At 45.0% G+C, this 144,179-nt stretch overlaps 2 protein-coding genes and 1 long non-coding RNA gene across 5 annotated transcripts in view; 2 read left to right on the top strand and 1 right to left on the bottom strand.

The window, feature by feature from the left end:
* Positions 1-3,237, top strand: part of ZDHHC6 (zinc finger DHHC-type palmitoyltransferase 6) — a 52,983-nt gene extending 49,746 nt beyond the window's left edge. For all 3 annotated transcript variants that reach the window (XM_068256569.1, XM_068256571.1, XM_068256570.1), the window contains exons 10-11: positions 609-655; positions 1,782-3,237. In XM_068256569.1, the coding sequence (XP_068112670.1) occupies positions 609-655; positions 1,782-1,882 (148 nt within the window). In that variant the 3' untranslated portion in view covers positions 1,883-3,237. The remainder of the gene's footprint in view (positions 1-608; positions 656-1,781) is intronic.
* A 24,041-nt stretch (positions 3,238-27,278) lies between these two features.
* On the top strand, positions 27,279-44,098 carry LOC137534890 (uncharacterized). Its single transcript, XR_011024385.1, has 3 exons — positions 27,279-27,415; positions 39,919-39,997; positions 43,891-44,098. It is a non-coding gene; the product is annotated as an uncharacterized lncRNA (long non-coding RNA).
* ACSL5 (acyl-CoA synthetase long chain family member 5) lies at positions 27,498-112,127 on the bottom strand. Its single transcript, XM_068256568.1, has 21 exons — positions 112,020-112,127; positions 91,241-91,413; positions 90,295-90,403; positions 83,676-83,740; positions 83,492-83,593; positions 82,930-83,029; positions 82,077-82,255; positions 79,276-79,308; positions 76,615-76,666; positions 73,888-73,961; positions 71,783-71,860; positions 65,566-65,700; positions 63,148-63,282; positions 61,199-61,294; positions 53,987-54,059; positions 51,614-51,702; positions 49,130-49,246; positions 41,084-41,227; positions 36,347-36,448; positions 30,819-30,890; positions 27,498-27,914 (listed from the first exon to the last, which is right to left on the bottom strand). Exons 2-21 carry the CDS (start codon positions 91,394-91,396, stop codon positions 27,774-27,776), a joined length of 2,052 nt encoding a protein of 683 aa, XP_068112669.1. The 5' UTR covers positions 91,397-91,413; positions 112,020-112,127; the 3' UTR covers positions 27,498-27,773.
* Positions 112,128-144,179: the final 32,052 nt, after the last annotated feature.

The following is a 144,179-nucleotide window of genomic DNA, read 5'->3' as shown; positions in this document are numbered from 1 at the left end:
AAAACAATAGTTGACAGCCGAATTAAATCATTCCCCACCATCCACGTCGACCTGGATGGTAATAGAAATTAACGCTGCCAGGACTTGTGCAGGAGCAGGGTAAGCCGTATACCGACTGTATCCTGTGCCCAAGTCTCCTGACGGCGGTTTCATGCGAACGCAGAAACAGATCATAGAATAAGAAATCACGGGGCAATGTAGCATTTCAGCACATAGCTGGAGTGCGTGGGAGAAACTCAGGAAAATCTTCCCAAGCTGTTCCCTGACATCACCTGCCATTAAAGAGCACCTGTTTCAAACAGGCCCTGACGCTCCAAATAGCATTTTCTAAAAAAAAAAGCCTCCATTCACTTACATTAAAATTGCAGCGTGATCTTTCAGAAATATTGCGACTTTGCTGTGATTTTACCACAATTTTAATATAAGTTAATGGTGGCCTTTTTTTCTTCTTTTTTTATTATTAACGACTCGCAGAACATTGTTTGGTGTGTCAAGGCCCTTACTAAGCAAACTAATGTACTACTGTTGATAAAGTTAACATTAGTGAGGTCACAGAAAATGTTTTATAGTGAAAGTGGGATTGAACTTTAACACTTTTATTTTCGCAGACACTGGATGTACGGAGACAAGATTTTTGAGGATGAACTTCCCAAAGGTGCGTATCTATTTCAGCTACAAAGTCTATTGAAGTGTGGTTGTAGGAAAAAAGTGCCCCATTTAGATACCCCATGTTTCCCCAAAAATACACAGACACTGTCTTTTTCCTTCAAAATAAGTGCTAGGGCTTATTTTCAGGGAGGTGTTGTATAAACCCAGATTCCTCCCCCCCCCCCCCCAGGACATAGCCAGATCCCCCCCCCCCCCCCCAGGACATAGCCAGATCCCCCCCCCCCCCCAGGACATAGCCAGATCCCCCCCCCCCCCCCAGGACATAGCCAGATCCCCCCCCCCCCCCCCCCCCCAGGACATAGCCAACTCCCGGCCCTTGCTCTTCGCTGTGTCCCTGTGTTCCTGCCTCTTCCACTGCAGCTAGGTCTTGTTTTTGGAGGAGGGATTATATTTCAAGCATGCTTGAAATATGAGCTAGGACTTCTTTTCAGGGGGAGGTCTTATTTTAGGGGTAATACAGTACTTACCTCAGAAGAGGCTGCCAACCAGTAAGCTACAACAGCCAGTCATAATTCCTTTTTAATACTTGTGCGGGTAAGAAGGTTTTTAAAACTCTACAATTTGCTTTAGCCTATAACAAACATCGTATGTAGCCTTACCTAGTTATGTTTGAATGAGTTACGATGTCTCCTCATTACACTGAATCTGTGGAATGTGTAATTGAATTTACTCTGTAATTTGTAACTGAATTTAAAGCGGACCTGAACTCAGAAAATTCCTCTCTGCTCTAAAAGATAAGCAACAGCTTACACAACTCCTGCAATAAATATGCAGTGTGTCTACGTCCTGCTTTCATGGAAGCGGAGAATGGGTTAACATCCTGAGTTCACATATTAGCAGTATCTGCCGAGGACTGGCGAATTTCTGTGTTAACGCTGCTGAGAGATTAAATTATACTTGTGATTACATACAGATGAGGGAGAATTAGACAAGCTCTTCTCTCTAAAAACGTACAGGGTGCATTTCTCTCCATTTTCCTTGTGTCCTGTGCAAGAGTTCAGGTGCACTTTAAATATATTTTGTGTGTAAAAATGATCTTGGTGTTTCTCATTAAATGTCGTCAGGCTTTTAAACTTGGTCTTCCTTTTCTTTTCTTGAAAATTTTCTTCCAGACGGACTCATAGTTCGGGGCTGGTTCCCCAGAAGATGTGTGGTAAAGTGTCCCTCCGATTCCGGCTCCGACCAATCAGACGACGAGAAAAAGACCAGATAGCCCCACCAGGCAGCCGTGTTTGATACATCTCCTCTATTTCTGTAGTTTTATTTTAAAGGGCGGCAAACCAATGTTCTAGCCTGTACCATACGAGACGTTAAACCCCCAACTCGAGCCATAACCTATATCTATAGGCATTGAACCTGTGTGGATTTTTACTGCTGTCTACTTCCTGCTTGGGAGAATTCACCTCACTTCCTGCCATGGAGGCTCCTGAGCTTTGTTGTGAGCTCTGCATGTCTATAAGAGAAGCTATTTTTCTACCCAGAAGGAGACCAATGGCAATATAACCTATCAGAGGATTTATTGTTGTCCCTGTGTGATGAGGGTAGGGGAGTAAAGCTAGTCATTTTGGCACTCTCTGCCCGCTGTGTGGTGCTAGACCTGGGTGCTGCTATAGCTATAATGTTATAGCTATGCGCCTGCATATGTCTTGTCCTACTGTAATTTGAGGTGCCAGCAATAGCCAGACCCCAAAAAACAACACTAGAGGACAGGCCAGGTCAGACCTGGGCAAACTATGGCGCAAGAGCGTCATGAAGGTGGCCCGCCACTAGAGGTACAGCTTCCTCTGCTCCTATTGTCTCCTTTATGCAGTCCATTTTAAATTTTGCGTGCTGCATGGAACATAAAAGGAACTCGCCCAATTGCTTGTTCCAGTGACAATCGTCATGACTACAGTGGCATCATGTTGCATGCCGTCATTACGTAACAGCATGTCACATGATGCCGCTGTTGCCACGGAGATCGTTGCTGGAACGAGTAATTGGGTGAGTTCTATCTTCCTCGTTGCAAAAAAATATAGAGGAAGGGAAGGAGGATGTGGGACAGTATGCGGCCTGATCCTGAAAAACTTTGCCCACCCCTGGGCTAGGTAATCAGTAGGGGAATATATTTGTTATATTACCCTACTTTTTCGCGCTCAGGGAGAACCATCTCTCGGCTTCTCCCCGCACCTAGCTGACCACCACCGGGACGACAACTACACCAGTGCAGGAAGTGAAGGGGATTCTATTCAAGGGAATGCCGACAGCAATAAAAACCTGGCAGGTTCAACTCCTATTTAATTCTTCTCAAAACTAAAAAGTTTTGGCTGGTGTTGGGCTGTAAAAAGATTCACAAATGTATCTCTCTCTCTGTTAGTGGGACTGGGAAGCGTTCATCCAGTGAGGTGTCTGGAGTTGCCTTACTAAACCAGGTCCTCGGAATTTGAAGAGTTTGCCAAAAGCAGGGCTTCAGTCTCCTCCTATTGTGTCTCCGGTTTGGGTTTAGTAGGAGATGTTTGACACAAATTAAAGAGAACCTGAGGTGTGTTTAAAGAATGTTATCTGCATACAGAGGCTGGATCTGCCTATACAGCCCAGCCTCTGTTGCCATCCCAAACCCCACTAAGGTCCCCCTGCACTCTGCAATCCCTCATAAATCACAGCCGTGCTGTGAGGCTGTGTTTACATCTGTAGTGTCAGTCTCAGCTGCTCCCCCGCCTCCTGCATAGCTCCGGTCCCTGCCCCCGTCCCTTCCCTCCAATCAGCAGGGAGGGAAGGGATGCAGGCGGGGACTGGAGTTCTGCAGGAGGCAGGGAGAGCAGCAGACTGACACTATAGAGATAAACACAACCAGCTCTGACAAGCTGTTTGTCAGCAGCGTGGCTGTGATTTATGAGGGATTGCAGAGTGCAGGGGGACCTTAGGGGGGTTTGGGATAGCAACAGAGGCTGGGCTGTATAGGCAGATTCAGCCTCTGTATGCAGATAATCTTCAAACCCACCTCGGGTTCTCTTTAAAACTTTTCCCGATGATGTCATTGTTTTAGTCCTGCTTCACTCTATTAACAGCAGGGTCAGTGGGATGGATAGATTCTTTTTGCTTTACCAACTTGCATTCCTGTAGATGTGATTGGTCGCTACTAGAGATGTGCAATGAGAGTTGATGCATAGATCATGCTAATTTTATGCAAATGTATGCACCTTGGAAATGGACCAGTCAATTGTATAACTGCTAATTCCCTAACCTTTAAGCTACCCTTGCTATGGTCTGATGTGGCCCAGTGGAGGGTTCCAAACTTTTGCTGCTGAATAGCAGACAGGCTGCTGTAAAGTCCGTCCAGGTTTTCGGGATCGCTGCTATCCTCCAGTGAACTCCAGGCTTGCAGAACCTAAAGGTGCCCTTTAACAGTACAAACTCCCTGTATGATCGATCAAATGTGTATCGTCAATGAGGCTGTTCGAGAGCAAACAATCATTCTATCAATCGTTCACTCAATTTAAATTTCAAAGCTATTCAAGTAGCCTGATTGGATTGCTTACCATTCTACCCCCCCCCCCCATTAGAAATTATCATTTGAGCCCACCAATCGATCAGGTTGTGACCCTGAGCAAAGGTAGAGAAAAGGAACTCTGGACTTACCTGGGGCTTCTTCCAGCCCCCTGTAGCCTTCAAGGTGTGTGTGTCCTCTGGGTCCCCTCCGTGGTTCCGCCGGCGGCTCCGGTAGGTGCGCGACTTCAGGCAAAGTCGCGCATGCGCTGTCCAGGCACCCGGCACGTCATCAGGCCCATCAACATAAGGCGCGTGTGCAGTACTTGAAAGACTGAACCTCGCATGCGCAGGACCATTACGGCGATAGATGCGATGATGCGCCAGGTGTCTGGGCGTGCCACGCAGCCGAAGTCGCCAGGTTTACATAGCCACCAACGGGGCCACGGAGGGAACCGAGAGGTCACTGGGGGACCTCACGGGCTACGGGGGCTGGAGGAAGCCCCATGTAAGTCCAGATTTCCTTTTTTACCTCTGCTCAGGATCCCTTTTTAATGGGCACCTTTAGATATATTGGCCCTGATTCACATACATCCAGTAAAGCTACTGTACGCTATTAGCGGTACCAATGCCAGGGGAGAAGTGGAGGTTACGATATTACCGAAATCCGCATTTTACTTTTCCAATTTGCATGCTAAAAATGCTCAAACTTCAATACAGGATCTGGAACTTTGCCTTAACCATACAATTCTCCAGACGATCAATCGTCCGATTCGATTGAAATACTGATTGGATATTTTTGGGGGGAGAAAATCTATCAAACTGATTGGACTGGTTAGCAGCTTTCCTTCCATTAGTGGATTTGAATGATCGTTTCTGATCAATATTACGATTGAATTTTATCGTTAAAGGCCACCTTTATACATTTGTGAATCTTGTTTTTTTTCAATGACATTTTTTTTAGGGTATTGTTTGTTTCATAAACTTTACCAGCACTTTAAAATATCTCTACAATATGCAGCATGTCTGTGTAGAAGGGCGGTGATAGATGATGCTGCAGGTACAAGTGAAGTATACCAGCATCTGTTTACAAAGATTGCAATTCCGGACTGATTCTCCTTATAGGCTTGCTGCAGGGAAGGGTGTACAGAGTCTGCTAGTCTTCTGGTTGTCATGCTGATGTGTTGGCTTCAGTAGGATCGCCTGCCTGGGACAAGCATGCAGCTATAGAGGAATCAGAACGCCTGATCTGTCTACTTGTTCTGGGACAGGGATCCAGAAAGTATTACAAGCAGATGATCAGTACAACAACTGAACAAATAATAATTCCTAAAACTTGAATTGCACCTGGCCAATTTTCCAAGGAATCGTGTTGTTTACTGTAGTATTACTTTTGAAACTGAACTTTTGAAATGAAAGAAAAACAATTGTGTAACTGCTTGCCAGTGCATCTGTTCATACAGGAGTATGACTTCCCCGACTGGACAATTTCATGCCTACTCTCTCTTGAATAATGGGAGAATTATCTACTTTCTCTGTTCCTTCAAGCCTGCTGCTTCCACTCACTCGAAAAACATCCTGTTGCAGCTCAAAGCACATGGTGAGGAGTGGAGAGACTGAGCACTACTGTTTAGGCTGGAGGGATTCCCTCTCTTCCCTGTGCTCTCTGAACTTAGTGTGTGAGCAGAAGCAGCATACTTGAGTGAGCAGAGAAAGTTAAGCTGGAGTCAGCATTGAAACATACAAGACGGACAAGAGTTTTTTTTCCCCCCTCTTCCACCAAAGGTACTTTTCATTGCTATAAGTGAGTTCTGTCTAATTGATTTAGGCTTTCCTATATGTGGAATAGTCATATTACAGGGTTCTAGTCCACTTTAAAGGGGAATTAAGATGTCAGACTCTGTATCCCCCTCACTACAGATCTCTTTTTAAGGCTTGTCTAAAAACATTAAAGGTACTGGGAATTCTGCATTTAAGGCTTGGATCGTATCCCACAATGCTTAGCATTCATTTCTCAGTAGCTTGCAGAGGCAACCACACTGCATTGTGGGATGCTGGGCTGGAGGAGGGGCTGGCAGAAGTATAAGTTTGGGCTGAGTTTGAGATTTGCATGCTGTGTATGCCTAGGTTTGGATTGCCCACACACAGTAAATATATTGTGCGCTGTCTTTTATTGCCCCCTCATTGGGTGTTCTGATGTCATGTTGATGCATCACTGCACGAAAATACTGGAGTTGTATCAAATCGTTCCTCGCTGCAGATCCATGTCCATTATCACTAGATGTGATCTACCTCTTCCATTGACATTCCATGCACTGGCATAGATCAGATGTGTCTGTAGGAGCATTCTACGCAGCATGTCCCTTGTGTCATGTTACATGATTGGCTCAGACTGCGCACAACCAATATTACTGCACTAAGGGCAAATATGCCACAAAACTGTCCTAACCAGTGTTTTTATGGGATATGTACAGCTACAGGTCCGGGCCTTGACACATGTAAATGCTGCATTGTTCTCACTTGCACAAGCCTGCCCTAAGGTTTCAGTGTTTGGTGGAGCTGCATTGCAGTAACATACATTGGGAGTTATTTACTAAAAGGCAGTTCAGGCAGAGTTTCATTTATATGCAAGTACACAGTTTCAAACTGAGCATCAAAAAAGGTTAGTTAAAAACATTTTAAATAATAAAATATATCCTGCAGCAATCCATACATTCCCTGTTCCTCCTCCTCCTCCTCATTCAGCTCACTCTCAGTCCTTATGAGTCACTCCCACTCGGGCATGTAAAAAGGGCTCAGGCCCCCAAAAAACAAAATTATCCTGGGCCTCCCCTTGCAGATGCAATCCCACCCTGTAAATGGCCGATGATGCAGGTGCCCCCAAGATGGTGGAGGGGGAGAAGCAGGCTCCCAGGCCCCTCTGCCATCACAGGGGTATTGTTACGCCCCCTGCTCCCACCTCAGTCACATGGGTATGCAGGAGAGAGAGATTTGCTAAGTTATTTGAAGCCACACCTTCTTGCCTACTGATAATCTATCAGGGCCGGGCCGAGGCATAGGCTGGAGAGGCTCCAGCCTCAGGGCGCAGTGTAGGAGGGGGCGCAGAATTCATTCAGCTGTCATTCCTAATGTGTTTGAAGCAGAAAGAAATAAGAAAAGGGGATACATGGCAGTGACTGCAAGCCAGATAACTAGATTAAGGTGTTGGGGAGGTTGTGGGCCCTGTGGCGCCTCTTAGTCTAATAGCACGCAGTGTGTGACGGCTGGGGTGGCAGGGATGGAGGGGCGCACTTTGGTGTCTCAAGCTTGGGTGCTGGAGGACCTTGTCCCGGCTCTGATCATGGCTGTCATTCTCTAGTAAAGAGGTGTGGCTTTAAAATGTCTGCAAGAGCGGCAAGTTGCAACTAGACATCAGTAGGTCTATAAATTGGTTAAACTGGGTATGAACCCTGCAAAATGCACTTAATGTTCTAATAAGTGCATCCAAAAACTCTGCTTCAATGAGGGCCTTACAAGAGAGGAGCAGTGAATAATGCACTTGAATCAACCAACCCAATCTCAAGAATTAAACAAAAACAAATGCACGACTCCTTTTACTAAAGAGAATAATGAGCAGATAGCTGTACTTTCTGTCAGAGCTCTAATATCTGTTTGATGGCATGCACAGAGGCGATATAAAACTTGCAGCAATTTTCTGTACTTTGTTTTTTTTTTCTGCTGTTTTCTTGTGAAAGGAAAGTGTATTGTCAGACTGTCATGTTGATAGTCCAGCAAGCTTACCAAACACCCATCCCCAGTCCTTGTAAGCCTAAGCTGTCACCCCCAACATCATCTACTAACCTAAGCTGTGGTCCTATTTTAATACGGCTGTGTGGTGTCTATTGGCGTGTTTGGATGTACAGACTATTTTGCCCTCTTGTAAGCCTTAGCCTTATATTTACTTAGTGCCTGTTCTCACAGAGATGTATTCCTGCAGATACAATGTATGGGCATTGCTGCACTGTAATGTGCATCGATGCAACAAATACTGCATGAATAGACATGTGAACAGGCCCTGAGCCGAAATGATGTAGCAGAGGATGCAGCTCTTACAGAAGTTAGACAGCCAGCATTTAACCAGTTTAAAATATATCCGCATTCAGTAAAGGACAAATGAAGTGAAAGGGATGCCGTGTTTATTTCCTTTTAAAGAGGAACTTAAACCAAGGATTGAACTTCAGTAGCTGATACCCACTTTCCCACCAGAAATCTTTACATTTTCTCAAATAGATTATCAGGAGGGTCTGTATGGCTAATATTGTGGTGTAGCCCCTCCCACAGTGTGATGTCATGACAAAGGTCCTGGCAGCTTGCTGTCTGTGAACCTCACTGCATTGTGGAAAATAACCGCTTCTTCCAACTGCCAAGCAAGCAATATCTCCCTCTGTACATAGAACATTCCATACAGATTACCTGGCAGAGCTAAAGACGTTACCACCTGTGATACATTTCAGAATGTAAATCAGAGAAAGGAGAGATTTTAAACTGGGCAAACGCTGACTAAATGATCTATGAATGAATATTGTAAACAACAAGCAATTGTATTCATTGTTTTTATTACCGTTCTTTAAGCAATACCAGTTGCCTGGCTGTCCTGCTGATCTGCTTCTAATAATTTTAGACATAGACCCTGAACAAGCATGCAGCAAATCGGGTGTTTCTGACAATTTTGTCAGATCTGACAAGATTAGCAGCATACTTGTTTCTGGAGTTATTCAGACAACTGGTATTGTTTAAAAGGAAATAAATATGGCAGCCTCCATATTCTTCTAACTTCAGTTGTCCTTTAAAGGGAACCTGTCACATATTAGAAATTGGGGCATTGCTGAGTTCTCTAACAGTTCTGACAATCTGCCTTGATGCAGTTTATAGTGGTTTTCCGTGGGTTTTTTACCCAGCTGTTAGTGGGTATAACCCTCTTACAGTTGCAACATCCTCAATGCTGCAAGTAGCAACTTGTTATCTTTTCCCCTTCTAACTGCTAACTGTGTATAAGTTTATGAGCCAGAGGGTCAATAGATTGGCAGTTTTTAGAAGGTGATAAAATGCCACAGGTTTACTGCTCTCAAAACCAGCTGTATGGTAGAGGGCAATGGATGGTGCTTCTACTACTTGTTTGGAACAAGTCCAGTCAGCTAAGACAGGCTGACAGAATGCATTGTGGGAGGGCGAGCTGGGGCCTGAGGCTTACTCTGAAGTAAAGTATAGTATTCCCAAAGTGTTATGGGGCTAATAGGGTATGGTGGTTTTTTTTTTATTATTAACAACAAATGCTGTGTAAAGCATGGCTGTGGAGTCGGAGTCGTGGAGTCGGGCAATTTTGGGTGCCTGGAGTCGGAGTTGGGAAAAAATGCACCGACTCCGACTCCTAATGAATTTGTAACTGTAATTAAAATAGAAAATATGATAAAATGTTATATTTCTTAGATAATAGTCATTAAAAATAATGTATATATACAGTAATAGCTGTGCTTAGTCCACAAAAATGAAATAAACCAATCAAAATTAGTTACTTGTGCTGCTTCAATAAAGCAGTCCCCGTATTTTTAAGGTCAGATATACATATCTGATTGTGACTGTATATATGATGTGTACACAGGAATCTCTTATATATACTAAATAACATCTATGCTGTAAGAATAAAGCCTGATGTGTAGCTGTGTCACTAATAGAGATGGTCAACGAGATGGAAATAATTCTGCATTGATGCTGATTTATGCAAATGTATGCACTCCCTTTGCTGATGAAATTTGATATGTTATTAAAATTTGGTTTGGTGACTACAAATTAAAGGGTAACTGAGACGGATGAAAAGTAAAGTTTCTCTAGCCGTCATACGGGACACTGGAGATGTGGCTCCGCCCATCCAATTAGTGGAAACCACCTGAAAGAGTAAAAAGAGTATTAATAGCCCCCACCCTCCCCTGGCTCCTCAGTTTAATTTGGTTTCCGTCCCGGAATCACCGAAGAGGAGTAGCTCCCTTAATTTTTATTATTTTTTAGCTTCACTAGGTGGTGAGGCCAAGAGAAGACCGGGTGGCTTGGGTGATCGTTGTGAACGCTAAGTGGCGTCTCTTTATGCACCCGGTTTTCTGCCGAACGCGGTGTTCGGATGTCAATCCCTCTGCCCTCCGTATGCATTTGTGCGGGCAAGGATCGTGGGACTCTCCCCCAGCTGCTTGGCATGGCAGCACTGCGCATGCAGGAAATCCCTGGGCCACAAGCGATGGTTGGGAAGCTGGCGCTGGTGGGGGAGTCTAATATAGGAGAACTAGGCAGCATAAGAAATGGAACTGCTCCTGTTGTTCTCCCCCATGCTGGAAAGATGGGATCACAGGCAAGAGGCTTCCCAGTCTGTTCCAGCAGCAGAGGTGACTGCATTGACCATACTGGAGAGATGGGATCACAGGCAAGAGGCTTCCCAGTCTTTTCCAGCAGCAGAGGTGAGTGCATTAACCATGCTGGAGAGATGGGATCACAGGCAAGAGGCTTCCCAGTCTGTTCCAGCAGCAGAGGTGAGTGCATTGACCATGCTGGAGAGATGGGATAACAGGCAAGAGGCTTCCCAGTCTGTTCCAGCAGCAGAGGTGAGTGCATTGACCATACTGGAGAGACGGGATCACAGGCAAGAGGCTTCCCAGTCTGTTCCAGCAGCAGAGGTGACTGCATTGACCATACTGGAGAGATGGGATCACAGGCAAGAGGCTTCCCAGTCTTTTCCAGCAGCAGAGGTGAGTGCATTAACCATGCTGGAGAGATGGGATCACAGGCAAGAGGCTTCCCAGTCTGTTCCAGCAGCAGAGGTGAGTGCATTGACCATGCTGGAGAGATGGGATAACAGGCAAGAGGCTTCCCAGTCTGTTCCAGCAGCAGAGGTGAGTGCATTGACCATACTGGAGAGACGGGATCACAGGCAAGAGGCTTCCCAGTCTGTTCCAGCAGCAGAGGTGAGTGCATTGACCATGCTGGAGAGATGGGATATCAGGCATGAGGCTTCCTAGTCTGTTCCAGCAGATGAGGTGTGTGCACTGATAGTGTTTTTTTGCAGGGATATACACTCATATTATGCAGTTTAGAGTGTGATTTCACCTGTGTTTTATCCTTTCCCGCTATCTATATCATAGCAAGCTGAAAGTAAAAGCGGGGGAGGTATAGGATAATGTGTGGAGAAGCCAAGGACTAAAAAGGTTGCTATTGCAACATTAAGCTTCCCCAGTATTATAACGAGATAATTTGTCAAGCCTGCACTAGATCTATGAGAGCTGTAGTGATTGACAATTTATTCAAAGAGGTAATGGAGTCTTTCAGGGTAAGGAAAGCCCTGAGCAGTCTTAAGGAGTCATTTGTTTCCTATGCTAGATGCAGAAACTAACATTTTGCAGGGATGTGCACTCATATGTTTAAGATTAGAGAGTTTTTCCCTGTATCTATTTTTTTCTTTTCTCCTATCCTCTGTGTCCATGTGATCTAGCTGTGAATGTTAAGCAGCAGGTGGGGTGAAGGTGAATTGTTGCCATTGCAGCAATTGGCTTCCCCAATATTAGAACATGATGATTTGTCAAACCTGCACTGAAGCGATGGTGATTGACAATTAAGGGGTAATGGAAACTTTCAAGAAATGAATCTCTGGTTCGTTTTCAGGGAGTCCCTTGTTTCGAATTTGACTTCGAATCTGTTTCGATTACGACTTTCAGTCGGTTTCGATTATGACTTCGAGTCTTTCGCAGTATGTTGCGATTATGACTGTCTGTTGCGATTATGACTGTCTGTTGCGATTATGACTGTCTGTTGCGATTATGACTGTCTGTTGCGATTATGACTGTCTGTTGCGATTATGACTGTCTGTTGCGATTATGACTTTGTCTGTTGCGATTATGACTTTGTCTGTTGCGATTATGACTTTGTCTGTTGCGATTATGACTTTGTCTGTTGCGATTATGACTTTGTCTGTTGCGATTATGACTTTGTCTGTTGCGATTATGACTTTGTCTGTTGCGATTATGACTTTGTCTGTTGCGATTGTGACTTTGTCTGTTGCGATTATGACTTTGTCTGTTGCGATTATGACTTTGTCTGTTGCGATTATGATTTTGTCTGTTGCGATTATGACTTCGAGTCTTTCGATTATGACTTCGAGTCTGTTTCGATTTTGACTTCGAGTCTGTTTCGATTTTGACTTCGAGTCTTTCGATTTTGACTTCGAGTCTTTCGATTTTGACTTCGAGTCTTTCGATTTTGACTTCGAGTCTTTCGATTATGACTTCGAGTCTTTCGATTATGACTTCGAGTCTTTCGATTATGACTTCGAGTCTTTCGATTATGACTTTGAGTCTTTCGATTATGACTTTGAGTCTTTTGATTATGACTTTGAGTCTTTTGATTATGACTTTGAGTCTTTTGATTATGACTTCGAGTCTTTTGATTATGACTTCGAGTCTTTTGATTATGACTGCGAGTCTTTTGATTATGACTGCGAGTCTTTTGATTATGACTGCGAGTCTTTTGATTATGACTGCGAGTCTTTTGATTATGACTGCGAGTCTTTTGATTATGACTGCGAGTCTTTTGATTATGACTTCGAGTCTTTTGATTATGACTTCGAGTCTTTTGATTATGACTTCGAGTCTTTTGATTATGACTTCGAGTCTTTTGATTATGACTTCGAGTCTTTTGATTATGACTTCGAGTCTTTTGATTATGACTTCGAGTCTTTTGATTATGACTTCGAGTCTTTTGATTATGACTTCGAGTCTTTTGATTATGACTTCGAGTCTTTTGATTATGACTTCGAGTCTTTTGATTATGACTTCGAGTCTTTTGATTATGACTTCGAGTCTTTTGATTATGACTTCCAGTCTTTTGATTATGACTTCCAGTCTTTTGATTATGACTTCCAGTCTTTTGATTATGACTTCCAGTCTTTTGATTATGACTTCCAGTCTTTTGATTATGACTTCCAGTCTTTTGATTATGACTTCCAGTCTTTTGATTATGACTTCCAGTCTTTTGATTATGACTTCCAGTCTTTTGATTATGACTTCCAGTCTTTTTGATTATGACTTCCAGTCTTTTTGATTATGACTTCCAGTCTTTTTGATTATGACTTCCAGTCTTTTTGATTATGACTTCCAGTCTTTTTGATTATGACTTCCAGTCTTTTTGATTATGACTTCCAGTCTTTTTGATTATGACTTCCAGTCTTTTTGATTATGACTTCCAGTCTTTTGATTATGACTTCCAGTCTTTTGATTATGACTTCCAGTCTTTTGATTATGACTTCCAGTCTTTTGATTATGACTTCCAGTCTTTTGATTATGACTTCCAGTCTTTTGATTATGACTTCCAGTCTTTTGATTATGACTTCCAGTCTTTTGATTATGACTTCCAGTCTTTTGATTATGACTTCCAGTCTTTTGATTATGACTTCCAGTCTTTTGATTATGACTTTCAGTCTTTTGATTATGACTTTCAGTCTTTTGATTATGACTTTCAGTCTTTCGATTATGACTTTCAGTCTTTCGATTATGACTTTCAGTCTTTCGATTATGACTTTCAGTCTTTCGATTATGACTTTCAGTCTTTCGATTATGACTTTCAGTCTTTCGATTATGACTTTCTTTCAGTTTTGACTTTGTCTGTTTTTGATTTTGACTTCGAGCCTCTTTCGAATTGGTCTGCAAACCTGTTTCGAATTGGTCTGATATACAGGCCGGCACTTTACCTATGCTGGCTGTGGAGATTGAAAATCTTGTATAGAGGATATAAGTGGATGCAGAGCAGAGGGTTTCGAGATGCTGGAATCTTAGAAATGTATGCAGTAAGATTATAATGGATATTGACAATCCTGCTCTGAGGGCCAGTGCGGTTGTGTGGCAGAATTGTTCTGCATGGGAATTTACTGCCCATACGGTTCTGTGGACCTATGCATAGTACGGTGTCGTTTTGGCAAAGTAGTGCTCCAGGGTTGTGGCCCTCCCTAGTTATGTCTTTTCAGACTACTTGTTTATCTCTCCAGTGTCCCGTATGACGGCTAGAGAATGTTACAGTTAGACTTGCCGGTAACTGTATTTCTAGACGTCATACGGGACACCGACCCACCTCTATTCCTGTCGCACTCTCTTACGGCTATTGGATTGGGGGTTTATGGGTTACACTCCTTTTTGAGGTGTCTTTTATTTCCTCTCCTCTTCTCTGTGTTTTAGTTGGAAGTTACTTTCATTACACTGAGGAGCCAGGGGAGGGTGGGGGCTATTAATACTCTTTTTACTCTTTCAGGTGGTTTCCACTAATTGGATGGGCGGAGCCACATCTCCAGTGTCCCGTATGACGTCTAGAAATACAGTTACCGGCAAGTCTAACTGTAACATTTATACATACCTGGGGCTTCCTCCAGCCCCCTTTAGGCTAATCAGTCCCTCACTGTCCTCCACCACCCGGATCTTCTGCTAGGAGTCCTGGTAATTCAGCCAGTCAGCGCTGTCCGGCTGCATGCCGCTCTCACAGCCAGGAACATTCTGCACCTGCGCAATAGTGCTGCACAGGTGTAGTATGCTCCTGGCGGCGGAGTGTGTGCATGCGCACTACGCCTGACTGGCTCAAGTACCTGGACTCATAGCAGAAGATCCAGGTGGTGGAGGAGGACAACGAGGGACTGATTATTCTGAAGGCAGCTGGAGGAAGCCCCAGGTATGTATAAAACTTTAATTTCATCTGTTTCAGGTTTACTTTGTTACACAGTAGTACTATACTCTACATATGCACTCCCCACAGAGCTGCAGGGAATCCACTGAGAATGCTGTGCACATTGAACACAGAGGTGTTGTCTGTTTACAATCTCCTCATTCCCCTGCAGAGTACCTGCACATCATTCTTACATGTACCCACACTTACATTGCCTAGGGCCTGATAGATGTTCTTTGTTCCGGTTTGCACCTTTTACAAGTACTCTTACCAAGGACTAGTTTTAGTCTAAAGGGAATAAATATAGTAGTCTACATATCCTTCTCACTTCAGTTGTCTTGTAAAATTCCTAAGCGTTGGCAGTTAAGAGACGAATTTCATGTTACATACTTTTAATCAACAAAATTGTAATATGCAAATTAGAGGAGTCGGAGTCGTGGAGTCGGAGTCGGTGGAATCCTAAACTGAGGAGTCGGAGTCGGTGGATTTTTGGACCGACTCCACAGCCCTGGTGTAAAGCACTATATAGTAATGCCCATCCAACTGGTTCATATTGGCGAGTGTACAGTACGTATTCTATTGATAGGAATTGAATTCCGGCTATAGCAGCGCTCAGAAAGCTAATTTGGGCACCGCGAAAGACTTGGCTCAAATTCCTTAAAAACAGTGTAATTTGTCCACCAGCGATAACTGGCAGCCAAATTACGTCTCTCCCCTCTATCCATGGTGGCCTGGAGGGGGAATAGTAATTAACAACAACCGGGACTTGTGCAGGACCACAGTAAGCCGATTAACAGCTTCATCCTGCGCCCAAATTTGTTGTTGCCGTTTTTACATGTATACTTGTGGAGTGGGTGGTAGTAGACGGCCCACCTGCTGGGTTTTTTTTTTCCGTATTTTTCTAGCTCTGTCCTCTACTGAAGCCTTACTTACATGTATGAGTTTAGGAGAGACATTGGAGCCCATTGCAGAGTACGGTGGCCCAGTAGCAGGGGGTGTGTCCTCCATCACAGAGTTTTCCCTATCGGAGTACCTGTAAGGCCGCCTGTACACAGTAAGCTATATTGCACTTTCCTTTGGGGTTGTTTTAGAGGTTTTTATCCATAGGAAAGGTTTTCAGAAGTTATGCAGAATTGTTCTTTCACCATTGAATATAAACTTTTAAACCCCCATTTCGGGCAGTTTTTAGCAATTTACTTCACAATTCACAGTTTTAGTGCAATTCACTTTTTCTCCCGAGTTTTATCTTTGGAGATTATTGTTCATCTTCTCTTTAAAATAATTTCTCAGCACTCTGCAATTGTTAAAGCACCAAAAAGTAGGATAAAAATACTGATAAATTATTCTGAGTATATTCTTACTTGCTGATGGTTTAAAGGAGTACTGTAAGGGGGTAGGATAAAAAGAAAAGAATTGAACTTAGCTGGGGTTTCTAGCAGTTCCCCACAGACGTCCTGTGACTGCACAGCCACTCACCGATGCTCCGGTACCCACCGGCAGTTCACTTTTAGAATTTGCAACTTTAAAGTCACAAACCACTCCGCCTGCGTGTCCTTCGCTCCCGCCACCATGAGCCAACTGTGCCTGCACAAATTCCGTAAGTGATCCGGCGGCGGGGACTGGAGCATTGGTGAGTGGCTGCTCGAGCACTGGACGTCTGTGGAGGACAGTTAGAAGCCCTAAGTAAGTTCAACTCAACTACCTCCTTACAATACTCCTTTAAAAGCCATTTAATTGGCGAGTTTGAAAACGAGTGTCAGTGGTGATCTGACTCTATAGCATTTGGTATCAAGGTGAGCGACAGAAAACCACTTAAAAATACAAAAGTAGAGCACAGTGACTCGCTATGAACAATATACACAAATGACTACCTTTGTGGGGGTTAATATATTTGTGTATATTGTTCATAGCGAGTCACTGTGCTCTACTTTTGTATTTTTAAGTGGTTTTCTGTCGCTCACCTTGATACCAAATGCTATAGAGTCAGATCACCACTGACACTCGTTTTCAAAATTATAGGTGTTGGTATACGATTTTGATAATAAATTGTGCAGTTTTTTAACAGCATACACTGGTTAGTTCTCCCTTTTTTTCTTTTATGTTGCTTTACCAGTGGTGGACCTGCACTATACTCACCTATACATAGAATTTTTCTATATTTTTTTTCTGCATTCCTATACTGATTTATCATTGATCTGGTCACATGATCACAGTCCCCCTGGTCAGTGATCTGCAAACTTGGCTCTCCAGCTGTTAAGCAACTACAAGTCCCACAATGCATTGCGTGAGTCAGCCACAGTCATGATTCATAAAGGCAAATGCATTGTGGGACTTGTAGTTCCTTAACAGCTGGAGAGACAAGTTTGCAGATCACTGCCCTTGGTCTTTCTCATGATGCCATCTAGGAGGAGGGACTATGTGTGCAGCCAATAGGAAGGTGTTGGCGCTATATAAATACTAAAATAATAACTCCCCAGCAAGTTACTACTGGTGGAACCCGAGGAGAAGATTTGGCTGGCACCTCTCGGACTTGGTGATATAAAGCTTTTGTCACTCTTTAAAGAGAATCTGTATTGTTAAAATCGCTCAAAAGTAAACATACCAGTGCGTTAGGGGACATCTCCTATTACCCTCTGTCACATTTTCGCCGCTCCTCGCCGCATTAAAAGTGGTTAAAAACAGTTTTAAAAAGTTTGTTTGTAAACAAACAAAATGGCCACCAAAACAGGAAGTAGGTTGATGTACAGTATGTCCACACATAGAAAATACATCCATACATACATAAGCAGGCTGTATACAGCATTCCTTTTGAATCTCAAGAGATCATTTGTGTGTTTCTTTCCCCCATGCACTGAAGTTTCAGGCTGCTCTTTTCTTCTTGCAAACAGCTTTGCCCTTGTTTGTAATTCCTCAGTATGTGAAAGCCCAGCCAGCTCAGAGGACGATTTATCCAGCTGATTAGAGCAGCTTCTCTCTTCTCTCTTATCTAAATAACCCACAGGCAGTGTGCATAGAGGGGCCAGAAAGGGTGAGTTCATAGCAGAACCACAACACTGAAGAACTTGGCAGCCTTCCAGACACAGGCCGACAAGTCTGACAGGGGAAAGATACATTGATTTATTACAGAGACTGTCATAGTAGAAAGTGCTGCAGTTAGCCAGAACACATTAGAATAGCTTTTGGAACATGTAGGATGATAAAAAACAGGATGCAATTTTTGTTACGGAGTCTCTTTAACCTCCTTAGCGGTAACCCCGTGTGTGACACGGGGTAAGCCGCCGGAGGGTGCCGCTCAGGCCCTGCTGGGCCGATTTACTTAATTTTTTTTTTTGCTGGACGCAGCTAGCACTTTGCTAGCTGCGCCAGCACCCCGATCGCCGCCGCCGCGCGCCCGATCGCCGCTATCCGGTGCGGCGCGCGCCCCCCCCCAGACCCCGAGCGCTGCCTGGCCAATCAGTGCCAGGCAGCGCCGAGGGGTGGATCGGGTCTCCCAATGACGTCCCGACGTCGGTGACGTCATCCCGCCCCGTCGCCATGGCGACGGGGGAAGCCCTCCAGGAAATCCCGTTCTTTGAACGGGATTTCCTGATCGCCTATCGCCGGAGGCGATCGGCGGGGCTGGGGGGATGCCGCTGAGCAGCGGCTATCATGTAGCGAGCCCTCGGCTCGCTACATGATAAAAAAAAAAAAAAAATTTAAAAAAAACTGTTGCGCTTCCCCCTGGCGGTATTTTTCATACCGCCAAGGGGGTTAAGGAACAATCGTGTCTGATGGGCAAAGCCTGGTTCACCTTGGTGAACTACTAGGTGCCTTTCTTTGAGCTACTTAAAAACCCGTTTACGATGTATGGCATGAGGAAGTGGGGTGTCCTGTGCAATGTGTCATCATCGGTGAGCCGATTTCCCTGCCTACGTGATGTGTGTCATTCTGGGAGGTCATCCCTCCCCTTACAAAGTTTATTATTTTAGTAGTTTTATTATACATGGAGCCTCTCTGTAGTTGGTGGCAGATTTCTGGAGGTTTTGGACCAGGTTCCGGTTCAGACAAGTGAAAACCATGGCTAAATTTACTGTTCAGAACTTTCAAAAGTAAAAAAAAGACACTTAACAGATGTGCATTTCAAATTGTGAAGTGAAGCACTTCATCTTTGGTGGAATCCTCACAGCTCACTGTGCTCGTGTAATAGAAAAAGATTAACCTTGCCGCAGTCTTCTTTCACCAAAAGGTGTTAGATCTGCCCAGAGACTAGCCACCTGTCTGCCCACGTCTCGTCTGGTGTCATTCTGGGAGGAGACGCTATCTGTATGGCCTTCCTTGGGGCGGGATCTAGGCACATAATTCCAGGAAGTAGGTGTGGATGTCAGAGCCAGATCTGTCCAGAGACAAGGCATGTGTCTGCCCACATGTCTCATCTGGCGTCATGGTCTGAGGAGAAGCTATCTGTATGGCCTTCCTAGGGGTGGGATCTAGGTACATCATTCCAGGAAATGGGTTTTGATGTCTGGGTTGGAAACAAATTATGGTGGCTGGGGCCCTAGGCAAGTACCAACTTTGGGCCCACCCTTCATGGCCACCTGGTTTCTTCTAGTGAGATTTGGTGGGGGCTGGTGTCAGCTAGTACCATAGTCTCTCTGCAGGCCCTAGGCGTCTGCCTAAGTTTGCCATGTGGATGATGGCACTGGTCAGGGCTTTACTTCCTGTATGGCTTCTGCCCCTTCTTCCCTAGAAGAGACATAGGTGGGCAGATTGGGGACCTTATACTGAAGAAAGTCTGCAAAGCTGGTGATCTATATTCTTTTATATGAACATACTGAGGGAGAACATATAAAGCTTTGGTATTTCCACCAAAAGTGCACTTGGCATTATAGGACAACTGAATTGAGGTATATGGAGCCTACCATATTTATTTCCTTTTAAGCAATACCAGTTTCCTGGCAGCCTTGCTGATCTACCTGGCTGTAGTAGTGTCTGAGTCACAACAGAAAAAAAGCATGTAGCTAATCTTGTCAGATCTGACAATAATGTAAAATACCTGATCTGCTGCATTCTTGTTCAAGGTCTGTGACTAAAAGTATTAGAAGCAAAGGATCAGCAGGACTGCCAGGCAACTGGTATTGCTTAAAAGGAAATAAATATGACAGCATCCATATCCCTCTCGCTTCAGGTGTCCCTAAATAAAATAAAAACATTTTGAATTGAGATCCACTTTAAGGGACCTTTTCCACTAGCGATCGCTAGCGTTCACGCTGAACGCTAGCGATTGCTGAATCGCAATTACCGGCGATTCCCCGATGTTCGCGGCCGCGATTTTGCTATGCTATGCACTGCATAGCAAAATCGCGGCAATTATCGCTCCGCCGCGCGTTCGCGTTCCCGGCAAAAACGAATCGCGGTAGTGGAAATGACCTACCGCGATTCCCATGTTAAAAAGCAAACCGTAGCGATTGTAAAATCGCTAGCGGTTTGCGTTTTTGCGATTCAGCCAGCGCAAACGTGCTGGTGGAAAAGGGCCCTTAGTGAGATGCTGGAACCATTTCTCTAGCCTTCATTAGTAATTATGCAGCAGGTCTTACCTGGTTCATGTACAGTCCATTGTCATACACACTGTTCTGTTTTCTGTTTTTATACCAAAAATACCTGTACTGAGAATCTGAGATGTATTATTGTTTTATCTTATTATTGTATCTGCCTGTTGTTTTTGCGCGGTAGACCATTTTCTTTGTATTCTCGTTTTAATTTTATTGACTTCTGTTTTGCCAGAAAACTCTTTCTACAAAGTGAATTATGTCTGTTGGTAATAAAAGAGGAAAACTGTTTTGGTGTGTGTGATGTGTTGTATTTTATAGAGAAGAATGAAAATGTTTAATAGCGGAGTGGTGCTTAAAAGGACACCAGAGCCCAAACACAGATGAGCGGACCCAGCCGGGGGTGCCCGTACTGATGTACGCATGCCATAGCACATGTGCAGCCCTGCCAGATAGCCGCAATGCTCCCGACCCAGCCGTCAAGAAGACGGAGCAAAGGGGCAATTGCAGCTACAAGAGGCGGAAGAAAGGAGAACATGGGGGAGAGGTGAGCATCAGGACAGCTCACCATACAGGTCTGCGTTTCTCATCTGTGTTTGGGCTCTGGGATCTGTTAACTACAACTGCAAACAGCAAGTTCAGGTGGCACGTGACCACTTTGCATTCCAGTGTTTTTACCCCTTTATAGTCTTGACAATTTTGACATTTCAGTTGTGTTGCTATTGATACAGCAATACGTTTTTTTTTATTACTCATACAAGGCGTGTCCAAACTTTTTAAGCCAAGGGCCCTATCACTATTCTTGAGAGGGCTAGAGGGCTGAACTAGCGAAATTAAACATAATTTTGATTGTTGTTAGGTACTATGCCTGCAACATATTGTCAAATCCTTTTCACGGTATATAACCCATATACCGCGTGCCGTTAGCAGTGGCTGCTGGCCCCTGCATGCGGCACCACAGCTATGGCTTGCAAGCCACATGGAATTAATAATTGGTGAGAGCTTTGGGGGCCACCAGAAATGGCTCGATGGGCCCCATTTGGCCTCCAGGCTGGACTTTGGACATGCCCGATCTATACCATCCCAGTGATTTATATTTTGCCTTTTTATTCAGTACAGTTTAGGTAGGGAGTGCCCATTCCATAGTTTGCGAAGGAGTACTGGGTAGATCGCGGCCGGACGCTTTAATAAAGTGTGCCATATGCTGCCAGTGTAGCACTGGTGTACTGTCAAATTGTGCTGCCCTGTGCAGAGAAGCGTACAACCATTTAGAGACTGAAGGAAGAGACAGTTGTCAGTGACCCCTTCCCTCCAGGCAGCAATTATGGCCCAGCCCCTTCAGCAGAAAATCTTTCTCTTCTTTTGCCCTCTGGGCATCACCCAGAGCAGCCTGCCCCATGCACCTCCCCGTTGTTATGCCACTGAAGGTTTGTAAGCATCTTAAGGTGACACAAGGGGCATATTCAAAAACCATCAGTAAGGTAAATTTCATCTGTACTTTTGCCATTGATGTAGCATGTGTTGCGCAATTAGCGTGACCCACATTACTTGGATAACAGCTGTGTTAGTAGCAGGGCCGGGGCTACCATAGGAAAAAATGGGCAGTTGCCCCAGAGCCTGTAGGGGCCCCCAAGGTGTCCCTCCCTCATCTTAAATGTTGCTCTCCAGGGACTCTGCAGAGTCTGTTAAGTTGGGAGGTGATTGGGGGAGGATCAGAAGCCAGCTCAGGGGCCTAGGAGGGAAATTTGGCTGCAAAAAAGGGCCTCTAATGGCGCTTTTTGGTCGGGGGTGTCTGTTGGGGGTCCCCAGGCTAATTTTGCCCTATGGCCCAATTGTTACTTGAACCGGCCCTGGTTAGTAGTATATTACACTACTAAAACGGGCGTGTGCTAACGCTCAAGCCCGTTACATTAGCAGTGGGGAAGTTCTTCTGAGTTGTACAACTAACACTGTGCTGGCAATTTTAACACTGGATAGTGAATATGCAACAAAAGGAAAAGTTAGAAACCCCTGATCTGCATGCTTTTTCAGGGTCTGTGGCTAAAGGTTTAAGTGGAAGAGGGTCAGCAGTACAGCCAGTCAATGTGCATTGTGTACAAGGTTTCAAATGTCTCAGCAACCATATCCTTTTCACTTCAGATTCACTTTAATGAGATAGGTCCCTACCTATGAAACTGTGAGCAAAAAAACACTCCTGGGCCCATATGTAATTAACTTTTTCACCTGAGTTTACTCCTGGGAGATAATTTTTCATCTTCTATTTAAAGGGAACCTGAAGCGAGGAAAATTATTTAAAATAAACACATGACATAGCTGCAAATGAATATTACATACTAACCTCACTGTCAGTTCCTCTTAGAGGCTCACTATTTTCTTCTTACAGTGATCCCTTCCAATTCTGACAATATTGAGATATACCTGTTACTATCAGTTACATATCAGCAGCTGTCAGTTACAACTGAATATGCAAGGTAATGTCCATGTTTCCCTATGGCTCAAATGGGTGATATTACAGTTTAACAGTGTGCTGACCAGGAAGCTGTTATGGGGTAATGGCCATTTTCAAAATGGAGGATGGAGAAATCCATTGATCACAGCAGACTAACAGGACACAGGAGAGGAGAAAGAGATTGAGTTGTGGACTACATGGGAGGTAAGTATGACCTGTGTATGGTTATTTTGACTTTTTATTTTCAGTTCAGGTTCTCCTTAAAATAACTTTTCGAGTATGTTCTTGCTTTCTGGTGGCTTAAAAGGAATTTTTATTGTCACGTTTAAAAATATCACCTAGGAGAAAACTCAGGTGAAGAAGTGAATTGCATATGGGCCCAGGTGTGTATTTACATTGGGAGGGGGAAGCTTCTGGATACTAATGAGGCTTCCCTCATACTATCTTCACCCTCTGTGATCCAGTGTTAGCAGCCCCCGAACATACAGCTGATAAACCTGTTGGCTCAGGCGCAGTAACACCTGCAATATTTACTTTCCCGGCGCAAGAACAGTAGCGGCTCTCTGATGGGCTCTGGTGGAAATAGCTGAGCCTGAGCAGTAGAGTGGACAGAAAGTTGCTACTGTGCCTGTGCTGGAGCCGGGAAGGTATTTACATGGCTGCTGGCGCTGGATCCTGGATTGTGAAGAGGACCGGTGAAGCCTCAATAGGATCCAGAGACTTCCCCCCTAATGAGGTAATGACGCTTTAATCAAGCTCTGCCCTTGCTTGATGCTGAGGCGAGTTTAGCGTGTCAGCAGACGGGACCCTGGCAGTGGCCATGACACGGGAGCACACCGAGCGCAGCAGAGATGACGTGATTGAGCCTAGATACGGAAACCTACCAGCCAGTCAACATACGGGGGAGAGCCTGTTCTGTAAAACTTGACGCCTTATATGTGATTTGGGACATGAGTGCAAAACGATTTTGTTGTAATAAAACTTTTAGCGGTATCGCGCTATATGTGCTATTTTTATTGAGGTTTATAATCATAAGTGGACCAGTGACAAGTATTAGAATAAGAAGAGGGACCTAAAGACTGCCTGAGTGGTGAGGGACGACCCGGGAATGGTCCAAAGGCCCTTCAGAACCCTAGATTGGGTCAGAAATTGCAGTGAGTGAACCACAAAAGGATGTGGTGGTGGCCTGTTTATATAGGAGGGAAGTGACCATTGAACAACCTAAGGAAAAGGAATGATTGCTGTTTGTTGAAATAGTGGTGCAAGTAGAATTCAGAGGACTGGTTCACACTGGCTGTTGCTGAACTGTCTATGCGGAGAGTACAATTGGCATTTTTTAGGATATAGTATACTAGATGTTGTTTTATGGACTGGATTTAAGTGGATAGTATATGCAAACTGTGAGCGCTACCTCTTGAGAATTGAAATATTTGGCAAGAGTCTACTGGATATGTTATCGTGGCTGTGTTCCTCTTCATGCACGATTGTGGCCGTACTGCACCTGCGCAGTAAGCTGGAGCTGCACGTCCGAGAGTGACTCCGTGCTACTGCACCAGCACAGCACTCAAACAGGAGGAGGAGGGTGGATGGGAACTTCCAGAAGGTCCCAAGCAGCAGGGGTGGTCTGGACCTGGAGGAGGATGCGGGAAGCTTCTCTCTTTTTAGGTATCATTTTTTTTTAATTGTACGCCACTTTGGGTTTAACCTCCGTGCCGGTTATCCTGAGCTCAGCTCGAGGTAACCTGCGCAGGAGGATTTCTCCGGCCCCGCTGAGCCGATTTGCATAATTTTTTTTGTTACAAGCAGCTAGCACTTTGCTAGCTGCTTGTAACTGCCGATCTGCCGCAATCCGCCGCGCCCCGCTGCTCAGCGGCTATCATGTAGCGAGCCCTGGGCTCGCTACATGATTTAAAAAAAATAAAAATTAAAAAAAAAAGTACGGCGCTGCCTCCTTGCCGGGGGAATTAGACCGGCAAGGAGGTTAAAGGCACAGCTGGTATTGCAACCACATCAGGGAAAACCCGCTGAGCAAAACGGTACCGTGCGTCACGGCAGCCACCTGCATTGCCCGAAGCATTAAAATGGAAACATCTGAAATGAGAGGGATATGGAGGTTGAGGTATTTATATCCTTTTAAGTAATACCAGTTGCCTGGCTGAACTCCCCTGCTGATCCTCTGCCTCTAATACTTTTAACCATAGCCCATGAACAAGCATGCAGCATATCTGGTGTTTATGCCATCATCAGATCTGACAAGATTAGCCGCATGCTTGTTTCTGGTTTTATTCAGACACTACTGATGCCAGAATGATCAGCAGGGCTGCCAGGCAACTAGTATTGTTTAAAAGGAAATAAATATGGCAGCCTCCATATAATTCTCACTTAAGTTGTCCTTTAATGTGTCCTGGCGATGGGTATTTAAGAAATGTTCCAATTAATCCAAGGTTTTATGCTGGATATGCGCTGCTGCTGTGAGTCTCTGAAACCATTGACCGTGGTTTTATAGCTAATAAAGCTTTGCTTATTCAACCTGGAGATTGGTTTGACTGTAACCCCTCTTTTTCTGAGAGTCATATGGTAGCTGCCATATTTAGTTTCTTTTAGGGTAGGAACATATTAGGCGGAATCTCATATGCGTTTTCCATAGCACATAGTGGAAAAGGCATATGCGATTCTACCTAGTGTGTTCCTTACCTGAACTGAAAATAAAAAGTCAAAATAACCATACACAGGTCATACTTACCTCCTGTGTAGTCTACTGTTCAATCTCTCTCTCCTCTCCTGTGTCCCATTTGTCCTCTGACTTCTCTGTCCTCCATTTTAAAAATGACCATTACCCCATAACAGCTTCCTGGTCGGCGCACTGTTAAACTGTAATATCACCCACTTGAGCCATAGGGAAACATGGATATTACCTTGCACATTCAGTTGTAACTGACAGCTGCTGAAATATAACTGACAGCAACTGGTGTATTTCAGTTCTGACAAAATATTGTCCGAACTGGAAGGGATCACTGTAAGAAGAAAATGGTGAGCTTCTAAGAGGAACTGAGGGTGAGGATAGTATGGATTATTCATTTGCAGTTATGTCATGTGTTTATTTTAAATAATTTTCCTCGCTTCAGGTTCCCTTTAAACAATACCAGTTGCCTGGCAGTCCCACTGATCTCTTTGGCTGCAGTAGTGTTTGAATCACACACCTGAAACAAGCATGCAGCTAATACAGTCAGACTTCAGTCAGAAACCCCTGATCTGCATGCTTGTTTAGGGTCTATGGCTTAAAGGGAACCAGAGATGAACGATAATGAAAAAATTAAAAAGCTTTTATACATACCTGGGGCTTCCTCCAGCCCCATAAACCTGGATCACTCCCACGCCGCCATCCACCGCTTCCTCTATCGCCGGGTCTCGTCACTTCCGGCGGACGCGACCAATTTTCCACATGCACAGGGGCTCCCGCCATACCCTTACGCGTGCGGCTGCGCAGTATGCAGCCGCACGCGTACGGATACGGAGGGAGCCCCTGTGATGCGGACAATTGGCCACGTGCTGCCGCCGACTGGCCGAAACTACGATACCCGGTACCGGTGGATCCAGGCAGCGGAGGACGGCGGCGTGGGAGCGATCCGGGCTTATGGGGCTGGAGGAAGCCCCAGGTATGTATAAAAGCTTTTTAATGTTTCAGCTCTGGTTCTCTTTAAGAGTAAGGGCCTGTTTCCACTACACGCAGATTCTGCATGCAGAAAACTGACTCCAATGAATGCCTATAGGAAATCTGCATCAGAAAAATCGCGTTCAGTGGAAACAGGCCCATAGACATTCATTGGAGTCAGTTTTCTGCATGCAGAATCTGCGTGTAGTGGAAACAGGCCCTAACAGCCAGGCAATCTGCATTGCTTAAAAAAAATGTCAACCTGCATGTCCCTCTTATTTCAGGTTTCCTTTTAAGTGAACCCAAGCTGAAAACAAACCGATGAGATGAACAATTGTATTCACCCTCCTACTTTTAAAATGACCTTTTGGGGGGATATCCCAGGATTTTATTTTATATTTAAACATTTACAAACTAGATTGAATGTTTTGTTGCCTCTGCTCAGTGGCAGCGTAATAAGTGTCCCAGAGTTAGAAAAAGGTCAATAGTTCATGTATTTTATCTCCCCCTGCTCTCAGAAGTTGTATTCTACCAGGAAAACGTTTATGGCTGTCATTTTCATATCAGTGATGTTTACTATATTTCCGACAAGCTGTCACTTCCAGCCAGCAACATAGAATAAATAAAACAGCCTGGTTATTAATGTTTTGCACTGTACATCCACATGTTCATCTTATCATGTTACATGTCACCTCGGGCACAGCTTAATCAAATCCTTTCTGTAGGCCTCTCCTTTCTTTGATTTCTATGGCTGTCTATCACATGATCACATGACCTCTAACTGCTAAACAGTAACCAGCACAACTGCCATCTCCATGTTTACTATTTCCCTGCATCAGTGTTTTACTACAGCTAACATCTGGAAATATCCCTGAAGAAGGGGACTAGATCCCAGAAAGCTTGCATTATTTAATTTTATCAGCTAGCCATTAAAAGGTATTACTTTTACAAGACTTTGTTTTTTTTCTACCTACATATATGGCTGTCTATAATATTAGTCTAAGATGCAGACGGTGGGTGTGTAAAAATTGTCCCCTTTAATTCCTGAACCACAGAAATGATTCTACACGCATACCAAAATTACTGTACAATGTATACACAGATATACATTGCCTTTGCCCAAAGTGTCTTTTGTTTGGGTCCCCGGATATTTCATGGCTTCCCAGCGACTGCGAGTGAAAACTCAGATCCTGGATCTTCTGCTATCATGTGGACTCTTCCCCTTCCACATGGCGTCCGTTGCGCTGAGCTGCGTTAACACCTCGGTGTCCGGCAGTGGAGGCAACAGATCATTTTAATCCTGGATCGTTGAGTACAGGCCGTCGATCTGGCTCTTGAAGTACTTTGCCACATCTGCTCTCTTGGCTTTCAGGGTGGGAGTCAGCAAGCCATTCTCAACACTCAACATCTCTTGGTGGACGTAAATATCCTTTACCTGTAAATATACAGTATAACGTCACAGCTCTGCTGCAAAATATGTTTATAAGATATTTACTTACAGTGTAAATTTAACACTTGTTAACATTAGTACTGTGTTACCCATCAGTAAAAAGCAATACGTTTTGAATCAAGATGATACCAATTATTGGCTAACTTAAATCGAAAACCAAAAGTAAGCTTTCAGCTAATAAGTCTTCTTCAGACTTTGTTCCTGCTTGTTAACAAGTCACACTTGCACACAGATTTTATACACTGGACTTTTGGAGGAGAACATTCTCATCCGAATGTCCAGTGTATATAAGCTGTGTGTTTTAACATCTTGGTAACATACTGGAACAAAGTCTGAAGAAGGCTTAGTAGCTGAAAGCTTACTTTTTGCGTTCCTCTCATTTAGCCAATAAATGGTATCATTCTGATTCAAAACTTAAAACATTGTTACTAAAAGGCATGGTCAGCATGGTGCCCCTCGTGGTCTCCCATAGACTTCTCCCATGGCCCCTGCACATCGTGTAGCTCAGCTGCCTTGTAATAACTCACCTGTATCAGCTGATCCATCCTGTGCTTTTCCTTCAGCCCTGCTGCCTGTGTCTCCTCCATCCGGCACATGTTACATGTAAATAACATGCACAGGGTCATTGAGGCAGGCAGCGTGGCTGAAGAAGGGAGCATGGGATGGAGCTGCTGCAGGGACAGGTGAGTTATTACAAGGCAGCTGGGTAGGGGTGTAACTATATCGGGCTCCTCTGCAGAGATTTGTTGGTGGACACCCCTCTTGGACCAGAGCAGAGACATACCAGCAGAATCAATCAGTAAAGAAATTAAGAGTGTCGCCCAAGAATGTCCCACAAAGCTACCTATGCTATGTTCCAACAAGCTATTCAGTCAACTATTCAGACATTTTTAAAAAATTACCAGGATTGCACTTTTATTTAGTTGTCCTGTATGACAAGAAGACACAAACACCCAGCACTAGGGGAAGAGGGAAACAAAGGTGAATGAGAGAGGGCTGGTGCACACCAAGAGTGCTTCTGAGCATTTTTCAAATCGACAGCGATTTGAAAAGCGCTTGGCTAATGTTACCCTATGACGGTGTTCTCACAGCAGCGTTGTGATTTTATTCAAAATCACAAACACACGGCGTGTAGCATTTTTTGGAATGATTCATTTAAAAAAATTGCTCTGAAAATCGTTTCACAAAATTGCACTCACAGATTTCTATTGTGACTTTGGCGTGCACTAGCCCAGAGAGAGGAGGAGGAGGAGTGGAGAGAAATTGAGAATAGCCTGAGATGGAGCAGAGAGCTTATCTGTATTGCAGTCCCACATCACACAGAGGCTACTTGCCTGTAATAGGACTCCTATCCCTGCCAATCTCTAACACAAGTCATAAAGCAGCCCTCTTGGAGTCTAGGGACTGTCGAAAACTTTTCAACTTGTATAACACCTTATCCACACATGCAGTCATTATAACAATGGGGAGAGACAAGACAGATGTTTGCCCACGGACCCTCCAGGCAAGCTCTGCATCATGCTGTGTACATTTATGAGCTTTCCTGCCCTCTAATTGCACTTTTATCAGCTAGCCTTGTGTTTCACACTGCCTTACAACACACCTGAATACACCAGACACCAGACCGGCCCTCAATCACTGAATGAAAGGCGGCCTGGAGGGAAATTTCTCCCCTGGTCAGTGTGGGCCTGCCTGCCACTGCAGCTGAGCTGAACATGCAGGCATATGGGAACAGTCAGAAAGACCACCTGGGGGGCTCAGCAGAGGTCGGAGGCCCTGGAGCAATTGCTTAATTTGCCTCTATGGTAGCGCCGGCCCTGTCCACTATAGATTGCAGATGTACACTATTTTACGCATTATCTGAATTCTCTGATTGCCCCAATAATTTCGAGTCTTGTGATTGGCCTAAAAATGTAGAGTCTTGGTACTTGGAGTACGGCTCTCAGAAATGCGGTACTCTGCAGAATTCCTATTTCCAAATACTGCTTTTCACTTCAGAAAACTGATTTCCATTTGGGAAAAGCGGAAAAGGAATTCTCCAGAATTCAGAAGCTCATCACTAATCATTTCAGCGCAAAAAAATATAATTTGTAGGGAGAAAGATGATACTTTCCTAAAAAAGAAAAAAAAGTTCTCTCTGGTCCACCAAATCTTTGTGTCTAGGTCCCCTGAGTGCTCCAGTGATTTCTGTGGTCAGCATCTCACTCAGATGATGTCTGCCTGCCCCTCCTCTTCCTGTCATCACACAGGATGTCAATCTTACAATAATGCCAGGCAGAAAAAGCGGTGGGGCTTGTGACTACATTGGACAAAAGGAACCATAGGGTATTCCGTTTCACAGTGATATTGGAGAACATCGGACTGGCTGAGGCATAGAAGATCAGGGAAGCTGCAGGTAGAGCTTACATTTTTTCCAGCACTCAACAGATGACTGACTACGTATGCTACGTAATTGCTATATATAGCGGACGAGTACAAGTCACAGCAGGCACTAATGTTTCAGTCCTGTAGCTCTTCCTCAGGTGCCTTTTGCCCTTCTATTATATCCCCTTCCCCTAGTTATACTCTTGGGGGTGGATGGAGTTCTAATTTAAAACCCATCTCCAGGATTGGGTCAGTTTCAGCCTCCTGCTTGATTGGATACTGTGGTAAAGCTGGTACTAGGTGTTGGTGTTGGGCAGTATTTTCTCATCTGTCCAAGGTGGTGCATTCTTTGCTGTACATCTCTGAGGAGGAGGTGAGCATTTGCGATTTAGATCTTCAGGTATTTTTTATTTTATTATGCAAATGGACGAAACATTTAAAATCTAAGCAATACATGCATGCAAAAAATAAAAATAACTTTTTGCACATAAAACCCTGAACCTAAGATGGGGTTTGTTTTTGTACCTGTTCAAAAGATTTCAGTCCGGCTTGTTTCCCGAGTTTAATCATGTCCTCCAGGATGGCCTTCTTCACGGCCTAAAGTGGGGGGGAAACAGCATCTCCATTACCACACTTTGTAATTGAAAAAGTAGGTATAAAAGTAATATTATTTAAAGTTTTTGTCATGCTTGCTGGTGGCTTAAAGAGACTCTGAAGTCTCCGAAAATTGCAAAAAAAGTATTATAACCTAAGCTAAAACACTGCATCGCCGCGGCAGAACGAGGATCTTATACCCCCTAAATCCCCGGGGCTGAAATCAGGTAGTACTTCCTGATAGAGGCAGAGCTTTGGGCTGCAGCTCTGCCTCCATGCGCGTCAATCCCCACTGATCGCCGCCTCTCCCCACCCCTCTCCGCCCCTCTGTCTTCTTTCACTGAGAGGGGCGGGGAGAGGCGGAGAAACGTGCGGATTGACGCGCACGGGAAGCAAAGTCCTTGAGTTTGAAAGTCGTGGATTTTTGTCCTGGTATTTGGGGGGTTAAATACAGCGATCTGCCGTGGGGAGATTTTAGCTTGGGTTATAATACTTAAGAGAATTGTTAAATAAAAAGTGCAATTTTGGGAGACCCATATGCAGTTAACTTTTTCTCCTGACTTTTCTCCTAGGCGATTTTTAAAACTACCAGCAAGCAAGAAAATACTCCATTTAATTTTTCACCTTCTTTTTGGTGTTTTTTCAAATTGCAAAGTAATTTAACCACTTAACGACCGCCCCCAGCCGATGGGCGGCGGCAAAGACCGGGCCCAAACGACCGCAATACGCCCATCGGCGGGGGCGGCTGCGGGAGTGGCTGTGCGGCGATCGCGTCATTCGTGACGCGATCAGCCGCCGGGGACTGGCTCCGCCCACCGTTCGTTGTAACCCGCCGGCCGTTCGGAAGCGCCGGCGGGTTACTAGCACCCGGATCGCCGCATGTAACAAGTATAATAGGCTTTGTAATGTATACAAAGCCTATTATACTGGCTGCCTCCTGCCCTGGTGGTCCCAGTGTCCGAGGGACCACCAGGGCAGGCTGCAGCCACCCTAGTCTGCACCCAAGCACACTGATTTCCCCCTCCCCTGCCCCCTGATCGCCCACAGCACCCCTCAGACCCCCCCCTGCCCACCCCCCAGACCACTGTTTGCACCCAGTCACCCCCCTAATCACCCATCAATCACTCCCTGTCACTATCTGTCAACGCTATTTTATTTTTAAGTCCCTAATCTGCCCCCTACTCCCTCCTGATCACCCCCCACCCCTCAGATTCTCCCCAGACCCCCCCCCCCCCCGTGTACTGTATGCATCTATCCCCCCTGATCACCTGTCAATCACCTGTCAATCACCCGTCAATCACCCCCTGTCACTGCCACCCATCAATCAGCCCCTAACCTGCCCCTTGCGGGCAATCTGATCACCCACCCACACCAATAGATCGCCCGCAGATCCGACATCAGATCACCTCCCAAATCCATTGTTTACATCTCTTATCTCCTCTAAACACCCACTAATTACCCATCAATCACCCCCTATCACCACCTGTCACTGTTACCCATCAGATTAGACCCTAATCTGCCCCTTGCGGGCACCCAATCACCCGCCCACACGCTCAGATTGCCCTCAGACCCCCCCTTATCAATTCGCCCGTGCAATATTTACATCTGTTATTCCCTGTAATAACCCACTGATCACCTGTCAATCACCCATCAATCACCCCCTGTCACTGCCACCCATCAATCACCCCCTGTCACTGCCACCCATCAAACAGCCCCTAACCTGCCCCTTGCGGGCAATCTGATCACCCACCCACACCAATAGATCGCCCGCAGATCCGACATCAGATCACCTCCCAAATCCATTGTTTACATCTCTTATCTCCTCTAAACACCCACTAATTACCCATCAATCACCCCCTATCACCACCTGTCACTGTTACCAATCAGATTAGACCCTAATCTGCCCCTTGCGGGCACCCAATCACCCGCCCACACGCTCAGATTGCCCTCAGACCCCCCCTTATCAATTCGCCCGTGCAATATTTACATCTGTTATTCCCTGTAATAACCCACTGATCACCTGTCAATCACCCATCAATCACCCCCTGTCACTGCCACCCATCAATCACCCCCTGTCACTGCCACCCATCAAACAGCCCCTAACCTGCCCCTTGCGGGCAATCTGATCACCCACCCACACCAATAGATCGCCCGCAGATCTTCTCTCCTCTAAACACCCACTAATTACCCATCAATCACCCCCTATCACCACCTGTCACTGTTACCCATCAGATTAGACCCTAATCTGCCCCTTGCGGGCACCCAATCACCCGCCCACACCTCAGAACGCCCTCAGACCCCAGCCCTGATCACCTCGCCAGTGCATTGCTTGCATCTATTTCCCCCCTCTAATCACACCTTGAGACACCCATCAATCACCTCCTGTCACCCCCTAGCACACCTACCCATCAGATCAGGCCCTAATTTGCCCCGTGTGGGCTCCTGATCACTCGGCCAAACCCTCAGATCCCCCTCAGACCCCCTTCCGATCACGTCCCCAGTGCATTGATTGCATCTATTTTCCCCTCTAACCGCCCCCTGAGACACCCATCAATCACCTCCTGTCACCCCCCTAGCACTCCTATCCATCAGATCAGGCCCAATACATCCTGTCATCTAAGAGGCCACCCTGCTTATGACCGCTTCTACAAAATTTGCCCCCTCATAGACCACCTGTCATCAAAATTTGCAGATGCTTATACCCCTGAACAGTCATTTTGAGAAATTTGGTTTCCAGACTACTCACAGTTTTGGGCCCGTAAAATGCCAGGGCAGTATAGGAACCCCACAAGTGACCCCATTTTAGAAAGAAGACACCCCAAGGTATTTTGTTAGGTGTATGATGAGTTCATAGAATATTTTATTTTTTGTCAAAAGTTAGAGGAAATTGGATTTTTATTGTTTTTTTCACAAAGTGTCATTTTTCACTAACTTGTGACAAAAAATAAAATCTTCTATGAACTCACCATACCCCTAACGGAATACCTTGGGGTGTCTTCTTTCTAAAATGGGGTCACTTGTGGGGTTCCTATACTGCCCTGGCATTTTAGGGGCCCTAAACCGTGAGGAGTAGTCTAGAATCCAAATGCCTCAAAATGACCTGTGAATAGGACGTTAGGCCCCTTAGCGCACCTAGGTTGCAAAAAAGTGTCACACATGTGGTATCGCCGTACTCAGAAGAAGTAGTATAATGTGTTTTGCGGTGTATTTTTATACATACCCATGCTGGGTGGGAGAAATCTCTCTGTAAATGGACAATTGTGTGTAAAAAAAATCAAATAATTGTCATTTACAGAGATATTTCTCCCACCCAGCATCTGTATGTGTAAAAATACACCCCAAAACACATTATACTACTTCTCCTGAGTACGGCGGTACCACATGTGTGGCACTTTTTTGCACCCTAAGTGCGCTAAGGGGCCCAAAGTCCAATGAGTACCTTTAGGATTTCACAGGTCATTTTGCGACATTTGGTTTCAAGACTACTCCTCACGGTTTAGGGCCCCTAAAATGCCAGGGCAGTATAGGAACCCCACAAATGACCCCATTTTAGAAAGCAGACACCCCAAGGTATTCCGTTAGGAGTATGGTGAGTTCATAGAAGATTTTATTTTTTGTCACAAGTTAGCGGAAAATGACACTTTGTGAAAAAAAACAATTAACATCAATTTCCGCTAACTTGTGACAAAAAAAAAAAATCTTCTATGAACTCACCATACTCCTAATGGAATACCTTGGGGTGTCTTCTTTCTAAAATGGGGTAATTTGTGGGGTTCCTATACTGTCCTGGCATTTTAGGGGCCCTAAACCGTGAGGAGTAGTCTTGAAACGAAATTTCTCAAAATGACCTGTGAAATCCTAAAGGTACTCATTGGACTTTGGGCCCCTTAGCGCAGTTAGGGTGCAAAAAAGTGCCACACATGTGGTATCGCCGTACTCAGGAGAAGTAGTATAATGTGTTTTGGGGTGTATTTTTCCACATACCCATGCTGAGTGGGAGAAATATCTCTATAAATAGACAATTGTGTGTAAAAAAAATAAAAAAATTGTCATTTACGGAGATATTTCTCCCACCCAGCATGGGTATGTGTAAAAATACACCCCAAAACACATTATACTACTTTTCCTGAGTACGGCAATACCACATGTGTGGCACTTTTTTGCAGCCTAACTGCGCTAAGGGGCCCAAAGTCCAATGAGCATCTTTAGGCTTTACAGGGGTGCTTACAATTAGGCACCCCCCAAAATGCCAGGACAGTGAACACACCCCACAAATGACCCCATTTTGGAAAGTAGACACTTCAAGGTATTCAGAGAGGAGCATAGTGAGTCCGTGGCAGATTTCATTTTTTTTTGTCGCAAGTTAGAAGAAATGGAAACTTTTTTTTTGTTGTTGTTGTTGTCACAAAGTGTCATTTTCTGCTAACTTGTGACAAAAAATAAAATCTTCTATGAACTCACCATGCCTCTCACTGAATACTTTGGGATGTCTTCTTTCCAAAATGGGGTCATTTGGGGGGTATTTGTACTATCCTGGAATTTTAGCCCCTCATGAAACCTGACAGGTGCGCAGAAAAGTCAGAGATGCTTGAAAATGGGAAAATTCACTTTTGGCACCATAGTTTGTAAACGCTATAACTTTTACCCAATCCAATAAATATACACTGAATGGGGTTTTTTTTATCAAAGACATGTAGCAGAATAACTTTCGCGCTCAAATGTATAGGAAATTTTACTTTATTTGAAAAATGTCAGCACAGAAAGTTAAAAAAGTCATTTTTTTGACAAAATTCATGTCTTTTTTGATGAATATAATAAAAAGTAAAACTCGCAGCAGCAATCAAATAGCATCAAAAGAAAGCTGTATTAGTGACAAGAAAAGGAGGTAAAATTCATTTAGGTGGTAGGTTGTATGACCGAGCATTAAACCGTGAAAGCTGCAGTGGTCTGAATGGAGAAAAAGGCTCTGGTCCTTAAGGGGCGAAAAGACTGTGGTCCTGAAGTGGTTAAAGAGAAGATGAAAAATGATCTCCTAGGAGAAAACTCAGGAGAACAAAGTTAATCGCATATGGCCACAGGAGCACCAATATAGTGTAGTATTTAAACCAGAGGAATAAAGGAAGTAGTGAAAATGCAGAATTGCTGAAAGGCACCCACGGAATTAGGCGGGTAGAGAAAACTGTCTCCATGCAGTCAATGACAAATCTTGGGGGTAAAACTAGGGCTTTAAAACGACGTTTCACATTGATCAACACTGCTAATTATATCTTTTAACTGGAGCAGCAGGGGATCAGTAGCCCAAAACAACCAATAAGGATTCAGCTGATGGATTATTGAGCAGGTGTATCATTTTTGCTCCAGTTTTCCTTGCACCAGTCTTTATAAATGAGCCCTTTGGACTCTAAGGGGTGCAGGATTTGCCTTGATGAAAGAGCAGGTTGTGTTCATGCAGTACTCACCAAGTGTCTACACAAATCATCAAAGGAGCCTCGAACACCGATCTTGGCTGCAAATTCCGGCAAAGTGTCAGGATCCGGGATCACTACTCCAACAAGGCAGGACTGCAAGGCAAAAACACACAGACTGATCAAACTACTGTGCTGGTTTCTATATGTCTTCTACCTTGGTATTTCTGAATTCACAGATGGACTCTTGAAGAACAGCTGCAGTCTGAGTGGTCACTGCAGATAATATATTATGTTACATTTTTTGTGTGTGTGTGGAAGGGGGTCCTTTAATTGGCTATTTTCTCAAAGTCACATTACATAGAGTATTAATGACCTTAGAACATAATCAAAACATCCTTACAATATAAGAGAGGCTTCAGTTTTGCTGTATTAAAAAAAAATTGACAGTCTCGTATTTTCAGTGTAAGCATTAGGTGGTGTTGTAATACTGATTTTTTTTCAAACTTCAAGACCGGTATGAAACTCAAATTTCATCTCTGCTCTAAAACTTTGAACACAACATAAAACAAATAAAAAAAAAAAAGGACCGGGCTATTTCTCAGTGATCTGTGCTGGGTGGCTCCAGCCCACAGCACAGATCACATTGCAGCCAGGGCGACCAGACTTCCCCCCTTTTTTCCCCACTAGGGGGATGTCCTGCTGGGGGGGTCTGATTGCCGCTAGCTATTTTGGTTTAGCGGGGGGGATCCTCAAAGCCCCCCATCCGCAGTGATTTCCAGCCTCCCTCTCTATCCCTCCCTCCCCTCCTTCCCATGGGCGGCACAGGAGGACGGTGATCCGTCCTGCACCGCCTCTGATAGGCTTCAGCCTATCAGATGCCGGCGATCCCCGGCCAATCAGAGGCTGGGGATCACCGATCTCCTTTACGGCGCTGCTGCGCAGCAGCGCCGTGCGATGTAAACACCGGGGATTTCTTCCCCGCGTGTTTACATTTCGCCTGCGAGCCGCGATCGGAGGCTCGCAGGCTGTTCACGGAGACACCCTCTGTGAACTGACGTGGAACTGCCGCTCGTTTCCATGTATAACCACTTACGACCTGCCGCCGCCTATCGGCGTTAGGCGGTCGTTAAGTGGTAAAGTTAATGGTAGTGTTAATAACTCAAACTTCCACTTCATTCAGAAGCTGCTTGATAAGATTGCCGGTGCTGGGACAAAATGGTCAGATTGTGTTGAGCTGTATTTGCAAAGCATTGAATCTTCCTATGTATTAAAGCAGGAGAATTAGCTATGCCAGGGAAAAAAACACATACATAAGTAGATAAATACTTGCTCTACTTATACAGGGGTTGGACAAAATAATGGAAACACCTTGAAAATCAACAAAATATATTTTAATATGGTGTAGGTCCACCTTTTGCGACAATTACAGCCTAATTTCTCTGAGGTATTGATTCATACAAATTGTGAATTGTTTCCAAAGGAATTTTAGCCCATTATTCTGTTAAAACACCCTCCAGTTCTTTTAGAGACGATGGCGGCGGAAATCAAATTCTTGCTTGAATCTCTAATAACGACCATAAATGCTCAATAATGTTGCAGTCTGGGGATTGTGGTAGCCAGATGAGATGCTCAACTTCATTAGAATGTTCCTCATGCCATTCTTTAATAATTCTAGCTGTATGGATTGGAGGGGAGCATTATTATCTTGAAAGATGGCATTCCCCTCCGGAAAGAGTTCTTGAACCATAGGATGAACTTGGTCGCCCAAAATTCCTAAATAGTCTCGGCTGTTAATTCTTCCATGAAGGGAAATCATTGGCCTGGCGGATTTCCAAGAAATAGCACCCCAGATCATCACAGGAGAAAGCAGTCTGGATGAAATGCTTCTTTCGGCTGTCTCCAAACGTACACTCGGCCGGAGGTCGGAAATAAGGTAAATGATTATTCGTCAGAGAAAATCACATTTTTCCAGTGCTCGAGGGACCAATTCTGGTGGTTTCTACACCTCTCTAAACACTTTGAAACGTTTGACTTTGAGAGCAGAGGTTTTCTAACTGCAGTTCTTCCGTGGAATCCAGATTTGTGCAGCTCCAGACAAGCAGTTTTTGTGGAAACTGGGTTCTGTAGGTGTTCATTCAGCTCTGCAGTGATTTTAGGAGCCGTGGTCTTGCGAGCTTTGCTAACAATTCGATTTAGAGTCAGACGGTCTCTCTCAGACAACTTTGACTTTCGGCCACAACTGTGCTTTTTCTGAGGACGTTTTTTCTTCTCTTTTAAAGGCAGTCATCACTTTTGAGACCTCTTGAAATACCAAGCATTCGGGCAGTTTCTGTTACAGTAGCGCCTGCCATACGAGCACCAACAATTTGGACTGTTTGAAAGTCTGAGAGATCTGCCATTTTTATAAATTATAACCAACTTTGGTTTAAATATCTGTAAAAAAAACTATTATTTTAAGTAAACATATCAAATAACAAAAATAATAAACACATTTTTTTTACATATGTCAAGTTTTGATTGCTTAAAAAAGATTATGATGCCAAAATGTTAGGTGTTTCCATTATTTTGTCCAACCCCTGTATAACACATGTTTTGTACTGTCCACGTTTTGATTTCAGTGAATTTTATATAGTAAATGAAGAGAATTCTGTTCCTGGTGGGAACCATGTCTTTTGCCCACAGTTTGAGGCTAAATACTGATGTAATTTCTCCCCTTAACATTTTTTTTCTTTTCTCCTCCAATCGCTGAGTCACCTCAGCCTTGCTTGTAAACAGTAGAAGTGAGCAGAGGATCATGTTTCAGCTAGACAGGAAAATAAAGGGAAGAGGAGTAATATATTATAGATAAAAATAACCCCCAGCATACAACTGAATGGCAATGGCTATTAAAGGGCCAGTGCTCCTAAGGTATGTGATAACTCCAAACCATAACAGCAGAAAAAAAAAGTTTTGAATGTAGGATTAGCATCTTTATCACTTAATACACTCAGACCAGTTTCTGTTGAAATTTGATTTTTATGGTGACAATCGCGCTTTAAAGAGAACCAAAGACGAAGCACCCTCATGTATTTTACCATCAATATATCAATGGGAACATGACAGTAAACACCTACTCTGCTCTTTTCAAGCCCACCCCCTCCTGGCTTTGCCTTCCTGCTAGGCGAATACATAGCAAAAAAGCAAAGCCACAAGGGGGCAGACTTAGGCTTGAAAAAACATCACAGAAGACTGACTCAGCTATAACATTCTAGGGCAAAGCTAGACTGAATGCTCAGTCAGGGATTCTTATCAGAACTGATAACAGGCAGATTTAGCAGAGAAGAATGAAACAAAGAGCAGAGTAGGTGTTTACTGTCATGTTCCCATTGATATATATGGTAAAATACATGAGGGTGCTTTGTCTCTGGTTCTCTTTAAGAGAGGAGGCAGAGAACCTTCTCTGCTTTGCTCTTGAAATACTTAAATACAAGACAATCCGATAATCTGGCTTCAGTGGAGTGGAACTTTTTTTTTCTGTTAGTTTTATGCTAAGTTTAATGTTTTAGTGCAGAGAAGCAATTCTGAGTTTCATATCATTTGAGCTCAGTGACCTAATCTATGAATCATTCCTTTATGTCTCTTAGAAGCCAGGCATACATGCCGGTTCGCTGGTATGGTATGAATTCAGAATATATCACAGGGAGAGGATCACACAACAGCCAGGTAAGTTACGCTTTGACAAAATCAGCTATGGTACCTTCTATTGGATTTCATTTAATTTCAGTTTTTCTTTAACAGAAAAATGTAGGTAGCGGAATATGGAGTCTACTATCTTTATCACATTTTAAAGCAGCAGGGACAGCGATAATATCCCACGAAAAAAAACATATAAGTAGATAAATACTTGTTCTACTTACATAACATATGTATTGTACTGTCCATGTTTTTATTTTATTATATAGTAAATAAAAAGAAAACTGTTTCAGGCATTTTCCAACTTTGCTGCCTCTGTCTGAAGCCAATCCTGATGTAATTTCCTCCCTTACTTTTTTTTTCCCCTGCTAGAAACTGCACTGTCATACCTAGCTTACTTTTGTAAACACATGTGAGCACAGCATAGATCGTATTCCAGCAGCTTCTGCCGAGGGGAGAGGTGTATTTCCCTTCTCAGCCTCGTGTCACACTGAACTGCCCTCAGCCAATCAGTGAGGAGCAGGCATGTGGGAGGGGAGATAACAAGCTTCCCTCTCCTCTGCAATGTACCAAATAGAGCCAGGCTGACTGAGGTACGATTTATTACAGCATAAACATTTATGATTATATTGGAATGCTTGCAATGCAGGGTCAGGTTGTAGACTGCATAATAAACACAGAGCAGTGGGTAGATGAAATTTTTGATTATATGGCTGAAAGTCCTGCTTTAAAAGGTATCAGTTGCCTGGCTGTCATGTCATGCTGTGTTTGGGCTCAGCTGTGTTTAATTCATACATCTGGAGCAATCCTGGAACCATAGGAACCAAGTCAGACAAGGGCAAGCTGAGACCGGCAATCTTATCATCCCTTCTGTGGTCTTGCCATTCAGTGGAAGGACATGCTTGCCCTACTAATTGACTGAATCTCACACAAGCCATGTGTCAGCCCATGTGTCATAGTCACAGTGGCAGGAGCATATTCCTAGGCTCCTTCAGTCATTAATGGAATATGGTTTGTCTTCAGGATTCTCTGTCACCTGTGTATCATTAGCTTGATATAAGAGGCTTATCTGCCATACATTAATGGTCCCAATAGCATAAGGCTCTGTGATCTTACCCGTAGACTGTCACCGTGCACAAACACCTGAGCCACCGGCCCGCACCTAATATACACGTTCTCAATCTTCTCTGGAGCGATGTACTCGCCCTGGGCGAGCTTAAAGATGTTCTTCTTTCTGTCAATGATCTTCAGGGTTCCGTTCTATCAGACAAAAAGTTTTCTGGATATAAGTTAAACTACTAGAAAGCTCCATTACAGCCACATAACCCTGCTGTCATTGTACAAACACTGTGGCCCTTATTCAATTCATTTTTTTCTCCTAAGCTTTATCCTAGGAGATAATTTGTCATCTTCTATTTAGACTAATTTTTCAGCACTTTGAAATTAAAAAAAATATCAAAAAGTAGGTTAAAAAGTAGTATCACAATTGATTTCCTGCTTTTTGCTGGTTTAAAAGGTTTAAAAGGCATTTTATTGGCAAGTTTAAAAATATCACCTAGAAGAAAACATTAATTGCATATGATGGACCTCTGTATTTTCTTGCTTGCTGATGGCTTAACCACTTCAGCCTTCAGTGCCGCTTCACCTTATGCATCCGAGCAACTTTCACCTCCCATTCATTCACCAATAGCTTTATCACTACGTATCACAATGAATTGAGCTATATCTTGTTTTTCCTCCACCAACTAGGCTTTCTTTGGGTGGTACGTTTTGCTAAGAATTATTTTTTTCTAAATGCATTTTAACGGGAATATTATGAAAAAATGGAAAAAATTAATTATTTCTCAGTTTTCAGCCATTATAGCTTTAAAATAATAAATGCTACCATAATAAAAGCTAACGTTTTTTTATTTGCCCATTTGTCCCAGTGATTACACCATTTAAATTATGTCCCTATTACAATGTATGGCGTTAATATTTTATTTGGAAATAAGGGTGCATTTTTTCAATTTGCGTCCATCACTATTTACAAGCTTATATTTTAAAAAATTATAGTAATATACTCTCTTGACATGCATATTTAAAAAGTTCAGACCCATTGGTAACTATTTGTGGGTTTTTTTTTTCAAATAAAAATTGTATTTGGGTTTTTTTGGAGTGGGGAGGTAAACAGATCATTTTAAATGTAATTGATTGTGTATATTAAAAAAAATATATAATAATAATAATAATAATCTGAACATTTGTATAGCGCTTTTCTCCTGTCGGACTCAAAGCGCTCAAGAGCTGCAGCCACTGGGACGCGCTCAAGAGGCCACCCTGCAGTGTTAAGGAGTCTTGCCTTGAACTCCTTACTGAATAAGTACTTGACCTAGCCAGGATTCGAACCCTGGTCTCCCATGTCAAAGGCAGAGATATATATATATGTAGATGTAGTTTTACTATTTGTCCACAAGATGGCGACAGTCACTTTTTTGTTTTTCATCCTGTAAGCGAGAGCTCTCGCTTATAGGAACTGAAAGGAGGGCGTGAAACTCAGAAAAATCGCGGCTTTTCAGAGAAGCCGCCGGTTTTTCATAGGGAGACATAGATCAATGAATGGGAACTGTGTTCCCATTCATTGATCTCCAGGGCAGCAGAAGGCGGCAGGAGCGCACACCAGGCAGCTGCAGCAGGGGATGGATATATCCGTCCAGATAGACCTAAGTGGTTAAAAAAAACATTTTATCAATAAGGTGTTAAAATATCACCTAGGAGAAAACTTAAGAGAAAAAGTGAATTGCATAAGGGCCTATAAATGTTCCTGTAAAAAACAAAAATGTTTTAGGATTACTCTAGGGCCCATATGCAATTCTCTTTTTCTCCTGGGTTTTCTCCTAAGAGATTTTTTTTACAGCTTGTTAATAAAACGCCTTTTAAGCCTCCAGCAAGCAAGAAAATAATGTACTTAAAATATTTTTGACAGTACTTTTTTCCTACTTTTTGATACTTTTTCTGTTGCAAAATGTTATACGCTATAGCAGCATAGAGGGTGATATAGCGGCTGGGAACGTGGAGAATCACTCGCGTTCCCAGCCTGTCAGCGGCTGTCGCCGAACCCGGAAGTAGCCGCCGGCAGGGACAGGAGGAGCGTGGCTGCGAGGGCACCATACAGCTTCAGGGGGCTGAGGGATGCCCCAGGTGAGTAAAAATCATTTTTTAATTTTGACTTAAGTATCCCTTTAAGGTAGACAGTCAGTAAAATGGAGAAAAACCAAGCGCTAAATGTAACAACTGTTTATCCAGTAAACACTGTATAAAATAAGTTATAGCTAATTACTTGCGGCCAGCAAGAAATTAATAAACAAGTATGTGGCGTACCTCATCTCAAAGAGCTGCACAGAGTGTCCATCACAAAGAGCTCTTTGAGATAAGAAACTTCTTTATTTAATAACGTGTAAAGTGGGAATTTGTATTGCTTTACACGTTAATAAATCAAGAAGTTTCTAAGTACTGGTAATTGCATACGTGTGTGTGCAATTTGTCAACATTAGGTGCAGTCTGCACTATTGGTGTAAGATCCAATGGCCGCTTATGGTGGCGGAACGGCGAGACCCACGCTGAGGCGCAAGCCTCTGGGTCTCGGCCTGTCTCTGACGTCAATGGAGCGCTTGGCGCTCAGCTCCCATTGGATAAGCGGCGGACGTGCTCTCAGTACGTGCTTCGCTGCTGTAAACAATAACCACGTGTGCGCATTGCGTGTCAGCAGCTCTCTGTGGATTGGTCACTTTGGATTCCTTTAATTCTGATTGATTAAGTGCTAGTATAAATGAAAGGTGAGCGCCCTCAGTTATCGCCTGTGATAGCCTATGAGCTTGTTACTGAGATTGCACTCACACCAAGTGCTTGTCTTGCTGAGGACTTGTGCCTGTCTCTTGACTCAGCTTCTTCTAGATTGGATTACCTATTACCGACCCAGCTTGAACCTGACCACGCTTCTGTATTGGATACTCTGTTACCGACCCGGCTTGTTGAAAGGAATTCGCATGAACGCTGCCTGCATTGACCCTGGCCTGATTGACCTTGCATCTGTCTAGTGATATACTTCAGTCATTTCCTGCTACCTGTCTTCATCTAGATTGCTTCAGCCTACAGGCCTCAGGTGACTATTCAGTATACTGTGTTGCATTGCATTGTTGTGTTTGGTGATTGCTGTCTGCCAGTTTGTATGCTACATCTGCCTGCAGGGTATTGTAGGCCCAGTGCACACCAAAACCGCTAGCAGATCCACAGAACGCTAGCGGTTTTGGGAGCTGATTTCAGAGTTAATCTAGGCATGTTTAGAGTCGTTTTCTAAACATGCCTAGCAGTTTTGGGTGCGTTTTTGTGTAGCAGATTACACATATTGTTACAGTAAAAGCTGTTACTGAACAGCTTCTGTAACAAAAACGCCTGGCAAACCGCTCTGATGTAGCGTTTTTCAGAGCGGTTTGCATTTTTCCTATACTTTACATTGAGGCAGAAATGCTTCTGCAAACCGCAAACGTGCAGCAGGAGGCACGTTTGCGGTTTGCTACAAACCTCAAACCGCCGGTGTGCACCATCCCATTGAAATACATTAGCCAAGCAGATTTACAGGTGGATGCGGTTGGCGGATCACATCCAAAACCGCTCGGTGTGCACTGGGCTGTAGTTTGTATTAGGCAGGAGCTTTCACAGGTGTTAGGGCTGGGTTATATGTCAGTCATATGGGCATACAGTCTGATTCACAGCAGGTGGCCAGGCAAGCCTGACAATTGGTTTGATTGTCCTTAGTGTTGCTATTTGGTTTCAAGTCAAATATTAATTTGATTTGTATTAATTTGATCTGTATTTTGATAGTGTGTGTTCAGTTTGCAAGAACTGAAAATCTGCAGGATTCTGAAAAAAAAAAATCGGGCCCATGTCAGCTATTTTATACTAGCCTCTAATGAGTTAAATGTGACATCATCCAGCAGGGATGGATCCATAACTCATTGCCTGCTATTGGCTGATAAGAACAAGTGATAGCATGACAAGCACAGTCTTTACTGCGTATGCACTGGAAAATTCAATTTTCCAATGACCTGTCCCCTTGTTCTAAGGAGAACATTGTTTAATGTACTTGTGAGAATATTTTCATAACAATGGCTCATGTTTATGTTGTTTGGAGTCAGTTGAAAGTCAGAACTGACTTTATTTCTCTCTCTGCAGAGCAAGTCCTTTTACTAAACCAGTTATGTAAAGTAACTAAGGCCTCAGAATTCAAGCATATCATACTTAATTTAACCATCTTAGCGGTAATGACGAGCTCAGCTCGTCCATTACCGCCGCAGTGGAGATCAGATTTTGATGATTTTTTTTTTCATACACGCAGCTAGCACTTTGCTAGCTGCATGTGGGGTACGATCGCCAGCGGCAGCGTAAGGCAGCCCCCCCCCCCCCCCCCCCCGCCCAGACCCCTTGCACAGCCTGGACAATCAGTGCCAGGCTGCGCTATGGGGCTGGATCGGACACCCCCCAACGCCATGACGTGGATGACGTCATCCCGATCGTCGCCATGGCGACGAGGGAAGCCAAGCAGAAAATCCCATTTACAACGTTACAACGGGATTTTCTGCTTGCTGTAAAAGCCGGCGGCGATCAGACTGGATGGGCAGATGCGCCCTCTAGTGGTGAATCATGTAGCTAACTTTAAGTTAGCTACAATGATTCAGAAAAGTAAAAATAAAAATAAACTGTCTGCACGCCACCCTGGCAATTTTAATGTAATGCCAGGGTGATTAAATTCTAACAACCACTGCAGCCAAATAGACCAGCAGGGCTGCCAGGCAACTGGTATTGTTTAAAAGGAAATAATATGGCAGCCTCCATATTCATATCACTTCAGTTGTCCTTTAATGGCTTCCCATGCAAGGGAATATACGAAGATATACTGAAAAGCAATATTTAATCTATATAAACCAACACCAATAAAACTTGTTGGAGGAAAAGGATGACTCAAGACAGTGATAACAACTTGGTTCTAACCCTTCGGTTTTTTATACAACACTAGAAAGAAGAAAGCTTGCCTGTTCATTTTAAAGAGGACCTGAACTCAGAACTTCCTCTCTGCTCTAAAAAATAATCAACAGCATAATAACCTTTAAAGAAAAACATTTCTTTATTACAGCTGATAGAAATCCTGTTATAAATCTGCAGTGAGTCTACTTCCTGCTTTCATGGAAGCAGACGTAGGGTTAACATCCTGTGTTTACAAATTAGCTGCTCTGCCGAGGCAGCCAGCTAACACAGCTGAGAGATCAAATTATACTGGTTATTATCGTAAGAGAACAGAGGCGCCAGCAGGATAAAAGGTAATAAAAATTTAAAAATTTGCTGGGAGGCAGTGGTGGACTTACCTCCGGAAAGCAGACTCAAAATACTGTCTGAATTAAACAAATAAATTTATTATTGGTACCCCAAAAGATGCAACGCGTTTCGCAGGCACAGCCCGCTTCATCAGGCAATAAGATAGCGGACAAACAGTAGCTCGTCAGTAGCACGAATGGCACCTCTGTCTATACTGGTGATTAGTCACAGCTGAGGGGGAATGAGACAGGCTAAACTCTCTAAATACATACAGGGTGCATTTCTCTATGTTTTTCTTCTGTCCTGTGCAAGAGTGAGTTCAGGTCCACTTTAACGTTTTCTGACCCTGTAACATTTGTAACGCTGCCCTGGGGTAATAACCCAGCCAGACGTATTGGAAATAATTGACAATTCTCAGAAATCACACAGCAGGATATTGCAAGTCCTGCTTGTTTGTAAGAACTGGGCCTTGTTATGTTGATTTACTGATTAACAAGGCAGGGATAGTGTACACAAGACCACAATTAACTTCCCAGCAGGAGCCCATCTTGTTTCTGTTCTCAGAATTAAATTAGCCTGAAGAGTCCTCTCTCTGGTCTGGTGTGACAGGATCAATAAGCACATGCTGTATTGCTTATTAATTAAAGGGGAACGGAAGTAAGAGGTATACGGAGGCTGCCATATTTATTTCCTTTTAATCAATACCAGTTGCTTGGCAGTCCTGCTGATCATCTGCCTCTAATACTATTAGCCATAGCCCCTGAACAAGCATGCAACAGATCAGGTGTTTCAGACTTTAAAGTCAGATCGGACAAGACTAGCTGCATGCCTGTTTCTGGTGTTATTCAGATACTACTGCAGACTGTTACTGGGGAACAAGACCCTTGTGTATCAAAAAGGGTTACTGTGTACGGCCTTATTGTTCAGAATGGGATTTATTTGAATCACATGTCTACTTCTGTATATGAATCTCAGCCGAAGCAGCTGTTGAGGAGGAACTTTAACCCAGGGTTGAACGTCATCCCAATCAGTAGCTGATACCCCCTTTCCTCGATAAATCTGCTGTCTGTGAACCTTGTTGTATTGTGGGAAATAATGACTTTTTCCAACTGCCAAGCAACCAGTCCAGTCTCTACCTCAGAATCACTAACAATGTGATAGGTTGAAAGGTTCTTACCTTTCAACCTATCACATTGTTAGTGGGTGTATTTATAGATAATGGCATTTGGTGCCATCTGTTTTTTTCTTATCTGTCAGCAGTAAAGATGTAGACTAGGCTTATTGTGGATCAAGCAACATGAACAAATTACACAGTGCATATCCATCATTTCTTGATCTATCTTGTATTTTGCAACTTCTCACTTGATGTATTGATGTATTCACACTACTACCTTTCAGTAAAGTTCCTCTTTAAGGATCTATCGTGTACAGGAAACACCCCACCCCTGAAGTTGCCTAAAGAACTGACACACTAGGTCTTTAGTAACAACAGGATACACACACACGCACGCACGCACGCACACACACACACACACACACACACACACAGAGTTCTCCTCCAGACCTGCCTACCAGAAGCCACACACACTGTTCTCCTCCAGACCTGCCTACCGGAAGCCATTATGTTGTCCCTCCACCCTGCTTCCTTGCAACAAATGTGTCTCTAGCCTCTAGGCTAACTGTGCATCTGTATATCACTTGACCCCAAACTGGCACCTCAGGGATCGAGTTCTGATCTTGGTGGGTGATAGAAATCTGGAAGGTTTACTCAGCTTTACATTTAACACACCTATGTTTATTCAGGTTTTCTCTAATCTCTCCTCTTAACCTCTCCATATGTTTCACTGAGAAAGCTGTTTCATATCACAGTCTGTTGTTACTGAGATGAGAGTGATTAATCTTAACTGCTACTTCCATAGAAACAGCATCCCCACCATAGGTTTGAGGAAGCCTTCTCCCTGTGGAATGAATGGGCCATTGCTGTAAATCCATCAATGTGCATGTGAGGAGGAGCATGGCGAAGAGGGAGTGATGCAGGGGATTCTGGGGCATGGCGAGGTAGTTGTAAGAGCTGAAGGGTTTGGGAGAGCGCTCATTGGTGCAAAAGTGCCTCACGGGTGTTTTGGCTTCATAGACTGTATTGTCGAATAGCAAAGTCACATGCCTCCAAAGTTGAGGACCCTAAGAGATGAGTATGGGGCGGATGATGGGTGCACACACCTGGGTTAGTTATCGGGGGGGGGGGGGGGTAAATAAAAGTAATTCTTGTACTTAGCATCTATCCAAGCTTTAATTTAAACCATCAGAGTTATATTGTGATATGCCAATAACAAAGAGTTTTACTAGTAAGTACGCTTTTGGTGCACGGTTTTTCAATGTTGAGTGCAGTCTGATTCTTGGTCTTCCATCCCCCTTTGCATATAGGTATGGCTGGCCCGCCTGCCTACTGACGCTAATGAAAGTGGTATGGAGACAGTTTTCACCGCTGATCAGCTGTTCATTGTCGTCAAGCCTGTATTGTTCTACCTTGTTGGTTGGAAGGAACTTTATCAGCTGCCTGCCTTGGAGGATTGAGAGGTCTGTGCGGCTTGTGTCCACTACATGGAGGAACTTTCTCTTGGACTTTCACTCATCTTGTGGTGGTAAGAGAGGCAGGCGGTCTGTTCAGCCCAAGCATCGGGAATACAAACTGTTGTACTTACTGATTGATTCTCTGAGCTGTGGTATATTTCCCTCAGGCTACTGCTCTGGTTGCAGCGCCGGTGGTTATCTGTGAGTTCCAACTTAAGCCAGTATGTTTTGCGAGTTACTTACCGGAAGCCATTTGCCAACATCACCAGTGTGTAGCCAGCCGTCCTTATCTATTGCCTCTGCTGTCTTCTCTGGGTCTTTTAGATAGCCTTTAAAGACATTGGGGCCTTTTATACAGACCTGGAACAAAGAAAAGTATCTCTGCATAAATTAGGATTCGCACAAAATAAGTTTATGATGTTCTGCTGTTTCCAGCAATAATACAGAGCCCAGGGCCGGACTTCTGGAACAGCCACAAAGGCCCGGGTCTTGGGTGGCTGCAGCCCAAGGAGGCACCTGGACATGAAAAGGGGGTTGCTACATTTGAAAGAGTAGGCTGAAAATGGGGAGCAACACATGAAAAAGGGAACTGATGCTTAAAGCGGAATATAACCCTGCTTTTCAATTTTGCTCTAAAACATTATTTACAGCATATTATATGCAACCAGCATTTTTTTTTTTTACTAGACCAGCATTGGAAGGGTTACACACAGAGCTTTAAAGTTCCGTGGAGAGAAATGCAGACGCATCCAAAGTTTAGATAGATACATTTAAGTAAACACAATGTAACAAGTGTGGAATGTGACACACATTCTGACTGTGCAGGAGCTCCCAGACACAGAGAGAGAGTGAGTCATATTCCTCACTTGTTACATTGTGTTTACTTAAATGCATCTATCTAAACTTCGGCTGCTGCAGCATTTCTCTCCACGGAACTTTAAAGCTCTGTGTGTAGCCCTTCCAATGCTGGTCTAGTTAAAAAAAAATGCTGGTTGCATATAATATGTTGTAAATAATGTTTTAGAGCAAAGTTGAAATGCAGGGTTATATTCCGCTTTAGCTGTTTATGTTAGAGAGGGGCTGCAGTACATGGATGATACACATGGCTGCACATGTAATAGGAGAGCTGCTGCGCTTGGAAGGGGGACCACAACATACTTGGCCTACTAGGGGCACACAATGTATAAATCTAGCCTTGAATGAGCCTGATCTTTGAAACTTATCAAATAATATTATACTGTACATTGTAGCAGTACAAACCTAGAAGTGCTGTAATTCACTGATTTTTTTCATACGTTTTCTAAAGCACTCTGACCAAGATTTAAGGGTGCTGTGTGCTGCTACTCCGTGATTTGCAGAAAGTGTTGAATCTGGACAGTAGAACTTTTGGTAGCCATCATGTCTCCCCACTTATAGCACGTGTGGCTAGCATGACTCCTCCACTTTCAACAATGCCTGCTCTGTAGGAGGCCCTGTGTTGGTGTACTGGATAAATGGAGAAAAAGTGAGACGTTTGCCTTGGTCCCCTCAGTAGTTACGCCTCTGTCTTTAGGACTGTTCGTGCCCCTGGGAACACCCTCCATAATTCCTAATTCAAACTTCTGTCCATAATGGGCTCCAACCAGCCCTCAAAACCCCCTCTTCAAAAACTATCTATTTCTTGTAACCCATCGGCATATCTATCCCTTCATTACTGAGAAATCAGAACTATGATGTCTTGAAGTGTAACTGTTGGGCATAAAATAAAAAATCAATTCTTTATTTTTATCTGGTAAACAAGTAATAAGGATGCTAATCAGGCTATCCAAAAGTTAAAATCACTATTACTTTTCTTGTTGATAAACGATCATTCCCCAGTTTACCTGACTCTTATTTGGTACACACACAATTTGGTACACAAAAACGAAGTTGCAGGGCGTGCTGGGTTGACCTTTTTTGCTTCTCTATTTCCCCTCAGACTTAACTAATGCAGCTTGATTGGCTGAAGCCTCTTTCCCTCCTGCTTTCCCCTCCCACACCTCTGTTCCTCTCTGATTGGCCAATATTTCTCATGCTGAGACAATGCACTTTCTATAGTGAAGGGCGGGCAAATCAGAGAGAGAAGGGTAGGGCAGGAAATGACATAAGGACTGGCTTCAAAATAGCCACACTTAAAATGGGAAGTGCTAAGAAGGATTTTCTCTTTTTTTTACTGTAGAAAAATCACTAAAATCAAAACGTAAACAGTGCAATACGTATGTTATGTAAGTAGAGCAAGTATTTATCTACTTATATATGTGTTTTTTTAGGGGACAGTATGTCTGACAGCTACTCTTTAACAATGTTCTCTCCTCACCTATAATATCTAGTGTTTCTCCACCTTTTCAGCTACACAGTCTACTGTGGATAAACATTGAACAAAACTAGTCCTCTGTGATCAGGCGACAGTTTACCTGTGAAGGCTGTACAGAGCACATTGTTGTTGCAAGCCCCCCTAAGACACGTAAAGTATTGTTTCACATAATGATTACTACTGTATATATCCAATAATGCAACTTTAGACTGTGAGTTTTACAGTCAGACTCATGGCCCATCTTTACTCCCTGTGTCTCTGTATTACTGGTTATATATGAAAGTTTGTGGTTTGTTTTTATTAATTGATGCACATTGTGTTGTAAAATATTGAAACTGTTAAAAAAAGGTTTTCTGATAACAACTTTTTTTTAGGGATCACAAACAGCAGGTTACCTCTCCTTCTCCGTTAGAGTAGAAATAATTCATCTCCGCCACATCCACCAATTTCAGTAAGTTGCACGGCACAGGAGCTCCAACGTGACCTAGAAGGCAAAGCATACAGTTCTATAAGGTCATATTATTTTATGCCATACAAATGCTGCTACTAAATGCAGGGCTGCCATCAGAAATTTTTGGGCCCCATACTGGGCAAACCTACCGGCTCCCATCCCCAAAACACACAAAAAATCAGCTAGCTCTTCATCTGCTCAATTACCCAGCATTTCCTCTACAAAATAAGCCAGTGTTTCCAGCCAGGTCTCCTGACAACCATGAGGCGCCTCTGTCTCCTTCTTTGCTGACTTGCTGGGTCTGCCACCAAACTTCAACTTTGCACCATGCACGCTCCGCTGAAGCAATGCGCAATGTGTGCATGCAAGTAAGAGCTGGGCACTCCAAGGGGGAAAGGGCAGAGAGGCCCAGAGGTGAAGGGTGAACAGGCACTGATGAGCTTATTGATGGTCAGTAAGCATGCAATGACAAATCCTGTGGTGCCCATAAAAGCACTATTGCTCAAGTCCAGGCAGTCCAGGCAGTCCAGGCCCTAGACTCTGCTCGGGTCCCATACTGGTTGTACCCCTGATGGCGTCACTGACTAAATGCAATGACAAGGGGAGGTATTCACTAAGTCCCTTTTTTCAGGCTAAGTGCACCTCCTGTCATCTGCTCCCGTGCACAGGCTGGACACTGGCTAGCATTTTGCACAGTCGTTTCAAAGTTGCCGCCCCCCCCCCCCCCAATGGAGTTACGCAGGTGTAACAACAATTGCCCTTCAGCTGTATGAGATTGAAGCCAAAAGGTGCTCATGGCCAGGAGGCTGAACTGTCTGACAAGGATGCAGGTCAGCTGTCCATGGAAAAAGGGCCTCAATGTCAGACAACACAAACAAATGTTACCGGCATTATTGCAAACTATGCAATGCATGTTTAACAGTTTGCGTAACTCAAGCTATATACAAAATGCATGTGCTGTGTGAATAACACACATTGGCCTTTATATAATTAACATTTTCTCTTGAGTTTCCTCCTAGGAGATAATTTGCATCTTATCTAGAGATCAGTGCTGTCCAACTTCATGGGCATGGAGAGCCAATTTTTTTTTCAGACTACAAGGTGGAGGGCTGACTACAATAAATAGGGCCTGCCAGTACCAATAGCGGGATAATATGTAAAGATCAAAAGAACAGATGTAACGGGGATTTGCGTTACCCCCCCCCTCCAAAAACAATATACATAATCTGGCACTGTTTCCCCTGAAATACACATAATATGGCAGCAGGCAGCATTAACCTCCTCTCAACAAAAAATAAGAATGGGCAGAGTTTGTCTTTAATAAAACAAATATTCCCGTGCCCCTTATATCCTTGGGGTTGGCTGGAAACAAAACAATAACGTACTCACCTGTGGGGTGAATCTTCCAGTGCCAATCTACAGCCTGTAGTCATGACTGATGTAGTCTGTAGACGTCTTAGCTGCAAATCTCCAGCTCCCCACTGAGCCGACTGGTAATGTAGTTCTGGGTGATGTGGTTGGAGTATTTATCTCTCCGCATCATCCGGGCACCCCAGCTGGCACAGCATGGGTTAAGATCGCTCCGCTGACACTCTGCATTCAAGGGCCTTGAGGGAAAATGCATGTTGCAGAGTAGGGATGGCCCTGCCGAGGAGAACGCATGGAGAAACGTGATCAGTTTGATCAGCTGATAGATTTGTAAGGTTCTGATTTGCTGCTCCTGATCATGTGCTAAACCAGGAAGTCATCACAGCAAATCAAGACTTTACAAATCTATCAGCTGATCAAACTGATCATGGGCTTCTCCAGTTCTCATAATCAGGGCCATCCCTATTGCAGAGCTGGCAGTGGACGAGCCACAGCAGGAGGTCGTGCGGGCTGGATGCGGCCCATGGGCCACCATTTGGACAGTTCTGATCTAGATAATAACTTTTCAGCACTTTGCAACTGAAAAGTAGGTCAAAAGTGATATTAAACTTTTGTTGAATAATTTCTTGCATGGTGGAAGTTTTAAAGGTATTTTATTGAAAAGGTTTGAAAATATATCGATGGAGGAAATCCAGTCTGCATACATGTTATCAATATTAAGTGAATACACTCCTGTTATGCGGAAGATAACATCTATATGTGTTTATGGGTTGGATGGAGTGACACTTAAAGTGTTGCATGTGGTGCAGTAGATAGGGCTTTACTTGCCATAGGGATACATGGCTTGCTCGTTTACTTTCCTGACTTATACTTTTACATTCAGAAGGTGAAATATCTGGAGGGTAACAAACCCCTCTCTGAGTATTTCACCGGAAGTTCCGTATGTTACCTGAAGTCCAGTCTCCCGGGGTGGAGAAAGAGCAGCCGGCGCCGCACTCTGTCTGTCCGTACCCTTCAAATATCTATAATCCGAATACAGAGATCATATGTGAGCAACATTCTCTTATAGGACAACTGAAGTCAGAGGTATATGGAGGCTGAAGAACAACAAGTAGATTCCCAAATTAGAGAATATAGATATATAAAATATAACTTTTATTAGTCTATTCTAAAACCACATTTAATATATTTCCTTTATGAACTATATGAGGTAGGTGTATTTATAATAATAATCAATATATGACCTGCAGGTCCGTATAATACTTGATTACACCTAGTCCTCACTAAAGATTGCTTAACCACTTCCCGACCGCCCACTACACAGGGGCGGCGGGGAAGTGGAGCCCTGCAGGACGGCCTCACCCACAGAGGCGGCGGTCCATTTAAGGGCATGGGCGGAGCGATCGCGTCATCCGTGACGCGATCCTCCGCCGGCGCCTGTCACCGCTCGCTCGCCGCAACATCCCGCCGGCTATACGGAAGCGCCGGCGGGATGTTAACCCCGCGATCGCCGCATACAAAGTGTATAATACACTTTGTAATGTTTACAAAGTGTATTATACAGGCTGCCTCCTGCCCTGGTGGTCCCAGTGTCCGAGGGACCACCAGGGCAGGCTGCAGCCACCCTAGTCTGCACCCAAGCACACTGATTTCTCCCCCCCCTGCCCCAGATCGCCCACAGCACCCATCAGACCCCCCCCCCTGCCCACCCCCCAGACCCCTGTTTGCACCCAATCACCCCCCTAATCACCCATCAATCACTCCCTGTCACTATCTGTCAACGCTATTTTTTTTTTTATCCCCCCCCCTGCTCCCTGCCCCCTCCTGATCACCCCCCACCCCTCAGATTCTCCCCAGACCCCCCCCCCAGACCACCCCCCCCTGTTTACTGTATGCATCTATCCCCCTGATCACCTGTCAATCACCTGTCAATCACCTGTCAATCACCCGTCAATCACCCATCAATCACCCGTCAATCACCCCCTGTCACTGCCACCCATCAATCAGCCCCTAACCTGCCCCTTGCGGGCAATCTGATCACCCCTCCACACCAATAGATCGCCCACAGATCCGACATCAGATCACCTCCCAAATCCATTGTTTACATCTATTCTCTCCTCTAAACACCCACTAATTACCCATCAATCACCCATCAATCACCCCCTATCACCACTTGTCACTTTTACCTATCAGATCAGACCCTAATCTGCCCCTTGCGGGCACCCAATCACCCGCCCACACGCTCAGATTGCCCTCTGACCCCCCCTTATCAATTCACCAGTGCATTAATTACATCTGTTCTTCCCTGTAATAACCCACTGATCACCTGTCAATCACCTGCCAATCACCTATCACCCATCAATCACCCCCTGTCACTGCCACCCATCAATCAGCCCCTAACCTGCCCCTTGCGGGCAATCTGATCACCCACCCACACCATTAGATCGCCCGCAAACCCGCCGTCAGATTACCTCCCAAATGTATCGTTTACATCTGTTATCTTCTCTAAACACCCACTAATTACCCATCAATCACCCCCTATCACCACCTGTCACTGTTACCTATCAGATCAGACCCTAATCTGCCCCTTGCGGGCACCCAATCACCCGCCCACACGCTCAGATTGCCCTCTGACCCCCCCTTATCAATTCACCAGTGCATTAATTACATCTGTTCTTCCCTGTAATAACCCACTGATCACCTGTCAATCACCTGCCAATCACCTATCACCCATCAATCACCCCCTGTCACCCCCTGTCACTGCCACCCATCAATCAGCCCCTAACCTGCCCCTTGCGGGCAATCTGATCACCCACCCACACCATTAGATCGCCCGCAAACCCGCCGTCAGATTACCTCCCAAATGTATCGTTTACATCTGTTATCTTCTCTAAACACCCACTAATTACCCATCAATCACCCCCTATCACCACCTGTCACTGTTACCTATCAGATCAGACCCTAATCTGCCCCTTGCGGGCACCCAATCACCCGCCCACACGCTCAGATTGCCCTCAGACCCCCCCCCCCCCTTATCAATTCGCCAGTGCATTAATTACATCTGTCCTTCCCTGTAATAACCCACTGATCACCTGTCAATCACCTGCCAATCACCTATCACCCATCAATCACCCCCTGTCACTGCCACCCAACAATCAGCCCCTAACCTGCCCCTTGCGGGCAATCTGATCACCCACCCACACCAATAGATCGCCCGCAGATCCGACATCAGATCACCACCCAAGCGCAGTGTTTCCATCTATTCTCTCCTCTAAACACCCACTAATTACCCATCAATCACCCATCAATCACTCCCTATCACCACCTGTCACTGTTACCTATCAGATCAGACCCTAATCTGCCCCTTGCGGGCACCCAATCGACCGCCTACACGCTCAGATTGCCCTCAGACCCCCCCTTATCAATTCGCCAGTGCAATATTTACATCTGTTCTCCCCTGTAATAACCCACTGATTACCTGTCAATCACCTATCAATCACCCATCAATCACCCCCTGTCACTGCCACCCATCAATCACCCCCTGTCACTGCCACCCATCAATCACCCGCTGTCACTGCCACCCATCAATCAGCCCCTAACCTGCCCCTTGCGGGCAAACTGATCACCCACCCACACCAATAGATCGCCCGCAGATCCGACATCAGATCACCACCCAAGCGCAGTGTTTCCATCTATTCTCTACCCTAAACACCCACTAATTACCCATCAATCACCCCCTGTCACTGCTACCTATCAGATTAGACCCCTATCTGCCCCTAGGGCACTCAATCACCCGCCCACACCCTCAGAATGCCCTCAGACCCCAGCCCTGATCACCTCGCCAGTGCATTGCTTGCATCCAATCCCCCCTCTAATCACACCTTGAGACACCCATCAATCACCTCCTGTCACCCCCTAGCACACCTACCCATCAGATCAGGCCCCAATTTGCCCCGTGTGGGCTCCTGATCACTCGGCCAAACCCTCAGACCCCCTTCCGATCACCTCCCCAGTGCATGGATTGCATCTATTTTCCCCTCTAACCACCCCCTGAGACACCCATCAATCACCTCCTGTCACCCCCCTAGCACTCCTATCCATCAGATCAGGCCCAATACAACCTGTTATCTAAAAGGCCACCCTGCTTATGACCGGTTCCACAAAATTCGCCCCCTCATAGACCACCTGTCATCAAAATTTGCAGATGCTTATACCCCTGAACAGTCATTTTGAGACATTTGGTTTCCAGACTACTCACGGTTTTGGGCCTGTAAAATGCCAGGGCGGTATAGGAACCCCACAAGTGACCCCATTTTAGAAAAAAAAGACACCCCAAGGTATTATGTTAGGTGTATGACGAGTTCATAGAAGATTTAATTTTTTGTCAAAAGTTAGCGGAAATTAATTTTTATTGGTTTTTTTTCACAAAGTGTCATTTTTCACTAACTTGTGACAAAAAATAAAATCTTCTATGAACTCGCCATACACCTAACGGAATACCTTGGGGTGTCTTCTTTCTAAAATGGGGTCACTTGTGGGGTTCCTATACTGCCCTGGCATTTTAGGGGCCCTAAACCGCGAGGAGTAGTCTAGAAAACAAATGCTTCAAAATGACCTGTGAATAGGACGTTGGGCCCCTTAGCGCACCTAGGCTGCAAAAAAGTGTCACACATGTGGTACCGCCGTACTCAGGAAAAGTAGTATAATGTGTTTTGGGGTGTATTTTTACACATACCCATGCTGGGTGGGAGAAATTTCTATGTAAATGGACAATTGTGTGTAAAAAAATCAAACAATTGTCATTTACAGAGATATTTCTCCCACTTAGCATGGGTATGTGTAAAAATACACCCCAAAACGCATTATACTACTTCTCCTGAGTACAGCGGTACCACATGTGTGGCACTTTTTTACACCCTAAGTACGCTAAGGGGCCCAAAGTCCAATGAGTACCTTTAGGATTTCACAGGTCATTTTGCGACATTTGGTTTCAAGACTACTCCTCACGGTTTAGGGCCCCTAAAATGCCAGGGCAGTATAGGAACCCCACAAATGACCCCATTCTAGAAAGAAGACACCCAAAGGTATTCCGTACGGAGTATGGTGAGTTCATAGAAGATTTTATTTTTTGTCACAAGTTAGCGGAAAATGACACTTTGTGAAAAAAAACTATTAAAATCAATTTCCGCTAACTTGTGACAAAAAAATAAAAACTTCTATGAACTCACCATACTCCTAACGGAATACCTTGGGGTGTCTTCTTTCTAAAATGGGGTCATTAGTGGGGTTCCTATACTGCCCTGGCATTTTAGGGGCCCTAAACCGTGAGGAGTAGTCTTGAAACAAAAATGACCTGTGAAATCCTAAAGGTACTCATTGGACTTTGGGCCCCTTAGTGCAGTTAGGGTGCAAAAAAGTGCCACACATGTGGTATCGCCGTACTCGGGAGAAGTAGTACAATGTGTTTTGGGGTGTATTTTTACACATACCCATGCTGGGTGGGAGAAATACCTCTGTAAATGACAATCTTTTGATTTTTTTACACACAATTGTCCATTTACAGAGGTATTTCTCCCACCCAGCATGGGTATGTGTAAAAATACACCCCAAAACACATTTTACTACTTCTCCCGAGTATGGCGATACCACATGTGTGGCACTTTTTTGCACCCTAACTGCATTTTAGGGGCCCTAAACCGTGAGGAGTAGTCTTGAAACGAAATTTCTCAAAATGACCTGTGAAATCCTAAAGGTACTCATTGGACTTTGGGCCCTTTAGCGCATTTAGGGTGCAAAAAAGTGCCACACATGTGGTATCGCCGTACTCAGGAGAAGTAGTATAATGTGTTTTGTGGTGTATTTTTACACATACCCATGCTGAGTGGGAGAAATATCTCTGTAAATGGACAATTGTGTGTAAAAAAAATTAACAAATTGTCATTTACAGAGATATTTCTCCCACCCAGCATGGGTATGTGTAAAAATACACCCCAAAACACATTATACTACTTCTCCTGAGTACGGCAATACCACATGTGTGGCACTTTTTTGCAGCCTAACTGCGCTAAGGGGTCCAAAGTCCAATGAGCACCTTTAGGCTTTACAGGGGTGCTTACAATTTAGCACCCCCCAAAATGTCAGGACAGTAAACACACCCCACAAATGATCCCATTTTGGAAAGTAGACCCTTCAAGGTATTCAGAGAGGGGCATGGTGAGTCCGTGGCAGATTTCATTTTTTTTTGTCGCAAGTTAGAAGAAATGGAAACTTTTTTTTTTTTTTTTTTCCTCACAAAGTGTCATTTTCCGCTTACTTGTGACAAAAAATAATATCTTCTATGAACTCACTATGCCTCTCAGTGAATACTTTGGGATGTCTTCTTTCCAAAATGGGGTCATTTGGGGGGTATTTATACTATCCTGGAATTCTAGCCCCTCATGAAACATGACAGGGGGTCAGAAAAGTCAGAGATGCTTGAAAATGGGAAAATTCACTTTTGGCACCATAGTTTGTAAACGCTATAACTTTTACCCAAACCAATAAATATACACTGAATGGGTTTTTTTTAATCAAAAACATGTTTGTCCACATTTTTCGCGCTGCATGTATACAGAAATTTTACTTTATTTGAAAAATGTCAGCACAGAAAGTTAAAAAAATCATTTTTTTGCCAAAATTCATGTCTTTTTTGATGAATATAATAAAAAGTAAAAATCGCAGGAGCAATCAAATAGCATCAAAAGAAAGCTTTATTAGTGACAAGAAAAGGAGCCAAAATTCATTTAGGTGGTAGGTTGTATGAGCGAGAAATAAACCGTGAAAGCTGCAGTGGTCTGAATGGAAAAAAAGTGGCCGGTCCTTAAGGGGTAGAAAGCCCTAGGTCCTCAAGTGGTTAACGTGCTATTTACAATTCCCCCCCACCACAAATCCAACATGTTTCAACCCCCTCTAATGGGGCCGTCGTCAGGGACAAAAAGTGCTAAGTGCCAGGGTATAAAGTGCATAAAGACATCACATTGCAATCATTATATACAGAAAATATACAGAAAATAAAAAAGAGAGCTGTGATCCCGAGCTATATTTTATATAGCTATATTCTCTAATTTGGGAATCTACTTGTTGTTCTGATAAATATCAGTTTGTGTGTTTTGTATATGGAGGCTGCCATATTTATTTTCTTTTAACCACTTTGTCCTCCTTGACGTAGTTATACGTCAAAGAGGACATGTGCGCTCCCGCGCACTCCTGCGGCCGTTCGCACGCGTGCACGCGTGCTCCTGGTCGCGGATTCGTTAGCCCAGGAATCAATGAATCGGGCTATGGTGCCCGATCACTGATTCCTCTCCCCCGCAGAAAAAGCGACAGCTTCTCTCGGAAGCTTTGCTTTTTCTGACTCCTACATTGTACGATTAGAGTGACGTCATGTAAACAAACTCAAGGTTGCCATCTTGTGGCCAAAAAGTAAAACTACATCTAAAAGTAAAAAAAAAATTAAATGCTCATATATTTCCCCAAATATAACACTATTTACATCCCCCCCTCCCAAAAATACCCACATAAAACAAACAAACATTACAATAAAAAAACCCCATAAATATTTACTTAAGGGTCTAAACTTTTTAAATATCTGTGTAAAGATGAAATATTTCTATATATTTTTTTTTATAAGCTTGTAAATAGTGATGGATGCAAAACGGAAAAAATGCTCTTTCATTTCCAAATAAAATATTGTCGCCATACATTGTGATAGGGACATAATTTAAACGGTGAAATAACCGGGACAAATGGGCAAACACAATACGTGGATTTTAATTATGGAGGCATGTATTATTTTAAAACTATAATGGCCACAAAACTGAGAAATAATGAATTTTTTCAGTTTTTCTCTTATTCTTACTGTTAAAATGCATTTACAGTAAGGTAGCTCTTAGCAAAATGTACCACCCAAAGAAAGCCTAATTGGTGACGGAAAAAAACAAGATATAGATCAGTTCATTGTGATAAGTAGTGATAAAGTTATAGGCTAATGAATGGGAGGTGAACATTGCTCGGATGCATAAAGTGAAAACGACTGAGGGCTTAAGTGGTTAAGCAATACCAGTTATACCCCTGATCTGAGGTAGTATTTTTCTGTGATTTGACTTGACTCTGATAATCGTACCTGACATCCTAATGCAGCCCTCAAGAATGACAGAACGTTGGCTGATATCGGCGCGGCACCGGTTACCATAACTCGCACACGTCCACCCATTGTGTCCTGTGAGACAGAGAAGAGATGAAAGGCTTCAATTATTGTTATCCGATATATACAAGAATTTTGTGAACTTAAAGTGGACCTGAAGAGAAGTTTAAAAAAAAAAAGTTAGATACTTCCCTCAGTCAGGGGAAGCCTCCGGACGTTTTACTCTACTCTACTTCGCACTAAGCTTTCCTCAGGTCTGGTTCTTTAAACTTTCCTCCTATGTTTTCTTGTAGATGTTTTTGAATGTGGTCATTCAATAAATGTATATTTTTTAACTCTAGCAAGCAAAACATTTTTCAAGTAGATTTTAAAATATGATATCCCAAATTCCCTGGGCACCAGATCTGACACTATATCTATAAAATCACACGTGCCAATGTGTATAGTATGGGGTGCTTATACTTATGTCCTTTGGTTTTGTCAGTTGGATTGTTCTGATCCCCATTCGTGGCTCCAGTTGAGCCACTGAGACAGACACAAGGAGGACAAAGAAGTGGCACTTGCTATGTCCACTCTGTGCTCGATGTAATTTTACACTCCTGCCCAGCTGTCCATGGCAGCAACAGTCAGGAGTCTTCTGGGCATGCATACTTATAGGCCACTCAGCACTTTTTTTAAGAACTCATGCCCAGAATGCTACTGGCCCCGGCTGCCCAGAATGCTACTGGTCCTGGCTGCTCAATTACAGGAAGTACGTAGTGTACAGAAAATATAACCACGCCTTCATCAAACGGGATGACACAACAAAGGAGATCTCATTCAAATCTGACATTGAAATGTGTATAGACATAGTGTCAGTTCAGGTGCCTTTTAGGGCTCGTTTCCACTATAGCGAATCCGCATGCGGGCACTGCATGCGGATTCGCATACTCAATGTTAGTGGATGGGGCTGTTTCCACGTGTGCGGCGGCAGCGGCGTTTTTCGGTGCGGGAAAAATCTGCACGACAGGGCCGTTAGATTTCGCGTGCGGGAGGAATGCGGGCGAATCGCCGCTAATGCATTCAATAGGGAAATCGCATGCGGCTTTGTCATGCGGATTTCCCCGCATTTTCGCATGCGATTTCGCATGAAAGGCAATGGAACTTTACACAGGCAGTGACATGGTTAATTTCGCCTGGCTCCTTGCCATGCGAAATCGCATGCGAAATCGCGGGTAAATCCGCATGGGGAAACGCAGCCGCATGCGATTTCTTCAGCGGTGGAATCCAGGCGATTCCGCACCGCTACAGTGGAAACGAGCCCTCAAAGTCTATCTACACCTTTGTTGATTTATTTATTGTATTTATAAAGCGTCAACATATTATGCAGCGCTCTTTCTTTATTGCTCTCACTTCTTAGCTAACATTCTTTTATTGTTTTCAGATGAACCCCTGAAGTTCCAGCAACAATATCATACTGGGGTATTCATTTTGGTCTTTACTGGACTCTATAGCTGTTGAGAGAGACTCTGCTGTTGAAACGGTAATCAGGTTTCTTCAATATATGGAGAACCACCGGCGGTGGCCCGAAGCAGGTGGTTTTGGCTCTGGGTGCCGCTATAGCAGAAATACTATAGTGCACTGGGAGTATAAGGGTAATTTCCGGGATTTCAGGCTTCTGGCCTCCCTCTGAGTTGCTGCGACTCGTAGGGTGTGGCCTCAAAGAACTTAATAACCTCCTTGTAAAACCTCTATGAAGTAAGTTGTGGCCTTTTGGAAGGTATCTGCAAGTCATCTCTCCCAGCTACTGTCCAAAAAGAAAGATCCATAATGCACCACTTCAGGGCAGGGGGCAGGGCTTTGCAAACTGTGACAGTAATAACAGCTCATTTTTGTATGCAGCATATTTCTCACAAGACTTTAGACACTGTATAAGTTATGTAACTAACCTGGACTTTCTTGAATATTAACTTGTCCCAAAAACTGTCTTTCCGGATAATTCCCTTCTTCACCTCAGCAAATTTCCACGCCACAGCGGCCTCCAGCATTCGCTGTTTGAACGGTGTCTTTGCTGCACTTTTTATCTGTGGGGATTTATATAAAGTTTATCATAAATAGGCAGCTTTTTCCATATACAGTACCAATACTCTATACACAGTTAGGCCCCATTCACACCTAAAAGCACAAAATGCCGGCGATTACCACCGGCGTTTTGCGGGAGTGATTAACGCGGAAAAATCACTGGACACTGCAGCATTTTGGGAGCATTCGTGATTAGCGGTGCTATGCATGCAATCGCGAATCGCCGGCAAAACGCTGCATGTTACGTGTTTGGGCTTAACGCTAACCGCAAACGTGGCAGTGAAAACACTGCCATAGGCTTACATGGCATAGCGGTTTTTGAAAACCGCTAGCGTTTTGCGCTGAGCGGGAATGGCGCGATTCCCGCTCATGTGTGAATGGGGCTTTGAATAGAACCTGATGTGGGAGGTATATGGAGGCAGCCATATTTATTTCCTTTCAAACAATACCAGTTGCCTGGCAGTCCTGTGGATATTTCCGTCGTCAGTAGTTTCTAAATCACACACCTGAAACAAGCATGCAGCTAATCCAGTCAGACTTCAGTCAGAAACGCCTGATCAGCATGCTTGTTCAGGGTCTATGGCTAAAAGTATCAGGGGCAGAGGATTAGCAGGATTTTCAGGCAACTGGTATTATACAGTATAAAATGAAATAAGAATGTCAGCTTCCATATCCCTCTCTCTTCAGGTTCCCCTTTAGCCTTGTTTACTTCAGCAGTAAAGCAATACCCACTTCCGTAGTGTGTGTATGTGCTGTGTGCTGAGCAAATCTGAAGAGAAAAATAAGCTTATGATATAATGAATTGTATGTGTAGTACGGATAATTAATGGAACATTAGTAGAAATGAAAAGTCTCATATTTTTATTTTCAGTTATATAGCTTTATTTGTAAGATTGCATCAGACTACCACAGTTGTAATTTAGACTCATTTTAAAGGATACCCGCAGTGACATGTGACATGATGAGATAGACATGTGTATGTACAGTGCCTAGCACACAAATAACTATGCTGTGTTCCTTTTTTTCTTTCTCTGTCTGAAAGAGTTAAATATCAGGTATGTAAGTGGCTGACTCAGGGCTGACTCGGTCCTGCCTCAGACAGGAAGTGACTACAGTGTGACCCTCACTGATAAGAAATTCCAACTATAAAACACTTTCCTAGCAGAAAATGGCTTCTCAGAGCAAAAAAAAGGGGCATTTCTTATCAGTGAGGGTCACGCTGTAGTCACTTCCTGTCTGAGTCAGGACTGAGTAAGGTTACATACCTGATATTTAACTCTTTCAAGCAGAGAAAGAAAAAAAAGGAGCACAGCATAGTTATTTGTGCCCTTTAAGCTGTAAAAGAGAGCTAATGACCCTTTGAACTTTCCTGCAGTAAAACCTGATCTCAAGCTGTCTCTCATTGTTTCTTGGCTGTTTAAAGTGTATTTGAAGGGAAAAAAGTTTCCCTAGGGGGTACAGACCAAGGACGGGGGAAGTTTCATTAGGATCCAGAGGCTCCCCACTCCAAAGGTAAGTATCTGATGTTTTTTTTTTTTTTTTAAACTCACAGGTGTCCTTTAGGGCCCGTTTCCACTATCACGAATTCGCATGCGTTGCCCGCATGCGAATTCGCATAGCCAGTACAAGTGGATGGGACTGTTTCCACTTGTCCGTTTTCCTGAACGTTTTTCTGTGCAGAAAAAATCTGCACGCTAGGGCCCTCAGAATTCGCCTGCGTGTGGAATGCAGGCGATCGCACGCAATGTATGTAATAGGGAAATCGCATGCATTTTCCCCATGCGTTTTTTGCCGCGAATTCGCATGCGATTTCGCATAGGTACCCATGTTAGTTCACACAGGCAGTGACATGGTTAAAATCGCATCACCCTAACCTATGCGAAATCGCGGCAAAAAACGCATGCGAAATCGCACCCGCATGCGATTTGCCTGCGGTGATTCGCCGGCGATTCCGCAACGCTATAGTGGAAACGGGCCCTAAACCTCTTCACAAAACAGGACTGAGTTTGACTGACTGAGTAGACTGGCTCAGAGACACTCATTTGTATAGATAACAATTCAAGTTTTCTTTTTAACTCTTCCCGTACTGGAAACAATACGAGACTTTTCTTTGGTACTAATGTTCTATTTATTTTCCGTACTTTACATTCAATTCATTATCTCTTAAGTTTATTTTCGCTTCGAATTTGCGTTGAATGTAATTTTAAAGATTTTAGAACTATAATCTCATTGCCTACAGCCCCGCCCCCCTTCAGGTTACAATCCAATAAAACATATGTTTGTACCCCATCATATATGCGGTTGAGCAGCCTGGGCACAGTGGGGAACACCGTAGGCCTCAGAACTTTCATGTCATCTGTTAACAGGCGGATATCCCCCTGGAAGAATCCCACTTTGGCACCACAACAGAAGATTAATGTCTGGGTAGGGAAGAAGAAAAAAAATCATCAAAGAAAGAAAAAAAATTAATAATACTAATAATACTATTAAAAAAAATTATTATAAATAATAATAACCATTGTGAGTCATTGAGAGTACCACTATTCCCTACACACCAATCAGAATCCTTTGTTTATTTTCCCCTCGATAGTAATATTACTCTTGGAATTTGATTGGTTGTCAATGGCCACACTAATACTTTTGACTTCAAAGTTTGTAACAGCAGTCAGCCACCGAGGCTCTCTGAACCTATTAGAGAAAGTAGTTTCCTGTTTCTTTTGTAAAAATTGCAATTTAGAAACATTTTTATGCAGAATAAATTTAAACTAATGTTCTATCAAATGCATATAAACAAGCTTTGCCAGAATTGGGTCTTAATGCTGGGAACACACGATGCAGTTTCCTGTCCGATCGACGGGTAATCTGATGGGAAGTTGTTTCATGTGTACATGTCCAAACTGCTCCTGATCAATAACAGGATTCATTTTCCAATCATAAGTTTGCACAATTGATCAGAAACAGATTGGACAGGCCAGGAACAGTCGTGTATTGCATTGTGTGTTCTCAGCAGGAGACACTTGCCAAACACAGTTTAAAGGGAACATTAAGTGACATGTGACATGGTTAGATGGACATGTGTATACAGATACCTATTCTGAGCTCCTTTTCTTCTTTTCCTGATTGAAAGTGTGAATATTCACCTATGCAACTTAAGCTACCCATACACTGCGTCGATTTCCCGCTTATATACAGCAGATTCGATCACTGTGATCAAATCTGCTGTGAAATAGATAACGCAAATGTTGACTGATCGATCGATTTCCACCCAAAATCGATTGATTCATTAGATCTGTCCCAGCAGAAAATGTTGCTCGCTCTTGGGCGGGTCAGGATCGCATCGCTAGCGGCGAGCGACCAACACAGCATAGCGGCAGTGATGCATTACCTGTCCGCCAGCGGAAGTCCCTGGTCCGTGCTGACGCTTTCTCTGGCTGGCCTGTCTCCTCATTACTTTCTGTCTCCTCCTGTAACAAACCGAAGTTTAAACAGTAGAGCACACGCTACTGTTTGTACTTCCGCTCATCACAGGACGGGACAGGAAGTAATGAGGAGACAGGCTAGCCGGAGAAAGTGTCAGCACGGACCGGGCCGGCAGACAGGTAATGTATCACTACTGGCCAGGGGAGCACACGGGGGGGCGGCGAGCATGCGGCAGCTCCACAGGTTGTGAATCATTTTCAAGCCGAAATCAATTTAAAATCTGTGTGCAGTAATGGGCAGCCAATAGATCCCTCTGTGGTCAGGTTCGATCATAGAGGGATCTATCTGTTGGTCGATCTGGCCCTGTGTATGGCTGCCTTTACAGTTTTTCTCCAGTCAGGACCCAGTCAGACTATTGCATCCCTCACCGATAAGACTGATCAGATTATAGCATCCCTCACTGAATTACAATAGTAAAAAACAAATCCTGGCAGAGAATTGGGATACTGAGGGCAGGGGATAGATAAAATAGGTAAATAGTTCATATATTTGAGCTTTCTGAGACATGGGGCAGGCTGTCACTGTCTGAGCTGAGAGAAATAAAAACATAAACCATAAACATAATATAAAACTGTGGGATATCTATGAATCATTTTAGGAGTAGGAGAATAGATACATTTGCTTATCTCATCAGTTTATTTTCACTTAACCACTTCACAACTGAGGGGTTTTACCCCTTCAGCATCCAAGCAATTTTCACCTTTCAGCTCCTTCCATTCATTTGCCAATAACTTTATCTCTACTTATCAGAATGAAATGTGTTAAATGTGTTTTTTTTATCACTAATTAGGCTTACTTTGAGTGGTAAATTACGCCAAGAATTATTTTATTCTAAATGTTTTTTAATAGAAAAATAAGAAAAAAATGGGAAAAAAATCCTTATTTTTCAGTTTTCGGCCATTATAATTTTTAAATAATGCATGCTACCATAATTAAAATCCACGTAATTTATGTGCCCATTTGTACCGGTTATTACACCATTTAAATGATGTCCCTATCACAATGTCTGGTGCCAATATTTTATTAGGAAATAAAGATGCATTTTTTTTCAGTTTTGCATCCATCATTAATAAAAAGCCCATAATTTATAAAGTAACAGTATTATACCATCTTGACCTACATATTAAAAAAGTTCAGTCCCTAAGAAAACTATTTATGCATTTTTTATAATTGTAAATTTATTTCATTGTATATTTTTACAAAAAAAATAAATGTTGGTAACTATTGGGGAGTGTGGGAGGTAAGGGGTTAATTTAAAATGTAAAAACAGGTCTTTGCATTTAAAAAAAATACTTTTAGTTGTAGTTTTACTATTTGGCCACAAGATGGCCTCAGTCTTTTTTTTTTTAATACGTCCTGTAAGCAAAATATGTATGCTTACAGGAAGTGTACTGAAGATGGGAAAGTTTTATTTATTAAAATGATCGTGCAGCTTCTCATAAAAGGCGCCGATAATTGCTACGGCGACTTAGATCAATGATTAGGAATTGCTTTCCCATTCATTGATCTCCTGGCGGGCAGATGGCAACATGAACGAGCGCACAAATAAGCGGGAGCGCTTACAGCAGTGGTAGCAGCGGGAGTACGTATATTTACTCCCCTGGGCGGTTAGATGAAGTCTGCAGGGGAGTAGATATACTGTACTGGAGCTGTGAAGTGGTTAAGGTTTATTTTAAAGGGTTAACAGGGGACCCCCAGCTACAGAGGCTATAAAGCAGAATCTGGCTCTGTAGAAGTGCTCACTATTAGATTGTAACCCCGCAAGGGCAGGGCTCTCTCACCCTTTTTTTTCTTAGATTTTGCTATACATTATATTCATCATGTTACATTAGTCACTGTAATTAAAATATCTACAAATTCTGTATTGTGTACCAGTGTCTATATATTGTGTATGCCATTGTCTGCATTATGTAGAGATGGCCCAAACCTCCGATTTTCGGTTCGTGAACCTCTGCAAACGTTTGCGAACATGCGAACTTTCGCGAACCGCATTAGACTTCAATGAAAACTAGAAACATTTATGCTGGCCACAAAAGTGATGCAAAAGATGTTTCAAGGGGTCTAACATCTGAGTTTTTGCATGGATTAGTGGGATAGACGCCAAAAGTCCCAGGGAAAAATCTGGATTTGACGCAAAGCAGCGTTTTAAGGGCAGAAATCACATTGAATGCTAAATTGCAGGCCTAAAGTGCTTTAAAACATCTTGCATGTGTAAACATCAATCAGGGAGTGTAATTAGTGTACTGCTTCACACTGACACACCAAACTCACTGTGTCACGCACCGCAAACAGCTGTTTGTGTAGTGATGGCCGTGCTGGACTGGTGCGCACCATGGCGAGAGTGCAGGCGATAGCAGTTGTCAAGCCCATATGGTCGCCGGGCTGAGGTAGCTCAATGACAGAACAACAGTGACTGTCCAGCTGATCGAATTTGGTCTGTCCACAATGAAGCAACGACCTTATTATCTTTGGTGTGCCACCCCCCGAGACTACACTCATATAGCCGTCGGTCATTGCTTCATTGTGATATGCAAGCCCCTTTACCGCGGCAAGGTAACGATCAAGAAGGGGAATTGACACATGTACATGCCTTTTGTTTTGTTGTTGCAGCTGCAGTGCAGCCAGAAAAATTAGGCAGGCATGTACACGCACCAGAAAACCTATTATAGCGGCCGCTGCTAGCAGCGGCCTTAAAAATTCAGGAATCCGCCTGGAGTCCTGGACCCTGTTGGTGGTGGCAGAGAAGGCAGTCAAGCGGCCTGCTGGCAGAGATGCTGTGTGGGGAGCAACTTAGTCTTGGGTCAGGCAGTCACACGGCGTGCCGGCAGGGATGCTGTGTGTGGGGACTGACTTAGTCTTCAGTCAGGCCTGACCGTGCTTTGCAGACCAGGCATCCATGGTCAGATGGACCCCTGACCCAACGCTGTGTGCCAGAGATGTCACCACTTGCCTTTCAACATCACGGTACAGTTTAGGTATTGTCTTTTTTGAGAAATAATTGCGGCCTGGTATCTTACACTGTGGTGTGTGGCTTTGCTTTTGTGTGCTGCTTTTCCTCAGGTGGTCATCCCATTGCAGTTTGTGCTTTGTAATCATGTGCCTTCGTAAGGTAGTTGTCCCTACGCGAGTCTTGGTCTTTCCACAGCTCAATTTTCGGTGGCAGGGAGTACAGATGGCATTGCTCTCATCTGAGGCAGACGCAAAATAAAATTTCCACACCGCTGAGCCCTGGGATGATGGCACTTTGGTGATGGCTGCCGACGGAGTGTTAAGTGGAGTGCCAGAATCAGAGCAGGAGGAGCAAGATATGTCACGCTTCTGTGCAGAAGCTGAGGAAGATGAGGTATTTTGTGTTAAATAGTCAACTATGTCCTGGCAATATTGGGGGTTGATGGCACATGCCTTCTTCTGAACACTGTACTTTGTTCGAGGGCCGCACGGAATCACGACAGCGCAACCTCGAACAGACCTGCCAGGTGGCCTGCCTTGGGCTCTGCCTCTTGTTTCGTCCATATTGGTGGGGATGAAGTGAAAGGTATGCACTGACTTGACTAATACAATGTGCAGTCACACAGGTGCAGTTAACAGGTATGCACGGACTGGTATACTAAACAGCGTGCGGTCACACAGGTGCAGTGAACAGGTAGTAGTGACTGGTATTACAATACAATGTGCAGCTGTCACACAGGTGCAGTTAACAGGTATGCACGGACTGGTATACTAAACAGCGTGCGGTCACACAGGTGCAGTGAACAGGTATGCAGGGATTGGTATTACAAATGTGCAGCTGTCACACACAAGTACCGTGAACAGGTGCAATGACTCGTGGTATATTACACTGCTTGCGCTCACGTAGGTAGGTAGGTAGGTAGGTGCACTGAACAGTGAACAGGTGCAGGGATTGGTATTACAAATGTGCAGCTGTCACACACAGGTACCGTGAAGAGGTGCAATGACTGGTGGTATTAACAATACGTGCACTCACGTAGGTATAGGTAGGTAGGTGCACTGAACAGTGAACAGGTGGAGTGATTGGGATTACAAATGTGCAGCTGCCTGTCACACACACAGGTAGTCACTGAATGTGCTGGGCCTGGCAGTGGCACAGTAGGAATTAGCAAGGCAGTCTGTGGGACATACACACACAAAAAAAAAATAGATCACAAGAACAAGATTAGCTCTCAAAAGAGTTGTTGAGGGGTGCTTTTTTTTTAGCAATAAGAATCAGCAAGGAGCAAGCTAACAAGCCTACAAGATCCTAACTAAGCTTTCCCTATAGCTCTCTCTGCAGCAGCAGCTCTCCCTTCTCTAATTACTGCAGGCACACGAGTGAGTCCAATGCCTGACGCTGCCTGCCTTTTATTAGGGGGGGGGGGGGGCTCCAGGAGGGAGTGTAGCCTGATTGGCTACAATGTGCCTGCTGACTGTGATGTAGAGGGTCAAAGTTGACCCTAATGATGCACTAAATCATACTTCCGGAAAAGTTTGCGGTTCTCCGCGATCGCGAACCCCAGAAATTCGCCGCTTCCCGTTTGCCGGCGAACCGTTCGGGCCATCTCTAGCATTATGTTGTTCCTTATGTTTGTTTCTTACTCTGTACAGTGCCATGGAATATCTTGGCGTTTTATAAATCAATAATAAATACTGAATTATGTAATTTTTTAATGCAAATATGTGCAGTTTGGAAACAGACCAATCGACACCCACATCACAACTTTATTTGATTTGTCAAGTTGCATAACTTTGCATAAAGAATTTGCATAATCTTGCATCAACTTTGCATTATTTGCACCTCTTTGACATTGCCTACAAACAGGAAATACTACAATGCCATCTAGTGTTCATTTAATATATTGCCTCTAGCATAAATTTCTACATTGCAGTAGTTGCATTTCAACAACTGACCCACTTTTGACAATAAAAATTGTATTTGAGCAACAGACGAAAAACTGTAAGCAGCGCACTGAAATCACAGTCACGGTGAATGGAATGATTTAACAGAGCATACAACAGAGTCCTTACCTGAACCACCCTCTCGAACATGTGGGCCATCGGCAGATAAGATATGACAATATCGGAGGTCATTGGGGCAAAGGCGCTCTGTACAGTACAAAATAGGGATGGAGTCAGGGAACATTCTGTACATGCTAAGCACATTTCAACTTGCTCAATACCTTTGACCATTGAACCCTGCCTATCATGCTTTGCAACTTCCATGCATGAAAAAAAAAAAAAAAGAAAACTGCCAATCAGCTAACAGATCAGCCTTAGCAGTTTTTTCTTCACCACCTCGCCAAATCAGTCCACCTGGGTAAGATGGGGGAAGTATAAAGTGGTCTTACAATTTTATATGGAAGTAAGCAGTATTTTCATTGCCTACTGTAATTACTCTAAAAGTCTGCTCAGAAACTTAAAACATATCTGCCGCATGAAGATGCAGATTTGTAGTTCAGTAGGTAGTGAGCAATAGTAAGACCACAATCTGCTCATAAGAAACGAGAGGGGTACAAGAGGTCTTAAAGTGGTCTAAAACTCTGCATTTCTTCTTTGTTCTGAAACCTACTACTACAAAAAATCTGTAGCAGAACAGCATTCAAACAATTAAACACAGCACTTTGTTCTGCAGTGGAAAGCTCCTTCAGCTTGTGATCTTCATCAGAAGAGGTGATAACATCTTTTGTTTACATTCCTCTGTTGATACATTCTTAGCTGTGCCGAAAATTACCGTAGCTCTTTTTGCTTCAAGCATGCACACAGTTATTAGAGAGATATTATTACTTGAAGATTTTAATATATAATTACAGCAGCTATGAAGAAATGCAATGGCAGTTTTCAAAGCAGATAAACTGTACTTTGGCCACTTGTAATTTGTAAATGGACAATACTACTTGTGCACAAATACAAATATGGTAACTGTATGGGTATTAAAAAGTAGGAAAACAAATTTTTATTGAATGGTATGTCAGAGCTTTATTCCACTTTAAGGCCCATATGCAATTCTCTTTTTCACCTGAGTTTTCACCTAGGAGATAATTTTTCCCCTTCTATTTAAAATAACTTTCCAGCACTTTTCGACTAAAAAAAGTACCTAAAAGTAAATAAAAAAGTACTATTAGAATGATTTTGAGTATTTTCTTGCTTTCTGGTGGCTTAAAATGCATTTTATCGAAACGTTTAAAAATATCACCTAGGAGATAACTCGGGTGAAAAAATCAATTGCAAATGGGCCTAATGCTGCATACACACTTGAGATAAAAGTCTCTGGAAAAGGCAAGATCACAGACCAATTATACCCCATTCCATGTAGTATGAGAGCCATACTCTACAGTCTATTCTATGGAGCTGCACTCCCCATCAGATAAAATCTTTGCAAGATGCTGCACACAAAGATGCCCGTACACACTCAAAAGATCATTATCTGCAAAAGATCTCTTCCTGCAATAGATCCATTCCTTCAAAATGCATTCATAGTCTGAGATCTGCAGATCATCATACACACCTTGTTTAGCAGGCAATCATCTGCATATCATCTGCAGATCAGATTCACCAGGATGGATTTTCAGATCTGCAGATGATTGCCAGATATGCAGATGAAGTCTGTTAAACAAGGTGTGTATGAGGATCTGCAGATCTCATAGACTATGAATGCATTTTGCAGGAATGGATCTATTGCAGGAAGAGATCTTTTGCAGATAATGATCTTTTGAATGTGTAAGGGCATCTTTGTGTGCAGCATCTTGCAAAGATTTTATCTGATGGGGAGTGCAGCTCCATAAAATAGACTGTGTAGAGTATGGCTCTCATACTACATGGAATGGGGTAAAATTGGTCTGTGATCTTGCCTTTTCCAGAGACTTTTATCTCAAGTGTGTATGCAGCATAAGTCTCTATGAATAGGTCTACAACTACAAGTTTGGATGAATAGGTCAACAACTACAGGGAATGACAGTTACAAAACAGAATGGATTTTTTTTTCTAATTTTCAAACTACAGTTCCGAGACTTATGATTTACACTAAAAAAAAAACAAATGATTGCTTTAAAAATTTGCCTTGTTCAACTTTAGCTTTAGTTGGGCTTTAAGGCAACAAACCTCAAGCTATACTTTTGAAAAAGAGCAGTGCCTACCTCTAAGTTCTTAAGGAAGCTGGACACATCAGCTACAACATTTTTGTGGGTTAACATGGCGCCTTTGGGGTCACCTGAGGCATATAAAACAAACAGAAGAGAGTGAAATGAACCAAAATATTGATGAGTTAAGCCTCTAATCCTGTATCTAAACTAGATATCATCTATGTATATAATTGCTACTTAAAGGGGAACTGAAGAGAGAGAGAGCTATATGGAGGCTGTTATGTTTATTTTCTTTTAATCAATACCAGTTGCCTGGCAGCCCTGCTGGTTTATTTCTCTGCAGTAGTATCAGAATAAAACCAGAAACAAGCATGCAGCTAGTCTTGTCAGATCAGACTTTAAAGTCTGAACCACTGAAACACCTGATCTGCTCCATGCTTGTTCAGGGGCTATGGTTAATAGTATTAGAGGCAGGGGATCAGCAGGGCTGCCAGGTAACTGGTAACTGCTTAAAAGGAAATAAACAGGACAACCTCCATATACCTCTCTCTTCAATTCCCCTTTAAAGAGGAACTGTAACCAAGGATTGAACTTCATCCCAATCAGTAGCTGATAACCCTTTCACAAGAAAAATCTTTACCTTTTCTCAAATAGATCATGAGGTATGTCTGCATGGCAGATATTGTGGTGAATCCCCTCCTACAGTGTGATGTCAGGACCTAGGCCCGCACATCACACTGTGGGAGCCTTGTTGCATTGTGGGAAATAATAGCTGTTTCCAACTGCCCAGTATCTCCCTCTGTGCATATGTATATCTGTAAAAACAACAGCCCTTTAGTCTATCGCATTGTTAGGGGGTGTTGTTGTAGATAATGGTGGTTGGTGCTTTTTTCCATGTCTGCCAGCAGTAAACATGATTATGTGCAGACTGATTGTGGATCAAAAAATATGAACAAATTACATATAAATTACATTTATATGAACAAATTATCAATCATTTCTTGATCTCTCTTCTATTTTTCCACGTCTCACTTTGCAGTGTATTGATTTTTTTCCCCCATTTTCACTAACATTCCTCTTTAAAGGATACCGGAGGCGACATGTGACATGATGAGATAGACATGTGTATGTACAGTGCCTAGTACACAAATAACTAGGCTGTGTTCCTTTTTTTCTTTCTCTGCCTGAAAAAGTTAAACATCAGGTATGTAAGTGTCAGTTCCTGTCTGAGTCCGGACTGGGTCAGACTACAGTGTGACCATCACTGATAAGAAATTACAACTATAAAACACTTTCCTGGCAGAAAATGGCTTCTGAGAGCAGGAAAGAGATAAAAAAGGGTCAAGATTTCATAGATTTTAGCTGTGGCATACTTCAATGAATGTGTCATTGAGCAAAAACAATAAAACAGTAAAAACTTAAAAAGTAGATTTAATCCAGCCATTTATGGTTTAGTGTTCGGATGGACGATTTCCTCTACAAAGTTATTTCTTGTTAAACTTTCCTCCTTGTTCCACCTTTCTCCCAGTTGCACTTATAAGTGCTTTCTCTGTCTATCCCCTCGACTAAGTGTGACTATATAATAGTGAATATTCGCCTTGATTTTGTTAACCAGTGTTATCCTTTCATGTGTTCCTCGCTGAATGTTTAAACATTTTTGTTATGCTGTTAATCCCATAATCCCATGTCTTTGACAATTTTGTTGTAAGATTGATGATCTACCTGTACCCTTAAGTATCTCGTACTTTAGTATAAACTGGACATTTACTTTAATAAAATTTAATAAAAATGATTGAAAACAAAAAATAGATTTATATATAAAATGAAACTGTGAAATATCTTGATAAGTAATTTTTAGGAGAAGGAAGATAGATACACATGTTTATTTAATTAGTTTATTTTCACCTTAGATGTCCTTTTACTTTCATAATTACTGAGTGAATTATTTAGTTGTTACATTGCTATACACTTTTTTTTTTCTTTTACAGTTAAGGCCCGGTTCACATTAGCGGTTGTTTGCCAAACGGACCGGATGACCTGACCGGATCCGGACCGGATCCGGATCGGAACCGTACGGTTCTGATCCGGATCCGATCCGGATCCGGATCGGAACCGTACGGTTCTGATCCGGATCCGATCCGGATCCGGTCAGGTTGCATCAGGTGGTAATCAGGATGCGATCCGGATCCGTTTGGCAAAGTTAACGTAAAAAAAAAAAAAAAATGTTGGGGTCTGGGAGGTCAGCAGAAGGGGGACCTGTGGAATCAGGCCCTCTGCTGTTTAGCACTCACCTCCACCTCCGACATGCTGCCAACATCCTGCCAACACCTCCAGCTCGTGCTGCTCCACTCCAAAATGCTTGCCCATGTGTCCCCAGCCAATATCGCCGCAAAAATCCGCATAGGAAGTGGGGTAGAACATCCGGATTTCTCAGCCAGTGTGTTGTGCGGCCTCCGGTTCCCATTTGTTTGTATTGGCCGGATGGTGCAGTCCGGCTCCGCCCCGGATACGGCTGCCGGAGGGGCCGGATGAAAAAATAGCGCATGTTGGAACGGAGGCCGGAGTCCGGATCCGGCCCGGATCCGGTCCGGCTCCGGTTCTGCAGAACGGACCCATGTGAACGGACGCATAGGCTTTAATTGCTATGCCGTGCGTCCGTTCCGTCCGTTCTGCAGGCGGTGCGGCTCCGGCACGGCGATTCCGGAGGGCCACCGCAAGTGTGAACCGGGCCTAAAAGTTATTCATTAATAATTCATTTATAGTGAAGCAGATGAAGAGTACCTGTCGTGCCACTGGTGAAACAGATCACACTCAAGTCATCTGGTTTTGGTGGCTGTGCGGAGAGAGAAAGTTACAGAAGTATGTGGCATTACTTATTTTATAAAGCCAGTAAAAAACGTTGCACTGTGGCTGTTTAGCTAAGTCAAGGCTGCCTACTTCTACTCTTAAAGGGAATGTCTAAGCAAAATAAAAAAATGAGTTTCACTTACCTGGGGCTTCTACCAGCCCCATGCAGCCATCCTGTGCCCTTGTAATCACTCACTGCTGCTCCAGTCCCCCGCTGGCAGCTAGGACGCATTGCGTACATTTTTACGCATTCCCACTAGTACAGGAACATTAACACATACATTTTTACGCATTACTGGTTCAAATTTACGCATTGAACCAGTAACGCGTAAAAATGCATGTGTTAATGTTCCTGCACTAGTGGGAATGCGTAAAAATGTGCGCAATGCGTCGCGCCGACCTCCGAGGTCGGCAAGCTGCTAGCGGGGGACTAGAGCAGCAGTGAGTGACTATGAGGGCACAGGATGGCTGCATGGGGGCGGGGCTAGTAGAAGCCCCAGGTAAGTGAAACTCATTTTTTTATTTTGCTTGAACCTTCCCTTTAAAAGCCTCACAGATATAAGAGCCATATCCAATCCATACATTATGCTGAAGAAGGCCTACGCAGCCTGAAACAGCAGTCTGCAAGATTCATTTTATGACTGTAAATAAAAATGGCTCCAGTCACTCAAATTGAAATTACAGCATGGCTGCATTTCAGCATATTTACTGTGCCCAGATTGGTGTCCTCCCAACTCTTTATTAATGGAAGAAACACTAACAGCCCCCCTTGTTCCAAGCACATGCCCCATGTGATGTAATCACAAGCATCACATTGTGAAGCAGCCACAACTGCTGGGCTGCTCTGGTACACAGAGCCGGGACAAGGTCCTCCAGCACCCAAGGCTGAGACAGCAAAGTGCGCCCCTCCATCCCTGCCACCCCAGCCATCACACACTGTTTGCTATTAGACTAAGAAGAGGCGCCACAGGGCCCACAACCTCCCCAACACCTTAATATCTAGTTATCTGGCTTGCAGTCACTGCTATGTATCCCCTTTTCTTATTTCTTTCTGCTTCAAACATAATTAGGAATGACAGCTGAATGAATTGTGCGCCCCCTCCTACACTGCGCCCTGAGGCTGGAGCCTCTCCAGCCTATGCCTCGGCCCGGCCCTGCTGGTACATCTTGCACACCCCCTGCACCAATATGAGGCTAGAAGAGGCACCACATGGAGGGTGAGGAGGCATCTGTCAATTAGTAGAAGCGAGGAGGACAGAGTAACAGGGCAAGAAAGACACATCAGTGGCATGACACCAGCAATAAGATTGATGTGGGGAGATAAGTATACTTTTTGAAGGGGACCTGAGATAAGAGGGACTGAGGGAAGCCAAAAGGGCGCCAGACATTTGGGCACCGCTGGGCGTTGTCACAGTCTGTAATGGGAAATATGGCTGTAGCGGCGATCAGAGGGTAATTTGGGTGGTGGTATAAGACGGAGCCCAAATTAAGAAAAAAAGTGTAATTCGGCCACCAGCAATAGCTGTTAGCTGAATTGCATCTTTTCCCTGAGTCCATGTCCGTTTTTCGGCTTCACCTTGCACCCAAATTTCCCGGCGCCATTTTGGATGTATGCAAGAGGGATATAGAGGCTGGTATATTTATTTGCCCTTAAATAATTCAAATGGCCTAGCTGTCCTGCTGATCTTCTGCCTCCAATCCTTTTAGCCCTAGAGCTTGAACTAGCATGCAGATCAGGAGCTCTGACTCAAGTCTGACTAGATTAGCTGCATGCTTGTTTCAGGTGTATGATACAGAGACTAATGCCAGAAAGATCAGCAGGACAGCCAGGCAACTGGTATTGTTTAAAAGGAAATAAATATGGCAGCCTCCATATCCTTCTTACCTCAGGTTCCCTTTAAGATTAGCAGTGCCCCTCCTGGCAGGGGTGTAGCAATAACCATAGCAGCCGTAGCAGCTGCTATGGGGCCCTGAAGCATAGGGGGCCAAGTGGGTACTTAATGTATTCAACATTAAGTTTGTGTTTCTCCACCCTCTGATGTTGTCCTAGTTCCCATGAACTACGTGCAGTTTTGATTGCATGATAATGCAAATTGCCCATTTAACTCTTTTCCATAGTGTAGGGGCAGCCGAGCAGGTGGCATTGCTTAAGAGTGTCTGCATCTGAGGGCCCCATGAAAGTATTGCTATGGGGCCCCATAATCTCTAGCTACACCACTGCCTCCATGAGTCCTTGTGTCTAACCCATCACTGTGCATGTACAAGTACAGTATAATACAAACATAGCATGTATGAGTCAAAGAAGCAATAAACCAGTAGATGAGGCTGTACACCTGGCTTTCAGGGATGTAAAGGAATGATCTGCATAACTCCACCCACTATTCTACAGTCCATTGTGCCTTTCAGACAGTACTGGGCCTGTTGTTTTCTGCCTGATAAGCCAGTGCCAGTTATGACTGTGCAGCAGCCCTTTCATGTGAAATCAAAAATACCTCCCTTCTTCCACCCATGATTGATATATCAGTATAGAAATCAGCTCTGGCCATAAAAACACGAATACAAATTTTATGTATCTTTGTTCTAAATGATGCTTACCATGGGCTTCTTAAAGTGCTCTTTCCCCAGGTACTGGATGAAAAGAAAAAAATAAGACATTGTTACTATTATTTAAATTACAGTTTCAATTAAAAAATAGTTTTCAAAAAAGACAGACTGAGTATGCATAAGTCAAGATTAAAGTTAGTTAAGGTCCTGTGCAGAAAGGATAGCTAACTGGGATTTACAAACACTTCTGGTACACACTAAGAGGCCTATTCTTCATTAACAGTGACATAGGAAAACAGTAATTTATAGTGCACTTTACTCTCTGAAAATGTACATTTTTTTGTATGTTTTTTAAATTTTAAAATGTATTTGAATGCTTTAAATGCTGCCCCTCTGCCTTGGCTCTTCTTATTCTGCAAACCATGGGAGTAAAATTGTGTTACAGGCAGCATGTTGTAAACAAAAACCTACCGGTAATTTTATCTTGATTATAAAGGTTAATGCTGCCACATTCTGCAGACTTATTGCAGTGCAAATGAGCAGGACTGTAAGTTCTGGTTACATGGGACCAGACACCTGAACAGCAGGTAATATTGCTATGTACATACTGAGCACGGCAATATATACGAGTACTTGTGTGCTAGCAGTGTATAGCACATTGCACAAATATGGTGACCCGCGGTACACAGAGATGTAGCTGGGGGAGCACATGTTTCCCCCGGCGCAGCACTGTGAGGGCGCTCAGCACAGCCGCTGCATCCCCACGTGCGTGAGAGGTGGCTCGCTGGCTGGCCAAAGTGCCCCCGATTCTCTCCCTCCCTCTGCAGAGGAGTGCATAAGCATCAACAGCAGCAGAAAAAGTGGGCACATCTGGCTATCTGAATGGGGGAAGCCCCCGGAAGGGGACACATTTGGCTATCTAAACGGGGGGAAAGGGGCATCTATGGCTACCGATAGGGGGAAGGGGCACATCTGACTATCTAAAGGGGTGCACATTTGGCTATTTAAAGGGGGGCACCTCTGGCTATCTAAACAGGGACGGATCTGGGGGGGGGGGGGGGGCAAGCGGGTATCTTGCCCCAGGCGCAGTTTGTTGAATTCTTAAAAAGGCGGCAAAATTTGGATGGGGAATGGCAGTTTAGGCGCCAAAACCTGACCTTGCCCCAGGCGCAACTTGGTCTAGATCCGTTCCAGTATCTAAACGGGGGAAGGGGACACTTTTGGTTATCTAAATGGGGGGAAGGGGGGCATATATGGCTGCCGATAGGGGGAAGGGGGCCCATCTGACTATCTAAACAGCATTTGCACATTTAACTCCACCCATGACCACAATCTGATGCTTGCCCAAGTACCGTACATTTTGTCCAGAGGGGGGTTCAAAAACGCTTTTTGTCCCCACTGCTGAAAACCCTAGCTACGCTTCTGTTGGTATACAAGTAACATCAGTGTTGCTATAGTAATAGTAATGCATGTTACCATAACAATGCTCGTTTTACCCATGTACCGTAGTTCACTTTAATTGGGAAACGTGCGGTACTCTGCTGGCGTCATGTACCGACGGTAATATTGCCCAGCACAGTTCATGCATCAAGCCCATAGTTACATAGTTACTTTGCCTAAGAAAAGATTTGTGTCGGTTGCATTCAGCCAATATAAAAATAAAAAGACGCCATCCTGCCACCAGAAACTAAAGTTGCTCCAGAAGAAGGTGAGAAACTCTTGGAAAACATGGGGCAATTTACAGGGAGGAAAAAAACTTCCTCGAGTCCACCTGGCAATCACATAATCGGTGAATCAATATTCTAATGTTAAAGCGTAGATAAAGTTCTGGCTCCTTTCACCTCTCAATAGCCTTGTAAAAGTAGATTAAAGAAGCTGTAAATACCTGTATTCAGATAGAAACAGTAGTGGTCACATGACTGACGCAGAGACTTGCAGTCCCATCCATGGATAGCCGTGCTATTCTCTACAAGGGGAGGTGTGTCTGAGCTGCCAATCAGCAGCCCTCCCAATCAGGATGTGTCTCTCAACTTCCTCCCTCCACCCACCCACCCATGAGGATCGATAGAGGCAGGTGGAATGGAGCTGCCAGTGGGGAAGAGGGACGTGTTTACAGCTGCAGGCTCCACACAGTCTGAGAAAGGGAGCCTGCTTGTTTATAGTCAAACAAGGAGAAACTCTATTTATAGATTTTTTCTTCAGCTTTATCTACATTTGCAATGCTGTTGTATGGGGGAGATAGCCAGAACTCCTTGGCAAGGAGCTTTTTAACTTGGGTGCTTCATTCTCCATTTGTAAAAGGGTGCCTCAAACTGAACCATATTTTAGGTGGCATTACCAATTCTTCATACAGGTAAGAATTAGCTCTCTTTTTTTTGCACCCGTGATTTGTTTACTATAAACAAGGATACAGGGTCCTTGGGGCCCTGGGCCAAACTGAATGGGGGGGTCTAATATTTTAATTTTTTTTTGTACCAACTGTAAACTTGTGACAGTAAACAGTTTCCTGACTATGCTACAGATTCTGATTTTGGGCCCAACTGCCACTTTCTCTGAACCCCATCACACCTCAGAAATCATAAGGATGAGCCAAAGCTACTACCTTACCCATTTCCTCTTATTCCATCTTTGAGTAAAATGCTCAAGAGTGGTGCCACCAGCAGGTGAAACACGGTACTGACAAATTCATAACTGCTGCTATTACATAACTGGGTAAACAGGTAGCCAAATTTCAACATTTTGACTATAGTGGCCCTAAGTAATCCACACAAAAGTCCATCACTCTCACAGTACCCCCTTCTATCAGCAGACTACGATTTGTACATTAGCTTGTACAGATAATATGACAATACCTCCACGTCTTTCATTACAAGCATCTCCACTCCGCACTTTGCTGCCCTCTCCTTCAGGTCGTCCTCAGGCTCCTCCATAAGGATGATGATTTTCAGGATGGGGGTCAGTCCCTTCTCACAGTTATCCAGCAGGATCTGAGCCTTGTCCGGCTTATCACAGATTACCAGCGACAGCTCAGCTGTGGAACACAGAAACAAAGTAACAGGTTATAAACCAATCAGAGATCACAACCTCTGGTTGTACAGTTTATAATTCATAGTAATAAACCATATCAGATCATGTGATCATGGCAGTGTTGAGTTGGATCTCAGAACTCTGAAAATTCTGTGCACTGATAAGGAGCTATAATAAGCTTAGTTTGTTTCGGATAAAGCACACCGAACCTTAAGCAAAGCTGCCTAAAGTGAACACTGAGATATGTTCATTCTGGATCCACATACCTCTGTGCGTTGTCTGTTTCATTCCTCATCCCCCCTCCCCCCCAGTCCCCGTAATCACTCCTTGAATAATCTGACTTTCAGCTAAAGTCAAATTCTTAGACAGGAAGAGGCAGGCTTGCTGTGATGTTCCCTCCTATCACCCATTCACTCCCCTTGAGGGGTGACTCGAGAAAAGGCTGTCAGGCCACATACACCACTCTTATGTCTGTATTGAGGATGGCATAAATTGGTGTTTTTTAATTGCAACTCTACTGGTGCCCAGAACCTGTTTTCTATATTACTGGAAATATTTTACATGTTTGTTGTTTAATAGTTTCAAGCCCTGTCCTCCGCAGTTTTACCTTGTCATGTGGGACCTTGTACTGGTGCAGAGAAGATGGCGTCTGTCATGCCATGTGACCGTATTGCTCACCTCTGTTGACAATGAACACAATGGCTTCAGGCCCCAGTGTGTCGTACAGTGGAACCACCACCATGGAGTACGTGTAACATCCCAGCTCTGCAATCACTACCTGTAAGAGAGAGAGAGACGGTAGAGACCAACAAATGCTCACTGTGGCTCAGAGACACACCTGCAACTACGGAAAAGGTTTAATATACAGTGGAGAGAGACTGGGGTGCCTTTGTGGGGTTGAGAGCCCTGGGCAGTTGCTTCGTTCCCCCTTTCTGCCAAATAGCCAGACCTGCCAAGTGCCAACTTCTCTAGCCTGTTTCTCTGATAGCCTCTCCTTATTCACTTTGAAGCCCCCCTCACAGCTTTTTGTGACACGATTAATTATGTGTCGGCAATACAAACTCTTATTTGTACAACAGGTCTAATGATAAGACACTTTGGGCCCGATACAATTCATTTTTTCTCCTTAGTTTCCTCCTAGGTGATGATCATTTTTAATTTTCCATTTAAAATAACTTTTCAGAATTTTGCAACTGACAAGGTACCAAAAACTAGGTGAACTTGCTTCAAGTATGATTACCTCCGGCCGATTTTGTGAGAAAATTCCAATAAATTGATCCGGAGAGGCTTGGCATCCCTTATGCAGAAGGCCAGATCCAAAGTACTCCGCTCTGTCTGCTACCTGCAAGAACATCAACATTGTCATGGTCACCCTCTGAAGTAATCACACAGCCTGTCTATAGGGTGCAGCTATCAGGACTGACCTGCCTGTAGGTTAACCATTCATAGGGCTTGTTTCGCTTCCGGTGTCCCAAGCAATCTCCTCCTCCTATGATCAGAGCATGGATAATGAAATAGGTATTAATGCAACTAGATAGAGATGAACCATAGAAACTGTGCCTGAACTTGGATATAAGAGGAGGTTCTCTTTCCAGACACATAAATACATACAGGGTAACTTCCAGGCTTCATATGGAGGCACACCTTACCTCCAATCACACCTGCCTCAGACCTCCAGTCATATCAATGTAAAACCTCAGGACACACCCCCGCCACACCTCCAGTCACACCTACATCAGAGCTCTAGTCACATCATCGGGTCTTTGGCCACACCCCCTCCACTCCTCCAGGCACACCTATGTTAAACCTCCAGTCATATCAATGTAAAACCTCTAGACACACCCCAGTCTCACCCCCACTACACAAGATCTCTGATCGCAGCCTCTCAACACCTCCAGACAAAAATACATCAGACCTCCAGTCGTTTCAACATCAGACCTCCGGTCATGCACTCACCACACCTCCAGTCACACCTACATCAGATCTCTGACCACGCCCCCTTTACACCTCCAGGCACACCTACATCAAACCACTGTCACATCAACATCAAATCTCTGGCCATGCCCCTACCACTTCTCCATTCACACCTATAGCACACCTTCAGACACATTTTCATTTTTAAAGAACAACTGAAGTCAGAGGGATATGGGGACTGCCATAATTGTTTAATTTTTAAACATTGCAGATTGCTTGGCAATCCTGCTGATCCTCTGCCCATAATACTTTTTTAGCCATAAACCCTGAACAAGCATGCAGATCAGATGTTTCTTACAAAAATCTGACAAGATAAGCTGCATGCTGGTTTCACGGGGGTGATTCGGACACTACTGATGCATAATGGATCAGCAGGACTGCCAGGCAACTGGTATTATTTAAAATAACATTTTTCTGTTGTTGTTATTTAGTATAAATACTTCATAATAATAATAAAATAAATATTTCCCCCTTTTAAAGAGACTCTGTAACAAAATGTTCAGCCTTATTTCTTCTATCCTGTAAGTTTCTATACCTGTTCTAATGTGGTCTGGATAACTGCAGCCTTTTCTAGTTGCCTGTCTCTTTAATATATCTAATCTTCTTTTCTTTGTCAAGCTTTGTCGACCCAGAGAGGAATTGACTGCTTCTGCTGTGATGGGGACAAATTATGCACCCCCTCCAGGCTCTCTGTGTGCGCTATGTGTATTCCTCACAGACCGTTTGTGAGGCTGAGGGAGGAGGGAGCTGCCTGTCACATGCAGAGAAACTGTGACTAATCTGAGACTGGAGTGCAGATAATTCACTATGTAATAAAAGCTTTTAGTATACTGTAACATGAGATATATATATATATATACAGTGGTTTGTAAAAGTATTTGGCCCCCTTGAAGTTTTCCACATTTCCACATTTTGTCATATTGCTGCCACAAACATGAATCAATTTTATTGGAATTCCACGTGAAAGACCAATACAAAGTGGTGTACGTGTGAGAAGTGGAACGAAAATCATACATGATTCGAAACATTTAAAAAACAAACAAAAAAAACTGCGAAGTGGGGTGTGCGTAATTATTCGGCCCCCTGAGTCAATACTTTGTAGAACCACCTTTTGCTGCAATTACAGCTGCCAGTCTTTTAGGGTATGTCTCTACCAGCTTTGCACATCTAGAGACTGAAATCCTTGCCCATTCTTCTTTGCAAAACAGCTACAGCTCAGTCAGATTAGATGGACAGCGTTTGTGAACAGCAGTTTTCAGATCTTGCCACAGATTCTCGATTGTATTTAGATCTGGACTTTGACTGGGCCATTCTAACACATGGATATGTTTTGTTTTAAACCAACCCATTGTTGCCCTGGCTTAATGTTTAGGGTCGTTGTCCTGCTGGAAGGTGAACCTCTGCCCCAGTCTCAAGTCTTTTGCAGACTCCAAGAGGTTTTCTTCCAAGATTGCCCTGTTTTTGGCTCCATTCATCTTCCCATCAACTCTTACCAGCTTCCCTGTCCCTGCTGAAGAGAAGCACCCCAGAGCATGATGCTGCCACCACCATATTTGACAGTGGGGATGGTGTGTTCAGAGTGATGTGCAGTGTTAGTTTTGCGAAACGCATAGCTTTTTGCATTTTGGCCAAAAGGTCTCCCGATCTGACCCCTTAGACTTTTACCTTTGGGGTCATCTGAAGGCAATTGTCTATGCTGTGAAGATACGAGATGTGCAGCACCTGAAACTACTGATACTGGAAGCCTGTGCTAGTATTTCTTGCTATCAGTGTGTGAAGAGTGGGAGAAGAGGGTTGCATTGACAATCCAACACAATGGGCAGCACATTGAACACATTTTATAAGTGGTCAGAAACTTGTAAATAACTCATGAAAGAATAAAGTTAAGTTAAAACCAAGCACACCATTGTTTTCTTGTAAAATTCCCAATAAGTTTGATGTGTCACATGACCCTCTTCCTATTCAGAAAACAAATGTTGGATTCAAAATGGCCAGCTTCAAAATGGCCGCCATGGTCACCACCCATCTTAAAAAGTTTCCCCCCTCATATATACTAATGTGCCACAAACAAGAAGTTACTATCACCAACCATTCTGATCTTATTAAGGTGTATCCATATACATGGCCCACTCTGTATATATGTACATATACAGTGGACAAGTTCATGAACGCTCCACCCCCATGATGACACATACCAGTCGGTGCAGGATCTAGAGAGCCAGTCCTTTAGCACATACCATGGAAAAAGGATCCGCAAACCAGGCTTGGCTTAGTGAAAAATTGTCCATTCTTTATTAGAAAAATCCACATGACAGAGAGTTGTGCAATAAAATCACAGGATCGACTGACGCGTGTCAGGCTTACAATCTGCCCTTAGTCATAGTCAAAGTGAACCTGTCAAGGAAGCAGCTTATAAATGGCTGTGAGGGGTGACTCCACTCCTCTCAGGCCAACAGCCAGGTCCTTGAAGGGAAACATTACAAACAAGTATTAAAAGCAAACTTGCAATGTATAAAATATTACAGAAATATGTAAAACAGTAAGAGTAATGTAAAAAAGAGATAACCACTGAAGCTACAGTATTGCTACAGGAAAATACCAAAAGGAGAAAGGGCCAATATAGAGACAAAGGGGTACTATGCCGGTCAATAGTCATATATTAGGTTCAGATCCCAACGTTTATTCAAACCTAAAGGTGTACGAGTGCCTAACCTATAAATCCAGTATGCCTCTCGTTTTAACCTCCTCTGATGGGACAGGTGACTCGTTCCACTCCCTGAAAACTAAACGATCTTAAATTACCTTTATGTACAGTTTCAAAATGTTTAGAGACTGCTGACTTTTGGAATGTGTTCCAATGTGTGCCACAATAGTGCTCAGCTATTCGTGCTCTTAGGTTGCGAGTGGTGCAACCCACATATTGAATCTTGCACTCTAAACAAGATATAACATAGATGGTATATTTCGTATCACAGTTAACATATTGTTTAATGGGAAAGCTAGTATTAAATGAGTAGGAAGGCACTGTGATTCCCCGCTTGTGACAATGACAATATTTACAGGTTCGATAGCCACAGGGGTATGAACCTACCGTGGCCAACCATGTAGGGGTATGTAATGAAGAAGGGGACCTAAAAAGGCTGGGGGAAAGGATGGAGCCTAGGGTCCTGGCCTTTCTGGCAGAGAAACGACATCCACCATCAAGAACTTTTTTAAGTTTGGGGTCTGAATGTAAAACTGGAAGATATTTTCTCACAATGTTAGTAATTTTAGTGAATTCCAAACTATATTCTGTGACGAAAGTGACTTTGTCAGTGCTGCCTCCCTCCCGTCTCGCAGTCCCCAGTAGGTCTGATCGTGTTCTTTTAGTTCCTTTGATCCGTCCTAACTCCAGTTGCCTGTTTGTGTACCCCCTCCGTCTAAGTCTGTCTTCCACCTGATTAAACTCAGATTGTAAATCACATGGATTAGAACAGTTGCGGGCTGCTCTAATAAACTCTCCCGTAGGAATAGCATTTATAGTGTGTTTAGGGTGACATGAATTGGCAAGCAGGATCGAATTGCCTGCTGTGGCTTTGCGAAATGTGCGTGTAGAGACCGAACAGGATGTAGAATCGCCAACCAGAGTTAAATCAAGGTAATCGATTTTAATAGTGTCTGAATTCATTGTGAATACAAGATTCAACTCATTTTGGTTGACATAAGTCAGGAATTCCTCCAAGAGGCCAGGAGGACCCCCCCACACCAACAACAAATCATCAATGTATCTCCCATACCATATGACATGGGAGGCAAAAGGGTTAGAATCCCCAAAGATGCGGAGCTCCTCCCACCACCCCATATAGAGGTTAGCGAGGGAGGGGGAAAATTTGGCCCCCATAGAAGCTCCGCATCTCTGGAGAAAAAACCTGGAATCAAACATAAAATAGTTGTGTGTGAGGAGGTACTCCACGGCCTCCAGGAGAAAAACCCGCAAAGACACATCAAACGTGGAGTATTTATTAAGATGAAATTCCAGAGCTTGAAGGGCACGTTCGTGTGGAATCGATGAATACAGAGAGGCGACATCCAAGGTCACCCATGTATATCCATCGTCCCACACGAAATCCTTGAAACTAGAAAGGACATGGCGAGTGTCCTGCAAGTACCCGGGTAACCTGAGGACAAGGGGCTGCAGATGTGCATCGACCCACTCACCCAGGCGTTCGCCCACAGAGCTGATACCCGCAACAATGGGACGGCCCCGGGGGGGAGCGCCCGGTTTGTGGATCTTCGGGAGGTGGTGGAACACGGGCACAACCGGATGGAGAGGACAAAGGTACTCAACCACCCGTTTGGTTAAAACACCCATGTCCTGCCCGCGGTCCAGCAGCCCCCGAAGATCAACAAGAAAGGCCTGGGTGGGATCCCGGAGCAAGGGCCGATACACATCCGCATTACCCAGCTGCCTAAGGGCCTCCTGTTGGTAGTCAGAGGCATCGAGAACCACGACCGCACCCCCCTTATCCGCCGAGCGTATGACTATATCATACGCTCGGAGTGGATGGCCTTGTCTTGGTAGGTTTACAGTTGTGCCATACTCCTTCCATTTCTGAATGATCACTTGAACAGTGCTCCGTGGTATGTTCAAATCTTTTTGTAGCCTAAGCCTGCTTTACATTTCTCAATAACTTTATCCCTGACCTGTTTGGTGTGTTATTTGGACTTCACTGTTTTGTTGCTCCCAATATTCTCTTAGACAACCTCTGAGGCCCTCACAGAGCAGCTGTATTTGTACTGACATTAGATTACACACAGGCGCACTCTATTTAGTCATTAGCACTCATCAGGCAATGTCTATAGGCAACTGACTGCACTCAGATCAAAGGGGGCCAAATAATTATGCACACACCACTTTGCAGTTATTTATTTGTAAAAGATGTTTGGAATCATGTATGATTTTCGTTCCACTTCTCACGTGTACAGCACTTTGTATTGGTCTATCACGTGGAATTCCAATATAATTGATTCATGTTTGTGGCAGTAATGTGACAAAATGTGGAAAACTTCAAGGGGGCCGAATACTTTTGCAACCCACTGCATATATATACGCACGCGCGCGCACACACACACACACACACACACACACACACACACACACACACACACACACACACACACACACACACACACACACACACACACACACACACACACACACACACACACACACACACACACACACACACACACACACACACACACACACACACACACACACACACACACACACACACACACACACCCTGGTTAGCTGGCAGGTTTCTTGTTTGTAAACACTGCCTAAAATTGGCGATTACAAGCCAGGATCGCGGCGGGGAGCGGTGGGAATGGCAAAGAGGGTTCCAGGAGATCACAGTGACTCGATTGGTATGTTTTTTATTGTACAAATCGGACAGTACAGATTCTGTCTAAATCACAAATCTACTTTATTAAGAAGGAAGTAAAGCAATACTTTAGTGCCTGGACATGTTTAACCTAATGTAAGCAGCGTTTTAGTACGTAAATATACATATTCAAACATCAGACCAGAAAGAGGGATATTTGAAGAGGAGAGAGGGACAGTCTGATTTGCTTCCAAAGGAGGGCAGGTTATGAGCTTTGGAATTGGCAGTGGTGTAGCAATAGGGGATGCAGAGCCTGCGGCACAACTGGGGCTCCTGGACCAGAGACGCCCACTAGGGGCTCTCCTTCTTCCATCTTTTTAGCTTTGCATTGGTGCTATGCTGGTAATGAGCACCTCTACATGTGCTGTGAATAGTGGTAATCATTAACAAATTTTCTTACTCTAAATATACCTCTCTGATACTGCAGCTGTCCTTGGTAGGATTTGGGTCTCCATATCAAAACAGTGGTTGGGGACCTATGTAAAACGTGCACTGGGGCCCCAAGCTCCTTTGTTACATCACTGTTGTATGCAGTTCCTGTCCTGGACTGATATCTTCCCAAAGGCCATTCTCCTGATGAAACCCACCAATTATTTCTTAGCAATAAACAGGACATAAAAGCCAGGTCTCTTGTCATTCATACCTGATACCCGCACACCTCTCATAAACACCTCATACAGGGTTTGGGCATCTTCATAGTAGTAGGACATAAGGGTGTCATCTTTCAGAAGGGCACTTCTCCGGGCTCCACCCTGTATTCAAATGCAGAAAACATCTTCAGGTCATGGTGCAAAAGAAAAAAGTCTATACATACTTGTTACTCACTACATACTGGAAGTCTTATGCTGGGCATACACGGGTCGATCCGGCGGCAGATTAGCCGCCAGATCGACCCCCGCCGCATCCCCGCTCGTCCGTGCATGCGCGCGGATCGATTCCTGCTTGTCCCCGCCGGCGCTTCTTATCACCCGCTCGATTCGCCGCTATTGTCAGCCTGCGGGGATCGAGCACGGAATCGATCCCCGTGGTGATCGGACACGTCGGATATTATCAATCGAGCTATCAGGCTCGATTGATAATCCTCCCCTCGACGCCGTGTATGCCCAGCATAATGCATAATGCTGGACATACACAGCGTCGAGGGGAGGATTATCAATTGAGCCTGATAGCTTGATATCCGACGTGTCCGATCACCACGGGGATCGATTCCGCGCTCGATCCCTGCAGGCTGACAATGGCAGCGAATCAAGCGGGTGATTAGAAGCGCCGGCGGAGACGAGCGGGAATCGATCCGCACGCACGCGGGGATGCGGCGGGGGTCGATCCGGCGGCTAATCGGCCGCCGGATCGACCCGTGTATGCCCGGCATCAGAGCAGTTGCTTAGCAACAGAGGATGGAAAGGTTGCGATTACACTGAGCCACGTGGCGTGGACCACAGGGTTCATCCTAAGAACCTCTTTCAGTTGTTACATTACCATTTCATTGGTGCTATAGTGATAATGACCAGGTTTTGGAGCTTCCTTATTGACAGAATACATCATTAATGACTGACATTGGTGAGTGGATGCTGTGAGCCTCCTATACTTACCTCGGTTCCGATGGACTGTTTGTTGAGGTCTATGGGTGGGTAGACAGATTTAGGCTTGGACAGTACATAGATAAATGCTGATATTCCGATTGCAATGAGAGCAACGATAATCGGTGTGGGGAGCGGCGTGAACAGGAAGCCGAGGCAGCAGAACATTTCCGCGGGTGACCAGTCTGTTCAATACAAAGATAAAAGAATCAAAATCAGGCTTCTTCTGCAGAATACACTAAATTAGAATAAAGTAACAAATGTATCACAAATAGGGATGGCGATGCTTAGGAGAACTCATGGAGAAGCATGTGATCAGTTTGATCAGCTGATAGATTTGTAAGGCTCTGATTTGCTGGTCAAGGTCATGCGTTGAACTAGGAAGTCATTATTATTATTTATATAGCGCCAACATATTCCGCAGCGCAGAGCACAGTAAGACAACACAGGGAACATAGGTACAACCAATAAATATACAACAGAGTCTCAAGCAGCACAAATATTGCAAAAAAAACAGTAAACATTAGGAGGATGACCCTGCCCTTGCGAGCTTACAATCTAAAGGGTAGTGAGAGACACACTACTCTAGGTAAGGAGACGTGGGGGGAATGGATGAGGCAGTGAGCCTTTGCCTCTGGTTACATTGTGAACAGATAAGTAAACGGGCTAAAAAATTGTATAAGCTTGTCTGAAAAGGTGTGTTTTAAGAGTGCGTTTGAAAATGTCCAGGTTGGGAGCATGACATACAGGCTGTGGAAGAGAGTTCCAGATAAGGGGTGGAGCTCATGTAAAGTCCTGCATGACAGGAGTTGATCAGCTTAGAGGCCAGGAGAATTTCTTGGGAGAAGTGAAGGTTGCGGGAGGGACAATATCTAGAGATTATTGAGGAGATGTATGAAGGGGACAAGTCATGAAGGGCTTTGTATGTTAGAGTCAGGAGTTTGAATTGGGTCCTCTGGCTAATGGGTAGCCAGTGTAGAGAAAGGCACAGTGGGGCTGCATCAGAGGAGCGTGAGGAAAGGTGAATGAGGTGGGCAGCTGAATTTAGAAGGAATTGATGTGCTAGCCTGTTTTTTGGTAGACCACAGAGCAGGGTGTTGCAGTAGTCTATTGCAAGTGTTAATAAAGCCAGTGCTTTATATATGCAAATGAGGCAGTCAAATTGCAATGGAATGCAGGCCTAACTCTCCTGGAAAGTAAGCAGAAGCCAGAACACCTGTAACTAGCTGTACAAACACTCCTGATAGCAGGATAATGTTTAAAAATTCAAAAGGTCATTACTTTTCTTTTGTTAGAAGTGAATGAACCAGATTTTGCACCACACTGACATGAAGCTGTTTAGACTTCAGACTTAATATTTAAATGACCACTGTCGTGAAAATTCAAACATTTTAAATACATGTAAACACATACAACTAAATTTCTCCCAGAGTAAAATGAGCTAGAAATTACCATTGTCCAATGTTGCTGTCACTTGCAGTAGTTAGTAGCAACCTGACAGAACTGACAGGTTTTTGACTAACCCATCTCCTCATGGGGGATTCTTAGGATTTTCTTTATTTCAAAAGAACTTATTGATTGGCAGTTGCTCAGTCCAACTGCCAAAATAGGGTGCAAATAGTTAGGCCTCGTTCACATTGCGTTTCGATCGCATTAGCGTTCGCGTTGGACGTTGTTTGAAGTTCTTTTTTTTTCCCCTCCTGGCGATTTCTGTTCGTTGGACATTTTTGGTAAGCATTTTTGTAGGCATTTGTGCAGAGCGATTGCGGTTTTTCACTTCCTCTCAGAAAGTGAACTCTTTGATCCGGAAAAGAATAAATACAATGTAATTCTTCTTAAAAATGCGTACGCAATCGCTGCACAAAGCGATTTTGTGAGCGTTTTGCATTTTTCCTATACCTTACATTGTAGCAAAATCGCCCCAAAAATGCCCCATGCAATCTGAACTAGTGCTTAGGATAGCATGGTGTAAGCGTTTTCAAGGCGGTTTTGATAAATCGCAGGTGCTTAAAAAAGTCCAACAACACCTCCAGTGTGAATGAGCCCTAAGTGGGGCAGCCAGCATATTTGTATAGATCTCTTCCAGGGATTGCTATTGTAAAAAATAAACAAAATACTAAAAATCCCTCATGAGGAGATGGACTAGTCCAAAACCTGGCACTTCTGTCAGATTTCTACTTTCTACTATAAGTGACAGCAACATGGGATATAAGTAATCTATGGCTCATTTTACTCTGGAAGAAACTCACTTCTTATTTGTATGCGTTTGCATGTACCAGTATTTTAAATTTTACAATTTGCGATAGTGGTCCTTTAACTTCTTAAATTGAAAATAACAATATGAGATTCTAGGAAAGTTCTGTTTATCATTACTACTACACCTACAATTAACTATCTCATACGTTTGTTTCCAGTTTGCATTAATGAGTACACAACTTTTTCTCCAAAACACATCACATCATTCGTCGTTAGGTATAGGTGGGGTCAGCTCAGTTTCCAAAATAAGCTCTGCATACCTGATTTAATGAGATTCAGAGTTGCTACTACATGTGTGAACATGTAACACTGAGGCCATGTGAAACTCATTAAAGCCTGAAGTTTCTAAAGTGCAATTCAATTAATTAACATTACCCAGCTGGGACCAACCCTTCTGTATCCAATTCTAAAGGTAAAGGAGAAATGTTCATTTTTTTCCCAACCGTGCCTGATACATTTGTATGTATATATATATATATATATATATATATATATATATATATATATATATATATATCTATATCGCTTCCATACAGGCTTTTATGTCAATGAAGCATAATACAAATTTGAAAGACACCTCCCTGCTGACTGAAATCAACCATGGCTACAAATTGAGCGGTCGAGGGGAAAAATGAGCAGTGAGCTTGAGGTCACTGAGATGGAGATGAGTATCTATGGAGTGAAGAAGCAGGTATTTTCCTTATTATATTTTGCAAAAAACTTCCATTTTATTTTTACAAAACATTTAAATGCATAATCCATTTAAGGTAGTATTCTGTTGAATTAATATTAAAATTTATTCCAAAGCTTGGGCTATATGAGTTAACGTGAACTTGAAAGGGAAAAAAGTGCCCCAAATGAGTGCTTTCACTAACAGGAAGTCTCTGTATAATCCAGTCACTTCCCCGTCCACATCCATGTGAAAAAGGAGCCTGAAAAAAAAAGGAGCAGGGGATTGCCACTAGTAGAATATCGGTAAAATTACTAATATTCTACTACTTAATTACAACCTTATTCTCACACAGAACCCTCCCTCTACAGATGCCTAAGACCTCCCTCTACTGATATCTAACCCTAAGACCTCCCTCTACCAATGCCTAACTCTAAGACCTCCCTCTACTGATGCCTAACCATAAAACCTCCCTCTACCGATGCCTAACCCTAAAACTTCACTCTACCAATGCCTAACCCGAAGACCTCCCTATACCAATGCCTAATCCTAAGACCTCCTTCTACCGATGCCTAACCCTAAGACCTCCCTCTGCTGATGCATAACCCTAAGACCACTCTCTACCAATTCCTAACCCTAAGACCCCCCTCTACCGATGCCTAACCCTAAGACCTCCCTCTACTGATGCCTAACCCTAAGACCTCCCTCTACTGATGCCTAACCCTAAGACCTCCCTCTACTGATGCCTAACCCTAAGACCTCCCTCTACTGATGCCTAACCATAAGACCTCCCTCTACTGATGCCTAACCCTTAAAACCCCCAGGTGGTGCCTAACACTTAATTCTTCCCTCCTAACCTTAACCTACTACCATTTGGGTAACCTAGAGGCAATTTGCGGCAAAGTATGTAAATTTGGGCACATGGAGACACCAAAGAAATAGCGGGCACCAAGGCATGCCGATATGCAAATTGCGGCATCGCATAGCGGGCACCTTTATAAAAGGTCGCCTATGGCATTCCTGTTTGGTGGCGCCCCCCTTGGCTTGGCTTTTTTCTGCCAAGCTTGAGTGGGCTCTGTGCTACTGCGCTGGAGGGAAGCATTCTGCACCTGCACAGTGCAGCTGTGCTCTTTCACAGACTGTGAACTTTCAGAGGTTCCTAGCCCTGGATCACTGGTTCGGAGAAAGACATGAGAAGGATCTCTCTACTGAGGTAAGTTTTTTTTTTTTTTATATTGCAGATTTACTTGAAAGTGTAACTTTACTTTTTCCCACAATCCTTCAGGGCAAGGTGAGATGTTGCCCCTCCCAGACGCAGGAACACACAGCACTTCCCCTATAAAACATTGAAACAGTTAGTCCACCTTCAGTGCTATTTGTTCCTGCGTCCAGGCAGGTCAGCATCTCAAATTTTGTTCAAAGAAGCAGCACAGTGTGGCACTCCCTTATTTCATAATGATGCACATGTGGGCAGATACTTATACAGGCCAATATACACTCACCACTGTCAACACCTTGTAATGGAGTGTGAAGAAATCCCTGGACATGTGCTCCGCACAGATGAATATGAAGAAAGTAAATGGCAGCAAATTGAGAAATAAGAAGCAGCCGCGTGCACCATCTGTCCATCAATTCGTGCTTTTAATCCTCCAAGTTCAACTCCATATGACAACAAGGAAAGTTCAGTGTACAAACTTAATTAAGGCATGTTCATACATACAGTTTAGTTGACAGCCGTGGTTAGGTGGGTGCCAAGAGTGTGAACGGGTCGGCGACGGCCGTTTCGCGTCCAACAGGACGCTTGGTCACGCTGCGTTCCACTAGACATTGAAACGGTTAGTCTACCCTCAGTGCTGTTTGTTCCTGCATCCAGGCAGGTCAGCATCTCCCCTACGGGATTGAGCCTGTGTGCTGGGCTTGCAGGTATTAATTGCATGGGCGGCTGAGATGGTGATACTGAGGCCATCTAGCCTTCGCTTCACGCTGGACTTGAGGTGAAGTTTGCCTACTTTTCTCTCCTATGTGGAGCAGTGCAAGTGTGGAGGGCACAGCGTTCCTAGCCGCTCGTGATGGAGACTGGTCGGGATGGCAGGTAAGCCGCTGGCGTGGGTTGTGCTGGCTGGGCGTTTGGGAGACGCATGGTGGACGGAAATTCGCGTGGTTCTTCCTGGATGCGTACTTTCCGGCGGGTTTGCCGGAAGCAGCATTTTGTAGCCTATCAGGGCTGTCTCTCTCCGTCACTTCCGATCCCACCTCTGGGAGTTCATGAGTGGAAGTATTTTTATGAGGACGCTGTGCGAGGCTGGTTGGCGGTATTGTTGCTCTGCAGTGGAGAGACTGCAGTCTTTTTTGCTGGATTTCTTTGCCTTATTTACAAGATGTCGGCATCGAAAAAAGACTAGAGCGTAACCCAGCTGCCCAGAAGGTGAAAGTATGATATCTCTTTCTGGGCTACACACTAATGTTGATTTCATGGGGGTATGCTTATGTCAAACTGTGCTTGTCTTTTTTTGCAGACTAGACAAGCTGATTCAGGGGATAAGGTGAAGCCTCCTCCTACTTATAAGCGATGCCCAATGTGTATTGTTAAAATGCCATTTCCATATTCTAAAACTTTGTCAGCAATGTATGGAGAACGTTTTAGGAGAGCAGTCAGGTCCCTCTGTGCAGGAGACTTTGCAGGCTTTCAGGGAAGAAATTAATTCCTCTTTGGCTTCTTTTAAATCTTCTTTAACAGGGGCAGGTGCTTCTACTTCACAAGTTGCTACTGCTCTTAACCCTGTCTCTGATAGTGAAAATCAGGATCAGATAGAGGCGGGGGTAAGTTTGGAGGAATCAGATTCAAAGGAGATTGAAATTGATACATCTTTGCGATTCAGGTTTCGAGTTGAAGTTGAAGATACTGAAGCCTTAATCGCAGCTATCAATGATACTCTTCAATTGAATAAAGATACAGTGACTAATTTATCCTCACATGACCAGTTATATAAAGGGATGGAGGAAAAGGAAGGTCTTACATTTCCAGTTCATAATGCTATCAAACAGACTATCCTTAGAGAGTGGAAAGATCCAGAAAAAAAGGCTTCTTATTTCTAAAACAGTTAAACACAGATTTCCTTTTACTGTTGAGGATTCGGCTCTCTGGGATAAATGTCCAAAATTGGGTGCTCCATTTTCTCAAGCATTTGAAGATCTAGTGGATCTGAAAGATCCTGTGGATAAAAAGATAGATGCTCACCTTAAAGTGAATGTTTACCACTTAAAAAATAGAAAAGTCAGATACTCACCTAAGGAGAGGGAAGGCTCGGTCCTAATGAGCTTTCCCTCTCCTCTCCCGGTGCCCGTTCCCACGCAGGATCCCCTGTAGCAGTATTCGACCAGTTCGGTCAAATACTGCCACTTCCGCAGCCGAAGGGATGTTTCGGAAGCCTTCGGGAGCACTCGGGCTCCCGAAGACGGGCCGCTCCATACTATGCATGCGTGAGCGTCATCTATGACGCAATCGCGCGTGCGTAGTATGGCGCAGCCTGTCTTCGGAAGCCCGAGTGCTCCCGAAGACCTCCGAAGTCCCTGCCGCGGCGGACGCGAACAGGGGAGCCAGCGCAGCACCGAGGGCCCCGGGAGAGGAGAGGGAAGGCTCATTAGGACCGAGCCTTCCGTCTCCTTAGGTGAATATCTGACTTTTTTATTTTTTACGCGGTATCCATTGGCTTTAAAAGGACTTGGGAAGCTGCTGCAGCTGAATGAACAATATATCCGTGCAAGAGAAATACAAAATGTCCTATTAAATTAGAACAAGTACCATAAAGCTTGCGAAGTTAAAAGCCCTCAGACAGACTCCATAAAATTCCACATCAGATAAACTTTAGCGCTAAAGGTACTTCATTCCTCCACCAACACCCTTCAAAGTGCAGGCTTACCAGCTCTTAGTAAGACCCAAGCTATAAGGTCTGAAGCGTATGTGTATATATGCCACCACGATCACTGGTTCATGTTTCAATCTTCTATACTCATATGTCCAGCCTCCTTCCTCAGCATACAGACATTTCCAGCATATGCGTAATAGATGAATAAAAATCTAAGTGTACTCAGTTTAAAAAGTACATAAATTTATTCAATAAAACGATGTATACAAGATACTAACTCCTGGGCCCTTTTGTAAGGGACGCACAGCAACACACCCCTGATGACGCTATTGCGAAATCTGGTCGGGCGGATGAGTGGTGGATGGGAGAGTGGCACCCCACATACTATTGATTATATGCGCTGTATTTCTGTCTAACGCAGCGACTTTAACCTCGCACTGTGAAAGAGGCCTTAGGCCTGCAGTAGCTTCTACCTGTGTAGCCAGAACTTTAGAATTATGGAATAATCAACTAAAGTCCAGCATTCTTGCAGGTGCTTCAGTGGAAAAATTAATGGAATCTATTACGATTCTTAATAAAGCAGCTAATTATTTGGCCGATGCTTTCGCTGAGACGGTCAGGTTTTCTGTTAGGTCTACGGCTTTGGTGAATGTTTCACGCAGAGCGTTATGGCTAAAAACTTGGGATGGTAATTTAGCATCCAAAAATAGACTTTGTGGGGTGCCCTTTTCAGGGGATCTATTGTTTGGTCCTGATTTGGACTTAGCTCTGGAAAGGCTGACCAGAAAGACTCCTCTAAGGATCAAAAAGGAGGGAAAAGATGGTTCTTTGACAAATCTAGAAGACGAGGGTTTAAATCTAAACCCTCTGAATCTCAGACGAAGTCGCAATGACTCGTTTATGGCGGTAGGGGGAAGACTAAAATATTTTTCTCACAGATGGCCGATGGTGGCAAAAAGTCAGTTTATTCAGCAAACAATCAGATTCGGCTATCAGATAGAGTTTGCACTTTCCCCTCCTTTAAGATTCATAATTTCAAAACCATCAAGAGATCCTACTCTGGTCCAAGAGATTCTGCACATTTTACAAAGTATGTTAAATCAAAATGTGGTTTGCAGAGTTCCAAAGAGAGAACAAATGGTTTTTACTCAACGATTTTTCTGGTAAAAAACAGACGGGCAAGTTCCGAACTTCCGACTGATTCTAAATCTAAAGAATTTGAACCCATTCATGAAGAAGAAAAAGTTTTGAATGGAAACAAAATTTACGGTGAGAGATCTGTTATTTGCTGGAGCATTCATGGCATCTCTAGATCTCAGGGACGCCAATTGGCACGTCCCAATTCACAAGAAGTCTCAAAAATACCTGAGATTTGCTCTTCAAGTGAACAAACTAGTGATGCACTTTCAGTTTCTCTGCCTCCCATTTGGGATCACTTCCGCACCAAGGATGTTTACAAAAATCCTGGGGGAAGCTTTGATACCATCAAGGGAAAGGTCAGTCATGGTGGTCCCTTATTTAGACGACCTACTGATTCTAGGCAATTCAGAAGTGGAGTTAAAAAATCATCTGCAAATGGTATCAGACCATTTACAGTTCTTGGGCTGGATTATAAATCAAGAGAAATCATGCCTAGATCCCAGTCAAAAAATGGTGTTCTTAGGCATATTGATAGACTCTTTGAGTCAAAAATTGTTTCTTCCTCTAGAAAAAGTGGAAAAGCTAAAATTGGCAATTCAGAATTTACAACAAGAAGTTCGACCTACACTAAGGTTGGTGTCCCGAGTGTTAGGTTTAATGTCCTCAACGATGATGGCAGTGCCTTGGGCACTTGCACATATCAGAAAACTCCAGAGGTTTCTGCTGGAGAACTGGGACGGTCAGCCTCAGAGTTTAAATTTCAGGGTGACAATCCCGATACCCTTCAATGGTGGTTGAAGGATGCCAACCTTTAAAGGGGCAAACTTTGGAAGGATCCAGTGGATCAGATATTAACCACGGATGCAAGTTTTTGGAGATGGGGGGGGCTCATGTGGGTCATGTAGCCTTCCAGGGCGAGTGGTCAAAACCAGAGTCTCAAATGTCATCGTATTGGAGAGAATTGAGAGCAGTGAAATTGGCCTTGATTCAAGCAAAGACCATTCTATATCAGTCGCACGTCCTAATTCAATCAGACAACATTACGACTGTAGCATTCCTAAACAAACTGGTAGTAATGAAATCCCTGTTATTACAGGTGGAAGCAGAAGAGATTTTATTTTGGGCAGAAGAGAATGTGTTGTCCTTGAGAGCAGTCCATCTCAAGGGCACATTAGACATAGATGCGGACAAGTTGAGCAGAAACAGAATACTGACTTCAAAGTGGTCCATAAACAAGAAAATTTTTCTACAGATTACAGAGAGATGGGGAATGCCAACTGTGGATCTTTTGGCAACACAGGAAAATGTGCAAGTTCAAAAATATTTTTCATTGAACCCGAGAGACAATGCTCTGGGAATAGATGCATTCAATCACCAGTGGAGCTTTCCTTTGAATGATGTGTTTCCTCCTCTAAACATGATTCCAGCAGTTCTCAGGAAGTAGCGAGAGCAGAGAGGACAGATGATTCTGATTGCGCCTCGTTGGCCAAGAAGAAGTTGGTTTGCAATGATTAAATCATTTGCCGTAGAGGAACCTTGGTTGCTTCCTCTGATGCAAGATCTGCTAGTTCAGGGAGACCTGTGGCATCCTCATCAGGAGCGCCTGAATCTGGCGGTTTGGATCCTGAGTTAGTTTGGTTGAAAAGTCTTGGAGTGTCTGATAAAGCGGCCTCGACACTGATTGGAAGTCGTAAAGATGTTACAAGAAAAATCTAGCTAAAATACTGGAAGACTTTCCACCTTTGGTTAAAAAAGTCTAAATTTGATAGCTTATCTATTCCGGCAGTTTTGGATTTTCTCCAGGAAGGTTGGGATAAGAACATTTCTGTTAGTAAATTGAAAGTGCAGATGGCAGCTCTATCTGCATTATCAGGTATTCGTATTTCTTCATCTCCTTTAATTGTAAGATTTATTAAAGCTGTCTTGAGGAAATCACCGGTTGTTAAACCATATGCTTCCCCTTGGGACTTGTCAGTGGTACTACAGGGATTAACTAGAGAGCCATTTGAACCGTTAAAAGATTGTTCTCTTACGAGTCTTACACTTAAGGTAGTATTCTTGATAGCAATAACTACGGCTAGAAGAGTGAGTGAGCTGCAGCCTGCTCTGTCAGTTAAAAGTCCTTATTTTCAAGATTTTCAGGACAGATTAGTATTGCAAACTAAATTTCATAGGTCCAGGGACATTGTCTTGCCTACATTTTGTGTTAATCCAAATTGTGAGAAAGAAAGAATTTTTCATACATTGGATGCTAGAAGATGTGTTTTACAATATTTAACAGCCGATTTCAGGAAATCAGATTCGTTATTTTTGTTGATTTCGAGTAAGAATTTAGGACAGGCTTCATCTAAGTCTACTATTGCTAATTGGATCAAATTAGCTATTATTGTGGCTTACAGGATAATGAAAGTAGATCCTCCAGCATCATTTAACCCCCTTGACGGTACGCAGTTTCTCAGGCTGCGTCCGCCAGGAGGTTTTTTTGTCAAATGCTTTAGCTAGCATTTCGCTAACTAAGCGTATGTACAAAGTTGCTCCGGTCCCCCCAATGCCCGCCGATCGCCGATGGCTATACGTACCTCGCCACGATCCCACGAAAAGCGCAGTTTCCCTATCGGCTTCCGGCGTTGCTATGGCGACGATCGGAGATGACGTCATGACATCATCCGCAATCCTGATCTCCGGTATCGCGAAGCCTGGAGCCGATTGGGCAACTGCACCGGCGTAGGAACGCTGGGGGGTACATATAATGGGAGCTATTGCGGGAGATCGCGGGGGACCGGAGCAACTTTGTGCATACGCAAACCGCTAGCTAAAGCGTATTGCACCATTAAAAAAAAAAGTCCTGGCGCCCTGTGATCCTCCGTGGCGGCTACCCCGTGTGTACTACGGGGTTACCGCTAAGGAGGTTAAGGCCCATTCAACTAAGGCTATGGCAGCTTCATGGGCAAATAGAGCAGGGGCTTCTCCTGAACAAATATGTAAGGCAGCAACGTGGTCAACTTTTTCTACGTTCATTCACCACTATCGGATTGATGCATTATCTGCTCACTACCAAGCATTTGGGAGGAAGATTCTCCAAGCGTGGGTCCCTCCCTGAGGTTGTATTACTTGTTAATTGTCTTACCTTGCCCTGAAGGATTGTGGGAAAAAGCAGAGTTAGTACCTGCTAACGATGTTTTGAACAATCCTTTAGGGCAACGATCCCACCCTGGTGTATTGTCTATGTCAAATAGTTGCACTTGTTGTGGGTTAGTTGGTTGTTCACCTGTCGGGTACTTGTCTAAATGCACTGAGGGTGGACTAACCGTTTCAATGTTTTATAGGGGAAGTGCTGTCTGTTCCTACGTCTGGGAGGGGCGACGTCTCACCTTGCCCTGAAGGATTGTTCAAAACAACGTTAGCAGGTACTAACTCTGCTTTTCATTTAAAACTATATTGTATACATCATTGATCCACAAACCTTTTTTGTAATTTAACCACTTGCCGACCGCGCACTCATAACGCGCGTCGGCAAAGTGGCAGCTGCAGGACCAGCGACGCAGATCTGCGTCACCGGCTGCAGGCCAATTAATCAGGAAACAGCCGCTCGCGCGAGCGGCTGCTTCCTGACAATTCATGGCGGGGGGCTCCGTGAATAGCCTGCGGGCCGCCGATCGCGGCTCGCAGGCTAAATGTAAACACAAGCGGAAATAATCCGCTTTGTTTACATTTGTACAACGCTGCTAACAGTAGCAGCGTTGTACTAGATCAGCGATCCCCGGCCAATCAGCGGCCGGGGATCGCTGTCACATGACAGGCAGGAGCCTGTTAGAGGCTGCACAGGACAGATCAGTTCCTGTGCAGCCTCCGATCTCCGGGGAAGGGAGGGAGGAGAGGGAGAGGGGGAATCTTGCGGTGGAGGGGGCTTTGAGGTGCCCCCCCCGCCAGCCACACGCAGGCAGGAGCGATCAGACCCCCCCAGCACATCATCCCCCTAGTGGGGAAAAAAGGGGGGCGATCTGGTCGCTCTGCCTGGTGTTTGATCTTTGCTGGGGGCTGTAGAGCCCACCCAGCACAGATCAGCGAAATCAGCGCTGGTCCTTAAGGGGGGGTAAAGGCTGGGTCATCAAGTGGTTAATGTTACTAAAACGACCTTTCTATTTCATTCTGCAGCATTATTTCCTAAACATTCTGAATTATGCTTATTTGCAGCCATGACAGCGATTCACTATGGTGGACATTAACGGCTTTAAATGTTCACTTTTTGCAAATTCAGTTTCACTCTTCCATGAGTTATATTCTTGCAGTTTGGACTAATCACAGATAGAACTACCGTATATTATAATGTAAATTTTCAGTTCACAGCCGGTGTGCAACCATAGCTAATTCCTTCCTTCCGAATAACAACTGAGCCTCCAACTAAGTCAAAGCTTAGCCGTTTAATGAGCATTTGCTGAAATCTCTGCATTGCATACAATCAAGGGAGTTGCAGTAGGGGTTTGCAGAGGCTGTAACTTCACTAGGGCTCCTGGATGAGTGAGGCCCTCCTTTAACTGCTGTATTAACTCATCATTGGTGCTATGGTGATAATGTTTATCTGTACAGTTGAATAATGATAACCATTAACACACTCTGCCCTCTCCCCCTGGATAAACCTCACTGACAATGCGGCTGTCCTTGGCAGGTTTTGTTGCACCATATCAATTGTTATAAAAGGGTGCTTGAGTGGACCCAATGCAAAAACCTAACTGGGGCCCATAGCTCCTTAGCTACTTGGGACTCGTTCGTTTTACTTGCAATTTCAGCTTGTTTGTAAATCGCTAGCAGTTGAAAAAGCACGATGGCAATGGAAATCAGTGGTAGTGTTCACACATTAATGATTCCTAGAGATTATCAATAGGCTGAAATTGCAAACATGGTGCATGCAGAAAAATCGCTTTGCAAAATGCTAGTGATTCTGCTAGCATTTTGCAATTCCCGGTGTGAATGGAGCCAGGGCCAAGGCAGAGGCGAGAGAGTCACCATAGCAAACAGAAGCTTATAGTAAATGTGTGAAAGGGCAGCAGGAGATGGCAGGAGGTTGGTCAATCATGATTCAGTACTCAAAGCCTAAGTAACAGAAGCATGAATAAGACAAATTCTAACAACCAGGATGATAACTGAATACAGATACAGCGCATAGAAGCAATGTGCTGGACAAAATACTTCTTTCATGGGCCAAATATGTTTGCCACTACAGTACAACCTATTTCTCGCTTCTCCGGATTCAGTCAGAAGACACCAGGTAACACACAAATAATAGATGCCCGAATGATTTTCCCAAAATCCAAGCATTACAGTAGAATCACTCACATTCCTCCATCCCACACAGGCTGGCTCTAGAGGCGTTACAATTTCACTTGATTAAGTACTGTACCTTTGACGCTCCACTACGTTACTTTCTATTGTTGGCAGTTGAGTACCCCCTCACAAATAATCATTTTATGTTTGACTAGGGGTTCTAGATTATTTGAGTTTTGTACATGACTTTTGAATTTATTTGAATTTGTTGTCTCTTATAGTGTATATGCTATCATGTACTATATTTATTATATCTTATTCCATATCTTATGCCAACAATAGGTTACGCAGTCACTTATGCTATTTCGGACGTACGTGTCGATTTTAGGGATTGACTTTGTTTTTTTACTACTTGTTTGCCTTGCTTTAATATTGTCTATCTTGTTTTATATTCAGTTCATGGGCCTATCCCTTAAGTGGTTTCTTCTGGGGTGGGATGAAGTTTTTTTCCTCCTTACCTATTAAATTTTCCATTTGTACTCACTGTCCTTGCAACTATGACTAAGGGCAGATTGTAAGCCCGATATGCGTCAGTTGCATGTATGGATGTTTTTTGTCCTGTATTCACTTTTCTGAATAAATATGCCGGTTTTAATTCTCTCATTTGCCTGGGTATCTCCTACTTTTGCTTTGGATGTGAGTGTGGCCAACCGAGATCCAGCACCAGTGAGGTTTACATAGAGGTTTGAGCGTCTCTCTCTCTCTATCTAATACAGTACTATAACCCACTCTATCAGTAATTGAAAGTATTTTATCACTGGGGGAGCCATGGAACCTAGTCTTTAAGCACAGCAGAGTCCACAAACAGCCTAAGAAGTTGGCCTTACCCACTGTGAGTACTGCTGGTGATTTGTGCTGATTAGGATTTGTGCTGTTTACTTGAGTTCCAGATGACTGTATACTGTATTCACTATTGACTAATATTTTATAGCACAGGACTAAACATTATAATTTGTTTCTCCTGGACTTCTTCCTTTGTCCTCCCCTTCCAGCACCAATTAGAAATAAAGGCCACCCCCGATGCACAACCTATGAGTTCTAATTATTAGGGAAGGTCTTGCCCCTTGACTGCTCTGTTCCTCCTCCTGCCCCGGCCAAGCTTGAATTTTTCTGCACTCTATCCACCTCCTCCTGGCGATGTCTCCATCTATAGACTAACACTGGGGGAAGGCTGTTACCACTTCCTTTCATTGCTGTCCAAGCCACATCCCACACTTCCTTATGCCGCATTCTACAATTCCCAGCACTTCATCCCCAAGGTTAAGCCTTGGTTACCTCCACCCTGCTGCATAACTCACAGCCACAACCCCCATCCATAGGACAGGATAGGAGAGAGGGGTTAATGGCTGTAACAACCATGCCCTCTCCCCTAACGGGGACTGAGAATGTCCTGAAGAAGGGCCACATGCAGCAGTATCCCACACTTTTTTGGCTTATGAGCTACTTTTAAAAATAGCAACTCAAAATGATCTACCTATGTGCAATTTTAGGAACACAATTGTATATACAGAATTTAAAATGTAGTGCGGTCAGGATCTACCATGAAGTCATTTGCGATCTACCGGTAGATCGCGATCTACTCAATGGGCACCCCTGGCATAGACGTAATGAGATACCTGGTTCCACCAGGCAGTCCCAGACACCATTCACAAAGACAAGGAAACAAACACCATCATGTAGAAACCCTCTACATGGTGGCATTTATTCCCCAGTCTCATTGCGTCTACGAAATTGAACTTTATTTCTCTATGTTTGGCCGGAGGAGAAATTTTTTGATTTTTAAAGAGACACTGAAGCGAGAATAATTCTCGCTTCAGAGCTCATAGTTAGCAGGGGCACGTGTGCCCCTGCTAAAACGCCGCCATCCCGCGGCTAAACGGGGGTCCCTTCACCCCCAACCCCCCCCCGCAAAATCAACGACCAAATTGGTCGTAGATTTTGCTGCTCCTAGAGGCAGGGCTAACGGCTGCAGCCCTGCCTCTCAGCGCGTCTATCAGCGGTGCATTGCCACCTCTCCCCCGCCCCTCTCAGTGAAGGAAGACTGAGAGGGGTGGGGGAGAGGCGGAGATACGCGCTGACAGACGCGCGTGGGGCAGGGCTGCGGCGGTTAGTCCTGCCTCAATCAGGAAGTGATTCCCGGCTGCACGGAGGGGATTTCAGGAGGTAAGGGACCCCCGTTTAGCCGCGGGATAGCGATGTTTAGCAGGGGCACACATGCCCCTGCTAACTATGAGCTCTGAAGCGAGAATTATTCTCGCTTCAGAGTCTCTTTAAGACCTGATGAAGAGATTCCATAGCTTGAAACTAACTAGAGTCATTACCTGAAATATTACTTGTATCACTCCAAGCCACACCTCGCGGCTAGTTTAATTCCTTACTAAATAACCTAAACATGCACTGCCTGTATGTATACTGCATACTTCCCCACCTCTTGTCCCCAATTCCTTTACATCATACAAGTCAATCTCTGGCCCGTGGGTCAAATCCCTCCCCTCAGAGCCCATACATTTGGCCCCAAGGTGATTTCCCTACTTTGCATTATGTTTGGCCCACCCACAGCTATATTGGAGGTGAAGCCCTAGATCACTAAAGAAGCCATATGGGGAAGGTAGTGGGAAAACATTAAACACTAGGGAACTGTATAGGGGAGGTGAGGGCCACTGGACACCAGGGCACTGTATAGGGGACGGAGGTGGGCCACTAGACTGTATAGGGGTTGCAGGGGAGCCATTAGACACCAGGGAACTCTATAAGGGAGGAAGGTGGACAGTAGACATTGAGATTGGCCCTCAACTTGGTTCCAGTGTTCAATTCCGGCCCACTTTGTATTTGAGTTTGACACCCCTGCTTTAGATTGTAAGCTTGCAAGGGCAGGGTTCTTTCATCCTTTTGTGTCTTGGAATTTGTTATTAATTTCATAGCTTGCACTCTTCTATACATTTTATTCATCATGTTACTTCTGCTATTGTAATCACCAGTTCTGTATTTTGCACCAGTGTCCATATTTGATGTGTATTATTGTCTGTATCATTATGTATCCCTTGTTTGTTTTCCTACTTTGTACAGTACCACGGAATATGTTGGTGCTTTATAAATAAATAATAATAATAAATAATCTTCATGGAAACTCTTACTGACCTGCTCTTGCTAAATATAAGTTATCTTGGATGGGATTGCTATGAAGATTTATTGATGACCAAGTATTTTTTAAAACTTTTTGTATTTTTTTGTATAACAAAAGATGAAGCGCACAATTGGACTGCAATTATACCTCTTGTGGTTTCTACTTAATCCTAAAATTCTCCTTAAACATAATATATTTATTGTATGTAATGCGAGACTGTAATTATGCCTTAAAACCATCATATTATGACAAGCTATCGTAGTGCTTAGCCTGATAAATTAATAAGTAAATTAATAAAAACACTTCATATTCCCTTGAAATTATGTAATACGTTTCTGAAATGCTTTTTTTCTAAGTGCTTCTCCTCTAGCCTAAGTTTTTGATTCCAATTCCTGGACACTACACCAGGGCTGTTCCTGCTGAGTCCACACTTCCTGGGTGCTGTAGAACTGTTAGCAGAGGATGCACTAGTAGCACTATATGAGTGGCCTTGGCCATATGGAGTCTGGACTATGACGGGCCGAGAGCCAAACCACAGTGAAGAGTAAATATCAGCTTTGACTCCTGATCAAAGGTGACTTTTATAGCTCAGTCATAGGATATAAGAAATTATCACCGCATTAGACTAATACTGTTGAATACAGAGACCAAAGCTGTTGATGATGTTGCCCAGAGTAACCATGGTATCACACTCTTTTCTCTGTCTTTCCTCTGTCTTTTCAGGACCAGGAAGTAAGAGGAATCTGCCAATTAGGAACACTGTAGAAATGACATTAAATACTAATGCTCTAAACTTTCTACAGTAGTGGTTCATGGTATTCCTCCATTTGAATGTTCTCCAGATCTTCCAGTTTCCTCCCACAATTCAAAAAACTTATTAGCAGCGTAATGGATGTCATTGAGGAAAAGCAAGGTCTTCTCAAAGCGTTCGTATAGTTATGCTTCCGGTGAGCTGGGCACAGGGTGAGAAGAATGACGGTGATCAGAATTACCCTGACGCGCCCTGCGCACTGTGTGCCGAAACCACCTGGTTCATTCTTAAAGTGAACCTCAAGACTAAACATCTACTCCACAGTACTGAAAAGGCTTGGTGTTTCTTTAACAGTTTCACAGCATCAGAACTTTTCTTACCTAACATCAGAAATCCCAAAATTAGGCATTTTTAGCTGCACGGAAGCCAAGCTCCACCCCATCAAAGAAAACTGCCTGGGCATTTTTCCCCTGATGCTGTGCGAAGCATGATGGGATTTCTGATGTTGTTGTTCTGGTTGCCTAGCAGCTGAGAGGAGTGATCAGGACGCAGGACAGTTGGAACTGTGTCTCATGCTCCCTGTCACCTCTTTTCAACCAAAAAGATGACTACCCCCATGAAATCAGAAACATTTGCCTATTCTTTTAAAACAGGGTGGGTAAGAGATTATATTACCTATCTATTTTAATTAACATAACTAATGTAACTTAATGACAGTATGTTTGTTTAGGCTGAAGTTCCTCGTTTAATTATGCAACGAAAGAATTATTCACATTACAACCCGCAGATGGCCGTGTGATTGGAACACAACACGTACGATTGCATGCAATCTGCGTTTGTATGCGCTGCGTGGCTGATCCCATTCACTGTAGTGAATAGGTCAGCTGCGCGATTTGCAAAGAAATGCGCGCAGCATGCGTTCGCGCACCACACTGGTCCGCAACGCATGCAATGTGAACATCAGAAAGTGCAGTCCATGCACTTCTGATGTCGCGCGTTTCTGCCTCCCGCACGCGTTGCCGAAATACGGATGGCAACGCGTGCAATGTGAACGAGGCCTTAGGCATGTGTGAAGTAACAACAGTGCAGGGTGAAAAATCTTCTGCATGTGAGTCCATACAGCGGTACGGAGAGCCTGGAGTATATAGTCAGGGGCCATTCACACATCATAGTGGTTTTTTGTATGTGATTTACCACATGCACGTTTTTGCGGTGGGTTTTTGTGCATTTGTATGCAAATTTTCATTTTTTTTTCACAAAACTAAAGTAAATTTACATGAAATTGTATCTAATTAACGTAAAAGTTGCAAAAAATTTATGCAAAAACACAATTTTTAGTCATTGCCTTTGGCTTGCATTAAACAGGTTGCATTTGAAAAAAAAAGCAGACCTGCCACCCAAATGTAAAATGCAGAGAAATCACAAAGCGCACATTACTCACGAATGCATACAAATTGTGATGTCATTGAAATACAGTAGAAATTGCAATTTTACACATTTGAAAATATGAGTTTTCAAATAAATGTGACCCCTGCATTCGAATAGATTTTCTTTAGTGGGTTCTTTTGGACCATGCAGATATATCTTTCACAAGTATTATGTGACTCTTTTTACTCCTACGTTAGTTTAGTTGATTTTTGGTTCTTATGCCCTTATGTTAGTTTAGTCCTTCTGAACTGGGCATAGTGTGTGTCTGTCAGACTAGAATCGATATACATAGTTCAAGGATAACTCTGCAGTAGAGAATTATACAGTGATATTAAAGCAGTTAACTCTGTGCAGCACTGTGGAATAGGTCAGTGCTATATAAATGTATAATAATAATAATAATAGTGTATGGCTATGGAGAGAGCATAGTAGTGTAACTTCCTCTAGTGCAGAGACTGATTGGAATTAATTACTGATCACTGTACAGCAGTGTGGAATATGTCAGAGCTTTTTAAAGGACAATTGTAATGAGAGAGATAGGCTGCCCTATGTATTTCCTTTTAATCAACACCAGTTGCCTGGCTATCCTGCTGATCCTCTGCCTCTAATACCTTTAACACCTTTAGCCACAGACCCTGAACAAGCATGCAGCAGAACAGATGTTTCTAACATTATTGTTAGATCTGACAATATTAGCTGCATGCTTGTTTCTGGTGTGATTCAGACACTTCTGCAGCCAAATAGATCAGCAGGGCTGACAGGTAACTGGTGTTAAAAGGAAATAAATATGGCAGCCTCCATATCCCTCTCACATGAGTTGTTCTTTAAATGTATAATAATATTAGTGTATAACTGTAGTTGGGGAATGTAATCAAATGTAAGCTCCTCTGGTGCAAAAACTAATTTAATTGGATCAGTGATCTCTGTATAGCGCAGTGGAATATGACAGAGCTATAAAAATGTAAAGTAATAATAATAGTGTGTTGCTCTGGAAAAGACATTAGAGTGTAAGCTCCTATGGTACAAGGACTAATGTGAATCAGTGGTCTCTGTACAGTGCTGTGGAATTCTTCAGCACTAGCAAAATGTATAACAGCAAAATCACCATCACCAAAAACATCAATACACATGTATAGTAATAATACTGATTGACTGTGGTAGGAAACCTTGCTAGTTACAACTCTACAGGAAACGTTAGAGTGTAAGCTCCTGTGGTCTAGAGATTGATGTGAATGGATCATTGATCTATGTCCATGGAATGTCAGAGTTGTATCAATGTATTATAACGGTGTGTAACTGTGGTTGAGAGTTAAGGCCTGTACCTACTACGCAATTTTTATGACAATTGTTGATGTTTGAAGCGACAAACTATCGTTTCCACGATCTTGCGTCATGGGTACAGGCGCATGATCACACAAATTACATTTGGCGATGCGCAGCAATAATGACCATCACAGCGGATCAGATCTTCAAGATCTCCGACGACTCCTGAGCAAAGTGCCATTTGAACTCTCGTTTGCGCCTGTCTTGTGCCATTGCGTACACCTGCTGGATGCTCATCATCAGGGGACCTTGCTGTGATCCATCTTCCTGCACCGTTAGGTGAGTATTCACCTTTAGAGTGCAAACTCCTCTGCTTAAAAGACTGATATAAATGGTACAGTTTTAATTGCACAACATAGCGGGAATAGTGGGCATCATGGTGGCGTAGTGGTCAGCGCTCCCGCCTTGCAGCGCTGGGTCCCGAGTTTTGATCCTAGCCAGGGCACTATCTGCATGGAGTTTGTATGTTCTCCCCCTGTCTGTGTGGGTTTCCTCCGGGCACCCCAGTTCCTTCCCACATCCCAAAGACATACAGATAAGTTAATTGGCTTACCCCTAAATTGGCCCTAGACTACAATACATGCACTACACGATACATACATAGACTGAGACATATGGCTATGGTAGGGGCTAAATTGTAAGCTCCTCTGAGGGACAGTAAGTGACAAGACAATATACTCTGTACAGCGCTGCGGAAGATGTTGGCGCTATATAAATACTAAATAATAATAATCTCACTTGTATGCATGACTACGGAAAATGTCCAAGCTATATAAATAATAACAGTACCGAGGACATTGACATTGTTCAGTGGGACTTAGGAGATCACTCTCTTTCATTCACAGCAATATAGTAAATAAGTGTAAAGAGTACTGCTCCCCTCAGGCGGGCGGCACCGGGCGACCCCTTACCTCTTGCCTTGCAGCTAGCTGGCCCCTGTCATTCAGGAATCTGGGGAGATATATCCAGGAGTCACCTAGGTGAGGGACTGGAGGGAGATATCAGCAGGGACGGCTGTAATAAAGGCCCAGCATTGCACTTAGAGCCTAATCTTTGAACCTTGGCTGCAATAGGACAAAGGTAGAAATCTCAGTGTTTGAATACTGCTGGAGACAGTACAGGATGGAGGATTCGCTCTCTGCTGCACAAGTTTCTTGCGTAACAACCTAACAAATTTGGAAAATGAAGCTACAAAGGTCTAATGCCGTCACAATACCTGAAAAGGGAGCTAATCTGTGACACAGCTAATGTAATTCCTGGAGCTGGTAATCATACAGATCAAGGCATATGGGAAAATTGGGCGCAGGAAAAATGCAGATAGTAGAAGATCCGCACATTTACTGATATTCTCCTATTTAAAGTGGTAATTTTAGATCGTAAAATATAGGTAATTATTACCGATATTTTACTATAGCTAAACCTAACCATAACCGTCCCCGCCCACACAAACCCCCTTCCTTAAGCCTAAATCTAGCCACCCCCCCCCCCCGCACAAACCCCTTTCCTGTTGCCTAACCCTAACCATACCCCCTACACAAACCCCCTTCCTGATGCCTAACCATCCCCCCTGCACAAACCCCCTTTCTGATGCCTAACCCTAACCATCCCCCCTGCACAAACCCCCTTTCTGATGCCTAACCCTAACCATCCCCCCTGCACAAACCCCCTTTCTGATGCCTAACCCTAACCACTCCCCCCTGTAAAAACTCCCTTCCTGACACCTAACCATAAAGGTCCCCCCCCTGCACAAACCCCCTTGCTGATGCCTAACCATAACCGACCCCCTGCACAAACTCCCTTCCTGATACCCAACCCTAACCATCCCCATACACAAACCCCCTTGCTGATGCCTAACCATAACCGACCCCCTGCACAAACCCCCTTCCTGATACCCAACCCTAACCATCCCCATACACAAACCTCCTTGCTGACTCCTAACCCTAACCGCCCCCCCCCCCCATGCATAAATCCCCTTCCTGACACATAACGCCTAAGTGTCCCTCCATGGGCAAACCCCTTTCCTGGCGCCTAACTCTAACTGCCCCTTCCCCCCTCCTGCAAACACCCTCTTCTGGAAAACTAAGCCTAACCCCCCCCCCCCCCCCCAAACAAATATGAAAAGGACAGCAAAAAATGATAATTACCCTGAATTTCCCTTTTGGCGTCATCTTGCAGATATTTTCAATAAAAGTCTATGGCAGCACCTGATTTGTCCAGATACCCAGTACAAGTTACCATAGCAGGCGACAATAAAGGCCTGAGTAAGGACCCTTTCACACAGATGTTTGAACACTCATTTTACAGTGGTTTTCACATTCATAGATCTTCAAGTAACCACTGGAAAAGCAAGGGCAATAATACACTATGGGACTGTCGGACATATGGGGAACATAGGCAGCATTTGTTTGGTATAGCGGGTTTTTTTGTGTTGCCAAATAGCATTGGACCTGGTCGTGAGTGCCTTGAATGCCTATTATGTTTCAGCGGTTAGTGGTTAAGTGTTATTCTGCCTGGAGTCTGCATGTTGGTGGTGACTGTGGTGGGGGAAAAATGACATGAGAAATCCCCAAACAAGTGTCTGACAAAATTGCTATTTTTTTTAAAAAGGGGACTTAATATATACAGTGGTGGGTGGGGCCCTTTTGTACAGCTTAGTGGGGTTCTTTATATCTGACTCTACACACTGTTGCAAATGTGTTACTTCTCTCACCAGTGACCCCAAACTTAGCATTTTTTTTGTAGTATGAGCCTCGACTTCTGTCAGTGTAGAAATTGGTATATTAGCCATGCATTGGTTTGTAACGTACCATGTTTGAACAGAGAGTGGGAAAAAGGTTGTTTAATAATTTGTTAAAAGAATACTGTAGTGAAGTCTTTCTAACAAAAATCCAGATAGTAGTCAGAGGCGTGCCCCATGGCAAAGGCAGAAGGCCCTTCATGTGGTCTGATTGTCACCATAAAAATTAAATTTCAACAGCAACTGGTCTGAGTGTACTAAGTGATAAAGATGCTAATCCTCCATTCAAAACTTTTTCTGCTGTTATGGTTTGGAGTTATCACACACCTTAGGAGCACAGGCCCTTTAATAGTCATTGCCATTCAGCTGCATGTTGGGGGGTCTTTTTATCTATAATATATTCCTCCTCTTCCCTTTATTTCCCTGCCTAGCTGGCTAGCTGAAACATAACCCTATGCTCACTTGTGTTTACAAGCAAGGCTGAGGTGACTCAGCAATTGGATGAGAAAAGAAAAAATAAGTTGAGGAAAGAAATGACATCAGTATTTAGCCTCAAACTGTGGGCAAAAGACATGGTTCCCACCAGGAACAGAATTCTCTTCATTTACTATATAAAATTCACTGAAATCAAAACATGGACAGTGCAATACATGTGTTATGTAAGTAGATCAAGTATTTATATATGGGTTTTTCCCTGGCATAGTATGGCTAATCCTACTGCTAAAACAACTGGGTAGGCCTCAGAGCAGAGGAAGGAGAGGGGGCGAGGCTGGTAGGTGGGAAGAAAGCTATGCCAGGATTTACTTCTCTCTGACTATATCTCCAGCCAATGTTGTTTTATGCGCCTCATGATCATGTAAGATTTCCCCCTCCTTGTCCTCCTCCAGTCCCAAGCTCCTACCTCTGTCTTCACATGCCTGTGGTCCACTATGTAGAGGATGAACTTACAGCTTCAGCAGCAGGAGAGGGAATAGGGTCAGCCAGCAGATCTGCCCTCTCAGGCAAGTGGGCCCCATATAGTCATTCGGACATCCGAGGTAAAAATAAACTGATGAGAAAAACAATTGGATCTATCCTCCTTCTCCTAAAAATGACTTTTTTTTATATCCTATAGTTTTATTTTATATTTAAATCTAGTTTTTAAGTTTTTACTGTTTCATTGTCTCTGCTCAATGACACCTTCATTGAACTATGCCAGAGCTCAAATCTCTGAATTATTGACCTTTTTATCTCTTTTCTGCTCTCAGAAGCTATTTACTGACAGGAAAGTATTTTATGGCTGTAATTACTAATCAGTGAGGGTTATGCTATAGTCTGACCCAGTTCCGACCCAGACAGAAACTGTCACTTACATACCTGATGTTTAACTCTTTCAGGCAGAGAAAGAAAAAAAGGAACACAGCCTAGCTATACGTGTGCTTGGTACTATACATACACATGTCTATCTCAGCATGTCACATGTCACCTGTCACCTCGGTTGTCTTTAAATGTGGAACCCCAGTATTTACCATTTCTGCCCCGTTTCCAGTGAGGTGACAGATTGTGTGGATGGTCCTGTTTGTTTTAGGCACTCATCTCTCTCTCCCAGGATAATGCTGACATGCAGCATTGTTCCCCTCCTCATCACGCTACCCATTGGTGTCCTGGTCCCCATGGTGGAACTTGCACCTCATCTTTTACTACCAGCTTCTTCTTCTTCCTCTCCTCCTCTGTACTGAGCTCAGTGACACAATAAATGCTAGGTGGTGACATCTTGGTCCTCTCCTGGTGCATTTGGTCTCCTTCCGGGCAGGTTCTAGACTTTTTGCTGCCTGAAGTAAACCTGTGAGGATGCGCCCCTCCCCCCTGGAAAATACGGATATATATATATATATATATATATATATATATATATATTGCTGCAATTTACATTAATCTCTACGGCGAAGCCCTTTTTACCTGTTTCGGCCTCGATGCTGATGGGCACATGAACAGGTGCTGATAGGTGTGAACATTGAGAGTGCCCCATAACTTGTAGTTACACCTCTATGGGAAACGTTAGAATGTAAGCTCCTGTGGACCTGAGATTGATGTGAATGGATCATTGATCTATGTCCACCTCTGTGGAATGTCAGAGCTCTACCAATGTATTATAACAGTGTGTGTGACTGTGGTGGAGAGTTAGAGTGCAAGCTCCTCTGCTTCAAAGACTGATATGCTATAAACGCTACAGTGTTCACTGCACAGCATGTATTCATGATTATGGAAAATTCCAAGCTATATAAACATAGCTCCCAACTGTCCCTCTTTCGGAGGGATTGTCCCTCTTTTGGAGCCCTGTCCCTCTGTCCTCCTCATTTGTCCCTCTTTCAGGACTTTGTCCCTCTTTCTATGTAAATATACATATTTCTCTACTAAAAATGTGTTTGATTGACTATAAACTTTATTCTCATCCTTTAAATTGATATATTACTAATTTTAAAATGTTAATATGAAGGAAAATGAACCAGCATAGAAAGGACCAGTGTGGTTCGAATTATAGGACAACATATTTTTCTTATAAAATCTTTATGATACGTGTGACTAGGGGTGTGATGGGGGCGTGATCAGGGGTGTGGCAGGGGCGTGGCTTAAGTGCCCCTCTTTCTCATCTCACAAAGTTGGGAGGTATGTATAAATAATAATAGTACCAAAGACATTGACTGCTTAGTAGGACGTTGGAAACATGTTTTTTCATTAACATGAATATAGTAAACAAGTGTGAAGAAGACCACTTTCCCCCTCAAGTGGCACCGTGTGACCCCTTACCTCTTACCTTGCACCTAGCTGGCCCCTGTCATACAGGAATCTGTGCACTTTTATCCAGGAGTAGAAAAAAATAAAAATAATTTGGATGGTACTCTTTCACCTACTTTTTGGTACATTTTCAATTGTAAAATGCTGAAAAGTTATTTTAAAGAGAACATGAAAGTTATCTCCTTGGTAAGTGTTTGTGGTGGTGGTGGTGGGGGGGGGGGTTTCTTAGAGTGATCCTGAAGCGGGTTTTGGAAGGGTATTTAGATACTTTCCTTAGTAGAGGGAAGCCTTTGGATAGCCCAGAGGCTTACCCAATCATCCTCTCCCCAGTCCATCCAGTGGTGGGACCCTCTAAGCATAGCAGACAAGGGCTTGTCGAATTTGCTCTTGTGGCAGCGCACGCTTCTGTGTATGCGTGTGGGCCTACTGTACAAGACTCTTTATAACTTAATGTTATTCAATAATTCAATGTTTTTCTAATTTTTTTAACCAACTATACATTTTTCTAAACTGGTTGAAGCTAAATTACTTGTGTGTTGAAGCCAGGAATCTGTACCATGTGTAGTATGTGGGGAGATGTGTAGTCCAGAGGAGTCTCAAGACTTCCTACGGATACAGTAAAAACACAGAGAGAGACCAGGAGCTCCTTATGGTGTAGTATATTAACGTCAGGTTCTGGATAATTGCAAAGTGGTAAGTACACACCAGTGCAGTTTCTAGGCTAAAATGCACCCAGGGCGAGGGTGTAAAAATTGCGCCCCCCCCCCCGCGAGCAAGGTATGGGTGCCTGCAGTATAGGTTAGCCAGGTCTAGTTGCACTTAGTATAGGTCCCCCCAGTATAGGTAGCCAAGAATAGGTACCCCAGTATAGGTAGCCAGGCATAGGTGAGCCAGTATAGTTGCCCCTGCTATAGGTTAGCCAGGTAGGTGCCTCCAGTATAGGTAGCCAGTATAGTTGCCCCCAGTATAGGTTAGATAGGCAGGCGCCCCCGGTATAAGTTAGATAGGTAGGTGCCCCAGTACAGGTTATTTAGGTAGGTGCCTGCAATATAGGTAGCCAGTATAGTGGCCACCTGTATAGGCTAGCTAGGTAGGTGCCCCCAATACAGGTTAAATAAGTGCCCCCAGTATAGGTTAGATAGGTAGCTGCCCCCCAGTGTAGGTTAGATTAGGTAGCTGCCTCCCAGTGTAGGTTAGATAGGTAGCTGCCTCCCAGTGTAGGTTAGATAGGTAGCTGCCTCCCAGTGTAGGTTAGATAGGTAGCTGCCCCCCAGCGTAGGTTAGATTAGGTAGGTGCCCCCCTCAGCGTAGGTTAGATTAGGTAGGTGCCCCCCCAGTATAGATTATATAGGTAGCTGCCCCCCAGTGTAGGTTAGATAGGTATACATATATTGAAAAACGGCGCTACTAGTATCTGAAAATACAGTCCAACTTTCTTCTGAGAAATATCTTCAAATAGGATAAAGTTCTGTGTGTCTGCGCCTCTAAACGGGTATAGCAAAACCCTTCATCAAACAAATTTCAAGTAGTAGTCAGCGCTCCACTTCACAATGCCACAAGTCAAGATGTCCCCCATGGGACCGCACTCACCCGTCCAAAATGACCACTGCGAGACTGGCCAAAGTAGGCTCTGGTGTAGTCCTTCACGATATACTGCTAGGTTCCCGATGCGATGTATTCCCAATAGAGGATCTTGCTTCACTTCTGGTCCTTAGTAGACTGTGATTCCTCAGTGTGCCTCATAAATAAAGAGAGTTCATAGCGTAACTCCGTAAAAAGTAAAAAATTTATTGAATAAAAACTACTCACAAACATGCAAGGTGGTCTGGCGTTTAGAGTGTATAACGGGCTCTCCCCCGTGCCTCCCGGGCAGGCCTGTAGATTGCACCGTTCCTCCGCCGCCTAGTTCCCCGCTGTTCGCGTCCTGGCCTCGGTTATCCTTTAAAGGGTATTATGCTGTTGCTTATCTTTTAGAGTAGGGAGGAAGTGCTGAGTTTAAATCCTCTTTAACCTGCTGAGCGGTCTGGACGAGCTCAGCTCGTCCAGTACCGCCGGAGCCTGCCGCTCAGGCCCTGCTGGGCCGATTTGGCTCAAATAAAAAGCAGCACACGCAGCCGGTACTTTGCCAGCCGCGTGTGCTGCCTGATCGCCGCTGCAGTGCGGCGATCCGCCGCATGCAGCGGCGAAAGAGGGTCCCCCCAGCCGCCTGAGCCCAGCGTAGCCGGAACAAAAAGTTCCGGCCAGCGCTAAGGGCTGGATCGGAGGCGGCTGACGTCAGGACGTCGGCTGACGCCCATGACGTCACTCCACTCGTCGCCATGGCGACGAGGTAAGCGAAACAAGGAAGGCCACTCATTGCGGCCTTCCTTGTTACTTTTGATCGCCGGAGGCGATCGAAAGTGTGCATCCGGAGCGCCCTCTAGTGGGCTTTCATGTTTCATAGTTTTTTTTTAATTAAAAAAAAAACCTCCCGCAGCCTCCCTGGCGATCTTATGAGAACGCCAGGGTGGTTAACTCATGTCTTCAGTGAAATGAAACTGTGTTTCTCATATTTAGCAGCAGTAAGGTTAGATTAGGTAGGTGCCCCCCCAGTATAGATTAGATAGGTAGCTGCCCCCCAGTGTAGGTTAGATAGGTATCTGCCCCCCAGTGTAGGTTAGATAGGTAGCTGCCCCCCAGTGAAGGTTAGATAGGTAGCTGCCCCCCAGTGTAGGTTAGATAGGTAGCTGCCCCCCAGTGAAGGTTAGATAGGTAGCTGCCCCCCAGTGAAGGTTAGATAGGTAGCTGCCCCCCAGTGTAGGTTAGATTAGGTAGGTGCCCCCCAGTGTAGGTTAGATTAGGTAGGTGACCCCCAGTATAAGTTAGATTAGGTAGGTGCCCCCCAGTGTATGTTAGATTAGGTAGGTGCCCCCCCAGTGTATGTTAGATTAGGTAGGTGCCCCCCAGCGTAGGTTAGATTAGGTAGGTGCCCCCCAGTATAGGTTAGATAGGTAGCTGCCCCCCAGTATAGGTTAGATTAGGTAGGTGCCCCCCAGCGTAGGTTAGATTAGGTAGGTGCCCCCAGCGTAGGTTAGATTAGGTAGGTGCCCCCAGGATAGGTTAGATAGCTAGCTGTCCCCTATAGTGGAGGGGGGAGCCGGAGCCGCGGGGAGGGCAGCCCGACCTCTCCCTCCCTCTCCTCTCCCGGGCGCCCTCCGTGCTCCCCCCTCAGATGCAGAGCGAGCAGCCGGGAAGCGCTGTTTGCAACTCACCTGCCTGGCTCCAAGCGCTGCTCTCTCGCCGCTGGTCTGTCTCTTCTCTCTGCATACATGCTGATACACGTGGCTTCCGGCTAAACAGGAAGCCGCGTGTATCAGCATGTATGCAGAGAGAGGAGACAGACCAGCGGCGAGAGAGCAGCGCTTGGAGCCAGGCAGGTGAGTTGCAAACAGCGCTTCCCGGCTGCTCGCTCTGCATCTGAGGGGGGAGCACGGAGGGCGCCCGGGAGAGGGAGGGAGAGGTCGGGCTGCCCTCCCCGCGGCTCCGGCTTCCCCCTCCATTATGGCGCCCCCCTCCTAACAGCGCCCCGGCGGCGGCACGCCCCGCACGGGGGTAGAAACGGCCCTGGTACACACAAAGGTGGGTTACAAGACCAGGCAGCAACCCCAGTATAAAAACAAGTGAGGAAATCCCATCCCCACTCGGGTTCTTTGTCTTCAAATGTGTGGGTCCCACTCCACAAAAAAACTATTGTTTGGTTACACAAAACAAACCATTGACAGCAACCTCTAATAGCTAGGCGGCTGTAAACAATATCACTGGAAGGGAGAAGGCACCCCAAAAAATAACCATGGATGTAATAAATGTAAAATGTCTTACCTTTAAGAAGAAGGGGCAACGCCAATACTAGAAAAAACGTTAATGTGCTTTGCGGAGCACAGTCCGCCTACTCAGATTTAAAAAAGTAGATTTCGGTGCTCCGAGCTCTGCATCTTGGCTACCCAGACACTACTTTATTTGATCTGAGGAAGCGCACTGTGCTCCGCTAAACATGTTTTTGTGTTTGTATCTGATTATTAAAATTTCTTTCTAATATTAGCGTTGCCCCTTCTTCTTAGAGGTAAGCCATTTTACATTTATTACATCCATTGTTATTTTTTGGGGTGCCGTCTCCCTTCCAGTGATAAGTGGAGTATGTGGAATGTCTAGGAATGACAGTAATTAGCCATACAGAGCAGGAGCCCGTTTTACTCATTTTCGCACTTGGACAATTGAATAGCAGAAAAGTTGGACATTCCCAATTCACAGTCTCTGTTAGCTACATTATCTCATAGAATATCTGTGTCATACAAGCTTTCATGTAATAAGGCTTTCCATTATTTATTTATTTATTGTATTTATAAAGCACCAACATATTACGCAGCGCTGGACATTAGTTTAGGTTACAGACAATATTTAGGGGTGACATACAGCAATACGACAATACAGGAATACAGAAAAAAACAGTTCACGCAGCACAGTATGAGTACAAGGTAATGCTTAGTCAGTCACTGGATGGGAGCATGGAGATTAGGCAAGTTAGGTTCACTCAGATGCATAGCATGGGTGCACAGTAATGGAGGTGCATGATCAGGTAGGACACAAAAGGAGGAGGACCCTGCCCAAAGGCTTACAATCTAGAGGGAGAGGTAGGGACTCGAAAGGTAGGGGACCAGAGTTCAGCTGTGGGTTTAGAGCTCTCGTGAGTGCCGGGGCGGTAGGCCAGAGTGAAAAGGGGAGTTTTGAGGGCCTTCTTGAAGATGTTGAAGGAGGGGGATGCCCTAATGGGTGGAAGGTGGAGATTATTCCCTGCAATACATAGAATTAAACTGAATGGACTGCCTCCTCCTCAGCAATGGTGGAGATTCTGTAATTTTCAACATTATGGAAGAAGCTCATGAGTGTTGCAATCCATAAATCCCAGACTAGTTAGCACAGTAACCCGGCACTGCCAGTATATCTTCATATCTTCGGGTCACCAGGGGAAAGGTCATTAGTGACAACACAGTAGATAAGGAACTTTAACACAGTTCAATATCCAGAGATCGTGTCAACTATGTGACTCCTGAGAGATGGCAGGAATATGCTGCAGAGGAACATGGAGGCAGCCATTGCCGAACAGCTTCTAAGAAATGCCACTTGGCTCTCATGCTGATTAGTACCTTCTGAGCTATTGACCTTGAGCAAGCATGAGACCAGTGAATTCAGGAGAGCCATATAATTGTTCTAGTTATTGAGAAAATGTTATGGCTGAATTCCTGGAATTATTTTTATTTTAGTTCTGGATGGTGCAGAAAAATGTTAGGAACATCTGCAGTTTTTTTTTATTACTCTCTGTGGCCACCATTTAAGAGAACTTATCTGACTTCCTCTACCTGAGACCTCCATGGAACTATGTTGCGGCAAAACTGGTAGTCTGGGCACAGGAAGGTGAGATGGAGCTTGGTGCCCTTCAAACCATGAGCATTGTGCCCCCCCCCTCCCCCCAGTTTTGAAAGGTATAAGGGATATTCAGGGCTGGATTTAGCACTAAGCACACTAGGCATGAGTGTGCTAATAGGCCGTTAGAGAATAAGTATTAGAGAATTAACTTGTAAAGAATGAAATAGAGAATTAAAGTAAATCTGGGAGTTTTAAAAATCAAAATTTAGATACTTAGCTTGGGAGAGGGAACACTCTGTATCCTATAGAGGCTTCCCCATCCCTCTGTCCCTGTTCCACGGAGCACGCCTGCACTGTGCACGCGCAGTAACACGGAGCCGGAGTCTATCCACCCAACAAGTTAATGGCTGCACTTGGGGACCTGGAGGGGTTAATGACTGCACTGCATACAGCATGGCAGCCATTAACCCAGGGCCGGATTACCGACCAGGCAACAAAAGCAGTCGCTTGGGGCCCCATTCCAAGTCAAAGGGGCCCCATTAGCACATAAACCAGCCCTCGCCATCCTGTCAGCAGTGGCTGGATGGTATAATGGTGAAGGGACTCTGAGCAGTGCAGTAACTATGGAAAGATGCATTATCATTTTAAAGCTCTCTTTCTCCTCTTTCCAATGATATATCAACCGCCGCCCTACGCCTTTTAGTTTTCGCTATTTTCGCGATCAAAATCGCGGCCAAGGCAATTTCCATCGTGAAAACTAAAAGGCGTAGGGTGGCAGTTTATCTATCATTGGAAAGAGGATAAAGAGAGCTTCAAAATGATATGCATCTTTCCATAGTTACATTGTATTACACAGGACAACTTTTCTCCAAAGTCGGCAGCTCAATTCAGCACAATGCAATGAAATATAAGGAAGCCAGGGGGATATAATTACAAACATCATGCTGGTAGGTGTGAGGATGTAATTAATTAGTTGTGGGTATGCTTAAAGGCATACCCACAGGCACTGCTCGGAGTCCCTTTAAGGGCTCTGCCTCTGACACAGGAGACCAGGGTTCGAATCTCAGCTCTGCCTGTTCAGTAAGCCAGCACATATTCAGTAGGAGACCTTAGGCAAGTCTCTCTAACACTGCTACTGCCTATAGGGCACGTCCTAGTGGCTGCAGCTCTGGCGCTTTGAGTCCGCCAGGAGAAAAGCACGATATAAATGTTATTTGTCTTGTCTTGTCAAATGATGCCGTGAGCTGCTAATTGTCTTCAGAGCCAGGCTCTCCTCCTAGGTCCCCCTCCTGCTACTGTGCGCTCAGGGCCGGTTCAAGTAACAATTGGGCCCTAGGGCAAAATTAGCCTGGGGGCCTCCTAACAGACACCCCGGACCGAAAAGCGTCACTGAAACCCATTTGTCTCTTCTACAGTGCAGCCGCTCGCTCTGAACTTCCTGATTCTCAGATCAGACAGGAAGTAGGAAGCAGTAATAGTAGTAGTAACAGAGCAGCGGCACTCTAGAGGAGACAGATGGGCTTCGGATGACGGGACCTCTATTGCTTGAATTGCAATAGGTGAATGTGAGTCATCTGGTGCTGTCATTCTCCTCCGCTGCGGCTGCCTTCTCTGCTGGACAATCGTATTCACTGGGATGGAGGCTGCATAGTGGCTGTCTAGTTTGGGAGGAAATCGGTTGTTCGGTGGTGGCGGTGGTTCTGTCTGGGGAACGGTTTCCGGTTTGGCGGTGTCCAGAGCTTTCTGCTATTGCCAGGCTGGAGATGTAGGGGGAAAGTGCTGCTGCTGTGATATCTGGCGCCCTCTTCACAGGGGTGCCCCAGCCCCTGAGTGCAAATGTCCCAGCCATTCATCTCTCACTCTGCATTTTGCCGCTGCTATTCCCTGCATTGTGCACCCACAGAGGAAAGCGGGCTGTTGCCCCTAGCAACCAGTAGCTCGGCTGCCCCGGTGTGTGCGGCATGTTGCTGTGCAGCTGCATCTTCTGATTCTATTATGACATGATGGGGGGCCCAAATCAGTTACTTTGCTTAGGGCCCCATTTAGCCTTAATCTGGCTCTGCATTAACCCCTTACTGACCCTAAAGTGCCGCCAATAACACCTCCAGGCCTCTAAGTGCAGCAATTATTCACTCCCCTTTCTGCAGCCCAGTATCTTTCCCCCTGTTTCTTTCCTTGTTAATTGTTGTGGCCAGGACCAGTGCTTTCTTGGCATTTCCTTTATCAAGAAAGTGTCACTTAGCACTGGGTAAATTGCTGCAAATAGGAATGCCACTATTAGTGCACACATTACTCAGTGTGCTCAGTGTTGACCCTATACTTTTATTTAGTGAGTCAGAACTACATTTCTAGACTTATATTCAGAAATTTTGATAGTACTTTTTCACCTACTGGTACTTTTTGATGTTTTTTTTTAATTGCAAGATTCTTAAAATGTGATTGTCACCATAAAAATCAAATTTCAACAGCAACTGGTCTGAGCGTATTAAGTGCTAAATAAAGATGCTAATCCTGCATTCAAAACTTTCAAAACTTTTTCTGCTGTTATGGTTTGGAGTTATCACATACTTTAGGAGCACTGACCCTTTAATTGCCATTGCCATCGGCTGGCAAAACAGTTGCATGCTGTGGGGTCTTTTTATCTATAATATATTCCTCCTCTTCACTTTATTTCCCCTTTCTTCTAATGACATAAGACAGTGCACTTCCTAGTATAGACCTCAGTGGGAGTGTTTGAAGACTCTGGGAGGAGGGCGGGTAACGAATACACAATTAGCAAGAGGAGAAAAAAGAGTGAGGGAGGAAATGATGTCAGTATTAGCTTCATTCAAAGGTAACTAAGATGGAAACTGTCTAGAATAGGATTTTATGCTTTTCCTTTATACAATTCACAGGAATCATAATGTGGACAGTGCAATACATCTGTTATGTAAGTACTGTAGAACAAGTATTTATCTACTTATATATGTGTTTTTTTATTTCTAGGTTAGCATGGGTGTCACTTGTTCTTTAAAAGTAATTTTAAAGACAAGGACAAAAATGATCTCCTTGGAAAAAACTCAGGAGTAAATGGTAACTGTATATGGGACAGGCTGTGAACACACAATTCAACTCAAGTAACTTTTTGTCCTGCATTTTCTCCTAGGAGATCATTTTTTATCTTCTCTTTAAAATATTTTTTAGCAATCTGCAATGGAAAGAGTACCAAAAAACTAGGTGAAAAGGTACTATTACAATTATTCTGAAGATTTTCTTGCTTGCTGGTGGCTGAAAAGGCATTGTATTGACAGGAACTAAATATCACCTAGGAGAAAACTCAGGAGAAAAAGTTCATTGTATAGTGGCAAGTGTGTTCTGTACAGCCTCTGTGATAATTCTGAGAAACACACATAAAAACAGCCTTGAGACGCAGCATCAGGCAGAGGGAGGGGCCAGCGGAACACAACACTGCACAGCTTCGTAGAGTTTGGAACCATTCGCTGATAATTGACTGCAGCAGCAAAAGGAAAGAGCTCAATGAGATAAGCGGTGCTGATTGCAGAGGCAATTACTGGCTGTAGGTTTAAAGGCCACTAAGATGAATTGATTTTCTGATCTATTAAACGCGCCAAGCTTTTATATTGACAGCTAACAATGAAAAGCTTGCGTGGAAATGCAAATATATATTTAGTATCATTAACATTTTTTTTAAAGAGTAACAATATATAGAAGAACACTTTCAGTAATCATAACCAGACAGCTTAATATGCAGCTGAAGTTTAACTTCTTACCGACCGCTCCACGCCAATTGGAGTGAACGCGGCGGCCGCCCCAGGACCACTCCATGCCGATTGGCGTGAATGGCTCTGGGTGGTGATTGCAGGGGATCACATACGCCGATGCGCACACATCCCCGCTGGAATGTCAGAGCTCCGCTCCGCCTTCAGTCTCCCAGTGGCGATTGCCGCTCGGAGACTGTTAGACGGCAAAACCGCATTATATTAACATTGTACAGTGTTGCGATCTGAGGCAGTGCTGTACAGGGGACAGCCGTGTCACTCGGCTGTCCCCTCCAAGACACAGAGGCGATCCGCTGTCATAAGTTGAAGCCTATGACAGCCGATCGCACTGATTGGCTGGCGGGGGAGGGAGGGGGGATTATAAAAATAATAAAAAAAATAGAAGAATTTAGTTAAAAAATATTAAGATAAATATTTTTTAAAAAAATAAACATCCTGGCAGCAATCTTAGCCCACCAACAGAGAGCTCTGTTGGTGGGCAGAAAAGGGGTCGGGAATCGCTTGTGTGCTGAGTTGTGCGGCCCTGCAGCGAGGCCTTAAAGCTGCTGTGGCCTGTTTAGTAAAAAATTACCTGGTCACTAGGGAGGTTTAATACCGCGGTCCTTAAGTGGTTAAATAAATATATATTTTTTTTAATTTACATATGACGATGTTTATGCTTACCGTCAGAAGGGATGCTTGCAGGCAGAGAAAGGGTTAATTACTGATTAGCGGCGCGGACTGTACAGAGTTCAAAAGTCCATATTCCTCCTCTTCTCCAATAGGTTTGCTACACTATGATGTTTGTGTACATATACATAATGATTGTTGCCTTTAGGGATTGGGACTTGATCCTTCGGACAACAGCCTTAGGGCTGGTTCACACAGGCGCTTGCAAAGCGTTAAACGACTGCCAAGGCACTTGCTATTTAAGTGTTGCTGATTCAAATGCAAGGACAGTACTCGGTACCATCATACAAGCGCTGCGTTTAGATCCTGACTTTTCCCCTTGTTTTGTTTTGCAGAAAAAGCATTTGAATGCTGCTGGTTCAAACACCCATTTGAGCCAGCCCTAAGGCCAAGGGCCGTACAGATGCATTGCCAGGCTTCAACCTCATGACTTGTTCTGTCTTACAAAATGACCTTCAGTAGGCCACTGGTGTGAGATTGCAGAAAAAGCATTTGAATGAGACGCCAGGCAGCCCGCTGGTTCAGACGCCCACTCGAGCCAGCCCTAAGCCTGAGTGCCATACCGATGGCTGCATTGGGCTTGATTCACTAATGTTAGCGCTGCGTAACAGCGAGCGTTATCAGTTGTTGTGAGCGCTATAAAAGTAAGTGTGCCTTAATTACTGTCGTTGCATGCTATGAGCCCTATTGGCATTATTGCATGCGCAATGGGGGACTGGGCAGTCAGTGCTGAATTGCAGCATAGCGAATGCTATCAACATAACATCACTTGACATCACTTGACAGACAGCCTATTGGGCCAATCAGAGTGCAGGGATGAAGTCCTTTAATATGACAGGACTCGCTAGTGATGATGCCAGGAGGAGTGGAGCTGCGTTATGTTGATAGTGTTCGCTATGCTGAAATTCAGCAGCATAGCACACGCTGACTGCCCGGTCCCCCATTACGCACGCTATGATGCCATTAGGGCTCGTTGCGTGCAATGACAGTAATTAAGGCACACCAGTGGTGCTCACCGCCAGGTCGTGATCACGCTTACGCGTGGATTCACGACCATTTTGACGCATTCCGCCTCGGACACGCTAAGCCGTGAATAGATTTTCAACCACGAAAATCTGCTTCGGCTTCGCGTGAATGCGGACAGAAATCCGCATTCACGCTCGTGAAACACGGCGCTGAAGTCGTGGTTAGCGGAAATGCGTCAAACTATGCGGAAGTGACACATTGCAGGCCAATCAGAGGGCCCCAGCCAGGCCCTAGCAACCAATCACAGGAGGGGAGCTATGCCCTCCCCTCCTGAATATAAAGCGGCGGCCATGATGGAAAAGCTCTGTCCTTGCTAGACTGTGGTGCTGAGAGGATTATTTCCAGGCCATTGTTGTTTGAGCAAGTGCATTTATTGTGTTAAAAACAAAGCGTTTTTTTTTTGCTAACACTGCTCTTATACTGTACACAGTTAGCTAGTCAGTGAGTGATTGCTGTAGTTAGTTGTAGTCTGTAGTCAGTGTAGTGTAGTGGGAGTGTGGGAGTCTAGTGATTATTTAACTGTGTGTAGTGCAGGCAGGTTCAGTGCTGCAGTGTAGTGGGAGTGGGGATTATCTGTGTGTAGTGCAGGCAGGCAGGTTAGTGCAGCTGCAGTGTTCACTTGTATATTCCAGTGACAGTTATACACTTGTACTATTTGCAGGCAGCCAGTCACACCGCCGGCACCGCCACTCTCTGCCAGCGCTGTTCATTCATTCTGTCAGTGACCTTGTGCCGTGCCCAGTGCCCACTGCTCGCTCGCTGGCATATAAGCATCTCATTACACAGTGTGACATCCTTGTGTGCCCACTGCATCCTTCAGTGACCTAGTTGTATATCCAGTGCCCACTGCTGTGCCCACTGCATCCTTCAGTGACCTTGTACTGTGCCCACTGCATCCTTCAGTGACCTAGTTGTATATCCAGTGCCCACTGCTGTGCCCACTGCATCCTTCAGTGACCTTGTACTGTGCCCACTGCATCCTTCAGTGACCTAGTTGTATATCCAGTGCCCACTGCTGTGCCCACTGCATCCTTCAGTGACCTTGTACTGTGCCCACTGCATCCTTCAGTGACCTTGTACTGTGCCCACTGCATCCTTCAGTGACCTAGTTGTATATCCAGTGCCCACTGCTGTGCCCACTGCATCCTTCAGTGACCTTGTACTGTGCCCACTGCATCCTTCAGTGACCTAGTTGTATATCCAGTGCCCACTGCTGTGCCCACTGCATCCTTCAGTGACCTTGTACTGTGCCCACTGCATCCTTCAGTGACCTAGTTGTATATCCAGTGCCCACTGCTGTGCCCACTGCATCCTTCAGTGACCTTGTACTGTGCCCACTGCATCCTTCAGTGACCTAGTTGTATATCCAGTGCCCACTGCTGTGCCCACTGCATCCTTCAGTGACCTTGTACTGTGCCCACTGCATCCTTCAGTGACCTAGTTGTATATCCAGTGCCCACTGCTGTGCCCACTGCATCCTTCAGTGACCTTGTACTGTGCCCACTGCATCCTTCAGTGACCTAGTTGTATATCCAGTGCCCACTGCTGTGCCCACTGCATCCTTCAGTGACCTTGTACTGTGCCCACTGCATCCTTCAGTGACCTTGTACTGTGCCCACTGCATCCTTCAGTGACCTAGTTGTATATCCAGTGCCCACTGCTGTGCCCACTGCATCCTTCAGTGACCTTGTACTGTGCCCACTGCATCCTTCAGTGACCTAGTTGTATATCCAGTGCCCACTGCTGTGCCCACTGCATCCTTCAGTGACCTTGTACTGTGCCCACTGCATCCTTCAGTGACCTAGTTGTATATCCAGTGCCCATTGCTATGCCCACTGCATCCTTCAGTGACCTTGTACTGTGCCCACTGCATCCTTCAGTGACCTAGTTGTATATCCAGTGCCCACTGCTGTGCCCACTGCATCCTTCAGTGACCTTGTACTGTGCCCACTGCATTCAGTGATTCATTACTAGCAACATGTCTGGCAGGGTTTCGCGGGGTGAGAGGAAACGAAGTGGCTAATTGCCTTAGCCACTTCTGGGACTGCTCCACGTCCAGGGAGAGGACGCCCAGCTGTACGTGGTCGTGATGCAGCAGAAAGGGGGGCAGCAAAGCCTGGGCCGAGTCAGCGGACGCCATTGTCCAAATATTTTAAACTTTCTGGTCCCCGTGTGGTGGTTGAGCAAATGGAACCTGACGTACTCATGGACATCATGACTTCCTCCCAGACCTCTACTGTGAGCACCACTCCAAGCAGCAGCAGCAGCAGCCAACGTCCCACGCTTGTTGTGACATCCACCCCAGCACCCACTTGTCAGCAGCCCTCCCAGGATGACAGCGTTCTGTCCCTCAGTCCGGCATCTGGGAACCTGCTGATGCAAGAAGCTCAGGACTTACTGGGGACTGATGTGGCAGAGATTGAGATCGGGCCACAATCACAAGCGTTGTTGAGTTCTGGTGATGAAGAAGAGGGGTCTGTGTCTGGGGATGTAGGGACAGAAGAGGAGGTGGGGAGTCAGAGGAAGAGCTGGATTATGATGATGGTGCTGATGATGACGACGTTGTGGACCCTAACTATGTGCAGCCTGCTGAGTCCGTGGAAGAATGGTCAGAGCAGGATGACGAGTCACCTCGGCCTAGGCAAGGATATCGCCATATGTCAGGCAGGGGCAGGGGCATCGGCAGCAGTGGGCGTGGAGGAAGTAGACAGGACACTGCTTCAGCCGGCACCACCACCATGCAACCCCCGGCAACTACTACCACACATTGTTCCGCTGCACCCTCTGCTAGTGGGGGCCGCAGTAAATTAAAGTCACCAGTGTGGGATTGCTTTGACGAATGTACTGATGACAAAAGGTATGCGGTGTGCAGGTTATGCAGCAAAAGATTGAGCCGTGGGAAAAGTCTGAGCAAGATGGGTACCTCATCCCTCCAGGGCCACCTGAGAAGCCGCCACTGCCGCGAGTATGCGGACTTTAAGAGGAAGCAGGCACTGCTGGCAGGGGTTCCTGAGAGCAGAAGGCCCACCAGCGCAGCAGCATCATCCCTCCCCCAGGGTCGTGAATCCCCCACAGCAGCAGCAGTAGTAGCACGCAAGCGCTCTTCCACCTCGGCTACTCAGGACACAGACATTGAGGCTGGCAGCCAGTGTTCGTCTCTCTCCTCTGTCTCCCCTGCATCCCAGCGTCGTCAGACCCTGCTGAGCGACACCTTTCAGGGTCTGACCAAGCCTCTGCCTCCAAGCCACAGGCGGATCCGCAAACTAAATGGCTTGCTGGCCCGGGCCATGGCATCACAGCTGCTTCCCTACTCCCTGGTGCAGGAGGGGAGCGCCATGCGGACGCTGCTCCAATTTGGCATCCCCGAGTGGCAAGTCCCCAGTCGCCACTATTTCAGCAGGAGCGCGATCCCAGCACTCCACAAGTTTGCGGTGGAAAACGTGGCCCGTTCCCTGGACTACTCTGTGGGCAAGCAGGTCCACGTGACCATGGACTCGTGGAGTAGCAGATTTGGGACAGGTCGCTACCTGTCCTTTACGGCCCACTGGGTGACACTGATGGAAGGGAGGGAGGACAAGAGCGCATCAGCCCAGCTAGTGGTGCCACCACGCGGGATCAGGGGGGATGCAGAAGGGTCCTGTCACGACACTCCCTCTGCACACGGAAAGCAGGCCAGCCTCGGCAGCAGCAGCGCCAAGCCTCGGCACTGCCAAGCCCTTTTAAAATTGGTGACCCTGGGGAAGGAGAGGCTTACGGCCACCAACGTCCTGGCCGCCCTCAGGAAGCAGGAGCGGAGGTGGCTGACCCCCAGAGGCCTGGAAGTGGGGTATGTGGCAGCCGATAATGGGGCCAACCTGGTGGCAGCAGTGCAGCAGGGAAACCTCCAGCACATCCCCTGCTTGGCCCACGTGCTCAATCTTGTGGTGCAGCGCTTCTTGCGCACCTACCAGGGGATGAGCGAGCTGCTGCAGGATGCCCGGGCGGTGGCACGCTTTTTCCGCCTGTCAGCCACTGCCTCTGCACTCTTGTCCACCTTACAGCAGCAGTATGGAAGGCCACAACACCGCCTGATCATCGACATGCCAGTTCGCTGGAATTCGACTCTGGCCATGTTGGAGCGGCTGTGTCAGCACAGGCTGGCTCTTAGGGCCTACATGCTAGACCCAAGTGTCCCCAGCAACCAGCAAGTCCCCATGATTACTGCCACTCAGTGGACACTGATGCAGCAAGTATGCCTGGTGCTGAGTCCCTTCCTGGAGGCAACCAAGATGGTCAGTGAGGAGCGGGCCTCTGTGTGCCAGTGGGTGCCCTTGGTTTGTCTACTGGAGCAGGCAATGGACAATTTAATTGAGCGTGGGGATGAAGCCCTGAGGCAGTTGGAAGAACAGGAGCAGATGGCAGCACAGTCCAGCTCAGAGGAGGGCTCACAGCAGGTAGTGGAAGAGTTGGAGGTCCCTAACCTGAATGAGGAGGAGGAGCAGAGTGCAGCAGGCGTTGTACGTGGATGGCGGTTTGAGGAGGACAACGACATGGCACAAGAAGAGGACAGGCATGCGTTATGGGACAATGGCGAGGACGAGGAAGATCTTGCTGGCAGGGCCCACTTGTTTCCCATGGCTGTGCACATGTTGCGCTGCCTTCACAGGGACCCCCGGGTGATCCAGATGCGTTCAAGGGAGGACATCTGGATTACCTTGATGCTTGATCCCCGTCTGAAGGGGAAGCTGGGAGACTTAATGACGCCATCCACCACCGAGCAACGCACAAGGGAGTTGAAGGAGGCCCTTGTGCGCAGACTACTGGAAGCATTCCCCCAGCCTTCCACCCCCACTGTAACTGCTCTGCCAAGCCAGCAAGAGGTGCCTGCCATTGCCACTAGCAGCACAACAACAACCACCAGCACCAGCAGCAGCAGCAGCAACTGGCGCCCCGGAGACCTGAAGAGCCTAAGCAAGAGCCTGTATGCAGTGCAGCAGCCCAGAACAGAGGTGCCCGCCACAGCATCCACCACCAACCAGCACAAGCAACGACTGACCACCATGGTGTCTGACTATATGGGGTCATCCAGCGGGCTCAATGACACCGACAGCCCCATGAACCTCTTGGAGTACTGGGTCAAGAGACTGGACATCTGGAGCGAGCTTTCCCAGTACGCCCTGGAACTCCTATCCTGCCCTCCTTCCAGTGTCCTCTCAGAGAGATGCTTTAGTGCGGCCAGTGGCGTGGCTCACCTTCCTGAAAATCAACCAGGCTTGGGTGGAAGGTGAGTTCCTGGCCCCTATTGTCGGACACAGGTGGACATGAAGTGGCTGCTGCATGTGCTGTTGTTAACTATGCCTGCCTTTATAAAGACAGTTACTACCTGCCTAGTGCCTACCTTGGTTAATTTTTTGGTGTTATGGTACTACTGCCAGTAAGTTGCCATGGTCCTCCTTCTGAGCTGCTGAACTGACCGCCCGCTTTGTCCTCCTGACTCAGTCGCTACTACACTCTGCGTTCACACTGCCCGGGTCACCGGGTGCATTTAATTTTTTGGCCAGCACTATGACGCTGTGCTACTACTACTACCACCAGTATGTTGCCATGGTCCTTCTGTGCTGCTGAACTGACTGCCCGCATTGTCCTCCTCCTCCTGACTCAGTCGCTTCCACCAATGTACTCTGTCTGCGTTATCACTGCCCGGGTCACCGGGTGCATTTAATTTTTTGGCCAGCACTATGACGCTGTGCTGCTACTACTACCACCAGTAAGTTGGCATGGTCCTTCTGTGCTGCTGCTGCTGAACTGACCGCCCGCATTGTCCTCCTCCTCCTGACTCAGTCGCTTCCCGCTGCTGCACTCTGCGTTCACACTGCCCGGGTCACCGGGTGCATTTAATTTTTTGGCCAGCACTATGACGCTGTGCTGCTACTACTACCACCAGTATGTTGCCATGGTCCTTCTGTGCTGCTGCTGCTGAACTGAACGCCCGCTTTGTCCTCCTCCTCCTCCTGACTCAGTCGCTACCACGATACCACCAATGTACTCTGTCTGCGTTATCACTGCCCGGGTCACCGGGTGCATTTAATTTTTTGGCCAGCACTATGACGCTGTGCTACTACTACTACCACCAGTATGTTGCCATGGTCCTTCTGTGCTGCTGAACTGACCGCCCGCATTGTCCTCCTCCTCCTGACTCAGTCGCTTCCACCAATGTACTCTGTCTGCGTTATCACTGCCCGGGTCACCGGGTGCATTTAATTTTTTGGCCAGCACTATGACGCTGTGCTGCTACTACTACCACCAGTATGTTGGCATGGTCCTTCTGTGCTGCTGCTGCTGAACTGACCGCCCGCATTGTCCTCCTCCTCCTGACTCAGTCGCTTCCCCCTGCTGCACTCTGCGTTCACACTGCCCGGGTCACCGGGTGCATTTAATTTTTTGGCCAACACTATGACGCTGTGCTGCTACTACTACCACCAGTATGTTGCCATGGTCCTTCTGTGCTGCTGCTGCTGCTGAACTGAACGCCCGCTTTGTCCTCCTCCTCCTCCTGACTCAGTCGCTACCACGATACCACCAATGTACTCTGTCTGCGTTATCACTGCCCGGGTCACCGGGTGCATTTAATTTTTTGGCCAGCACTATGACGCTGTGCTGCTACTACTACCACCAGTATGTTGCCATGGTCCTTCTGTGCTGCTGAATTGACCGCCCGCATTGTCCTCCTCCTCCTGACTCACTCGCTTCCACCAATGTACTCTGTCTGCGTTCACACTGCCCGGGTCACCGGGTGCATTTAATTTTTTGGCCAGCACTATGACGCTGTGCTGCTACTACTACTACCAGTATGTTGCCGTGGTCCTTCTGTGCTGCTGAACTGACCGCTCGCATAGTCCTTCTCCTGACTCAGTCGCTACCACCACTGCACTCTGCGTTCACACTGCCCGTGTCCACTGACAACTCTGCTGCGATGTCATTGCTAATTGCTGCAAAAAAAAAAAAAAAAAAAAAATTACAAAAACCTCTCTGGGGCCTTTTTGGCGTCAGCCACTCATCCTCCTCCAGTGGTACCTTCGCCGCCAAGTGCCATTGGAACTCGCCTTCACCTCTTTGATTGCTTAACGCGTATATCCCTTTTTAAAACCACGTATTACCAATTAATAGCCCCATTTACAGTGGTGATTTGTCTTTAAAAGCCATTAAAAAAAAAATTGAAGTTATGTTGCCCCTTATCACCTCGATAATCCATGCAATTTGGGGGATTGTAGCATGTATGGGAGCTTTGTTATTAACGTTAAAATAAAATCCGCCTCCAGGCGGGAATCCACGCGTGATTACGCCATTCACGGCAGAAAATCCGCGTGGTTGCGTGGACACGAACGAAAATTCGGCCCCGCCGAATGCGGATTTTTTTTTGCAACCACGCGGATTGCCGAATTCGTGGATGAGGCACATCCGAGCATCCAGTGAATCAAGCCCATTGTGAGGCTACAACCTCATGACACGTTCTATCCTACAAAATGACCTTCAGCAGGCCACTGATGTGACTTCATGAGAGTGGAGGAGCCCTCTGGCCGTGGAGCTTGATTGGCATTTGTGATAGTGGCAGATCCGCCCACTGGCACCCTGTGCTTTTACAGACGGGAGCAGGTTCCCCAAGCACATGTGACAGACATAAAGGGGCCTGGAGAAGTCGTCGAGGTTCTGCTGTAACATCAGTCAGTACTCAGTATGACTCATTTGGTGGTTGTTCAGTAATGGTCTGGGATGGTATATCCATGGGGGCTGCACAGACCTCTACAGGCGAGTACGTTGACTGCCATTAGGTATCTAGTTGAAATCCTTGGACCTATTATCTCTTCCTATGCTGATGCAATGGGTCCTGGGTAGTGTTGGGCGAACACCTGGATGTTCGGGTTCGCGAACGTTCGCCGAACATGGCCGCGATGTTCGGGTGTTCGCGCCGAACTCCGAACATAATGGAAGTCAATGGGGACCCGAACTTTCGTGCTTTGTAAAGCCTCCTTACATGCTACATACCCCAAATTTACAGGGTATGTGCACCTTGGGAGTGGGTACAAGAGGGAAAAAAAATTAGCAAAAAGAGCTTATAGTTTTTGAGAAAATCGATTTTAAAGTTTCAAAGGGAAAACTGTCTTTAAAATGCGTGAAATGTCTGTTTTCTTTGCACAGGTAGCATGCATTTTGCCGCCATGCAGTCATAAATGTAATAAAGATAAGAGGTTCCATAAACAGGGACCGGCAACGCTAACCCAGCAGCAGCACACGTGATGGAACAGGAGGAGGCGCAGGAGGAGAAGGCCACGCTTTGAGACACAACAACCCAGGCCTTGCATGAGGACAAGAAGCGTGCGGATAGCATGCTTTTTGCCGCCATGCAGTCATAAATGTAATAAAGATAAGAGGTTCCATAAACAGGGACCGGAAACGCTAACCCAGCAGCAGCACACGTGATGGAACAGGAGGAGGCGCAGGAGGAGAAGGCCACGCTTTGAGACACAACAACCCAGGCCTTGCATGAGGACAAGAAGCGTGCGGATAGCATGCTTTTTGCCGCCATGCAGTCATAAATGTAATAAAGATAAGAGGTTCCATAAACAGGGACCGGCAATGCTAACCCAGCAGCAGCACACGTGATGGAACAGGAGGAGGCGCAGGAGGAGAAGGCCACGCTTTGAGACATAACAACCCAGGCCTTGCATGAGGACAAGAAGCGTGCGGATAGCATGCTTTTTGCCGCCATGCAGTCATAAATGTAATAAAGATAAGAGGTTCCATAAACAGGGACCGGCAACGCTAACCCATCACAGATGATCATTGTTCATGTTACTTGGTTGGGGTCCAGGAGTGTTGCATAGTCGTTTCCAATCCAGGATCGATTCATTTTAATTTGAGTCAGACGGTCTGCATTTTCTGTGGAGAGGCGGATACGCCGATCTGTGACGATGCCTCCGGCGGCACTGAAACAGCGTTCCGACATAACGCTGGCTGCCGCGCAAGCCAGCACCTCTATTGCGTACATTGCCAGTTCGTGCCAGGTGTCTAGCTTCGATACCCAATAGTTGAAGGGTGCAGATGGATTGTTCAACACAGCTACGCCATCTGACATGTAGTCCTTGACCATCTTCTCCAGGCGATCGGTGTTGGAGGTGGATCTGCACGCTTGCTGTTCTGTGGGCTGCTGCATGGGTGTCAGAAAATTTTCCCACTCCAAGCACACTGCCGATACCATTCCCTTTTGGGCACTAGCTGCGGCTTGTGTTGTTTGTTGCCCTCCTGGTCGTCCTGGGTTTGCGGAAGTCAATCTGTCGGCGTACAACTGGCTAGAGGAGGGGGAGGATGTCAATCTCCTCTCTAAAGTCTCCACAAGGGTCTGCTGGTATTCTTCCATTTTGACCTGTCTGACTCTTTCTTCAAGCAGTTTTGGAACATTGTGTTTGTACCGTGGATCCAGAAGGGTATAAACCCAGTAATTGGTGTTGTCCAGAATGCGCACAATGCGTGGGTCACGTTCAATGCAGTCTAGCATGAATTGAGCCATGTCTGCCAGAGTCCTGCCAGAATCCTCATCATCCTCTTGTGAGCGTTGTGATAGTTGTTGTGATGCATCATAGTCGTCACCTTCTTCCTGGTCTGCTTCTGCTGACCATTCGCGCTGAATTGTGGAAGTCCAACGTGCACCGCTCTGGCCCTCGTCAGTGGTGGCATGAAATTCCTGCTCCAACTCCAGCTGTTCCTCCTCCTCTTCTTCGTCATAGCTGCTAGGGCCAGCAGATGGCCTGATGTTGGTACCATCACGCTGATCGTTTTCTCCTTCAGATTCCCCCAGTTGCATCATGACAGCTGTTTCCTTGATTTTCAACATTGACTTCTTCAGTAAACAAAGCAGTGGTATGGTAATGCTGACTGAAGAGTTGTCACTGCTCACAAGCAACGTGGATTGCTCAAAATTTTGGAGGACTTGGCAGAGGTCCAACATGTTGGCCCAATCGGATCCACAGAAGCTTGGCAGCTGTCCGGATGCGCCTCGGTACTGCGCCGTCATGTACTGGACCACTGCACTCTTCTGCTCGCAAAAGCGGGCTAGCATGTGCAGCGTAGAATTCCAGCGCGTAGGGACATCACACAGCAAGCGATGGTGGGGGAGATTGAAGCGCTCCTGCATCTTGGCGAGTGCCCCCGAAGCAGTACTGGAATTTCTACAATGTTTGGCCACTCGTCGCACCTTCACCAACAGAAGATCGGCCACGCCTGGGTATGTCCTCAGGAACCGCTGAACTACTAGGTTCATCACGTGCGCCAGGCAAGGGATGTGTGTCAGCTTAGCCAACCTTAAAGCGCGAATGAGATTACTCCCATTATCACACACAACCATGCCCGGTTTCAGGTCCAGCGGTGCCAGCCACAAATCCGTCTGTTCCTTTATTCCCCTCCAAATTTCCTCCCCTGTGTGCTGCTTATCCCTAAGGCAGATCAGCTTCAGCAACACTTGCTGACGCATGCCAACAGCTGTGCTGCACTGCTTCCACGATCCTACTGCTGCTGGGTTAGCGTTTCCGGATGAGGTACAGCTTTGAGATGCGTTGGAGGAGAAGGAGTCAGAGAGGTAGGTGCTGCTGTTGTTATCCAGTGGGAGGGACGGCGGTGCAGCTGTTTGCGGCGTGGGCAACACCCGCGCCGTAGCAGGTGAGGAATCGCTGCCAGGCTCCACAAGGTTCACCCAGTGCGCGGTAAGGGAGATGTATCGACCCTGGCCGAACGCACTCGTCCAGGTGTCAGTGGTGAGGTGAACCTTGCAGGCAACGGCATTCTTCAAGCTTCGGGTTATTTTGCTGACCACGTGCTCATGCAACTCAGGCACTGCAGAGCGCGCAAAGTGGTAGCGGCTGGGAACCACGTAACGTGGGATGGCCACTGACATCATGCCCTTGAAGCTGTTTGTCTCCACCACTCGATATGGCAGCATTTCTCAGGCCAGAAGCTTGGCTATGCTGGCTGTTACTGCCACGGCCCGGGGGTCATTTGCTGGCAATTTCCTCTTGCGCTCAAGCAACTCCGAGACAGACAACTGAACCGTAGGGCTGCACACTGAACGGCTGTTGGTTGTTGTGTTTGATGACTGGGAGACCTCAAGAGCACTATTCCGGAAAGTGACAGTGTCAGCGTCGTCTGATGTTTGTGAATGTTGTTGTGAACCACGCAATGGCTGGGCTACTGCTGCTGCTGAGGAGGGTCTGGAGGTGAGTCTGGTGACCCCAAGGGAGGCAGTGTTTCTGCTGGTACCCTGTCCTGGCGGCCACAGAGTGGGATGTTTGGATACCATGTGGCGGGTCATGCTGGTGGTGGAGAGGTTGTTAATATGTTTCCCCCTGCTCAGGCGGGTCTTGCACACCTTGCAAATCACCATGGTGCCATCCTCACTGCAGTCTTCAAAGAAAGGCCAGACTTTGGAGCACCTGCCTTGCTGGCGATTTCTGTTTGCGCCTCTTTTTTGTCTCACTTGAACTTCCACGCTTGAGGTGCCTGAAATTTTGCGCCGCCTACCTTGTGGCACAAGTCGAACTCGTGCAGCAGTGGGTTCTTCAACAGACTCATCTGTGCTGCTGCTACGACGGCGATGTTCTCCTTCACATACAAAATCTGGGTCTCTGTCAACATTGTCCATACCCTCCTCCTCCTCTTCCATCTCCTCAAACTCGTCATATGTGATTGTGGGCCGCCGCCGTGGAGTAGAGCTCCCCACAACAACCTCTGCGCAGCACACTCCAACGTCGTCTTCAAGATCTTCTTGGCCGACCTCCTGCAATTGAAACCCCTCCTGCCCAACTTGCTCTGGGATTTGGGTTTCCGAGTCCTCCTCGGACTCGCCTTGCATTTCAGTGCGCAGTGCATTTCCCACAGTCAATGGATGTGAATCCGGGCACAAAATATCTGGCAGTTCCATTGACCTTTGAAAGGTGGAAGTTTGTTGGGCTGGGAATAGCTCATGCGAATACCCCATTGTGTCCTGAGGAAATTCTTCGGACTGGTTATTTGGCAGTTGTGTGCGTGGTGTCGCTGCCGGTTGTGTCTGCTTTGTGCCCACTGGCTCCTTGTTGTAACTGGCTGAGGACTCGGACCTCGTGCGTGATGTGCTGGTGCTGCTTAACCCACTGCTGGACGCTTGAGAGGTCATCCAATTAATTATCTGGTCCTGTTCTTTTGGATTTGTGAGGGTTGATTTCCTGGACAACATGGGCGGTATTGAGTGGGTTTTCTTCGGTGCTCCACTGTGGCCTGTACGTGAACCGTCAGGGGGAACACCTCTTCCCTTGCCCCTCCCTCTTTCACAGGATTTCTTCTTCATTTCACTTATCCGTAAAAGTGCACGCTGACTGGCAGCAGTACAGTGGCAGTACAGAAATGCTATACAGTGGTGGGTGAGCGGTGTACTACTATTCCCAGCAGCGACACAGAGCACAATGCTATACAGTGGTGGGTGAGCGGTGTACTACTATTCCCAGCAGCGACACAGAGCACAATGCTATACAGGGTGAGCAGTGTACTACTGTTCCCAGCAGACACACAGAGTGGCAGTAAACACAATGCTATATAGTGTGGGTGAGCGGTGTACTACTATTCCCAGCAGCGACACAGAGCACAATGCTATACAGGGTGAGCGGTGTACTACTGTTCCCAGCAGACACACAGAGTGGCAGTAAACACAATGCTATATAGTGTGGGTGAGCGGTGTACTACTATTCCCAGCAGCGACACAGAGCACAATGCTATACAGGGTGAGCGGTGTACTACTGTTCCCAGCAGACACACAGAGTGGCAGTAAACACAATGCTATATAGTGTGGCTGAGCGGTGTACTACTATTCCCAGCAGCAACACAGAGCACAATGCTATACAGGGTGAGCGGTGTACTACTGTTCCCAGCAGACACACAGAGTGGCAGTAAACACAATGCTATATAGTGTGGCTGAGCGGTGTACTACTATTCCCAGCAGCGACACAGAGCACAATGCTATACAGGGTGAGCGGTGTACTACTGTTCCCAGCAGACACACAGAGTGGCAGTAAACACAATGCTTTATAGTGTGGGTGAGCGGTGTACTACTATTCCCAGCAGCGACACAGAGCACAATGCTATACAGGGTGAGCGGTGTACTACTGTTCCCAGCAGACACACAGAGTGGCAGTAAACACAATGCTATATAGTGTGGGTGAGCGGTGTACTACTATTCCCAGCAGCGACACAGAGCACAATGCTATACAGGGTGAGCGGTGTACTACTGTTCCCAGCAGACACACAGAGTGGCAGTAAACACAATGCTATATAGTGTGTGTGAGCGGTGTACTACTATTCCCAGCAGCGACACAGAGCACAATGCTATACAGGGTGAGCGGTGTACTACTGTTCCCAGCAGACACACAGAGTGGCAGTAAACACAATGCTATATAGTGTGGCTGAGCGGTGTACTACTATTCCCAGCAGCGACACAGAGCACAATGCTATACAGGGTGAGCGGTGTACTACTGTTCCCAGCAGACACACAGAGTGGCAGTAAACACAATGCTATATAGTGTGGCTGAGCGGTGTACTACTATTCCCAGCAGCAACACAGAGCACAATGCTATACAGGGTGAGCGGTGTACTACTGTACAGACACACAGAGTGGCAGTAAACACAATGCTATATAGTGTGGGTGAGCGGTGTACTACTATTCCCAGCAGCGACACAGAGCACAATGCTATACAGGGTGAGCGGTGTACTACTGTTCCCAGCAGACACACAGAGTGGCAGTAAACACAATGCTATATAGTGTGGCTGAGCGGTGTACTACTATTCCCAGCAGCGACACAATGACCAGGGGACCTTGGCTAGCCTGGCTGGAGAGAGAACTACCCTGCCTGCCTACCCAAAGCTAAACCCACAGACAAATGGCAGAGAAATGACGTGGATCGGGTATTTATTTACCCGAACCACGTGACCCGTTCGGCCAATCAGAGCACGTTCGGGTCCGAACCACGTGACCCGTTCGGCCAATCACAGCGCTAGCCGAACGTTCGGGTAACGTTCGGCCATGCGCTCTTAGTTCGGCCATATGGCCGAACAGTTTGGCCGAACACCATCAGGTGTTCGGCCGAACTCTAACATCACCCGAACAGGGTGATGTTCTGCAGAACCCGAACAGTGGCGAACACTGTTCGCCCAACACTAGTCGTAGTACTATGAGTGGCCCAGGAGTCCTGGGCCACTCATAGTACTACGACAATGCCCAGGCTCATGTGGCGAAAGTAAGCAGACCATTCCTGGAGGATGAAGAAATTGATTAAGGAATTGATTCCATTCACTGACATAACCCCCCCTCCCCCCATCCCCCCCGCTTGTCTGACCTAAATCCAATAGAACCGGGCTTTCCATAAAGGGGCCCATTCACCTAACAATTTTCCCACTGATATACAGCAGATTGGATCACTGTGATCGAATCTGCTGTGAAATTGTTGCGCAGACGCTGACAGAACGATCGATTTACGCCTGAAATCAATCGTTCCTGTTGATTCCCGTTAAGCCGTCCATGCGAAAGATTTTGCTCGATCGCCGGCGGGTCGGGAGTGCGTCGATAGCGGTGTTCGAATGCCCGCCGACCGACGCAATACAGCGGCAATAAATTATCTGCTCCGGCTGGCACGAGTCCCCACTGTCACCGCTGTCTTCTTCTCCACTGGGTTCCGGACCGGCTGGCTTCACTTCCTGTCCCGGCAGGAAGTTTAAACAGTAGAGCGCCCTCTACTGCTTAAACTTCCCCGAACAGAAAGAAGTGAAGCCAGCCGGTCCGGAACCCAGCGGAGAAGAAGACATCGGTGACAGTGGGGACTCGCGCCGGCCGGAGCAGGTAATGTATGCGGGGGATTGTGATCGGTTTCATGCTGAAATCGATTCACAATCTGTTTGCAGTAAAGACAGCCATACGATCCCTCTCTGATCAGATTAGTTCAGAAAGGGATCTATCTGTTGGTCGATCTGATGGCAAATCGACCAGTGTATGGCCACCTTAAGGCACTATAGACACGTGTGTACAGGGCACCTTATGTGGGAGAGGCGGCCCCTCCTCATCAGATCACTGACCTCAGGAGCTTACAGTCTAATGTCTGCATCATATCACTAACCTCAGGTACTTACACCCTAATCATTGTCTCATGTCACTAAGGATGATATGAGGCAGTGGTGAAAGTATAAGATTCTAAGGTCAGTTTGTGACATAAGGCAGGGATTAGAGGTCAGAATATTTTTACTTGGTGGTGTGGCCTGTTTTCAGGGACAGCGTTTAGGGCACCAGAATGCCTGTGCCTACAGACCTCTAAGTTATGTCCTGGTCTATCCATTCCCACCAGCTTGCACCTCGCACTCAGGGCCGGTTTAAGCAACAATGGGGCCCCAGGGCAAAATAAACCTGGGGGCCCCCCCCAACAGATACCCCGGAGCAAAAATTGGCATTAAGGGACCTTTTTTGCAGCTGGTATAGTCAGGGTTTGAAGCCCCAATCGGTCGGAGCTCCATATTCTGGCAACCCCAGCCTGCATGGGGGACAAGGGGTTAAAAAGTTTCAGGAGGGAGGACCCCACATAATTTAAAAAAAAAAAATTCCCGACATTCTAAACATAAAAAAAATAATGGGAAAGTAGGAAAAAAATGCCAGGGATCTTCATACAGCCATATTGCGGCTGTATAGCGATCCCTGGCCAAAGCGCTGCGGCTGCATATGGACCCCCTGGAAACCCCGTCAGGAAATGTATCACTCTTTCTTTTGATACATGCAAAATTACACTACCGTTAGGTACTAAAAGTGACATTTACCGCATTTAAAAGTATACTTTTTTCCTTCGAAACTTTAAAATCAATTTTCTCAAAAACTATAAGGTCTTTTTGAAAAATTGTTTTTTTCCTCTTATTCCCAATGATCTCCTCAACCTATCCTGCAAATTTAGGGTTTCTAGAATTTAAGGTGGATTTGCTATTAACCATTGAAGTCGGCTGGTTTTTAAATGCGTATTTTTTTTCCTTTGAAACTTTAAAATCGATTTTCTCAGGAACTATAAGCTCGATTTGAATTTTTTTCCCCTCTTGTAGCCACTGGGGGCCCCTAAAAGCTCTGGGGCCCTGGGGCAGCTGCCTCCTTTGCCTCTATGGTAGCGCCGGCCCTGCTCGCACTGTCCAGGAACTCAATGATGCTCTGGCTCAGATATGGGAGGACATCCCCCAGAACACCTTCCGTTGTCCTATTCGGACGGAGTATGTCCCAGCATTGTCAATCATGCATACAAGCTAGTGGGAGCAAGCAAACTACTGAGTATGATTTTGATTTGCTGCAATGAAATCTGTGTCTTTGAATTCAGCTCTCAGTAGGTTGATAATTTCCATTTCCTACATTTGGAATCCTTTTGTTCCTAACATACATCCCAGTCCATATCACTATAGATAGAGTATCCAGCATGACTTCTTTCCAATTGAAGTCTGATGTCTTTTCAAAGTGTTCAATTACTTTTTTTTTAGTAGTTTATACTCTTGACTCTATAGGATCACTTTAGCTGTTTTAAAGTAAACCTGTAACCCCCTACCCCCGGATCAGTGAATAATGGCGCACAGCGCCTATGCATAGAAATGGCACCGCATTAAAAAGATACGCTTATCGC

The sequence above is a fragment of the Hyperolius riggenbachi genome, chromosome 10 (genome assembly GCF_040937935.1).
Source record: "Hyperolius riggenbachi isolate aHypRig1 chromosome 10, aHypRig1.pri, whole genome shotgun sequence".
In the NCBI taxonomy this organism is placed as follows: domain Eukaryota; kingdom Metazoa; phylum Chordata; class Amphibia; order Anura; family Hyperoliidae; genus Hyperolius; species Hyperolius riggenbachi.
This window is presented reverse-complemented; position numbering and strand designations above follow the sequence as displayed.

Bases quoted from the DNA above. Each gene is read 5' to 3' on its own strand.
- ACSL5 (XM_068256568.1), bottom strand. From the start codon at position 91,396: ATGTTCTGCTGCCTCGGCTTCCTGTTCACGCCGCTCCCCACACCGATT. The intron at 76,667-79,275 runs GTAAGCATCATT...CTCTCCGCACAG, and splicing joins AGCACTTTAAGAAGCCCATG to CCACCAAAACCAGATGACTT. The intron at 71,861-73,887 runs GTAGGCACTGCT...TGTACTGTACAG, and splicing joins GCTTCCTTAAGAACTTAGAG to AGCGCCTTTGCCCCAATGAC.